This window comes from Eleutherodactylus coqui, chromosome 5, assembly GCF_035609145.1.
Source record: "Eleutherodactylus coqui strain aEleCoq1 chromosome 5, aEleCoq1.hap1, whole genome shotgun sequence".
NCBI lineage: Eukaryota > Metazoa > Chordata > Amphibia > Anura > Eleutherodactylidae > Eleutherodactylus > Eleutherodactylus coqui.
Window position 1 is genome coordinate 67,490,913 of NC_089841.1, and position 103,943 is coordinate 67,594,855.

The following is a 103,943-nucleotide window of genomic DNA, read 5'->3' on the forward strand; positions in this document are numbered from 1 at the left end:
TGTTTGAGCTGTCCCTCGGCAAGTCGATGGGTAATTTCATGGGATTGCATAGTAAGGGAGGAGTAAACCAACCTCGGCGGCCTGTCTGATAGGTTCGGGGAGGTTGGAGGAACAGTTGGCACAGCCTTTCCCGTAATGCTGTGATCTCCAACCTGTGGCACTACAGCTCTCAGCTTGCTCTGTGGAGGCTAGGTCCTGATTGGAGTTGTAGTTTTGCTACTTGTTGGGGACTGTCATATGGAAATTTTTGGCAGCAGGTTTCATTGATCAGTCATCGAATTACCAGTCCCTGCAGCTCGGCAGCTGCTAGACCCAGGCGCAGAGTGGTGCCACCTGTCCGCAGGAACCAACTTTAAGCACTTTGTTCTTCCCGCTTCTGTTCCTTCCCAGAACTATATCTAGTATTTCAAATCATCTTTTGATAGTACAAAGTGTATTATGTTGTACATTGTTTAAGATAAAAACAAGTCTTGATGAATATATAAGTAATTTGCTAAATATTTTCTTTTTCCCTACAGAGGTACTAATAAAACTCTACAAGAACAAGAATTGTAGTGTTTATTTTCCTTGTATATTAAAGTGGTTTTCTCATCTGAGACCCTTGTGGATATGTACACTCCAGCTGTTTTCCGACAGGTCTCTGTGTATTGCTGAGCATAGGGCGAAACCTGGCAATAAGTTGGAGGGCAGCAGGAACCTTCATATCAGACTTCACATGTAAGAACTGCTGCACTGACCCATATAAGTGTGATGATCCGCTATTTATGACCTACCCTGAGGATAGTTGATCCATAGTAAGAGTTGCAGACAGCCGGTTTTTGGTTTTTTTCGTTAAAGGGGTTGTCCCGCGGCAGCAAGTGGGTCTATACACTTCTGTATGGCCATAATAATGCACTTTGTAATATACATTGTGCATTAATTATGAGCCATACAGAAGTTATAAAAAGTTTTTTACTTACCTGCTCCGTTGCTAGCGTCCTCGTTCCCATGGAGCCGACTAATTTTCGCCCTCCGATGGCCAAATTAGCCGCGCTTGCGCAGTCCGGGTCTTCTGCTCTCTTTAATGGAGCCGCTCGTGCACAATGCCGGCTCCGTGTAGCTCCGCCCCGTCACGTGCCGATTCCAGCCAATCAGGAGGCTGGAATCGGCAATGGACCGCACAGAAGAGCTGCGGTCCACGGAGGAAGAGGATCCCGGCGGCCATCTTCACCGGTAAGTATAGAAGTCACCGGAGCGCGGGGATTAAGGTAAGCGCTCCGGTAAGCTTTCTTTAGGTCCCTGCATCGGGTTTGTCTCGCGCCGAACGGGGGAAGGGGGGTTGAAAAAAAAAAAAAAAACGTTTCGGCGCGGGACAACCCCTTTAAGCTCTGCGTTGTACAGTTCTGCCTGGAACTGATTCTTGACATGGTCATCAAGCGCACTCATACATTGTCAACACAGATTAGATAATGTCAGACTGTGTAGAGACACAACCTATTAGGATGGGTAATACTAAGCTATTCCTACATTTCCAAGAAGAGGAGCAGGGTAACTGCAAAAGTCTAAGAAAAACCGCTCATAGGCTCTACAAGTATTTACTAGAACACACATCCGTTTTCCTGATCACTTCTTGAGCAGCGCGGAGCCTGGAACAATCAGCAGAACAAAACAACGATGGTCCGGTTTGTCCCAGTCATTCACAGCCTCCATCGTCTCTCCCATTATCTGAATTTACATATATATTTTCACAATGCTTATGTTTGTTTTACGTGGTAACCCTGGGACTGAGTTGCACAACCGTTGCAAAGTGTACAGGACTGCTTGAAGAAAGAAAAAAAACCTGCACCCTTTGCCCCGGCTGCTTCAACCAGCTGGTGGGTGTCAGAGGTTGGACTGCCACCATTCTGGTATTGATGATTTCTAAGGGTGGTTACACACATGCTTTTTGAAAAAAAACACTGTAAAAACAGCTGCCTCATTACAAGCAAGTTTGAGTGGCACAGAAAATTTGTCAAACTTTGTTACATATGGAAAAGCATGTTGCCTCCCACACGGTTCATGAAAATGTAAAGCGTATAAGAGGCGCCCAGCTGTGATGTGGCAGAAAATGGAACTTACTGGTATGTTACAATAAAATCTTTGAACCTTCCTTATTTCACTGTTGTGTGGATTGTGTAACTATCTTTTGTAAGTAAATCCTGACTTCTGCTCCTTTCTTCTTTTTAAATAACCCTTATATAGATTGAATGAAATTTAAAATAAAAAAAACAATGTATATTTTTTAGTCCCCCTAGGGAACCTGAACTTGCAGAAGTTTTGATCACTTCTAAAATATACTTGACACACTTCAGTTTTGTAGTTAATGTATTTTGAATGTCCTTCTGTAATACAGGCTGCATATGAATCCATCAGCACCCCTCACGTCCAGCTGGCAGCTTAGATGTACTGTCCATCTTGGCAGCATTATCTAAACAAGTGACAGCAGTAATGGAAGCAAGCTCCAATTGCTGTGGAAAAAGAAATTCCTCATTTTTCCAATGGGACACACGTGGCGAACATAGGACACATACAAACCAGCACTAAAGACTGCATTCTTTACACTTCCTACTTGGGCTGTATTTATACAGGTGAGAAACGGGTGCAAGTTCCATCTGCTGCGATATGGACTGACCTCGCAAAACTAAATGGGTTTATATACATGAGCAACTTTTTGTCGGTCTGAGAAAGGACGTGCTGGGACGTTTCTATTTTTAGAAGATTCTTGTTCAAGAATCGCCCATTTCATGTGTGCATGAAAAAAAAAATTGCATTGAACGTACTTGCTGTGCAAATTGCATGCAAGTAGTGACCTATGTACAATGATGTATTTAAGGCAAAAATGCATTGCAACCACAGTAAAACTGCTGGCTTACAAGTGCGATGTCTGCCTGATTTTCTCAGACTGATTTCATCCCTGGCTGTATTTACGCCAGCGAGAAACGTGTTCACAGCGATGTTTGGAACTTAGCTGGTTCTTTACTCAGGCATCTTCTATGGGTTTATATACATGGGTGATTTTCCACTCGGACCAGAAGTCAGACAGAAAAATTGCAGTATGTGCTATTTTTGGCTGATTCTTCAAATTGCAGGTTTATGAGCACAATATCCACCATCTTGAATAGAATATGGTGAAGGATATCAAGCATCTCCTTTACAGTATTAAGAACCCTTTATTCTTTAATTTACTTTTATTGTCCCTTTTCCTCCAGTCATTGTCCTGGTTGTCGTAAAAAAAAAACCCATGCCGTTTAAGAGTTTGCTTTATTGCAGGATTAACCAGACTGCACATGGATGCAGCTCATTATTACAATTCCTCTGCCGTTCTAGGATATCCTATAATATAGGAGCGGCTGGTGATAAAGGTTCCTGCATTACCGTTATGTTGTCGAGCAGCAGAGACAATCGTCCGGCTTCTGTGGATTTCTTTCCTGGAGGGAGGACGACAGAGCCGACAATTCTGCAGGTTTGCGATCTAGGAACCGTTCCAGCTGAGCTCTCAGGCTCTCTATGTGTTTACACTTGAGGGCCAGGAGCTCATCAAGCTTTTTCACGTATTCTTGAAAATCCTGTAGACAAGATAGAGACGGAGGGTATTCATCAGAAGAATTTACTTTTCTGGCAATAGGTTTCTCCAGTTTAACCCTTTCCAACCCACTGTCTGACATCTTCCAACATTCTAATTGAAGCCTGTACAGCTTTCATGTAGTAAGACGTCCAGCAGGGTATTCTTACTGTATATTACTGGCTGCTCTTGTCGGGGAAGGGGCCTCTCTGGCATGTCACATACTGCTGTACTGGCTCTAGCCAGCAGATGGTGCCATTGTAAAGTGGCAGAAAGAGAAAGCAACCTAGGAAACCCTGAATCCAAAATTGGATTGCAAAGCTTTAAAAAAGGGAACAAAGTTATCAAATGTCACACATCTTGAAAAATTTGTTGCATTTTACATATCTGGAGATATGGGTCAGGACTGGTATCGTTTATGCTTAAAGAGAGCAGTGAGGAAACTTATAAGACCATGCATTCTCCTCTAGGGGGGGGGGGGAAATGGGAAGATGGAAGGCAGCAGCATTCCTACAAGTCAATGGTAGACTTTTACAAGCACAGTGGTGCCTTGACATATGCGTTTAATCCATACCGAGACAGAGATCATAAGTGTCAAAGCACTTTTCCCCGTTGAAATGCATTGAAACGCATTTCAATGGGAAAACTAACCAAATAGAACAAAAACCCACAACACTCCCCTATTGCCAGCAGTGCCTGATCTGCGCCGCTCCCTCCTCCACACCAACACAGAGCATTGCTTTCTGGATGCGAGGCTTGAATGCCCTGTCTCCAACAAGTTAAGCTCCGATTGGTTTTTTGACTTGCAAGTAGGCTCTCTCCTGAATTTTTGCTCTGAAAGCAATGCTCTGTGTGGAGGAGTGTGCAACAGCGCCGCAGACAATCGCGAGGACGAAATGCCGGCGACCAGTAAGTAGAGATTCCTCTTTCTCTCCCCCCAATCCCTGAGCCTCAGCTTGCGAGTTTTTTGACTTGCCAGCAGGCTCGTATCCTAAGTTTTTGCTTGTAAATCAGAGCAAAAATTCAGGAGAGAGCCTGCTTGCAAGTCAAAAAACTCGCAAGCTGAGGCACTCGCATCCCGAGGTACCACTGTCCTGGGGATTTAAGCCAAAGCCAGAATCCATGGACAGACAGCTGTTTTTTCCCTAGGATATTACTAATCACAATTGCAATAGTCCCTTTATTATTTTACCAGACTCAGGCTTTATTCCCACAAGCGTATATCGGCGGCAGTTTTCACGGCCGGCTGATCTACGCTACGATCTGAGGATTAAAAACTTGTGAACGGGCGCACAAATCTAACGTGTGCCCATTGAGACGCATATATGCCGAAGCGACCATCTCGTTGCCCGTTCCCTCTCCGGATCACTTCCTCTCTCCTCCCCTCTGGCTGTATGCAGTGGCAGGAGACAGGGCTGGAGCGAAGCCCCATCCTGCCTCCCATTGCTGGCTGACAGAGTGGAGCTAAGCTTCCGCCCCTTGTCCGCAACCAGCAATGGGAGGCAAAAAAAAGGGCGCCATGCGAAAGAGGCCTCAGTGGTGCCATTTTCTGTAACATAGTATGTAAGGCCGAATGAAGACATTGTCCATCTAGTCCAGCCTGTCTATCCTACTGTGTTGATCCAGAGGAAGGCAAAAAAAAAACCCCCCAAGGCCAGAAGCCAATTAGCCCTTTTGGGGGAAAAATTCCTTCCCGACTCCCTAATGGCAATCAGACTGTTCCCTGGATCAACCCCTAATAGTTCCTACCTGCCTATATACCAGGATTGACACTTAACCTAATATATATATATCCTGTAATATCCTTCTCCAGAAAGACATCAAGTCCCCTTTTAAACTCCTCTATGGATTTTGCCATCACCACTTCCTCCGGAAGAGAGTTCCACAGTCTAACTGCTCTTACAGTAAAGAACCCCTTTCTGTGTTGGTGATGAAACCTACTTTCCTCTAATCGTAGCGGATGTCCTCTTGTTACCGTCGTGGTCCTGGGTGTAAACAGATCGTGGGAGAGATCCATGTGTTGTCCCCTCATGTACTTATACATGGTTATTTGGTCGCCTCTTAACCTTTTTTCTAGAGTAAATAGTCCCAATTTGGATAGCCTCTCTGGATATTCCAGTCCCGTCATTCCATGTATTAGTTTAGTTGCCCTTCTTTGAACCCCCTCAAGCACGGAGACATCTTTCCTGAGCACCGGTGTCCAGAATTGTACGCAGTATTCCATGTGAGGCCTGACAAGTGCCTTATATAATGGAAGGATAATGTTCTCGTCCTTCGCCCCTATACCTCTTTTAATGCACCCCAAGACTTTATTTGCCTTTGCAGCAGCTGACTGGCATTGGTTACTCCAGTTTAGTCTATTATCCACTAATACCCCTAGATCCTTTTCCATATCACTTTTCCCCAGCGGTACCCCATTAAGTGAATATTGGTGACATCCGTTTCTCCTGCCCATGTGCATAGTCTTACATTTTTCAACATTGAACTTCATTTGCCATTTTTCTGCCCAAGCCCCCAGCTTATCTAGGTCCGTTTGTAGCCGCACATTGTCCTCCGTTGCATTAATTACGGTATATTGTATAATTTTGTGTCATCTGCAAATATTGATATTTTGCTGTGCAGCCCCTCTATCAGGTCATTGATAAATATGTTGAACAGAGTGGGGCCTAATACTGAACCCTGTGGCACCCCGCTAGCGACTGTGGTCCAATCAGAGTACGAACCGTTTATTACAACCCTCTGCTTTCTATCTCTGAGCCAGTTCCTTACCCAGATACACACGTTTTCGCCCAGTCCGAGCTGCCTCATTTTGTATATTAGCCTATTATGTGGCACGGTGTCAAAGGCTTTAGAGAAGTCCAGATATACAAGATCAATAGACTCTCCCTGGTCCAGCTTAGAGCTTACTTCATCATAGAAACTGATCAGATTTGTCTGACATGAGCGACCCTTCATGAATCCATGCTGGTGAGGAGTTATTCCCTTAATTTCCTTGAGGTGCTCATCGATGGCGTCTCTCAGAATCCCCTCGAAAATAGTATAACTAATATTCAGGTGGCTGTTTCACCTGCCCTACAGCTGCGGCTCGCCATGCCCCCTGTAGCCATTCCCTTCAGACGAGCCATGACAAGCCCTTTAACCCCTTCCCACTCCAGGGCATAAGTTTATGTCCTGGCAGCGGGGTACTTCCCGCAACAGTGCGTAAACTTACATCCTGGGGATCGCGCGAGATCATAAGTGAGCTCGCGGGAGTCGGCTGTCATTCATAGCCAGCCAGCCTCCCGCTGCATGCGCCCCTCACCGTTAATTCCTTCCCTGCCACGAACTATTGAGATCTCTGTATGGGAAAGGTTCACAGAGGGAGCATGGTCCCTCTGTGAAGTTGCTGGGCTCTCGCAATATAATCGCAGACAGCCCGGCTGGTTGTCATGCCAACAGGACACCAGATACCGGTGTCCTGTATTGCCATTGCCTATGATCGCAGTAATAAGCGATAAGGCATTGCAAGACAGTAGCCCTGCAATGCCTTATCACAGCGATCATCAGTGCTGTGCTATAAGTCCCCCAGAGGGGCACATAGTGTAAAAGCAAAGATAAGAAAAATATACAAAAAAGAAAAAATGTAAAAAAAAAAACAAACTTTGTGCTCTCATATTAGCATAAAAAAGTAAAATTAAAATCCCACATATTTGGTATTGTCGTGTCTGTAACGGCGCGTACAATAAGTTGCACATGCTTTTGATTCTGCACGAAAAAAAGTGTTTAAAAAAGCTAAAAAACAGAGGCAAAATGCTAATTTTTAGCGGTTTGCCTCCCTAAAAAATGCAATAAGTGATCAAAAAAGCGTATGTACACCAAAATGGTACCAATAAAAACTACAGCTCGCCTCGCAAAAAATAAGCCCTCACATAGCTCCGTCCATTGAAAAATAAAAAAAAGTTACATGACTTTGAATGCAGCGATTTAGAAAAAGAAAATTACAAAAAAAGGGTTTTTATTGCAGAAAAGTGGAAAAACCTAAAAAAAAGTTAGACTTTTGGTATCGTAACCGTGCCGACGCGCAGAAAAAATGGATTGTGTCATTTATGCTGCATGATTAACGCTGTTAAAAAAAAACAAAAAAAAAAACCTATGGCAGAATTGATGCGTTCTCTCCCTGCGATCATCAAAAAAAAAAAAAAAAAATATAATAATAATAAAAGTTTTACAATACAGTCTATGTACCCAAAAATTGCACCATTAAAAACTACAACTCACCACACAAAAAACAAGCCGTTATACGGCCGCGTCAACGGAAAAGTAAAGAAGTTATGACTTTTGCAAAATGGAGATAAAAATCCGCCAAAAATCGTTGCGTCCTTAAGCTCAAAATAGGCCATGTCCTTAAGCAGTAAATAAAAGCTTTGCTGTAATACCAGACACGACTTATGAACAAGAGTAGCGCCGTTTCTGGAAAAATCCAAAGACGCACCTGTGTTCTAAGCAGGGTTTAGCCGCTAGGAACGCCAGGATCTTAAATTATACCTTTTAATTAAATTCCAAGCACTTAAAAAAATAAATAAATAAATTAACTCGTTCAGGACCTGAAATTTTGTTTCGGTTTTTGCTTTTCACATTGTGATCATCAACTATAAATGGCATCTACGTCAGATAAAAATAAGGTATTTTATCGCAAAGGGGATTTTCTTTGAAACAAAAAAAAATCTAAGTGGTTATCATCGTTCTAGATTAATGCAGCAGTGGAAGTGCGATTGTCATTGCAAGCCTGTGGACGTCCTCCTCTAAAATTGTAACCCCTTTCCACTACAGCTTTTTCATTGTCATTTTCAGAAAAATATTTTTTTCTTCACATCATATAATATATTAGAAAATTTCCAAGTAGTCTGAAATAGTAAAAAAAAAAAAAAAAGTGCAATTGCATTTTTTTTTCTTGCAGGCCCTTCACAGGAATAGGCCCTTTAAAATAATTTATTTAAAATGTTTAAAAAGAGGGCTATAGATTAGACTAACCGTACGAAGGTAACCCTATAGGCGTATAGAAGAAATAAACAGAGGAGCAACTCAAAGATCAAAAACCCAATGGGTCTGAATCGGAGTTTGTTAATGCCCCTTACCTCTCATCCACCAAGGGAAATCCCACGTATAAAACAGACACCGATAACAGCTGTTGGGTTTGGTGGGATGCCTCTATAATATTTTAGAGTACAAAAAAAAAAAAAAAAAAGCTAATGTTTTAGTGAGGCCCAGTCGAAGCGTGAAAACCCCAGAGACAAGTAGAATAATGGGTGTAGGCTGGCTCAGAATGGGCAGCTACACCACAATAGACTGATTTAGGATATGCACTGGTCCAGTATCTAAGATTTAGAGAAGAGGATTGCTCCAACAGATATTTTGGTACTTATTGGAAGGGATGCACAGTCCACTATTCCGCATCAGTTGGGACTATGATAGTCGCTGTCTGATTAGAATAGTAGTCAATCTCACAATATTGTAGAGGGAAATTCTTATGAAAACTGAATAGGATTTTAGTTATGATTAAAGTTGATTTGGATTCTAGTTCAGACTCTGTTTTCTTCTACTGGTTCTTCTAATACTGCTTCAGATCCAAATTCTGCTTAAGATCTAATACTGGTTCTATTCAAATTCCAATTCGGTTCTATTAAATGGTTCGACACGTTTCCTTGGAAATAAACCAATTCATCAGGAACCCAATACTGAAATGACTGTCAGGTTACATTCCAAATTAAATTTCCCCCCAAAACAGGAGAAATTGCAGTAAGACCCAAATAGTCTATAGCTAGTAAAGACCCCTTAGCTGCGTATTACTAGTCAAGACTTGGGAAAAACAATGTCCACATAAAATCACAGATCCTAAGTGACTTGGGTACAAACTAAATGGAACTAAAGTCCAAAGATAGTGGTAGAAAAGTCCAAAATCGGACCAGACAATCCCCTAACCACACAACAAAATAATAAACAGGAACTCCATCAGCCTTGATGGTGGACTGACGGATGAAATGGTATGTGTTTAGGTCTGCCTTACCCATATCTAGCTCAGCTGAAGGGAACCGCTCAATAGAGCCTTGATCACATCATCCAATCTGGTGCAGCCACACATATGTTAACCATCAAGAGGAGTGGCAACCATATGGGAAGATCATACCTCTGATGATGAAAAAAACCCGGGTGATCATAGCAACCCAGATGCTTGTGCCCACATCACAGGTATAGGGTAGAATCTATTGGACACGTCCAGCTTGAGTCTCTACTCTCTAGAGGTACGTCCGATGACCTAAAAAGCAACATAGGGAGAGGAGATCTGACACATTACAGTGATGACGTCAGATGCATCCACGTTCCGCGTCTTGCACTTGGAAAAAAAACAAGGGGCATCACCAGGGGTGGAGATCTCAAGCGCTTCAGCGCAATGACATCAGACACAGCTACATGATATATTCTGTGCTCAGAAACCCTAGGATATGTTAAGGGGAGAGGGATGGGCTTTTTGTTAAAATACAATTGAACCCCTCTGCTGCAGTATATTATGGCAGGCTTTCTATCCACTAATATGGACATGAGCCTATGGCTTAATGAAGCCAATAGTGTTCTCTGAAAAGGATTTTCATCCCCAGTCTCTGTTCGTCTCTGTGTAATATTAAAAAAAAAGGCTTTAAACAACTCGCCGCAATATATCGTGCATACATAAGCTCATGGTGGGAGGTACAAGGCCTACAAAAATACCTGGAACACCAGATTGTTCCTCGAGTCTTTTTGTGCGTGCCTACGCTTCTATTGGCAACAGTGCATTCCCTGTGGTGTGTTCACATGTCCATACTTTGCAGGTGCGTATCTGAAAACAATGCTCTGTCGGCACCCCTGCATTCTTTTTCAGGCAAGGGCTTTACATATAAGCCCTTCTCTGAAAAAAAACATTTTAGTGTAAAAAAAAAAAAAAAAAAATACTTACCTCTCCGCCTCTGCCGTGACCCCCGCGGGCATGAAGAACACATCTGCCGCATGCGGAGTTGCAGCAGAGGAATTCTTCAATTCTCAACCGCAGCTGTCACACATGACAGCTGCGGTAGAGAATCCTGCTGCTGGCATCCTCGTCATTGGATTTCAGGGAAGGGCTTTAAACATAAGCCCTTTCCTGAAAATCCAAGAAAAGTACTGTAGGAAAAGAAGGAAAAAAAAAAAAAACATACTTCCCTTCAGCTGCCGGGGCTCAGCCGCGACTTCTGGCGCTGTCTCCGGCTCAGTAGTTCTCAGCTATAAGCAGCCAGGAATTTTAAATCCCCACATGCTGATAGCTGAGATCTACAGACCCGGGGACAGCGGCAAAAGTCACCGCTGAGCCCCGGCAGCCATCAATGGCTTTTTAGGGAAGGGCTTCATAAGCCCTTCCCTGAAAAGCCTGTTAAAATAGTGTCCAAAAAATAAATAAATAAATAAAAAATGCTCACCTGCCAGGGCTCAGCCGCAGCTTCTGCAGCTGTCCTCGGCTCTGGAGTTCTGAGCTATCAGCAGCCGGGGGTTTAAAATCCCCGCCTGCTGATAGCTCTAACTGTGATTGGCTGAAGCACTTTTTTTTTTTGGACACTATTTTCTTCATGCCCGAGAGGGTCACGGCAGCGGCGGAGAGGTAACCGTTTTTTTTTCACTAAAATGTTTCTTTTTCAGGGAAAGGCTTATATGTAAAGCCCTTCCCTGAAAAAGAATGCAGGGGGGCCGGCAGCAGCCGCGGTTCGATTGACAACAAGCACGCAGCTGTGTTCACGCGTGTTTTTGCTCGTACCTAGGTGCGCACGTATGTACGCACCTAAGTACGCACAAAAACACGCTCGTGTGAACCCACCCTTAGATGGTTATTACTAGTCAAGACCTGGGAAAAACAATGTCCAGATGAAAGGACTTCTAAACGCAAAGTAGGTCGCAGAGCCTAAGCAACTTGGGTACAAACTAAATGGAACTAAAGTCCAAAATCAGGCCAGAGCCAATCCTCTAACCACACAACAAAATAATAAAACAGGAACTCCATCAGCCTTGATGGTGGACTGACAGATGAAATGCTATCCGTTTTAGTCTGTCTTGTCTATATATAGCCCAGATAAAGGGAACCTCCCAATAGAGCTTTGATCACATCATTCAAACTGGTGCAGCAATGGAATTAGAAAAATCAGGTAAAGGAAAGTCTTTCATTTTGACCATCAAGTATAACAGAATGAATCCTATATATCCAGGCAGCTTCTTCCCAGAGCAACTTCTTATCAACGTTGCCTCGTCTCTCATAAGTACGGATAACTTCAATATGTTGTATCACCACCATGGTACTGCCGCATATGTATGGCAAACTGTGTGTCCAACTCGGATATTGGAATCCTCATAAATTGCTGGGAGGTCTTGTCCAGGTAATTTAGGGAGTAAGAACAGCACGCCATATAAATGTTTGAGGGGCGGCAATTGATCATTCCCTGTTCTGCCATGTTTGTTTTTATAGATGGAATCTCAAAAAGGTGGGACTTGGAAAGATACCAACCAATTTGGAATTGAACAACCCCATACGATTAGGAGAATGTAATGTCAGTTGGCGTTTAATTATTCTACCTCCGATATTCCTGCCATGGCAAAATGTAATAGCCAAACATTTAGGTACCAACTCTATCGGGATCTTTCTGAAGTATAGCCCAGTCCTTTTTTAAAGATTGTACGGACCCGAGCTGCTCCACTGTCAAACGTACCAATTATCCCAAATGTCTCCTTCGGCTCCAGTGTGCGCGGTACTAGGAGATCAGTCATTTATTCTGATGCAAAATTATATGCTTGATCCACTGCCTCAGAGGGGTAGTCTCTTCTCAAAAATCTGTTTCGCTTTTTAGAGCACTCTAAGGAAGTCGGATTCACTCGAGCAGTTTCTTCTAACAGGAAGAAACTGCCCCTTAGGCATGTCCTTTCTAAGGGAGTATGGATTGTTATTTTCCCAAGGCAGCAAGTTGTGGTAGATGTGGGTTTACGGTACAACGTAGATGACAAATTACGCTCATTGCCTTTTTGGATATTCTTGATTAAATAAAAAAACAAAAACAAAAAAACCCCAAAAACTATGAATGTCTCCTCTATTTCAGGTGTTACTCTCAAAAGCAGTGAGGCCCATTTAGACAACGATTATCGCTCAAAAGCCATCTTTTGAGTGATAATTGTTGTAACTGTGCACTCATTGTGCACTTTTCGGTTATTGCTGACTTTAAAGAAGCTTAAAGTCAGCGATTAGCCTTATAAGTGCCGCATGCTGAGTTCTTCGTGGGATACCGCTCTGAGTTATCAGAGGAATACCACTGACAGCTCAGAGAACAAAGCAGCTGTTTGCAGATAGATAACAGTGCTCCTGCTGTTATCTGCATAGGGCAGGAGCCTTCATTTACATGCTAATAAACTCTTTGCATAAAGCAAAGGTTTGCTAATTAACTACCAAAGTGATTGCTTAAAACTGTCACTCAAACTACCATTTGAGCAAATTTCCAGTGATCATCTTTCAGTGTAAATGGGCCTTCAGTGTTTAAATGCTTAACAAATTCGTGAAAGGAAAATGCAGTGTCTGCCCATAGTATCAATACATCGTCTATTTAGTGCAGCCATAAAATAATTTTATCAGTCCACAAGAACGAGTTCTCAGAGAAAACAAATTTTTCCTCCTACCAGCCCAGGTACAGATTTGCGTATGAGGGAGCACAAGAGCTCCCCATAGCTGTACCCCTGAACTGGTGGAAGAAATGCCCATTATATAAAAAATAGTCATGGGTGAGGAAAAAATTCTAGACGTTCTTGTACAATATAAAACTAAAGTAAATTATCTGTTACCCTTGGAAAAAAGGGATACATCTTAAAAGAAATGCTAGCCCTTATATGACAAGATATGGGGGAAATGGTCGAGTACACCTGGAGTGGCAAACCGAAGACTAACGGGTGACTACTAGATTATAGCGTTGCCCCAGCCTTCAGCCTGCGCTGAAGCGATGGGTTGTAGATAAATGTGCTTGCTAAATTTTTACAGGCTGACTCACCATGTTCTCTGGAAGAAGGGGGTCACACCACAAGATATCAAGGGAAAAAAGACTCTTTACTTCTAAGGACATGTGTTAATCTAACGAATGGTCGCCTACCATGATATATGTGAGGTTTCATGCTGACATAACTATTAGGAATACAGGAGGGATAGAAAGGTAAATTTGTGTTTAGAAAGAAAAAAAAAAAGTCTACAAATTGATTAGGTTGATGAAACTCAACCTCTCTGTCAAAAAAAACCCCCAAAAACAAAAAAACAAGAACTGCCCACAGTCCCCCTTGGTGTTGGATTGAGCTGTATAAGGCCTCAATATCCAGACTGGCTAAGATGACGTGTGACTCTATACAGATTCCCTCCAGATGTCGGAGGACAATTGTTGTATCCCTAGTATACGACATAAGAGATGTCACAAATGGACATAAGATTTTGTCAATATAGACCCTTGCATTTTGAGAGACCAATTCCAGATACTATTGCGCTACCCTTGAGTGGATTAGTCCCCTTATGGATTTTTGGGAGGCTATAGAAGGTAGCAATCTGAGGATGTGTAGAAAACATAAATTGGTATTCATTTGTGCTAATACATCCCATATCTTTTGTTCTTGATAGAATCTCTTTAACAGTCCTAAGAAAAAAAAGTTGTATCTGAATCAAGTCTTCTAAAGGTGGACTGATCATCAAGAATGTTCATACAGATTTTTACATATGCCTCATGGTCCATTAGCACTATATTACCTTCTTTGTCAGATGGTTTGAAAACACTTCAGTCAGACCGTGAAATTCTAATCAAAGAGGCAAGTTCCAGAGGAGTAAGATTACACTGTCTGTTCTTAAGGGCAGGGAGTACCATCTTTTTGAAAAGGTCTATATGGGGACACTGGATAGGTTGAGGGTTCTTCACACTCCTTAATTTTAAGTCCGTGAATGGTCCTACCCGATAGGTCTTTGCCCCTCATTATATAGATCCTCCCATAATTTAAGCTCTGGTAAATCGCTGACCTGAAGACCAAAACCAGCTGCTTTTATTCCTGTCGCAAATTGAAAAAAATAAAACTTTCTTGCGCACGGAGGAGGAGATGTCCTCGGTCCACACAAGCCTATCAAAATTAGTAATTAGGACGAAGGACAGTCCCCTCCTCAGAATGCCAATTTTCCCCTCAGACAAGACTCTTAGACAAATTTAGAATGTGCATGTCATCTATATTGTCATTCCTGGTGGTATCTTGGGTAGAGGTGACAGGACAAGGAGTAAACATAGATCTATTTATGTTTTTGACCCCAAAGCCTTCCCCCGTCTGTTCCCTGTGATCTCGGAGGAGGTAATGTGCGATAGGTTGGCCTAAAAAAAATCCACCATCTGAAGTAGATTGTCTTCTCCCTCGATTGTGACCGAAGGAAAAACCCCGGTGTCTATGGGTAGAAGGCAAAGGTCTATCCCTCCTAGAGGCATCAGCATTAGACTGGTCACACTCGGTTTCAGATCTTTATCTAACATCCTTATATGCTTTGTTACATCTGAAATACTGTACATTTTTGGAGAATTGGATGTGCTTCCTCTCGTTAATATATAGCGTATATCTCTCTATCTTTGAGGAAAAAAAAGAAAAATTTTTTACAAGTAAATTCAGAATGTGAGAAGTTTTTTTGTTTTCCCAATAGCCTCAGAGAAAACACGAGAATTACTATCAAAAGGTGGATTTTCCTCCTTCCATAATAACTTCATGAATCGCAAAGAGCCCTCAGTTGCTTCTTTTTCCCACCTCGCCATAAAGTCTGATGCACGGCTCCTGACAGGTGACAAAAAGGGTATGCATAAGACTCGAGGAACAATCTGGTGTTCCAGGTATTTTTGTAGGCCTTGTACCTCCCACCATGAGCTTATGTATGCACGATATATTGCGGCGAGTTGTTTAAAGCCTTTTTTTTTTTTAATACTACACAGAGGCGAACAGAGACTGGGGATGAAAATCCTTTTCAGAGAACACTATTGGCTTCATTAAAGGGGTTGTCCCGGAAAGCAAGTGGGGGTATACACTTCTGTATGGCCATATTAATGCACTTTGTAATGTACATTGTGCATTAAATATGAGCCAAACAGAAGTTATTCACTTACCTGTTCCGTTGCTAGCGTCCTCGTCTCCATGGTGCCGTCTAATTTCAGCGTCTAATCGCCCGATTAGACGCGCTTGCGCAGTCCGGTCTTCTGCTTTTCTCAATGGGGCCGCTCGTGCCGGAGAGCGGCTCCTCGTAGCTCTGCCCCGTCACGTGCCGATTCCAGCCAATCAGGAGGCTGGAATCAGCAATGGACCGCACAGAAGAGCTGCGGTCCACCGAGGGAGAAGATCCCGGCGGCCATCTTCACAAGGTAAGTAAGAAGTCACCGGAGCGCGGGGATTCAGGTAAGCACTGTCTGGTTTTTATTTTTAACCCCTGCATCGGGTTTGTCTCGCGCCGAACGGGGGGGCTATTGAAAAAAAAAAAAAACCGGGACAACCCCTTTAAGCCATAGGCCCATGTCCATATTAGTGGATAGAAAGCCTGGGGTCCAACTGTATTTTAACAAAAAGCCCATCCCTCATAACTCAGCTATGAATTTATCAATGTGTACTCCATAGAAATGGTTCTCATTATTCACATTATGGACCCAAAAAGATGCATAGCTCTTAAGATACAATGAGTCAAAAATGGCAAAAAACTGTTTTATGCAAATTTTTCCCTTTTTCAAAGGCGAAAATCGGAATGTACTCCATTTTTATTTTTCTTTCATTTTTGTTCTATTTGGAAGAGAATTTTTTGCTCTACAAGATCCGATGTTTTTCATTTTGTTCCCAGACCTTCTAGATGGGAAAATATCAATGTCAGTGAAAGTCCTATGCACTCGCGGAGGTCAAATAATAAAATAAGTCTAAGTTTTGCATGGATGTATAATTAGTTTAGAAATCATGAGAAGGTAAATTATTTTTGGAATGAGACAACTTTTTGTGCTCAAGAAACTTATGTGATCAAAAATTGGAAGGCGAGTTCAGGTGAGCCACAAGCTTTGGCCTAAGATGGTCAGAATATCATTGAGTGTTGCATAATGATTGTGGTATATTACAGTGATCACTGGGCTTATTTAGCATCTATCCATATTGGATACTAAGATTATCTAAGGCTAGCATTTGTGTAATAAATAACTCTAGTTTACAAGTGACTGATTGTGCACCAGCAAAGATGAAGTGAAAAACGAGCAGAAAGGAAGCGCAACAAGTCAGCTCCCCCACTACTGCACGAGAGGTGGATGAGTACGGGCGGACACGCCCACGCCGCCGCACACCAGCCATTCCACGTCGCCATAGCTGAGTTGGATTGCATTGATTATGAGTTATTACTGCTTAAAATATGAGTTTTATTTTGCGCGATAGAATTTTTCAGCTACTTTGACATGCAATGGTGGCAGAATGATAAGAGTGGCAGTCTGAGTAGCTTAGCTGGATTCAGCACCAAAAGTTCTCCTACTGTGTGAAGTTTCATTGCTCTAGAGTCATTGGAACTGGCTTGGCAATGGATTGAAATCGACAGTTTTTTCAGGTTGCGCGTTGTAATCACAAGACAACCCCCTAGATAAAGACCTGCAGCTCGTGAACCAAAGCACTTTGAAGCCTAATATGCTGGCTATCTTAGTTTAGGGTCAGGGTCTATCTTTGTGCAAAGTTTCATTGAAATCTGAGATGGTCGACCGGGAGCGTTGGTTGAACTGACACGGAATGACCCTATTGGAGCAATCCTCTGATTCGGAATATGCACCGGTCCAGTATCTAATATTTAGATAAATCTGTTATGGTGTAGATGCCCATTTTGAACCAGCTTACCCCCATTATTCTATCTGTCTCTGGGGGTTTTCCCGCTCCAACTCGGCCTTTCACTAAAACACGAGGGGCTTTGTTTTGTACTCCTCTGATATAATCTAGAGGCATCCCAGCAAACCCAACAGCTGTTATCGGTGTCTGTTTTATACTTGGGATTTCCCTTGGTGGATGAGAGGTAAGGGGCATTAACATATTCCGTCAGACCCATTGGGTTTTTAATCTTTGAGTTGCTCCTCTGGTTTATTTCCTCTATACGCCTATAGGGTTACCTTCATATGGTTTGTCTGTTCTATAGCCCTCTATTTAAAATTTTCAAATAAAATTATTATTTTAAAGGGTTGTCTATTTCTGTGAAGGGCTCATTGGGGACTTGAACTACCAATCGTCTAATCCCATATATAATATAGTACAGTACTTCAGTATTGCAATATATTATATGTTTGCAGCCATTCTACTAAGCCCTGCCACAGGTATGACTAAATGGACAAAAATACATGGCAGCCCTGGGGACCATGACAGCTGAATGGTCACCCACGAACTTATTGCAGGCGAGCCGTTCAGGTGACACAGAGCCCCCTCCTCTATTGGGCCTTTTAAATACTGCTGTCAAAACTTTAGATGCCACTATCCGTTCTAACTACCACGATTAGAGTTATCTCTGATCCCTGGCAGTTCAATCAGAGACAGCCGCCATAAACTGTGTATATCGCAGGCTGGGGTGCCACGTCTGCTCTATACAATGATATCAGCAGTACCTGTATGGCGGATGACAAGGTGTTAAATACAAGGTATCAAAGAGCACACTCACTGAACTGGACGTGTGATTAAGCAGCATTTCCTCCTGCGAGCTCAGAGCCAACATATCATTTATCTGTTTGCAATGTGCTTGAATGATGACCTGTCTGAAAAGAGAAATCCATGAAGGTTAATACAAGGGCTGGAGATGACCAGCGAAGGGCTTTTAACATATTAGGGTACCTAGAAATCCAAATCTTCTGATCTCACCAAGAGTTGGTTAGCTTGGTTTGCACGCTTCTATAGAAGAATGGTGTATCTAATGACTTATTCTATATCCATTCATGGCATCAGTGTTGAATGACTAATAAATTACATCCCTGGCCTCCCGAATTTATCATCATAAGCACCAACTTTACTTACTGAGACTTGTCAAGAGCCTTCACTTGTTGATTTGTGACATTGGATGATTGTAATGAGTTACTTGAGGTTGGCGTTGTTCTTTGACTTCGATCATCTTGGATGGGGGAACATTTTGGTATTTGGTTCTCCTTAGCACCACAGTGGGCAAATATACAGTTCATAAGTTTATTTTTAAGATGCTCCAGTTCTCTGTCTCTTAAGGGCAGCTTGAAGGAGTCTTCAGAGTCCATCAAACTAGAATGAAGAGGACCAATACTGGACGGTGAGGAGTTAGAGACCTTATTGCAGTCACATTCTTTGGTAACCTCAAGTGTATCTTCTGTTTTTTTCTGACCAAACAGCAGCGATTGAGTTGGTATAACATGACTTCTTACATTTGCACCACTGTCCTCGGTATCTGCATCATAATGATGGCTGGTCTGATCCCCACAACTAGGATGAGAAAAATCTAAAAACGAATCGTTAATTCTGGAGGAGGCCTTTTTCCCAGAGGCTGGTGAATGTGCTCTATGGCCAGGTCTAGGAGAGCTGTTTTCTGACAAACCTGATTGCATCCAGAACTGTGGAGAACCAGCTGAACTAGACTTTGATTCATAGCTACTGTCTGGGAACCACTCCTTACCTCTGTGTTGGGAGTTCTCGATGCGTAAGCTCTCATTATACCGAAGCATTTTCTTGACAAGATTTGATAGGTTCTTCTCAACAGACTGATCCTCCATGTGTGCTTCAACACCCAATGCTTTATCTGAAGTTGAACTAATTGATTTATCATCAACTTTAGAGAGTTCATGTACCTCAAAGTTATGTGTAGATTCTAGTGACCAGTTATCCTTTAACAGTGACACAGTGAGCGGAGCCATCATTGCTGACTCACATGAGGTATTTGTGTCTGGACTTCTTCCTTCGAACAACTTGGGTCCTGTTGTTGGAGAGCCATGTAAAGGAACAGTTTGACTACACCTCTCCTGTAATGGATTAAAGTCAGTACTTGACTTGTGAGACACAGGCAATTGTTTTGTCTTTTTCTGGTTTTCTACGTCTTCCTGAGATGCATATGGCTTTTCTGGAGTATTGCTGATATTGGAGGAGTCTCGAGTACTGGTGGGTTCTTCTTTAGAACTCCACAAAGGATGGTGGAGTCCTTGTCCTGATCTCTTTCTGATGTCTAAGCTTGGTGTACTCTGGTGAAGAAAAAAAGAAATTCTTTCTCGAACCAGATCTCCTTTCCTTCCTTTTTTACGGTTGGAAGTAAAGGAAAAGGAGTCTTCGCTAAAGTCACTGTCATCAGGATCTTCTACTGTAGTTCCTTCACATTGTGTTGCAGAGCTCCTAAGATGACCCACTGTGATCTCTTGTGGTTTATACTGGTCCAAAACTTTTTCAAGTGGTTGATAGTGAAGTTTCTGAAGGATGGGAGGGTGCTGAATCTGCTGGTGATAGTATCTCAAGTGTTCTTCTCTTGCTTTCTGCTCTGGAAGATCCCTATAAACACCAGTAGTCTTTCTGCAATTGGGATCATCAGTAGTATCCCACAACCTTGCCTTCATATCTGTAAGCATCCCACTTCTGGAGACTATTTGTTTTTGGACAGGCTGCACAGCTTGTACTCTTTGCAAAGACTGCCGCTTGCAATCATCTTTAGGTTCATTGCCCATGTCTGGCTTAATACTGTGAAGATTCCTGGGGGTTGGGATCTTATCCTTGTTTTCCTGGTTCTTTCTACCAGTCTTTATTGTACCCTTGACAGGAGTAGTAAGAGTCAGCCAGTTTTGGGCTTTGCAGTCTCTACCCCCTATATTTTGCTTTGCGCAGATTTTTGGTGTGGATGACAAGGGGACATTAGATGGGTGAAAAACCGATGGACACAACTTGTGCTTTACGATATTAGGGGAGGCGTTTGAAAGCCCCAGTTTTACTTTCTTCGGAGAGACTTTTTCACCCAAGACAGATGAAGAATTTTGACCTCGTTTCGGAGACACACATGGAGCAGCTCTGCTTCGACCGATGCAGGATGTAGTGCATTTCATTCCTTTTTTCAGTTCCTTTACTCTAGAAAACAAGACATACATTTTTGGTGGTAGTACCTATGCTTTAAGTGTTTTTTTTTTTTGCACAAATTTACAGAAAGTGCAAGTACATAAAAAGTTAGTAATATCTCATTTGTGCAAAGTGACATCATTCGGAACTTCCAGCAGCCACTAATCTCCCTTTTAGCGTTAAGGTCGCAGGTTTCCCATAAATGCACAAGAGACTTTCAGGCAGCCCATCATGGCCCCATATTATTGTGAAACCAACTGCAACCATCACTAGTCTCCAGCAGACCTTTAATTAGTTTTAAAAGACAAAGAAACTAAGAAAACGGAGTTCTTACAGCGAATGCTACATATTGTAATTGACAAAGCTCTCAGCAGGAATCTGGCCCAAACGTCCGGTAGGACAGCCCGATGACATGCTGTGTAAAGCCGTGAGCATTCACTAGATTTATATAGCACTATATCGGTGTATGTACATATGTATATTGCCTAGTAGAGGAGAGTGGCACTCATCTGAAATTGCGACAGTCACACAGGTCTTGTGCAGCTTTAGAGCCAACTTGCTGTTTCACTTGCAAATTCTAGACCTGCTGGAGGCTGGTGAAAACCAACTGGTTTCATGGCAGGTGCTACTAGATGCAGTTCAGATGTCTCTTGTGCATTGAGAGCAAACCTAAGACCAGTGCATGGCATACTAATAGTAGCGTCTCAAGCTGATACCATTTCTTATAAAGAGTCTGAAGCTAACCTATCTCTTTCCAACAGAATATGACTACTCACCTATCTGCATAGCGCAAAGTGTTCAGTGTGTGCTCAGTAGCAATATGACTTGGGGATATATTGGCAATCATGCAGGTCTTTGAGTTTCCAATAAAAGAATCTTTCAGCACCTGTAGGTGAGATAATGAGACCATTGAGGAGTGCTTGTGTTTATCATAAATGCCTCCTAGTGGCTGAACACTCAGGTACGCACTCATTACAGGGCAAACCATCCTATGCAGTCATTTATCTGTAGATGCACCATATGCAGATTACCTATTATAACTGTGATTTTTAAAGGGTTGTTGGAGTCCTACCACGAAGAGGTGATGATCATAAAATGCAAAAGTAAATTCTGCTCCACTGCCACACAACCCCCATGTTCTCTCTATAAGGTGATATGTGGCGTCACATCATGTGACCGGGATGATTTCATCACATGGCAGTAAGTGATAGCCAAAGAGGTATGAGACATGGCATTTTGGATGCAAAAAAAAAAAGTTAACACTTCTAGAAGGGTACATAGACATATGCCGCCACTGCTATGCAAAACCAAATGCTAAGGTCGCTAAGATGTATGCAAACATGTAATGTTTCTATTTTAAATTTGATTACTGCCATTTTTTTAACTACACCTTTAAATTTGAGGCTTTTAGTGTATGTTTTCATCACCCTGTGTGAACCCACCTGCCATAACAATGCATGATACCTATGAACAAGCTAATTAAGGGGGTTGTCCAGTTACTGGACAACATGCCCCCTATGCTAAAATAAAAAGTGGAGCAGTACTTACCTGTTCCCTGCTGCTGCTGTCACCAGAAGGGAGATGACCACTGCAGCATCATGTTCCCAAACTACTGGCATCACGATGCTCAGGATGTGAGCACTGATGGCAGGAGAGCAAGCAGGGACGTTACAGCTGTCACAATAAGTGCGGGAACCACAGGAGGACTGCAGCACTGGATCGCAGTGCCAGGGGACAGGTAAGTACGGCTTCTCATTTTAGCACAGGGGGGCATGTTGTCCAGTAACCGGACAATCTCTTTTAAAAACAGTGTTTTCTATTTTTTTTCTTTTTAACTCCAAAGTGTCAAAGTAGTTAAATACTAGTTTTCCTTATCCTCTTAAGGGGTGACTAGTTCCCCAATCTGCAGGGTTGCCTATCATTCTGTCATCCTATTGTAGTAGTTAGTCCATAGTGACCAAGAAGCCTCATAATTGGGTATTTTGTTGTTCCTAATAGCTAGTATTTTTTCATACTTTCCGTGTTCTTAAAAATAGCCTTTAACGAACAGGAGTAGTCATCTCTCACCTGAAGAAGACAGGTCTCTTACTGTGTAGTGTATGGATGCATCCGTGCAATCTCGCCTTGTGGCAGATGGGCTCACATAATTTGATCACAAGGGGTGCTAAAATAATCTAATCTATATGTATAATCAATAGAGCAATTAAAATGAATAGAATTACTACATTACATCAATTCGATGTCAAAGGTTATGACTTCAGCCTGCAAACAGTGATGGCAGCCAAGATGTGAAAAATGAAGAATTTTAGGTAGGGTAAGGATATGCTCTTCTGGTGAATTTCAGCAAGAATACAGAAACATGAACCATCAGAGAACCTCCAGGAAAGCCTCATTGCAGCTTTTTAATCACACATTTGCTGGAGCCAGGGGACTGTTCCTACCTGGGTCAATTTGCTCTGCCTGAAAGGTGTATGGGCTTGCTCCTGATCCAACGCTCGTATACACTCCTTCAACTGCGAAAGAACAGTAGACGATTATATAGAAGTAATACTGTGAGATATCCCGCAGCAGGCCAATAACCAGCAATACCTCATAGGTTATACAGTGACACCTCTTTAAGGCAAACAACCAAAATTGCATTGAAAAGTGGTTTTCTAGGGGCTCTTCTCAAAGAAGGTGGCCAGTATGCATCATATATGGTGGAACTGATAATCTGTCCCAGGAAATCTCGCCCGGATAACTGTGCGGTCCTCTCACACCCCATCCCGCCTCCACCCATTGCAAATAGTGGCCAGGGGCGGAGAGGAGGCGGGAGCTCAGTGCACTGCTTACTGCTCCCTGCTCTTTCAGCCTCCTCCAGCCTCCTACCCCTGCAGAGAGGGACGCCGTATATCGGCCGGGCGTGAAAACCCAGCCGATATACGGTCGTCTGAATAAGCCCTTAAATAGAGAATATCTCTGTAAAAGGTTTTAGACATCCAAGTAATATTGATCTTGGGGGGTTTTTTTTGCCACATAGGATTGCATGATATAATTTATTAAAAGCATCAAATTGGAGGAAATTTATAAAAATTGTAGTTTTTGAACCGCAGAATGTCAAATGTTTACATACATATTATACTAATCAGGTATCTATTTCATTTATTTATTCTATCTTGAAAGCACGTTTGGAAAATTCTGCATATTTTTGAGCAATTTTGGAGGCTTACTATTTAAACATTAATTTTTAAAATTCTGACAAACATAAATGAAAGTTCAAAACTAAATATTTTTTTCATTTATATACACGGTATTGATTATTAAATTAAATGTATGCAATTACTAATTAATGTCATAAATGTCTTAATATAAGGGTATGTTTTACACATAGCAGAATTGGTGCAGATTTTTCAGCACTCACATGCCAGGAAAGATTTTTCAGCACTGCAACGCAATTAAAGCACTGAAATGCTAGGAAAGTTTGTTACAAAGTAAAAACTTTCCTGGGCAGTGCTGTGATTGGCCGTCACTGATGACATCATCGGGTGTTTTACCTGCTGTGTGGGGCCGCGATTGCCCGCTCACAGAACATAAATTTACATTGCTGCTGCACAGAGCTCAGGCAGCAGTGACATAAATTTGCAGTGTGCGGTCACGAACGGGTTAATAGAGTAAGCATCACCATTCTAGATATCATCTATTAGTCACAGAGAAGTATATGTATATTTAGGGTATAGTCACACAGCAGCAAGCACATGGATTTCTGCAGAAAATCTGCTGTGTGTAATGTAACTAATATATATATATATATACATATATATATATACATATACACACATATATATATATATATATATATATATATATATATATATATATACACACACACACATATACACATATACACATACACACACACACATATATACACATATATACACACACACACACACACGTATGTGTGTATAATTAATATATATATCTATTAGAGATGAGCGAGCGTACTCGGAAAAGCACTACTCGCTCGAGTAATTTGCTTTATCTGAGTATCTCCCCGCTCGTCCCTGAAGATTCGGGTGCCGGCACGGAGCGGGGAGCTGCAGGGGAGAGCGGGGAGGAACGGAGGGGAGATCTTTCTCTCCCTCTCTCCCGCCCGCTCTCCCCTGCGACTCACCTGTCAGCCGCAGCGGCACCTGAATCTTCAGGGACGAGTACAGCGATACTCGGATAAAGCAAATTACTCGAGCGAGTAGTGCTTTTCCGAGTACGCTCGCTTATCTCTAATATCTATATATCTCCTAAGGTGTCTCTATGGAGGACACATGATGTTCAAAATGTTCAGTTTCAGGTAAAAGTATTCCTTGAATGTGGTTTTAGATAGAACAAGTGAAAGGTAACCCCATCTGTAACCATAGCTGAACTCTACATGGTGATGCACACTTACTGCTAGGAGGCTCTGGTTTATTTCCGCTCCTTCCATCTTGGTTTGTTTATCCGATTCCCGAGCATCGGATGCCCTTTCGCTTCCAGCTAAATCAATGAAGGACATTCTGGAGTGGAAACATAAAGAAAAAATACATCAAAGCAGTAAGCATCAGCTAGAAACTAACATTTAATCCATCTACTATACTCCTAGTTCTTGTGGTGGTGTAGTTATTTATTTGGACATGAATGGCACCATTTAAATTTTTTTATCTATATCTATCTATCTATCTATCTATCTATCTTTACAGGGATCAGTCATTTTTCTGAAGCAGAATTCCAAAACCCCTGCTTCCCTCCACAAAGTTATAGAGTTATATGATAACATTCTGGCTACCACCATTAGAGAGAAGCGCCTTTTATTTTTCTTTACTTTTTTTTAACAACCCCTTCCTGTCCTGAAGTCTTCACTGACACAGCCGCAGAGATGTATAATTACGTCCTATGGCTAGCACTGGCTCAGCAGCTGAGCCTGTGGCATCTGCAGGGAGAGCCAGCTGTGACTGACAGCCAGCCTCCCAATCCAACAGCAAGGCTTGGTGTCACTATTAACCCATTACATGCCGTGATCAACATTAATCGTGGCATGGATGAAGTTAACAGAGAGGGCACTTCCTCTTTGTTGACATCAGTTTTCCGCCATTAAATCGTGGAGGACTGATGGGTTGCCAAGGCAACTGGATACCTAAAAGTGGCCTCCAAGTCTGCTATTGCAAGTGCTGGCAAGGCAAACCCATACTTCCGTACTGCAGTGTATCATCTGAGCAATCACAAGAATGCAGGTTCAAGTCTCCTAAAAGAATGTAAAAGATGGTGAAAAAATAAGCAGATGTAAAAAGACCACCTTTTTTGTGCTCTCTTCCCTTTTTAAAAAAATAAATAAAGTAAATTGAAAAAGCCATACATCTGGTATCATCACCGCATCTGTAGCGACCCATGCAATAAATTGAAATTTTTTTATTCTGCATGGCAAACACAATTAAAAAATACTAAATTGTAAATCATACCAACCTGCAATAAACAAAAGTAATTTGTACCATATGGTGAATGTCATAATTTTTTTAAAATAAATTTACAGTGACAGATTTCATGTGTTTTTTCTCCCTGCCCTCCAAAAATTTTTTTTTAAAACTTATACAATACACTATATGTGCACCAAAACGTTACAAATAAAAACTAGAGCTCACCATGCAACAAACAGACCTCATCTGGAATACTGGGTCCAGTTCTGGGCACCCCAGTTTAAAAAAAAAAGACAGACAAACTGGAGCAAGTTCAGAGAAGAGTTACCAAGATGGTGAGCGGTCTGCAAATCATATCCTATGAGGAACGGTTAAAGGATCTGGGAATGCTTAGCTTGCAAAAAAGAAGGCTGAGAGGAGACTTAATAGCTGTCTACAAATATCCGCAGGGCTGTCACACTGCAGGGGATCAGCCCTATTCTCATTTGTACAAGGAAAGGCTAGAAGCAATGGGATGAAACTGAAAGGGAGGAGACACAAATTAGATATTAGAAAAAAACTTTGACAGTGAGGGGGATCAATGAGTGGAACAGGTTACCACAGGAGGTGGTGAGTTCTCCTTCAATGGGAGTCTTCAAACAAAGGCTGGACAAATATCTGTCTGGGATGATTTGGTGAATCCTGCACTGAGCAGGGGGTTGGACCCGATGACCCTGGAGGTCCCTTCCAACTCTACCATTCTGTGAAACAAGCACTTACAGCTATGTTGACAGAAAAGTAAAAAGTTACAGCTTTTTGAAACGTGGAGATGAAAATCCCAAAAGATTGTCACGTCCTTAGTTCTAAAATAGGGCGTTTCATTAAGAGGTTAAACGCAAAACAGGAGATTGCACAACCTGTGATCATCTCACCTGCCGAGTTTACGTTTCCCAGCATCTTTGATCTGGATCTGAATGACAGCATGCGAGCGAGAAGAGTCAGAATTCACCCCTGTAGCCCCAGTGCTGCGCTCTCTGCTGCCCCTCACGATCATCTGAGGTACAAAACGGAATGGAGGAGTTACTGGTCACAGCTCAAGATAGTATACTAAGTTATTATGAACCTGGCTGCTCTAGAAATCACTCAAACATTATAATAGACAGTACTTTATGTCAACAATAAAGCAGAGGTATCGATGTTTCGGAGAGGTGCTGGTTAAGAGTGCCTCCGACCAACAGGTAGATTTCTTTCACCAATTTCCTTAATACAATGTAAAGTACACAAAGAAGTAAACATTATATATATGTAATACAACATTGCATATTTTACAAATGTATACATGGAACGTTCTAGACTCCGTGTTAGGGCGGCTTCACACAAGCGCAATTCGCTGTGTGCTGCCTGTATCAGGCGGTCGCATACCTATTACTATTGCATACTTGCTGCATGCCGTCAATCTTGGACATGCTGTGATCGTTACAGCATGTAGTATGTGTGAGCAGTGACATGGGAGCCTATGGTAGGTTGGTACATCGTATTATGCATGCGAAACCCACGCACATAATATGCTGTCACCACACATTTGTGTGAAGGAGCCCCAATATAAAATCTTGGGTCCTGCTGGAAACATCATATTCGAGCCACTCAAGAAATCAGCAGCCAGTCTTTTCCCTTTTTCTAAGATCAACGAGCAGATACACCAGATCCACTACTTACCTCTAGCAGGAAATCCACACTACTAACTTGTACTTCTCGCAGCCCCACGACCTGTACAACGTGTTTACCATCTTCTCTAGCGTAGAGTCTGAGGGAAGACAAGGCAAAGGGTCATGAAAATGATTACAGAGACAGAGATATAGTAAATCCACTGGGGGCCTGCACTAATAGTACGCCGATACTCGGATTGCACAAATCTTGGGTGATCAATCCCAGTTACAAAAATCTACCTTATGCCAAACAACGGTGCGCAATTTATCTCCTCACCGTGAAAGCTGCCTGGTAATCAGTTGCTACAGTTGGTCAGTTGCAAAGGCTTACCTAGTTTGATATTAAATAGCATCCATTGTGGTGCCAAGTCCCCGACGAGCAGAGGTAGTTTTGCTAGCATTTCCCTATTCTGGTTAAAGGTGCTTTAACCCCTTAGTGATGGCCCCATAGTGTTATAGTGCAGATGCAGGACATGTACAAGGGAGATCGTGGGGCGACTGCCCTTCATACATCCCAGGTGCCACCTGTTTTTTTACAGGTACATTACCGCATTACAGAAGACAGCAGCCTCTCTCGGGGACGAACTAACCTCTTCCTTCCATTCAGCAAGTCATACAGCTGTCCACAGTAGATCTCATAAAAACTGATCCAAACAGAATGGTCTTTTTTCTGCTGATTACTCTCCAGTTGCTGGAAGATGTCTTTCGCAGCTAAGGCATACAGTCCAGGATTTTTCGGGATGCCGATCATGGTGTATGTTTTACCCGCTCCTGTCTGACCGTAAGCAAAACACGTGGCGTTTCCCCTGAAAAAAGGATTAATCAATGTTAATATGGTCAAACGACGCAACAGGGGCGACAAGGAGCATTTGGGAAAAATGTCTATAGAACCTTGTGAAGGGTTAGAGGTACAAATCCCAAGTACATTGGTTGGTTAGGCTACCCAGGCGCAGTCTGGTTACCGACTAAGTTATCCTGCCTTGCAAAATGCTGGAATTGAATGGAAGTTGGCTAAAATGGAGAACGAAGCTTTGCAGCTTTAGTCTGTTTTACGAACTGCAGTCTATGGAGCCGTTCAACCATTGAGACAAAGCCATATACAGGGTTCTGAATGTAGTATGAACGTGGCCTTAGACTTAGGCCTCATGCACACAGCAGGTCTGGATTCCGCCTGCAGGATTCAGCCCTGATCACGGCGGGTGACCCTGCGTACCTGTGTGCAGGCGGCGTCCGCGCGGACTTCTCTTCTTCCGGCTTCTCTGTACTTCGGATGGTCCGCACGGCTCGTCGTTGGACATGCGCAGTACTGATTTTGTTTTATTTATTTATTTCTTTTTTAACTCCTGCTTTTCCCATGGAATCTGTAGCCTGTTCACAATGTCAACTGCAGATGCGCAGCGGGTCGTACAGCTTCCATTGACTTCAATGGAAGCAGTCCCTTGTTTCTGCTTGTGTGCATGAAGAATCTTTTTTGCATTGCATGCTGTAGGTGGTATTTGCTGCAGAATCCGGAAGTAAACACCCACTCTGGATTCCGCAGCAAGAATCCGCCCGTGGGCATTAGGCCTTAAAGGGGTTATTAAGGAAGGGGAAAAATTTGCACAGTCCAACGGTGCGAGAACATCCACTTACAGTCCACTTCCAATACCAGGTCACATAGTATGGCCCTTCCTTTGTCGGTGATTGGCTGTTCAGTCGGCCCCCTTCTCTATAATGGTGGATGCAGAGAGAAAGAGACTGGCTTAGTTATTGAAATGAACCAAACAGCCAGCCCCATGTGATGATGTAACTAGAAAAAGAAGGGCCATTCCACATCACTTGGGGTTTCATAACCAGCCATAAGTTCCAACACCGTTGGAATATTATTTCCTCTCCCTGGACAACCTAATTAAAGTGCACCTACTGTTTACTTTTCTAAGGGGTATGGGGTGCACCCACAGGATATACCATAAATGTCAGATAAATGTGGGTCCCACCTTTAGGACACACACACGTATGTGGAGAATGGGGGTCCAGGTGGGTCAGACATTCATTGTATAACCCGTGAATATACTATAAAGTTCAGAATTCTCCTTTAATCTAAGCAAGGACATTATTCTGCTTTGCATAATGTATCTTTATAAGGGTTAGAGCTCTGCTTTTTTTTGCTGCAGAGCACTGAATTCCGATTCCTTTTACACAGCCATAGAGTTACCATTGTATCCAGTCTTGACAACCCTATGACCGCATGGACTCTCACACGCGTATTTGTGCTCCGTATTGCGTGCATAATTTTTTTATACGATCATAAAGCTTATTAATTTGCATTCGAGTATTCAGAACTGCGTTTTTCACAAAATAAAACAGTAAAATCTAAATACATAAATAAAGACGCAGAATGTCTTATTTTGATCCATATTATGGACCGAAATTTCGCAATGTAGTCAATGGGATCATGTAAATATGCAATGTACAGGATACATGGGGATTCACCGCATATTTTTATGTAAGAAGCCAAGAGAAATCTATGAGGTATTCTTATACGTTTTTGTGCATGTAAAAACTGCAGTTAATAGCCCTGAAAATAAGACATACCCTGAAAATAAGATATCATGATTTTCCAGAATTTTTGAGGATGCAAAATGATTTTTCAGGCTTTTTGAGGATGCTTGAAATATAAGCCCTACTCCAAAATTAAGCCCTGCTAACAGTTAATTAAAAAAGTCAATTTAAATAGTGTCCAGGCAGCTATACATGTAAAAAAGTTAAGCCTTTTTGAACAAAAATTAATATAAGACACTGTCTTATTTTCGGGGGGATGTGTGCAAAAGAGAACATAAGAAGGACCAAATACATTTCATGTGTAAAAACCCTGCATATTTCTCAGACAGAAACTGCATATGCCCATGTGAATGACCCCCTACAGCCTGGACTCCTGATTGACTGATCATCTGCTACAATGCGTTCTGGTCCTTTTGCACAGGCTGGGGTTCTCAGCTTGATGTAAAGAGCAGTGTTCGACAAGCATGTTGGTTGGCACTCATTTCTTTTACGCGGCCTGAGAATTGTCTCAAAGGGACTAATGATCGCTACTACAACCATTTGTCCCCATAGGCTGGCTGTACATCAATCCGTTCCCAGAGGACGTACCACTGATCAGCAAGCATTATTATGGTCGCTGAAAGGGAACAATACGTTGAGGAATCACTGGTTTGTTGGCCAATTGTTAGACCCTTTACGCGGCCTAATTGTAGGGCGAATTAGGGTTTAAAGGAACAGTGCAGCCTGATAACTTAGTGCAGGTAAAATCTATCAGGACAGAAGAGGGTTTGTTCTAGAATATACAGTATTTACCTTACAGAGGACTGACACATTGTAGCAATCTTTTATCTGTGAGAAGTTATAGCAAATAAGTATCTGATTAGAGGTGGTCCGACAGCTGAGATCCCAACCAATCACAAGAGCAGGGGTCCCGAGTGTCTTTGAATGCGTGACTGGTCACACCAGTGCACTACTACTCCACATTCACTTCTATGGGGCCGCTGGAGGCAGCCGAGTACAAGTGCTCAATGTATGGAGGGGTAAGGTGTGACCATCACTCTAGTCATTTGAGGACACCCAAAACCCACGTTCTCATGATAGATAATGGTTCCAGACGTCCACCAAATCAGACACATAATCCCCCAAACTGGTAAGTACCTTTTGTGGGACAACGCCTTTAAGGATTTTCAGACAGCACCTCAAAACGAATAAGCATTAGTAAATCTAGATTAAAAATGGATGAAATGGAAGAATGCCTCCTACCCGTTAAACACATGCTGGATAAGCGGGTGAGCCGTCTTCATGAATACATCCTGATTGGTTAACGTCTCACTAAATACTTCATCAAAATAAAATACGTGCTGAAAAAAAATAAACATGAAGTCGATGAAAATTTTATATATAAAGCAAATCATGAACGAGTCAGAAAGGCGAAAATGCGCCATCCGGCTGTGCTCACTACAGGGCGCAGTAGGCACAAGCCGCAGCTTACTGGGAAATCCCTACAGCACAATAGTACATGGATACCAAAGCTGTTGCAGCTGCAGGGAGTAATAGTCAGTGGAGAGCCATCAGTGGTGCACGGCCCTGCGGGGAGCTAGTATGCGGCTAGTACTGTAAGGATGGTGCTATTATACTGCGGGCTCTAGTATGAGGATGGACCTGAGGAGATTACAGTGAAGGGTATGGCTCGTGACATGATATGCCAAGTGCAACATGTGAACCAACAAGTCTCTCCTTTTCATCTTAAATTTAGAGAGTGGAAGGGTGAAAGTCTTTAACCTTTCTGATTTGAATATTCCTTTACGACCAACTGTAAGATACTGGATATATAAGACTCCATGTTGATTCTAGTGGATCAGTATGAGAGCATTTTGTACAACAAGAGCTTAAAGGGCCATTCCACAACACATTTTTGATCCCTGCACTCCTCACCCGATTGTCACACACTTCACATCCTCTATGTACACTGCAATCACTTCCATGCAGTGCAGTCTCTTGTTTGATACTTATAAGACACCACATTGGTTTTGACATTTCTCCCTACTTGCTCTTCTTCTGGCTATCAATCCCATGATGCATCAGTACAGCATCACATGACTAGCTAGAGTCAATCACCCTGTCCTCCCAACAGAAATGGTACTATCATTACCCACTAAATCAGTGTTTCCCAAACTCCAGCCCCCACAACCCCAAAAAGGTTATGTTTTCAGGATCTCCTATAGTAAGAACACCTGTGGCAATGTCTGAGGCACTGACAATAAGTACATCGCCTGTGCAATACTGAGGAAATCCTGAAAACATGACCTGTTGGGGGTCCCTGAGGACTGGAGTTTGGGAAACACTGCTCTAAATTCTCCTAGATAAGCTAGAACCCATAAGTACCCAAGTCAGGAGAATAAACTGTCATCTCCTTCATTATAACTGTAGGACAGGAGCTTCAAATCATCAGTACTAACTGCTCCCCCCGTGAAGAGCTAATGTGGCACAGTCCAAGCAATTTCATTATACAGGAAGTTCTGGTGATTGAGATAGTGACTAGTGAAGAGAATAGAGAGGCAAGTAATCCCCATGAGATCATAGAACCCAAAAGAAGAGGAGGAGTCCAGATATATTCAGATAGAAAGGAATAACTAACCAATACCAACTGAGGATTATTTATATAGCAAATGACTTTTTCAGCAGAGTGGCCTGTTAATGTCTGCAGGGACTAGAAAATACATAGTGGAGAAATCCTGACTCTGATCCACAGCCTGATACTACGGCACACGGATTTCATCCTCCAACACTGATGATATCACTGAAAATGGAGAGGCCCACTACTGGGCAGGATGATTAATGCAGTTGGGAGGTGACAGCTGACTGCCCCCAGCCTGTCCCATTAACTCCTATCAGATGTAGTTACCATTAGACGGCTCTAATAATGAGGTCCACAGCAGAACATTTTTATTCATTCTTATCTGGAGAAATTTGGAGTCTAAGGAGATTAATAACTGAATTTCAATGAAGTGTCCATCCACTCAGTGTGTAGCTACCTGGCAGAAATATAGCAGAACTGCTTACAAGGTTATCACCAGAATCAGTCCTGCTGGATGCTAGTAGGAGGGATTGGATTGCACCATTATTCTGATATGACAGGTCTGGGGTATTCCCAACTGAGACTTTCATGGCATAGCCGCAGGTTATGCCAGGATAGTCGGCTAGGTGTAGGTCCCAACTATCGGACCCGCACCCCTCTCTGCTTCTGGCCTTCACTGCCCCCGATCCGGCTGAATGCCGTGGCCAGGGGTTATGGAAACAGCACAACGGACTGTCTAATGCGTTTCCGAAACTCTGATAGATATGAATGGGAGTTCCCGCAACAGTGTAGCACAGCAAGCTACGTTGTTTCTGTAATTTGGAATCTGCGGAAAGAACATTGCTTACTATGCTACACCGTTTCCATTACTCCCATTCACTTCTGTGGAACCGCATAACAATACCCGCTCAGCTGTTTACATAATCTTTGACCAGTGCATTCAGCTAGGCCAGCGGCTGTGGGGTCCACAACAAGAGATAGGTTTGACCCGCATCTATCAGACTTTCGCAGCATATCCTGTGCATATGCCATTAAAGTTTCAGATGGGTATACCCCTTAGAGTTATCACATCTGCTGCCTGACCCGATGTTCACAGAACTGATATTACAGCGACACTCCACTGTGGAATGACTGCTCACACAACGGTAATTGCAGTCATCAGGCTGGCGCTATATCACTACCTGCAGGATATACTCCTTCAGATTAACGGCTTCTTTCCTCTCATAGACCGCTATGGTCTCCTTGTCTTCCACGGTCACCACACTCACTTCCCCACGTCTCTCTTCCCTCAAGCTCAGAGGACGTTTGCGGACACACACGCGGATTTTATCGCTGTCGGTCCAGGGTCCGTCCTTGTCTGTGCAGCTGGGCCTGTTCAATATAAAAGAAAAAGGGGTAATTAAAGAAGTTTTTGTAGAATAAGCATTGATGGCAAACTGATCGAGCCCCCTGAGCGGGGAAGGCGCAGCACGTTTAGCATTTTCCTTGTAGCGATGCCACTCTATACTCTGCAGTATGCTGGAGGGGTGCTGCGTCCAGAAGATAAAAGTGGTGGCCCCATCATTGGGGGATTTCAGTGGTTGAACCCAGTGGTAAATTTATTATGTGTTTTGGCTCAGTCACTTCAGCGGTGTTTTACGTACTGCTGTTCCATCAGAGGAGCAGCAAAACGAAAAAAAAAAAAAAACAAAAAAAAAACAGTTCAGTCTTCCTTCCCATTGATGTCAATGGGATCTTCCAAGCCTCAGTTATGCTCAGTACGGTTGCGCTCCGTCTGCTTTCGGTTTTGAAAAGGAAAACCAGCGCAGACTGTGGGGCTTCCTAACATAAAAAGCGGAACGTGAGCTGAAGGCACGCACTTTTGTTTTTTTTACATTAAAGTCAATGGGTGATGAAACGGAACAGAAAGGTTTCGGTTTGGTTCCATTTTTGTTTTTTTTGTATAACGGATCAGTTTATAAATGAGCGGAAGACAGGCCATAGACGACAAAGCGGATGTAAACACAATGAAAAAGAAACAAGTAGATAAAAAAAAAAACGTTCTTTTTTGACAGATCTAAATACTGGATCCGTTAAAAAAACTGGAAACTATGGTTTTAATTTAGTTCTGTTTTCATTCCATTTTACCATCCTTATAAACAACCGGATCCATTAAAAAATAAAAAAAAAAGGTGAGCAAATCACTCATGAATGGGCCCTTATAGACGCGCTTTACCATTACCTCAGCAGTTTTCCATAGCGGCAGATATTTACTAATCTTATCTAAAGGTATGATCAGGCGATAGAATTCACCGTGTGAATTCCGCTTCTAGAATCCGCATGAAAATCTGTAACTTTTTGCCCCGCTTTTTACCGTGGATGCATGCGCAGATTTAGTCCTGTCAATGAAGACTCACAAAAAAAAGCATTATCTCAGACATTAGCATAGCAGAGGTGTAAACTGCGCCAAATGTATTAAAGATGCGCCATAAAACATTGCATACATCGCTGCGAGCCAAGAGGTGGCATGAGAAGAAGTCCAACATGCCTAGCGGGTTGTGCCAGAGACATTGTATAGTTGGAATTGCTACATCATAACCTATATGGAATCCAGGTATAGAAATGTATGAACTGTAGAGGAGGTCAGATGCGAAAGTTTCAGCGCCCCTTTTTTCAGTTTAGTTTGTAAAAATAAATTAACAGAACCTCTGAAAGAAAAACAACTAATTTTAACCCTTTCTGTTAATAGGGGGGTGCTGCTAAACGTTAGCCAGCAGGATGCGCAACTTTTGCACGTGACGACATTTATAAGCTTTTTTCCCTACAAGGATAAATTCAAAACATATAGAGTCATTTTACATTTTATAAAGGGTGCACAAACTTTTGCATAAAGCTCATAGGACAAGCGCTCTTCATTACCGTACGCATGTCTGTGGCACTCCGTAGTTGTACCCGGATACGTGCACCACTCTGTGTACGATGGGGCCCTCGCTGTCTCTGGAGCCCGCTGGTGTTCCCAACAGCACTTTCAGGCAGGACCCTTCAGCAGATGAGTTGGAGGTATCTTCTTTCTTCATGGTGAGGATTTTCTGGTCAGCAGGAGGCGCTGTTTCACATAATTCAGTAAGATGTTTCAAGGGCTGAGAAGAGGGAAGCACATTTCTGTCTGTGTCAAAGGAGATGTCAAATTGCAACTGTCTTCGGGTGGCCGATCTGTTATTTGGGGGCTGGAGGTAGACGCAGCCGGGCTGCAGGGGAGGGGTCCTGCTGTCATTGGAGTCCTCAGCTGCCACGCTCTGAATGATTTCGATCAGCTGGAAGAGGCGTTTGCGGTCTTCCATGCTGTGAACGCCCAGCTTGGAATAATCCCTCATGGTCACCTTTGCCAGCTCCTCAACCTTCTGGAGTCCAAGGGCTACAAAGTGAGGGTAGTACTGCTCCAGGTCAGCCTCGCAGAGGCACTCGAGGAGGCAGGAGGCCATGGTCAGGAGCCAGGCCACTGCTCTGCATGGAAGAAAAGAAACAAAGGGACTTTTACTGTTTATAAATAGAACATATAGGTTGGGTGACGTTCAGATGTATGTCCCACATCCAGGGGCCAATCACAGAACACCGAGCCACCCGGAGGTGACCTGCTGCTCACAAAACCAAATTGCCATGTACAGAGCTGGTAACAAAGAACTGGGTGAACCAGACAATATATGCATATTATGGAAAGTAGTCTAGTTACGTAACTCTGCAACTACATTACATAATTTGTACTGATCCCGACAGCCCGCATTACACTCCAGAGCTGCATTCACAATGCTGCAGGTTATTTTTTGAAACAATAAGCATCTTGATAAAAAAAAACACTCCTTAGCTGAGCTTCTATAAAGCAGGGGCCAATATTTATTCTCTACATCAGATTACTGTACAGTGTAAAGAGCACAAATGTATGTACACAGTGACTCCACTAGCAGAATAGTGAGTGCAGCTCTGGAGTATAATACAGGATGTAACTCAGGATCAGTACAGGATAAGTAATGTATGTACACAGTGACTCCACCAGCAGAATAGTGAGTGCAGCTCTGGAGTATAATACAGGATGTAACTCAGGATCAGTACAGGATAAGTAATGTATGTACACAGTGACTCCACCAGCAAAATAATGAGTGTACCTCTGGAGTATAATACAGGATGTAACTGAGGGACAGTACAGGATAAGTAATGTATCTATATAGTGATGGTACTGGTGCATCTTGTCTCCACTGGAACTATAGGTGGAAACAAGGGTTTGTACTGGTGGACTTAGGGAATGCCCCAAGTTCCTGACTGGCTGCCGCTCTCCCATCAGGTCCCCTCCAAGCTAATGTCCGTGTGCACGCAGCTCCCTTCTTCCCTGGCAGCTCCGCCACGGTCAGTGTCCCCGGCGGGGGGGGGGGGGGGGGAAGCATTTTCGCTCATGTACAGTGTGCGAGTGTCACGGGTGCTCGCTCCTGTGCGAGATTGTTGGTGCTGGCTCCACCGCCAATGAGGCTCAGATGTTGTGGTCCCTTCCCCAACGCTACTGGCGCTGCAACAAACAGTGCTGTCACCCTCCAATACTACCAGTCCAAGATGCATCCGCAGCACCCGGCTACAGGTGGTGCTACTGCAGCTTTTGGGTCACTGTGTCCCGCTGTGGCCGCTGCTCGGCCGGCTAGTGAAGTCGCCTTCGTAAGTTGTGCCACAGGTACTCCTTTAACCCTACCCCTAACACTAACCCTAAGCCAGCGCAAACCACAGCCACAGCTACTCCTTTAACCACAACAGTAACCCAAACCCTCCTGGCATGGCAGACCTTAGCCCCCCTCCCACCCCGCTACTGCTGTCAACATAACCCTACCCCAAAGCCTAACCATAAAGCCAGGCAATCAGGAGCTTAGCAGCGTAAACAGGGCGGATACAGTCCATCACTAGGTCTTCACCCATACTTCTGGGTGACCAATACAAGATGAGCAATGTAATGTATTTACACAGTGATTCTACAGTTGAAGCCATGTGGACTACAAACCTATTACATTAGGCCGGTCTCACATGAACCGATTCCACAATCCCCATCCACATTACAATGCGTATGAACGTGGACTCGTATGCATGTTGCCAGGAGAACAGATACAAATGGCATGAAGAAAGCAGAAATTTTTGGGCAGAGAATGCCGGACAGAGTCTGGGGAGCATCACACCCATCCAGACTGCTGTCTGCAACTTCTACTTTTTCTTCTGGGCTCCTCCTTCACAAGAATAAGTGTTTTGTGTTTTTTAAGTGGTTTATACTACTTACAAAAAAGTAGTACAAAGCAGCCAAGCCCAGAGAGCAGTATCCTGTTCTGAGGGCTCTTAGAATATCTCACCACGAGGGCATGTTGCCTGAGTGATAGAAGGGTGTTTCTATGGGGTTGGGCTACTTTCTGAGGTCATTCCCTGCTCGCGGTCATTCTTCCACACGGACGATACGCTGTTCTTAGCCGTACATCCGTGTGAAAAACCATACGCAGTTCACTTCAGCGATTATACGCAGGTCTTCTGCTGCGGATATCTGTTCACAGAATCCGACCTGTTAGTTTGAGTCCGCCTGTGGGTTCCAAGCCTTACAAGTAAGAGATGGAAGCCCAAGCTACTAATGTACAGCCCGGGTGTATTCTTACACTCCAGCAGAGCTCTGTGCCCGGCAGCTGTCAGGCATCCACGCCCTGGCATCATCAATATTAATACCGCAATTCATCTCTGGGGAAGGAGAGAACTGAGGAAATAGGCAACTTTGTCTTGGGTTACTGTGCAAGAGCAGCTTCAAGATGAGAGTGTGAGGACATACAGTGACATAGAGCACAGTCTCACAGCAGCACAGAGCGTTTCAGCTGTGGGGAGAGTAGATGAGGAGAGTCCCAGATAGCATGCATCTTACACACGTCAAACCCTAGTCAAACCCTCGTTCCCTGACTTGTCCATGAAGTGAAACAGATCGGTGCCAGGAGATGAAGGGAACACCCACTGGCACACAAGTGTTAACAAGGGCGCTGATGAAAGTGTCCTAGCGCTGCCCAATCCTACAAGCAGCCTGGGACACGCAGCTGGCACGGACGTGGGCATCCTGGCAGTTATGTGAGCTCCTTCTACCAGCGCACACAACTATTTCAGCGCTCCTATAATAACCTGCTAAGCTGCGCAGATCACAGCTGACACAGGGACAGCTGCCTGCCGACAGCAACTGGACCAGCCCTGCCCACACCGCCAGGGGGAGGACGGCCGGCACGAGTGGGCTCAAGTATGTCAACTATCAAGTATCAGAACCCACAGTGTGCAGTCAGGCAGTAGCGGGGGGACTCAACTATTCCAGCCTGCCATCTACAATTTGCACTATATACTGTGCCAGTCCACCCACATAATGGCATGTAATTAGGGAAAGCACAAGATAAGCCGGGTGCTGGGCGCGGAAGACTGCAGCAAAGCCTAGAAGCAATGGAGTTTTTAATTGCAAGGTGTAAATAAGGGTTTTCTTCATTTGACCAAGTAATAGTACAACTCATTTTTTCCATACACTGGCACATTGGGTTCTCCCAATAGATGGATGTGGTATAGGTAAAACCTGCACCCATCAGGTATTTACGGCATAACCTATAGATATGGGAAGGCGACCCTCCGGGCCTGGAGGAACAGCTTCTCCGACTACCTGATGGACTCTGTGTATGGTGTGTATCAATAGTCTACGACTCTGCATGCTGATCTGACCGGCCAGCACTGGTTAATGAAACAGGTGTAGTGTTTTAGGCCGGCTTTACATGGGTATCCGCGCAATTGCAAGGCTGAACGAGACTTTTCTGCGCACGTAGACATATTTTACTATTATATTTTACTGTATTTTTTGTGCCAGCAAACATGTTCATTTGCGCGTGGTAAACAAAGGCGCACCGATTGAAGTGACCATTTAGTCTTGACGAGTTGCAAATGTGTTTTGTTTTTTTTTTTAAGCGTAATAATGCAGTATTTCACACACGGACTTGTGTATTGCACGTTCATTTGCGCACCCCCAATTGACTTTTATGGGACCTTTGGTATGTAAATACGCAGGAAAATAAAACTTTTTTTTTTTTGCGTGCGACTGAAATGCACGTGCGGAAATGTGAATTAACCCATTGACATTAAAGGGGTTGTCCCGCGCCGAAACGGGTTTTTTTTTAATTCAATAGGCCCCCCGTTCGGCGCGAGACAAACCCAATGCATGTGTTAAAAAAAAACAAACACGTTTTGTACTTACCCGAATCCCCGCGCTGCGGCGACTTCTTCCTTACCTTAGTAAGATGGCCGCCGTGATCTTCACCCACGATGCACCGTGGGTCTTCTCCCATGGTGCACGGTGGGCTCTGTGCGGTCCATTGCCGATTCCAGCCTCCCGATTGGCTGGAATCGGCACACGTGACGGGGCGGAGCCACGAGGACCAGCTCTTCGGCACGAGCGGCCCCATTCACCAGGGAGAAGACCGGACTGCGCAAGCGCGTCTAATCGGGCGATTAGACGCTGAAATTAGACGGCACCATGGAGACGGGGACGCTAGCAACGGAACAGGTAAGTGAGTAACTTCTGTATGGCTCATATTTAATGCACAATGTACATTACAAAGTGTATTAATATGGCCATACAGAAGTGCTGAACCCCACTTGCTTTCGTGGGACAACCCCTTTAAGTTCGTCGTTCATAGACAGACAACGGCTTATTAAAATGGGCCAATTGTGGTTTGATTTTTATGCCTGTAGAAACTGAGCGATGAACGAAAAATCGTTCATTCACTGCCGGCATTTACACTGAACGATTACCATTCAGCTTCTCATGATCCAGCGAGAATCAGAATGATGGTCAGCCCTTAGATTAATGTGCATCAGGCAGTCAGAGAAGTGGTGCGGCCATCTTTGTCTGTCTAGGCCCGGCAGGTGGCTTTAAGAGCTGCGGCTCGTTCCCGTCGGTGCTCCCCTCCACCTGCTATACAGGGACTGTCAATAACAGAGCCTCATTCACTTATATGGACCCAGTTTGTTGTTTCGTGCACAGCGGTGGACAGTGTCGCCATCGTGCACGGAAACGAAAGGACCTTCTGATCAGTGGAGCAATTCAGAATAAATGACAGAATTTCACTTTGAAGGGGCTGTCCAGCAAAAAGGGTCTGCATCATGACGGGAGACTTGTAGAGGGGCAAAGTGAACACGGAGAAGCTAGAGAGACCACTGGGAGTTTGGGTCTGTGCTGATGCCCTACATTGCAGAGCCTACTAACCCTGCTGGCACCACTCACCCTTCTAAATAGGTGCCCGTCACCTCCATATGTGGAACACTCCCAGATGTTCAGTGCCAGGCAGTAGGTGATGAGGTTATGTAACGCTGAAGGATAATGACAGGGAGGACGCTGTCTGCAAGGTGAGTAAGAAGCCAGCGATTCACCTACTGTACAGGTCCTGCTTATTACCACGCCGGCTTCATGCCAGTATTAGTAATATCCAGAGTCGCCTACACCGTCCAGCGCAGTGCCACCTCACGCCCAAGTAGAGTGACCCCAGTGCCACCTCACGCCCAAGTGCACTGCCCCCATTGCCACCTTCAGTCCAAGATCCGCCTTAATCCCCAGTACAGACTTAAAATCTAGAGTCAATTAAACCTTCAAGCACAGTGCCACCTCAACCCCCAAGCGCAGTGTTCCCAGTGTCTCCTAATGCCCCAAGTGCAGTGCCATCTCAGTACAAAGAACTGCCCTAATCCCCAGTGTAGCCTTAAAACCCAGTCACCTTAACCCTCCAGTGCAGTGCCACCTCACGTCCCAATTGCAATGTCCTCCAGTGCCACCCCAAGCGCACTGTTCCTAGTGCCTCCTCATGCCCCAATGCCATCTCAGTACAAAAGAACTGCCTTAATCCCCAGTGTAGCCTTAAAACCCAGTCACCTTAACCCTCCAATGCAGTGCCCTCTAGTGCCACCCCAAGTGCAGTGCCCCCAGTGCCATCTCATGCCCCAAGTGCAGTGCCCCCAGTGCCATCTCAGCACAGAGAACAGCCTTAAATCCTTGCGCAGCCTTAAAACCCAGTTACCCTAACCCTCCAATGCAGCTCCACATCACACCCCAAGTGCAGTGCCCTCCAAGAAACGCCTTAATTCCCAGTGCAGTCTTATAACCCAGAGACACCTGAACCCTCCATTGCCACGTCAACCCCCAAGTGCAGTGCCACCTTAATCCCCAAGTGCAGTGGACCCAGTGCCACCTCAACCCCCACGATCCGCCTTAATCCCCACTGCAGATTTAAAATTCAGAGTCAATTAAGCCTTCAAACGCAGTGCCACCTCATGCCTCCAGTACCACCTCAACCTCCAAGCGCAGTGCCCAAAGTGCCTCCTCATGCTCCAAATGCAATGCCCCCAGTGCCACCTCAGCAAAGAACTGCCTTAATCCCCAGTGCAGCCTTAAAACCCAGAGTCACCTTCACCTTGCAGTGCCACCTCACGCCCCAAGTGCAGTGCCCTCCAGTGCCACCCCAACCTTCAAGTGCAGTGCTCCTAAAGCCACCTCAACCCCAAGAACCACCTTAATCCCCAGTGCAGTCTTAAAACCCAGAGTCACCTGAACCTTCTAGTGCCTCCTCATACACCAGGTGCAGTGCCCCAGTGCCACCTCAAACTCCAAGAACCACCTTAATTCCCAGTGCAGTCTTGAAGCCCAGGGTCAATTTAACCCTCCAGTGCCATCTCAACCCCAAGCGAAGTGCCTCATCAAGCCACAAGCGTTACCTCAACCCCCAAGTGCAGCGCCCCCAGTGCCATCTCAACACTAAGAACTGCCTAAGTCCCCAGTCACCTTAACCCTCCAGTGCGATGCCACCTCACAATGACCCCAGTGTCACCCCAACCTTCAAGTGCAGCACTCCTAAAGCAACCTCAATCCCAAGAACCGCCTTAATCCCCAGTGCAACCTTAAAACCCAGATACATCTCACCACCCAAGCGCAGCACCCCCCCCAGTACCACGGCACCCCCCAAGCGCAGCACCCCCCCAGTACCACCTCACCCCCCAAGCGCAGCACCCCCCCCAGTACCACGGCACCCCCCAAGCGCAGCACCCCCCCAGTACCACGGCACCCCCCAAGCGCAGCACCCCCCCAGTACCACCTCACCCCCCAAGCGCAGCACCCCCCCCAGTACCACCTCACCCCCCAAGCGCAGCACCCCCCCCAGTACCACCTCACCCCCCAAGCGCAGCACCCCCCCCAGTACCACCTCACCCCCCAAGCGCAGCACCCCCCCCCAGTACCACCTCACCCCCCCAAGCGCAGCACCCCCCCCAGTACCACCTCACCCCCCAAGCGCAGCACCCCCCCAGTACCACCTCACCCCCAAGCGCAGCACCCCCCCAGTACCACCTCACCCGCCAAGCGCAGCACCCCCCCAGTACCACCTCACCCCCCAAGCGCAGCACCCCCCCAGTACCACCTCACCCCCCAAGCGCAGCACCCCCCCAGTACCACCTCACCCCCCCCAGTACCACCCCAGTACCACCTCACCCCCCCCAGTACCACCTCACCCCCCCAAGCGCAGCACCCCCCCAGTACCACCTCACCCCCCCCAAGCGCAGCACCCCCCCAGTACCACCTCACCCCCCCCAAGCGCAGCACCCCCCCAGTACCACCTCACCCCCCCCAAGCGCAGCACCCCCCCAGTACCACCTCACCCCCCCCAAGCGCAGCACCCCCCCAGTACCACCTCACCCCCCCCAAGCGCAGCACCCCCCCCAGTACCACCTCACCCCCCCCAAGCGCAGCACCCCCCCAGTACCACCTCACCCCCCCCAAGCGCAGCACCCCCCCAGTACCACCTCACCCCCCCCAAGCGCAGCACCCCCCCAGTACCACCTCACCCCCCCCAAGCGCAGCACCCCCCCAGTACCACCTCACCCCCCCCAAGCGCAGCACCCCCCCAGTACCACCTCACCCCCCCCAAGCGCAGCACCCCCCCAGTACCACCTCACCCCCCCCAAGCGCAGCACCCCCCCAGTACCACCTCACCCCCCCCAAGCGCAGCACCCCCCCAGTACCACCTCACCCCCCCCAAGCGCAGCACCCCCCCAGTACCACCTCACCCCCCCCAAGCGCAGCACCCCCCCAGTACCACCTCACCCCCCCCAAGCGCAGCACCCCCCCAGTACCACCTCACCCCCCCCAAGCGCAGCACCCCCCCAGTACCACCTCACCCCCCCCAAGCGCAGCACCCCCCCAGTACCACCTCACCCCCCCCAAGCGCAGCACCCCCCCAGTACCACCTCACCCCCCCCAAGCGCAGCACCCCCCCAGTACCACCTCACCCCCCCCAAGCGCAGCACCCCCCCAGTACCACCTCACCCCCCCCAAGCGCAGCACCCCCCCAGTACCACCTCACCCCCCCCCCAAGCGCAGCACCCCCCCAGTACCACCTCACCCCCCCCCAAGCGCAGCACCCCCCCAGTACCACCTCACCCCCCAAGCGCAGCACCCCCCCAGTACCACCTCACCCCCCAAGCGCAGCACCCCCCCAGTACCACCTCACCCCCCAAGCGCAGCACCCCCCCAGTACCACCTCACCCCCCAAGCGCAGCACCCCCCCAGTACCACCTCACCCCCCAAGCGCAGCACCCCCCCAGTACCACCTCACCCCCCAAGCGCAGCACCCCCCCAGTACCACCTCACCCCCCAAGCGCAGCACCCCCCCAGTACCACCTCACCCCCCAAGCGCAGCACCCCCCCAGTACCACCTCACCCCCCCAGTACCACCTTACCCCCCCCAAGCGCAGCACCCCCCCAGTACCACCTCACCCCCCAAGCGCAGCACCCCCCCAGTACCACCTCACCCCCCAAGCGCAGCACCCCCCAGTACCACCTCACCCCCCCCAAGCGCAGCACCCCCCAGTACCACCTCACCCCCCCAAGCGCAGCACCCCCCAGTACCACCTCACCCCCCCAAGCGCAGCACCCCCCAGTACCACCTCACCCCCCCAAGCGCAGCACCCCCCAGTACCACCTCACCCCCCCAAGCGCAGCACCCCCCAGTACCACCTCACCCCCCCAAGCGCAGCACCCCCCAGTACCACCTCACCCCCCAAGCGTAGCACCCCCCAGTACCACCTCACCCCCCAAGCGCAGCACCCCCCAGTACCACCTCACCCCCCAAGCGCAGCACCCCCCAGTACCACCTTAATCCCCAGTGCAACCTTAAAACCCCGAGACGACTTAACCCTCCAGTGCCTCCTCAACCACCAAGTGCAGTTCTTAACCCCAAGAACCGCCCTAACCCCCGTGTGAAGCCTTAAAACCCAGCGCCACCTGAACCCCGACCGCCATCCATGCCGGAAACATGTGTTGTCCTTCTAGCTCCAAGCAGAGCCCCCATATTACATGATACAGCCCGAAGCCCACGGAGGGCCGCACTCAGTCAGCGGTAAGTACCTACCGTCAGCCCGGAGCCCACGGTGACACTTCGCTCTCTTTTCCCCGCTCTACCTCCAACGGTCAGGAGGAGCACCACTACAGCTGTTCCCGTCTCCATGACAACACCGCTCCAGGCTAGCCAATCCTAGCATCCTCGGGGCGGGACCTACTACTATACACACGTGACCTTGGCGAACTTCCGTGTACATTACTACCTGCGCGGACCGGACGCCGGTTATAAGCTCCCTGCTCACCACATCCCGGCCAAAAACCGTTAAAGCACACAACACGAACTGATTTCCGCGCGCCCACAAGCAAGATCGCCGTTGCATTACCAAGTCACATGATGCGGCTCTCCTACGCTTCCGTGTTCCGGCCGCGCATGCGCAGTACTGCCGGTTCTGGGTATGTATGGAAGTTGGGGCAATATATGATTTGCTTAGATGAATTTATATACCATCTAGTGTGACTTTCTCCACGAAAACGAATCCAGCTGCTGCAGAGCTCTTGTATCCACAGCTTGGAGAGAAACATCCTCTCTGAGCCCACGAGGACGATAATCTAACTCTCAGGATCTATTAGAATAGAGAAGTTTAACATCCCATGGTTGTAGTGCTCTTACTGTAAAGAATCCTTTTTCCTATATCCGTGTTGTAGCCCTTTCCCCAGACATTCCCTTAGGAATTGGATGTTACTATTTAGGCTACATGGCGATTTTGGCCGAGCGACCAAACCTGCCAGTGTAGCCCGCAATCTGGCAATCTCGCCGTTTTTAATACGGTTGCGCTATGACTCAGGTCCATGCCACAAATGGCAAAAGTAAGAAGCAGGTTGAGATCGTGGTCGCTGGCAGTCCAACCACTTGGACGACTATCAATCACAAGAACAAGAGGCTTGAGCCTCCCATAGGAATGCAATGGCAGTCATCTCTATAGAACTGCCGGACGTGGCAGGTAATCTGATCTCCCCCCATGCGGATACCTCTAGGGTACAGTCACATGTCGTGGATTTGCTGCAGATTTTGGTGAAATCTGCAGGTGATTTCACCCTTTCAATTTAATTCAGATTAAAAGGGTGAAATTTGCTGGTGAAAATCTGCAACAAATCCGCGACATGTGAACGCACCCTTAGGGCTATTTCACACGACCGTATATCGGCTCGGTTTTCACGCCAAGCCGATATACGATGTCCTTGTCTGCAGGGGGAGGAGGATGGAAGAGCCAGGAGAAGGAACTGAGCTCCTGCCCCCTCTCCGCTCCTCCACTATTTGCAAAAGATGGGGGCGGGGCTAAGTACCACCGCTTAGCTCCGCCCCTCCCATTGCAAATAGGGGCGGGGAAGGGACGGGAGCGCAGTTTCTGCTCCTGGCTCTTCCATCCTCCCCCCCTCCCCCAGCAGACAAGGACACCGTATATCGGCTCGGCGTGAAAACCGAGCCGATATACGGTCGTCTAAATAAGCCCTAATGCTGTGTTTCCACGGGACGCTTTCCCAGCTAAAATCTTGCGGTTTCGCCGCAGCGAAAAACTGTGATATTTCCGCGAAATAAGCGCAGCTTCAAAATCTGCGGCACTTAGCTGCTTGTTTTGGAGCGGCTTAGCCACATGCTTTTCCATTGCAGCTGGCTCTCTCATAGAGAGGAGCGGGGCCGCAACGGAAAAAAAAAGAAATGACATGCTGCATCCTGGGAATCCGCGTTGGCTTTGCCACAACTGATTGTCCGCCCCGTGTGGATGAGATTTTTGACAAATCTCGTCCAAATGGCTGGCTTTGTACGGCATTAGCGGCCGCAGGCAGATTAGTTGCAGCGAAATTCCGCAGGGAAATTCTGCAGCAGATCTGCCCTGTGTGAATCCAGCCTTAAGGATTTTGTCGCAGATTTGCAGTAGATTTCACCCCTTCAATTTATATTCAATTGGAAGGACGAAATCTGTTGCAAATCTACAACCTGTAAATAGACCCTAAAGGGGTTTTCCGAATTATTGATTTTATATACTTCCAGGCTCCCCGTGCCCAAAATTATATAAAATCAATATACTCCCGATGGCCATGGTATCCGACAGATGATGTCACCCACCAGAAGGCCTGGTGACATCCTGTAAACCCGTCACATGGGCTTCTAATGTATAGGCCCCGAGGCAGGTTTACAGGACATCGCTGAATACATCCCCGCCGGCCTCCTATTGGCTGAAGCAATAGTACATATTCCATGGGACCCCTGCAGCTCAAAGTAAACAGAGACCGGAGCAGCAGTTCGTTGCGACGGAGAGCAGCGTGCAGCGCGAGCTGAGTCTTTTGGTTTATTTTGTCTACATATAATGTGTCCCCCCCCCCCACTGCCACACCTCAGGGGTTCTAATAAAAAAACCTTTAGGCTGGGTTCACAGAGGGCGGATTTGCCACGGAAAGTCTGTTTGGAATTTCGCCGCGGCAAATCCGCCTGCGGCCGCTAATCCTGCGATTAGTCAGCCATGTGGATGAGATTTCTCAGAAATCTCGTCCAAACGGGACGGCTAATCCGTCGTGGCAAAGCTGGCGTTGCGGCGCGGATTCCCTGACCGCAGCATGTTCATTTTATTTATTTTTTCCGTTGCGGCCACGCTCTCCTCTATGGGATCACCGGCCAAACCGCAAGATTTCCACCAGGATTCCGGTGTGTGAGAACCCAGCCTAAAGCTTTAGATAAAGACTAGATAATCCCTTTAAAGGGATTGTCTACTTTTGATATATTGTTCACTGCATTTGAGATTATATTAAAGGGGCTGTCCAGAACTTTTACTATTGACGACCTATCCTCAAGATACATCATCACTAGTTGATCGGCGGGTGTCCACCGCTTTGGATCCCCACCGATCAGCTGGTTGTCAGCAGTGCAGACAGCACTGTCCGTATTGCAGCCTGGGATTGGTACTGCAGGCACAGCTTCCATTGAATTCAATGCAGTACCAAACCGCAACATTGAAAGTGTTGTCTGCTTCTAGCGCTGATCAGCAGGGATCCCGAGCTGCGGACCTCCACCAATCAGTGATAGATCATCAACAGTAAAAGTCACGGACAATCCCTTTAACTCTATAATGTGGAGGCTTTAGATCGATGACTTTATGTAACATTGATATTCCATGGAATTCCTGTGTTTGCAGAGACCATGGCAGTGAGAGCCTGCGGCCTGATCATCTTCAGAAAGATCCTAGTGGCCTCTGTTAGTGATATTGAGTTCCTTCTCCTTCAGACGTCTTATGGAATTCATCATTGGACCCCTCCAAAAGGTATGAGCGTTAACTTTAGAAAACTTGTGGCCAGAGCACAGATCGGTCTTCCTAAACTTTAGTGAGAGGAGGCCTCTTGTCTCTATCCCTTGTATGCCCAATTTAAAGGGGTTGCCCAGATTTTAACTATTAATAGGCCATCAATAGTAGATCAGTAGGGGTCCATCGTCTAGGACTCTCCCTCCTTTACCAGCTGTTTGCTGGGCTCGTGTGCTAGTCCATGGAGCTGGTCTGTGTTGTCAGCAGATAGCTCTGTTGTCTCTGTAGTGGTGCGGCTAAATATTGCAGGCCAAGTTCCCAATAAAGTGCATATGAGTTTTACCTGTAATACCAAGCCTGACCACTGCAGTGGGACTGGAGCTGTATGCTTCCGGCACAGGTCAGCTTTGTGGACAAGCCCACTATCCTGAGGATAGGTCATCAGTAATTAAAAGCTGGACAACTCTTTTTAAGGGCTCTGTCTAGTGACATTCCCCTATTGTCTGCCATCAGATAAAATAAGGGTCAGACATGTTGTGTTTTTACTTTCAAAATACTTTGTTGGCACCAAAATAAAGAGCACTGCAGTTTGGAGGGGAATAAGCATCAAAGTGATGACTATGGGCTGACTGTCATGCCCCTTGTTAATTGGTATTTTTTCTAAAAATCACCATTTAGGGATGTTTAATTAAGTTGAGAAGGAATACCCAGAGATATAATTTTTTTGAGCATTTTCTTAATTTTAAGGGTTTGTCTACTTTAGAAAATCTATTTTTGTAGACCAGATTAGTGAATTGTGAGCTAACATAGGGGGTCGGCACATGACGCGGCGGCGGTGGGCGGGGAAACGTCATGCGGGACCCAGAACGGCGGATCCGCTGGTAAGTATGGGGTCTCTGGGGGGCGCCGTGACGGGCTTCGCCGTGGAATATTCCGCGGCGTAGCCCGTCACGGCCGTGTTCAGCCGGCCTTATGGTTTTTGAAAAAGTGGAGATGAAAATCCCTCAAAAATCGTTGCATCCTTTGGGCAAAAATAGGCCATGTCCTTAGGCCTCATGTCCACGGGGAAAATCAGATCCGCTGCAGATTCTACATGTAGAATCTGCAGCGGGTCACTCCTGCCCCGCGGACATGAGCGCCGAAAATAAGAATTTAAAAGTATTTACCATCCGGCGCGGGCGGAGAAGATCAGCTGTTCCTCACGGCCGGATCTTCATTTTCGGCCGGCGGATGAATTCCTGACGCCGGCGGCACGTCGCCGGCACGTCGCCGACGTGCCGCGCGCATGCGCCGGGCACATCCGCCGAGCCGAAGCAAGGAAGATGTGGCCGTGAGGAACAGCTGACCTTCCCCGCCCGCGCCGGATGGTAAATACTTTAAATTCCTATTTTAGGTCTCCCGCGGATCCGGACGGCTTCCATAGGCTTCAATAGAAGCCCGCGGGAGCCGTCCCCGCGGGAGACCCGCACGAAAATGGAGCATGGTCCGGATTTTTCCATGCTCCATTTTTTTTAAAATCCCTTTTATTGACGATCCGCGGGTATTTATCTACCCGCGGGTGGTCAATGCATCCCTATGGGATGCGGATCCGCATGCGGGAGATCCGCTGCGGATCTTAAATCATATTTTGCCCGTGGACATGAGCCCTTAGGGGGTTAGAGACTTACTGCACTTTTTACAAGTGGCATCACAAATTGTGATTAATAAGGGTCCTGCTGCTGTTATGCTCAGTGATCACTAAAACGAGGGGGCTGTCGCGCACACCTGAGCACTGCGCCCCTTCGGTGTGTTCTTGGCAGCTGAAGATGAACAGAGGTTTATAGACATCTTTTATAGATCTCAATGTATCCGTCTACAGCTGCCGAGAGGAGCCATCAGGCAATGAAGACAGCCGAAGGGGCGCAGCACTCAGGTGATCGTTGCAGTCTCCTCCTTTCAGCAGCAGGACCCCTACTGATCAAAACTTTTGACATGTCAAAAGTTTGCAAAAACTGCAGTTACTCTTTGAATTGTGTACACTTATTGATGTGAGCGTCCTGTTTATGTAATGTTGTGGTCTTCATGATCTGTTCTCTGTGACATGTATTAAGCTCACGTCAATAAACTTTATTTATACAATGTCAAAGAAAACGATAAACAGGGTTGTCACAGGTCACCCCCTCCCCATCTCTCATCTAACAAACAGTTCAGAGTACATGACGGACCAGGAAGGGTGCAAAGATGCATAAAAAGAAGAACACAAACCAAGATTTTGCCTATTTTTACCTTAGGCCACGTTGACCCCGGAGAAGATGACATGACAACAGCGTTACGTGAGACCGAGGAGGAGGCCGGATTGCAGCCCAGCCAGTTCCATATTGTGGATGGATTCAGAAAGGAATTAAATTACAAGGTCAATGACAAGCCAAAGACGGTCATCTACTGGCTGGGGGAGCTGATAGATCGAAACGCGCAAGTGAAGCTCTCACATGAGCACCAGGATTACCGCTGGCTGCGGCTGAAGGAGGCATGTGCCTACTCCGGATACCAGGATATGCAGGATACACTGAACGAAGCCTATCAATTCCTACAGGGCCAAACAAAGCCTTGATGTTGTATTCATACTGTTATCATAAATGATTAGTCCAATGTGTGTCTCATATTTTTTAAAAGAATATAGTAATAAAAAGACGGAGAAGACGATGCCATATGGCGCTGTATTATTAGGGATCTTGTATGTAATTGCTCTACTGGTTATCGTAAAAGCTGCTTTATGTCTTCAAGAATGTCGTGCATTTGGGGGCTTTGAAATACTTTTTTTTTTTTAAGGGATATTCCCGTAATGGTAAGTGACGATCAATCGCTTCTCTGATCCTGGCCATAACAGCTGTCAGTCACAGTTAGGTACATGAATGGCGTGATGCCTTAACATAAAGCATTGCATGACGTAAAGATGTATGTACAGAATTTTGCACCAAGGGGTTTTATTAATTTTATCTATTTTACAAATTTGTACAGCACATACATATTCCGCAGTGTTGTACAGAGATTACATAGTAACATAGTATGTAAGGCCGATTGAAGACAATGTCCATCTAGTCCAGCCTGTCTATCCTACTGTGTTGATCCAGAGGAAGGCAAAAAACCCCAAGGCCAGAAGTCAATTAGCCCTTTTGGGGGAAAAATTCCTTCCCGACTCCCTAGTGGCAATCAGACTGTTCCCTGGATCAACCCCTAATAGTTCCTACCTGCCTGTAAACCAGGATTGACACTTAACCTAATATTTATATCCTGTAATATCCTTCTTCTCCAGAAAGACATCAAGTCCCCTTTTAAACTCCTCTATGAATTTTGCCATCACCACTTCCTCCGGTAGAGAGTTCCACAGTCTAACTGCTCTTACAGTAAAGAATCCCCTTCTATGTTGGTGATGAAACCTACTTTCCTCTAATCGTAGCGCATGTCCTCTTGTTACCGTCGTGGTCCTGGGTGTAAACAGATCTTGGGAGAGATCCTTGTATTGTCCCCTAGTATATTTATACGTAGTTATTTGGTCGCCCCTTAACCTTCTTTTTTCTAGAGTAAATAATCCCAATTTGGATAGCCTCTCTGGATATTCCAGTCCCGTCATTCCATGTATTAGTTTAGTTGCCCTTCTTTGAATCCCCTCAAGCACTGTGACATCTTTCCTGAGCACTGGTGTCCAGAACTGTACACAGTATTCCATGTGAGGCCTGACAAGTGCGTTATATAATGGAAGGATAATGTTCTCGTCCTTCGCCCCTATACCTCTTTTCATGCACCCCAAGACTTTATTTGCCTTTGCAGCAGCTGACTGGCATTGGTTACTCCAGTTTAGTCTATTATCCACTAATACCCCCAGATCCTTTTCCATATCACTTTTCCCTAGTGGTATTCCATTAAGTGTATATTGGTGACATCCATTTCTCCTGCCCATGTGCGTAGTCTTACATTTTTCAACATTGAACTTCATTTGCCATTTTTCTGCCCAAGCCCCCATCTTATCCAGGTCCGTTTGTAGCCGCACATTGTCCTCCGTTGCATTAATTATATTGTATAATTTTGTGTCATCTGCAAATATTGATATTTTGCTGTGCAGCCCCTCTATCAGGTCATTGATAAATATGTTGAACAGAGTGGGGCCTAATACTGAACCCTGTGGCACCCCGCTAGCGACTGTGGTCCAATCAGAGTATGAGCCATTTATTACCACCCTCTGCTTTCTATCATTGAGCCAATTTTTTACCCACTTACACACGTTTTCGCCCAGTCCGAGCTGCCTCATTTTGTATATTAGCCTATTATGTGGCACGGTGTCAAAGGCTTTAGAGAAGTCCAGATATACGAGATCAATAGATTCTCCCTGGTCCAGCTTAGAGCTTACTTCATCGTAGAAACTGATCAGATTTGTCTGACATGAGCGACCCTTCATGAATCCATGCTGGTGAGGAGTTATTCCCTTAATCTCCTTGAGGTACTCATCGATGGCGTCTCTCAGAATCCCCTCGAATATTTTCCTGTTACTGAAGTGAGACTTACTGGCCTGTAGTTACCAGGCTCACTTTTGCTCCCTTTTTTGTAAATTGGAACCATGTTGGCAATGCGCCAATCCAATGGTACTACACCGGTCTTGATAGTGTCTAGAAATATTAGGTATAGCGGCCTAGCTATCTCATCACTTAGTTCCCTTAGTATCCTTGGGTGTAATCCATCTGGGCCCGGCGATTTATCAATTTTAGTTTTCTTTAGACGCTTCCGAACCTCCTCCTGCGTTAGGTATGAGATATTTTGTGAGAGGTTTGTTTTATTCTCCTGCATCTCGTGTGGCATTTCCTTTTCTTTGGTGAATACACTTGAGAAGAAACTGTTTAGTAGATTTGCTTTCCCTTTGTCATCATCAATGATTTCTCCTGCATTGTTTTTTAAAGGGCCAGCGCTCTCCCTGCATATCCTTTTGCTGTTAATGTAGTTGAAAAATAGCTTCGGGTTGTTTTTGCTCTCTTTGGCGATCCGTCTTTCTGCTTCCTCCTTAGCAGTTTTGATCTTATCTTTGCATATTTTGTTTTTTTCCCTGTATGATTGTAGCGCTTCTTCGCTGCCTTGTTGCTTTAGTAGTTTGAACGCTTTCTTTTTTTCGTTTATTGCCCCTCTTACCGTCTTGTCGAGCCACATTGGTTTCCTTTTAGCTGAGTTTCTTTTATTTTTAAAGGGAATGAACTGCTCACATGAGGCGATTAGGATCCTTTTGAACTTTTCCCATTTGTCCTCCGTACTGATATTTTTGAGAATGTTGTCCCAATTAATGTTACCGATAGTAGTTCTAAGCTCATCAAATTTTGCTTTACTAAAGTTTAGTTTCTTTGTCATTCCCTGATAAGGCTTCCTATTGATTGACAGCTGGAAGTTGATTATATTGTGGTCACTGTTCCCCAAGTGCCCCTCAACCTGCACCCCCGTTATTCGGTCCGGTTTGTTGGTTAGTACTAGGTCCAGAATGGCCCTCCCTCTTGTTGGTCCCTGCACAAGTTGGTTCAGGTAATTGTCTTTAATTACTCTCAAGAATTTGTCACCCCTGTGAGATTTGCAGGTTTCCTTCTCCCATGTTATATCTGGGTAATTAAAGTCCCCCATGATAATTACTTCGTTTCGCTTTGACACCTCTTCTATCTGCCTTAGTAGTAAGTTTTCAGTTTCTTCTGTTGCTTTTGGTGGTCGATAGAAGACCCCTATCAGGATTTTGTTATTTTTTCCTCCCTGTATTTCTACCCACAGAGATTCCACCTGTTCGTCTCCTACCCCTATATCCTCCCGTAGCCTCGGCTTCAAGTTCGATTTGACGTACAGACATACCCCTCCCCCTTTCTGGTTCCTTCGGTCTCTTCTGAAGAGATTGTACCCCTGCAAATTCACCGCCCAATCGCACTTATCATCAAGCCATGTTTTCGTAATTCCGACTATATCATAGTTTTCATCAGTCATTCTCGCTTCAAGCTCACCCACTTTACCGATCAGACTTCTTGCATTTGTGGTCATACAATTTATATCATTTTTTTTGTTTTTTAAATTTGTTTTGTTGCTATTCGTACTTATGGCTGATCTATCAGTTCTAACTGTACTAACCCCACCCCCTGCTCGACCCCCATTCTCTTTGCTTGGACCCGGATCGGTAGTTACACTGGCTACCCCACTATTTCTCATTTTACCCTCCCCCCCAGTCCCTAGTTTAAACACTCCTCCAGCCTTCCAGCCATCTTTTCCCCCAGCACAGCTGCATCCTCCCCATTAAGATGCAGCCCGTCCCTACGGTAGAGCCTGTAGCCGACAGCAAAGTCAGCCTAGTTCTCCAGGAACCCAAATCCCTCCTTCTTACACCAATTCCGGAGCCACTTGTTTACCTCCCTAAGATCCTGCTGCCTTTCTAGTGTGGCTTTAGGTACAGGTAGTATTTCTGAGAAAACTACCCTGGAGGTCCTCGCCCTAAGCTTGGACCCTAAGTCCCTGAAATCATTTTTGAGGGTCCTCCATTGACCTCTAACTTGTTCATTGGTGCCAATGTGCACCATGACCACTGGATCCTCACCAGCCCCTCCCAGTAATCTGTCAATCCGATCCGCGATGTGTCGAACTCGAGCGCCAGGAAGACAACACATTGACATCACTTACAGTACGTCACTACTTGTTTCCACTGAGGCTCATAATCTAATTTCCAAATTCACCTATTAGTATGTTTTTGGAGTGTCGGAGGAAATTGGATTACCTGGAAGAAACCTGTGCAAACATAGGGAGAACATACAAACTCCATGCAGGATTTGTCCTTGGCCAGATTTGAACCCAGAACTGCAGTGCTGCAAGGCACTAATCAATGAGCTACCATGAGCTTTTCTCACTTATGCAGTGCCTCTACTGGTAAAAGTGAAGTAATGGTCCTTGGAAAAGGATCTGAAACATTAAAACTGGAGTGTTGTTATAAAATAGCAATTAGAATTCTAACTTCTTGATGTTGTGTAATAGAAGAGTTTTTTAGGACCTAATGGGTTCATACAGGATAGACGAACATGGCCGCTTTTTCCAAATCCCGCATGGCTACTTACAAGTTGTAAAGCAACCTGCCGTGACTTCAATGAGATAACTGGTCTATACAGTGATCTTTGGTCACATGACCCATATCTCAGTCACCATGTAACACTAGCCTATATTGTAATTAAGGGCCTCTTTATATGGGCCAACAATTGGACGCAGATGCCCGTTATGCCAGTGCTAATCCTTCCTGTGATTTCACACAGGAACGAGCATCACTGAGTGAATAGAGGTGGAGCAAGTCGGAATTGTTCTGGCCCACTGGCCTCCATTCACAGTAAACAGGCAGTCTTCATAAATGAATGACTGCCTATTTACATGGGCCGATCAGTTTTATGTATGCAAAAACTGAACAATGATGAGAAGTGAACAAATTCTTGTTTGTCGTTCAGTTGAGGCATTCGTTTACACTGAGTGGTAATCATTGAGATTCCTGCTGGATGCGAGAATCTGAACACTTTAATAGCTCCTGTGGAATTGCCCTAAGTTATTATTTTATAGTTACAATCAATATTATCTCCTCATTGCAAATTGGATTTATTTGCCAAATTTACAAACTTTTAGCAGTTAAAAAAAGACCAAAACAGTCAAACAAGAACAATTTAGATAGCCCAACACAACTAATATAACACGTGGTTTCTCCAAATTCACCACCAACTGTGACTTTTAAGGTTATTCATGTTGAATTTGGAGAAACAGCTTATTACATTAGTTGTGTTGACCTATTTAACAACCGTCCTCTTCTGCCTATCGCCACCACCCCCTTGGCGAATACATCAGCGCATGTGCATGGCATCGGCGAAGTTGAGGCGTCTGCACCTCAATTTACTGTGCATGGGCTGGAAAACGAGACGGGAGGCGTACGTCAAATGCAAGAGATTTCGGCGCTGCGAGCGCTGACATATTCGCAATTGGGGTGGCAGCTTGAGGCAGAGAAGGCCGGCTGTCCCATGGGACGTTTTGACTCAGAGTGATGGTGGTGCCACCTCTTTGACTAGAGGCGACGCATCAGTATATCAGGTGTGTTGGATATGAAGTTTGACTAGCTGTTACTTGCCTTTTTAAAGGCACAAAGAAGTTTGTAAGGTTATTCAGATGCGGTCTACCAGCGCGGTGGCAGCTGACATACCAGTTTCCTGCTGACGGATTCCCTTAAAATCTTCCAGTAAAAATAAATGTGAGCAGACAGATATTTCTTTCTTTCCTGTCTTATCCAGTCTGGACACATCGCTACGCACCGGTCTCAAATATCACTTTTAAATGGCAACGCACCATCTGTTATCAGCGGATTGTTCTAGTTCTCCCAGTGAGTGTAACCGCGAGGAGGGTGAGATGTCCTACTCGTTACCACCAGAGAAACCCGATCCGAATAGAGTTTGAAAAATATCCACAAAGTTAAGATCATAATTCAGATAGCCAGACAGTAAAATGGGAGAACTACAGTCAAGGCTGGCACATAGCCAGATCTAAAATAGGGAAGGGACTGTAAATGTACATACGCCCAAAGCTGCGCCACTACAGTACTTCTTTGAAATTGTATGATAAAGACCTTAAAGGGGTTTTCTGGAACATAGATATTGATGACCTGTCTCGGATATGTCATCAATATCAGATCACTGCTTAGGACCCCCACTAATCAGCTGTTTGAACTGGTTGTGGCGCTTAGGTGAGCGTCACAGCCACTACAGTGCATACCAGGCAGTAGCAGCTCCGTATGTTTCATAGCAGCTATGCCTGCATGGTAGATCAATCTCATTAACGTAAATGGTACTGAGCTGCTCTTAGGTCATGTGAACGATGAACATGATGTAACAGACCTGAAAGAGGCTGCAGCATTTGCACAAGCTGTACAACCTCTTCACACAGCTGATCGATGTGGGTCCCGACTGGCAGACCCCCCACAGATCTTATGTTGATGACCTATCGTGAAGATAAGTCATTAATATCTTAGACCCAAAAAACCCTTTAAGATACACCATCGGTTTGTGATGAATGGGCGACCCCCGTGAAGAAGGGACAACGTCAATCCTGTAAGTGCTGTGGGCGCTTCAGTGAGGGTCTCTCAGATTCAAGTCAAGAAAATGTTATGGCTCTTTCGTTTTCCTGGAAAGCGTGTGTCCCAAATGTCGGACCCAATCACAATTTGGCCCTGTCCTAAGCCTATAAAACTTTTAAGTCTTACATTGTTTGCTGAAGTTTTACCTCATTGAAGTCATATTATTACTAGTAATTATTTGGAAATTATAGTACCAGTGTTTCTGGTGGCACAATGTGCCACACAGCTCTGCTACGTTCACATCACACACACAGCTCTGCTACGTGCACATCACTCACAGCTTTGTTACATGCACGTCCGACACACAGCTCTGCTACATGTACCTCACATATAGCGCTGCTACATGCACGTCACATACAGCTCTGCTTCATGCACATCACACACACACAAAGCTCTGCTGCAAGCACATCACACACACAGCTCTACTACACGTGCGTCACACAGAGCTCTGCCACCTACACGTGTCACACACAGCTCTGCTACATGTAAGTCACACACATAGCTCTACTACATGCGTGAGTCACACACACACAGCTCTGCTACATTTGGTTGTCACACACAGGTCTACTACATGCATGTCATACACACAGCTCTGCTACTTACGCATGTCACACACAGCTCCGCTACATACATTCTTCATCCCATACACAGCAGTCCTGCACACATTGATTACCCCCTGGGCTCCTCCCACACAGGCGACTGATAACATGCTCCTCCATCTCACACGCACGGCTCTGCTCCTCCGTCTCACACACGCACGGCTCTGCTCCCCCGTCTCACACACGCACGGCTCTGCTCCTCCGTCTCACACACGCACGGCTCTGCTCCTCCGTCTCACACACGCACGGCTCTGCTCCCCCGTCTCACACACGCACGGCTCTGCTCCTCCGTCTCACACACGCACGGCTCTGCTCCCCCGTCTCACACAAGCACGGCTCTGCTCCCCTGTCTCACACACGCACGGCTCTGCTTCCCCATCTCACACACGCACGGCTCTGCTCCCCCGTCTCACACACGCACGGCTCTGCTCCTCCGTCTCACACACGCACGGCTCTGCTCCCCCGTCTCACACACGCACGGCTCTGCTCCCCCGTCTCACACACGCACGGCTCTGCTTCCCCATCTCACACACGCACGGCTCTGCTCCCCCGTCTCACACATGCACGGCTCTGCTCCTATGTCTCATACACACACTGCTGTGCCCCCCGGTCAGCTCTGGTCCTCCGTCTCACACATATTTGGCTCTGCCCCATACACTCTTTGAATAGATCCTGATGGGAAACAAACTACAGGTCCTGCATACATGGAGTGGAGAAACGGGGTCATGTGAACCCGACTCCTCCCTCACAGGTGACTGATCATATGATGGTGATATCATCCTAGGTCCTGTAAGCACAGGACTTCTGTCTGGCTCTGCAGGTTTTTAAAAAAGTTGAAGACCTGTGATGATGTCGCTGCCATGTGATCACGGGAGGAGATCAGAACCCAGATGACTGATCACATGATGGTGACATTCTCACAGGTCCCATGAGAACACAGCTGCTGTCAGGCTCTGCATGTTTTATGCTTGAGGACCTTTGATGACGTCACCATCATGCGATCAGGGGCAGAGCATGTAACACACTCACACACGGACTCATGGACAAGTGGTCCTTAGTACTTTGATAAGGACATTTGAACAAAGTGACCGTTAAAAACTGCACACGCTACGGGTATGTTCACACTGCATAATTCACAGCTGGAAAATATGACTTGGATCCGCCACTGAATTTGCATCAGAAATCTGCAACTGAGCCGCAATTTCTGCCACATGCAGAATTGTCCCATTCAATGGAGCTAATCCATATGAGAAATCCCGACACAGCTTTCACATCCAATAGTGACGTCACTTCTTTTTTTTCCCACAACTTAGATTTGAAATCTGTACATGGAAAAATCTGCACCAAGAAAACTGTGGCTCAGATTTCTGTTCACATCAATGGGACGCAGATTGCGTGTCACAATCTACCATGCCTAAATCTGTACATTTTTCAGTAGAATTGTATGAGTAGAACTTTATAAATTTAATTCCCTACAATGTAATGTCTGCCCACTGCAGTACAGAAAATGCTGCACACAATATACAATGCATGTCAATGTAGATTTATGTCTTTCATGATTTATGGAAAGCTGGATAACAGCCTGCGTGGGCTCTGCTTTACTTATGCATAACTTGCCATTATACTAGCAGTCATTTCATTATTAGCAGCTAACAGATTGTCAATGCATTACCTATAATTTCCTTAGAAAATCTAAAAAGACGCAAGAAAACAACATAATTTATGAGTTTATAGAAAGGAGACTAATATTAAGATAAGATGCAGTGCAGACATGACAAAAAGAGACATTCGTAGATATGGATGATCCTTTACAGGCCTCACTGTCTATGTTATGGTCCACGGTGAGATAATAAGGTAAGGTCCACAGCGGGTTCATGGGAACTAACTTAGGTATATTTACACTGGTGATTTTTACGCAACTTTCAAGCGGCAAGAAAAAGAGAAAATTGGTGAGACAGAGAAGTGTCGAGAGAGAGAGAGACAGAGAAGCAGCAAAAGAGAGAAGCGGTGAGAGAGAAAGAAGCGTCGAGAGAGAGAAGTGGTGAAAGAGAAGCGGTGAAGGAGAGAGAAAGAAGCGGCGAGAGAGAGAAGTGGTGAAAGAGAGAAGCGGTGAGAGAGAGAAGTGTTGAAAGAGAGAGAGATATCTGCTCCAAATATAAAGTGACACCGAATAATCGCCTAACCAAACAGATTTAAAAGTTCACAACAACCATTTCTCAAAACATTTTATGTTTGCATAGTGAACATCCGGGTCAATCTAGTAAAATACATTGTGTAACTTGTATTGTCTTTTGCTTTATAACAATTGACTCAAATTTTCATATAGACTTAGAGGAAGTAATTTTGCTGGTGACCTATCCCACCTCTGTATATCCCTCTCAAGTATGAATATGCCTGAGGCCCCAGTTATGATAACCGGAAAGGGATCCGCATATTGTGTTATTCTCCGTTGCCTAAATTGCATCCAATCCAAACATAAATGAAAGTAAGAAACTAAGTTTAAAAAAAACAAACGGGTGGGGTAGGTAATTGAGCTGGGGGAACCTAAGAACAGGGAAGATGAAAAATGGGGAAGCAGAGAAGAAAGACAGAAAAAGGAGCAGCTGTGAAGATGTGGAGCGTGAGTCATGAACAGAGATAGTTTATTGGGTTCTTAAATAGATGTATAGATAGAGTATCCCGTCTAATCCTGCTTGCTAGCCAGCTAGGGAAAGATGGTGAGTCTCGAAAGGCAAGCTATACTGTCCAGGTGGAGTAGAAATCTGTACATTCCTCTTCAAGATCAGAGAATCTTAGTTTCTCCATATGTTTTAAGGCATCATTGGTTTCTATCCATGCTATTCTCGGGATCGCATTATTTTGCTTCCAATATCTGGGGATGATTTGTCGCATTGCCGTGATAAAGCGCCATTGCAAGACTATTCTAAAGCTGGGCTCTTGTAGCCTACTTGATACAGTCATCTTATAAGACAGTATGACCAGAGCTCTCCAAAGAAAGATCTACCCAATGCCCTCTCCCATTTCCCCACTAAGCCAAGTTCAAAGCTCTCCATTTGTTCATATAGTAGTAGCCCATAGACTAGACAAATCATGTGTGTAGGCACTTCAGGGGTGATACATAGCTTTCAGTAGGGGTAAGATCTACTGTTGAATTTATGGGGACCAATATCCAGTTGGTAGATCTGAGTCAGCCTTTAATTCAAAAAGAGTTCTCACACCCCTGGGGCCCATTACATCTCGTACCCGGGAAGCTGTCACTTCTGAGAGGAATGAAAATTAATTTTATGGTAGAGTAGTTGGTAACTAGGGATTACCCACTTGACAACTTGATCAATGTCATGGCCACATAAATGAAAAATGAAAAATGAGCTTATTCCTTTGCCACTTGATTGGCAGACAATTGACATGGGCCAGTTGTCAGAAACAAGTATCTCTAAGAATGTTCATCCACCCAATAGTTGGCACGTATAAAAGGGTATGTACTCCTCTTCCCATTTAGGACACGTACACTGTAGGTCACACCAAGCATGAATGAGTATAGGGAAGCATGATACTCTGCCTAATGAGCATTCAGTAGACAACTAATGAAGGTGTCTAAGCCCCTTAAAGGGGTTGTGCCACTTCTAGCAGTTTTCAGACATTGTGCAGGCCGAGTCCCATTCACTTCAAAAGGGTTCAGCCTGCAGTACTAACCTGGACCACTGCATAATATACAGAACTGTCTGAAAACAGCTAAAAGTTGGACAACCCCATTAATGGTACTTTACCTCTTGGAACGCCAAAGGTTGTTGTGACTCCAACTACTAAACATAAGCAGATGGTCGTTTATTGGTTGGAAAGACAGACATGTAATGGCCGTAACTCTTGAAAGGTCTAGAAAAGACATCAGTTGTTGCTCCACAATTACACAAGAGGTCTGGGTGGTCATGTATTGGATGAGGAGTCTGGAACAAGCATGGACTGGTCATAGTACATACATTCATATAAAACTAGGTCTTCTATTGGCCTTTTACTGATGATCATACAGAGGAGTGATTGTACCATCCTTCCACTCAATCAAGATCTCTCCATGTCTCAGGGTAGGTGTGTTGGAATCCAGACTCGGATACTCTGACTGATCGACCTTGCCAGTTAAAGGGGATTGCTCATAGGGAGAACCAAATTTATGGTGAGGTTTAACATGCTTTGGCAGTGCAGATAAGAGTTTCCTTTTCCTGTAAAGTAAAATAGTATTTAGAGCACTGCAATATGCAGACCTTACATGCATTTATTTACAAATTTTGTCAAATATTCTGCATTATCCTTCTAGCAATTCATTAAACTTGACTTACTTGTTGATACGGACATTCAGTACTAGTATGATCACTCCCAGTATAAATGTGAAGGGGCTTAGAATCAACATGGCTGTTCTCCATCCACTGCCTGTGGAAAGAGGAGGAATACTAAATAAATGGTGAATCATGGTTGAAAATTCAGTGTAAATTATTGTCCTATATCTTTATAGGGATCAGAGCTCCATTTTCTGATACATACGTAGCTCCAAATTTTCATTTTTGCCTACAGGTTCTCAGTTGAGTGTTCATATATATTCACTTAATGTTTCCTATTAGTATGTTTTGGAGTGTGGAAGAAAACCGGAGTACCCAGAGGAAACCCACACAGCTTTCATGCAGATGTTGTCCTTAGTGTGACTGGTTGTCCTTGATGTTGCCCAAGATAAATGTTAGAATAGCACCACTTGCTGTTTCTATCCCAGATATGCTAGAAGTAATATACTAATACCACTCGCTGTATATATCCCAGATATTTCAGAACTAATGTTAGAACAGCGCCATCTGCTGTTTCTATTCTGTATTCACCTCGATAATTGCTCCAAGGTGGTCACAAATGCTTAGTCTTGTACATGGTCACACATGATCAGTTTTGCTTCTCTCTCTGCTCTTCTGGGTATACAGAGGGATTCCTGCTTCTGAAGTTGCTTTGTCTTTTCTGATGTCAGAAGAAATGTTGGGCAAGTGATAAGGCAGGAGACAGCGATAATTCAGTAAAACAAGACTGAGTAGGTGTTACCACCATGGAGCATTTACTGATGGGGACCAGACACAGAATGCCCTCCAATAAAAAAAAACGCAGGTGGCACTATTCCAACAGTAGTCCTGAAATATCTTGGAATATAAACAGTAGATGGTGCTATTCTAAAACTAGCTCTGGAATATGTGGGTATATAAGCAGGTGGAGCTATTCTAACATTAGTTCTGGAATATCCAGGGACATAAATAGCGGGTGGTGCTATTCTAACATTAGTCCTGGAATATCCAGGGAAACATATAAGAGGTATTGCTATTCTAACATTAGTCCTGGAATATCTGGGGATGTAAACAGCATGTGGCACTATTTTAAAATTAGTTCTTAAATGTCTGGGGAAATAAACTACAGGTGGCGCTATTCTAACATTAAGCCTGGTATGAGAGTCACAGAAAAGTGTACTGTCTCCTTTAAAGTTTCAATATTATAAGTAATCAAATAATATTTAACAACCTAACTGCATTTTTATATTCCCCTCCCTCCTTGATAAAACTAATTGACTTGTACTTTGGTTTTCAATATCAACCCCACTATATTTCTTATCTGGGCATCAGTTTGACCACCTCTTTATCTACTCTATACAAATGGAACTATCCCCCCTTGAATTAGAAACTCTCATCGGAGCTAGCCAAGTGGCACAATCCATTATTATCCTGGGTAGGAAGGATACATGCTATTAAGATTAATCTACTCCCCTATATACTATACCTCTTTCAGACACTACCTATACCAATTTCCCATATAGTTTTAGCAAATGTCCAGAGACTTATTTTCAATTTTATTTGGGTTTCTAAATGCCATAGAATTAAAAAGAATATAATTAGAGATGAGCGAACGTACTCGTCCGAGCTTGATATTCGTGCGAATATTAGGGTGTTCGGGATGCTCGTTACTCGTAACCAGTACCACGCGGTGTTCCGGTTACTTTCAGTTTCCTCTCTGAGACGTTAGCGCGCTTTTCTGGCCAATTGAAAGACAGGGAAGGCATTACAACTTCCCCCTGTGACGTTCAAGCCCTATACCACCCCCCTGCTGTGAGTGGCTGGGGCGATCAGATGTCACCCGAGTATAAAAGTCGGCCCCTCCCGCGGCTCGCCACACATGCCTTGTGACTTAGCTGAGGGAAAGTGCTGCTGTTGGTGCTGCTGTAGGGAGAGCGTTAGGAGTCAGTGTAGGCTTCAAGAACCCCAACAGCCCTTCTCAGGGCCACATCTACTAGTGTGCAGTACTGTGTTAGCACAGTATTTTTTTTTTTTTTTGTCCAAAATTGGATCTGCAGAGCATTGCGCCCAGCAATAGGGACAGAAGTGGGGGTTAGGCAGGGAGAGTGTTAGGAGTTAGTGTAGGCTTCAAGAACCCCAACGGTCCTTTCTAGGGCCACTTCTATCCGTGTGCAGTACTGTCCAGGCTGCTGTTAGCAGTGTTGCATTTTTATTTTTTTTTCTCAAAACCGGCTGTGCAGAGCATTGCACCCGGCATTAATACTACAGGGATAGAATTGTGTAGGCAGGGCCAGAAGACATTTATTATTCATTGAATACACGCAGTGGGGTCTTCCCTTTGCTAAAAAGGAAAAAAATTATATTTGGCCTGCCTGTGTCAGTCCTAAGGTCTGCGTGTACGTGTGTGCTGCGTGTACAACGTACAAAAATCTGACGCAACCAGCTACGCTTTACTGCAGCCTAGCGCCATTGTGTATCCTGACTGGCAAATACCTGCTCTGCTAGAGTTAATAACTCTGCTACACTATACTTGTGTGACACTTTTTGAGGGCCACACCACAGATATTAAACTTCTTGTTCATTGAATATACGCAGTGGGGTCTTCCCTAAGCTAAAAAGGAAAAAAATTATATTTGGCCTGCCTGTGTCAGTCCTAAGGTCTCCGTGTACGTGTGTGCTGCGTGTACAACGTACAAAAATCTGACGCAACCAGCTACGCTTTACTGCAGCCTAGCGCCATTGTGTATCCTGACTGGCAAATACCTGCTCTGCTAGAGTTAATAACTCTGCTACACTATACTTGTGTGACACTTTTTGAGGGCCACACCACAGATATTAAACTTCTTGTTCATTGAATACACGCAGTAGGGTCTTCCCTAAGCTAAAAAGGAAAAAAATTATATTTGGCCTGCCTGTGTCAGTCCTAAGGTCTGCGTGTACGTGTGTGCTGCGTGTACAACGTACAAAAATCTGACGCAACCAGCTACGCTTTACTGCAGCCTAGCGCCATTGTGTATCCTGACTGGCAAATACCTGCTCTGCTAGAGTTAATAACTCTGCTACACTATACTTGTGTGACACTTTTTGAGGGCCACACCACAGATATTAAACTTCTTGTTCATTGAATATACGCAGTAGGGTCTTCCCTAAGCTAAAAAGGAAAAAAATTATATTTGGCCTGCCTGTGTCAGTCCTAAGGTCTGCGTGTACGTGTGTGCTGCGTGTACAACGTACAAAAATCTGACGCAACCAGCTACGCTTTACTGCAGCCTAGCGCCATTGTGTATCCTGACTGGCAAATACCTGCTCTGCTAGAGTTAATAACTCTGCTACACTATACTTGTGTGACACTTTTTGAGGGCCACACCACAGATATTAAACTTCTTGTTCATTGAATACACGCAGTAGGGTCTTCCCTAAGCTAAAAAGGAAAAAAATTATATTTGGCCTGCCTGTGTCAGTCCTAAGGTCTGCGTGTACGTGTGTGCTGCGTGTACAACGTACAAAAATCTGACGCAACCAGCTACGCTTTACTGCAGCCTAGCGCCATTGTGTATCCTGACTGGCAAATACCTGCTCTGCTAGAGTTAATAACTCTGCTACACTATACTTGTGTGACACTTTTTGAGGGCCACACCACAGATATTAAACTTCTTGTTCATTGAATACACGCAGTGGGGTCTTCCGTTTGCAAAAAAGCGAAAACATTATATTTGGCCTGCAGGCTTGCACCAATTTATTTCCTGCCTGGGAAATCAAATCACTGGTAATACAGCATGCTGAGGGGTAGGGGTAAGCCTAGAGGACGTGGACGTGGCCGAGGACGCGGAGGGCCAAGTGAGGGTGTGGGCACAGGCCGAGCTCCTGATCCAGGTGTGTCGCAGCCGACTGCTGCGCGATTAGGAGAGAGGCACGTTTCTGGCGTCCCCACATTCATCGCCCAATTAATGGGTCCACGCGGGAGACCTTTATTAGAAAATGAGCAGTGTGAGCAGGTCCTGTCCTGGATGGCAGAAAGTGCTTCGAGCAAGCTATCATCCACCCACAGTTCTGCGCCGTCCAGTGCTGCAAATCCGAATCCTCTGTCTGCTGCTCCTCCTTCCTCCCAGCCTCCTCACTCCATTACAATGACACCTGCTCAGGAGCGGGAACACTCCCAGGAACTGTTCTCGGGCCCCTGCTTAGATTGGGCAGCAGCGGTTCCTCTCCCACCAGAGGAGTTTATCGTCACTGATGCCCAACCATTCGAAAGTTCCCGGGGTCCGGGGGAAGAGGCTGGGGACTTACGCCAACTGTCTCAAGAAGTTTCTGTGGGTGAGGAGGACGATGACGATGAGACACAGTTGTCTTGCAGTGAGGTTATAGTAAGGGCAGTAAGTCCAAGGGAGCAGCGCACAGAGGATTCGGAGGAAGAGCAGCAGGACGATGAGGTGACTGACCCCACCTGGTGTGCAACGCCTACTCAGGACAGGTCTTCAGAGGGGGAGGCAAGGGCATCAGCAGGGCAGGTTGCAAGAGGCAGTGCGGTGGCCAGGGGTAGAGGCAGGGCCAGACCGAATAATCCACCAAGTGTTTCCCAAAGCACACCCTCGCGCCATGCCACCCTGCAGAGGCCGAGGTGCTCTAAGGTCTGGCAGTTTTTCACAGAGACGCCTGACGACCGACGAACAGTGGTGTGCAACCTTTGTCGCGCCAAGATCAGCCGGGGAGCCACCACCACTAGCATGCGCAGACATATGATGGCCAAGCACCCCACAAGGTGGGACGAAGGCCGTTCACCGCCTCCGGTTTGCACCGCTGCCTCTCCCCCTGTGCCCCAACCTGCCACTGAGATACAACCTCCCTCTCAGGACACAGGCACAACCGTCTCATGGCCTGCACCCACACCCTCACCTCCGCTGTCCTCGGCCCCATCCACCAATGTCTCGCACCGCACAGTCCAGCCGTCGCTAGCGCAAGTGTTGGAGCGCAAGCGCAAGTACGCCGCCACGCACCTGCACGCTCAATCGTTAACCGTCCACATAGCCAAATTGATCAGCCTTGAGATGCTGCCGTATAGGGTTGTGGAAACGGAGTCCTTCAAAGCTATGATGGCGGCGGCGGCCCCGCGCTACTCAGTTCCCAGTCGCCACTACTTTTCCCGATGTGCCGTCCCAGCCCTGCACGACCACGTCTCCCGCAACATTGTACGCGCCCTCACCAATGCGGTTAGTGGCAAGGTCCACTTAACTACGGACACGTGGACAAGCACAGGCGGGCAGGGCCACTACATCTCCCTGACGGCACATTGGGTGAATTTAGTGGAGGCTGGGACAGAGTCAGAGCCCGGGACCGCTCACGTCCTACCCACCCCCAGAATTGCGGGCCCCAGCTCGGTGGTGGTATCTGCGGCGGTGTATGCCTCGTCCACTAAACCACCCTCCTCCTCCTCCTCCTCAACCTCTGTCTCGCAATCTAGATGTGTCAGCAGCAGGACGTCGCCAGCAGTCGGTGTCGCGCGGCGTGGCAGCACAGCGGTGGGCAAGCGTCAGCAGGCCGTGCTGAAACTACTCAGCTTAGGAGATAGGAGGCACACGGCCCACGAACTGCTGCAGGGTCTGACAGAGCAGACCGACCGTTGGCTTGCGCCGCTGAGCCTCCAACCGGGCATGGTCGTGTGTGACAACGGCCGTAACCTGGTGGCGGCTCTGCAGCTCGGCAGCCTCACGCACGTGCCATGCCTGGCCCACGTCTTTAATTTGGTGGTTCAGCGCTTTCTGAAAAGCTACCCACGCAGCGCACATTTCCGCAAGTCCAACACGGACGCTGCCACCCTGCGCACCCTGCAACATCGCTTTAATCTGCCAGTGCACCGACTGCTGTGCGACGTGCCCACACGGTGGAACTCTACGCTCCACATGTTGGCTAGGCTCTATGAGCAGCGTAGAGCTATAGTGGAATACCAACTCCAACATGGGCGGCGCAGTGGGAGTCAGCCTCCTCAATTCTTTTCAGAAGAGTGGGCCTGGTTGGCAGACATCTGCCAGGTCCTTCGAAACTTTGATCAGTCTACCCAGGTGGTGAGCGGCGATGCTGCAATCATTAGCGTCACCATTCCTCTGCTATGCATCTTGAGAAGTTCCCTGCAAACCATAAAGGCAGCCGCTTTGCGCTCGGAAACAGAGCCGGGGGAAGACAGTATGTCGCTGGATAGTCAGAGCACCCTCCTGTCTATATCTCAGCGCGTTCAGGAGGAGGAGGAGGAGGATGAGGAGGAGGGGGAAGAGACAGCTTGGCCCACTGCTGACGGTACCCATGCTGGTTGCCTGTCATCATTTCAGCGTGTATGGCCTGAGGAGGAGGAGGAGGATCCTGAAAGTGATCTTCCTAGTGCGGACAGCCATGTGTTGCGTACAGGTACCCTGGCACACATGGCTGACTTCATGTTAGGATGCCTTTCTCGTGACCCTCGCATTCAACGCATTCTGGCCACTACGGATTACTGGGTGTACACACTGTTTGACCCACGCTATAAGGAGAAACTTCCCAGTCTCATTCCTGAAGAGGAAAGGGGTTCGAGAGTGTTGCTATACCACAGGACCCTGGCGGACAAGCTGATGGTAAAATTCCCATCTGACAGCGCTAGTGGCAGAAGGCGCAGTTCCGAGGGCCATGTAGCAGGGGAGGTGCGTAGATCGAGCAGCATGTACAGCCCAGACAGTGCAACAGTCTTTAAGGGCCTGGCCAGCTTTATGGCTCCCCAGCAAGACTGTGTCACCGCTCTCCAGTCAAGGCTGAGTCGGCGGGAGCACTGTAAAAGGATGGTGAGGGAGTACGTAGCTGATCGCACGACCATCCTCGGTGACGCCTCTGCCCCCTACAACTACTGGGTGTCGAAGCTGGACACGTGGCCTGAACTAGCGCTGTATGCCCTGGAGGTGCTTGCTTGTCCTGCGGCTAGCGTCTTGTCGGAGAGGGTGTTTAGTGCGGCTGGGGGAATCATCACAGATAAGCGTACCCGCGTGTCAACCGACAGTGCCGACAGGCTTACACTCATCAAGATGAACAAAGCCTGGATTTCCCCAGACTTCTCTTCTCCACCAGCGGACAGCAGTGATACGTAAGCAATACGTAGGCTGCACCCGCAGATGGAAGCTACGTTCTCTCTCACCATCCAAAACGGGGACATTTCTGCTTCATCAATCTGTGTCTAATATTCCTCCTCCTCCTCCTCCTGCTCCTCCTCCTGAAACCTCACGTAATCACGCTGAACGGGCAATTTTTCTTAGGGCCACAAGGCTCACTCATAATTTTTCTAAACAATTTTTAGATGTTTCAATGCTCTGAAAAGCGTTGGAACTTTAACTTGAACCAATTTTTCGTTAAACTGGGCTGCCTCCAGGCCTAGTTACCACTTAAGCCACATTACATTAACCAAAGCGATTAATGGGTTTCACCTGCCCTCTTGGTTGGCCATGGCCAATTTTTTTCAGGTACATTAGTACTGTTGATACAGCAATTTTTGTGGGCCCTCGCCTACAGTGTAATCAAATAAATTTTTAGCCCACCTGCATTAAGCACGACATTACTACCTCAGCTGTGTTGGGCAATGCAATGGGATATTTCTATGTACCGCCGGTGGCTTCCTGGCACCCACCCATGCTGTGGGTCCACAGGGAATTATAAATGCATCTGTTTCCACTTGTAAAGAACCCCAGTCAGACTGGGGCATGCAGTGTGGGCCGAAGCCCACCTGCATTAAGCACGACATTACTACCTCAGCTGTGTTGGGCAATGCAATGGGATATTTCTATGTACCGCCGGTGGGTTCCAGGGAGCCACCCAAGCTGTAGGTGCACAGGGAGTTTTTACTACATGTGTCCACTTGTAAAGAACCCCAGTCTGACTGGGGCATGCAGTGTGGGCCGAAGCCCACCTGCATTAAGCACGACATTACTACCTCAGCTGTGTTGGGCAATGCAATGGGATATTTCCATGTACCGCCGGTGGCTTCCTGGCACCCACCCATGCTGTGGGTCCACAGGGAATTATAAATGCATCTGTTTCCACTTGTAAAGAACCCCAGTCAGACTGGGGCATGCAGTGTGGGCCGAAGCCCACCTGCATTAAGCACGACATTACTACCTCAGCTGTGTTGGGCAATGCAATGGGATATTTCTATGTACCGCCGGTGGGTTCCAGGGAGCCACCCATGCTGTAGGTGCACACGGAGTTTTTACTACATGTGTCCACTTGTAAAGAACCCCAGTCTGACTGGGGCATGCAGTGTGGGCCGAAGCCCACCTGCATTAAGCACGACTTTACTACCTCAGCTGTGTTGGGCAATGCAATGGGATATTTCTATGTACCGCCGGTGGCTTCCTGGCACCCACCCATGCTGTGCGTCCACAGGGAATTATGAATGCATCTGTTTCCACTTGTAAAGAACCCCAGTCAGACTGGGGCATGCAGTGTGGGCCGAAGCCCACCTGCATTAAGCACGACATTACTACCTCAGCTGTGTTGGGCAATGCAATGGGATATTTTTATGTACCGCCGGTGGGTTCCAGGGAGCCACCCATGCTGGGGGTCGACAGGGACTTCACAATAGGGAGTTGTACCTGCCTGTGTCTATGAATTAAAAACCGCAGTCTGACTGGGGCATGCAGACACCTTGACAGAATGAATAGTGTGTGGCACATAGGTTCCCCATTGCTATGCCCACGTGTGCAGCTCCTGATGGCGGTGGCACAGGATTCTATTTCTCATTGCTTCTGTACAGCATTGTGGGCTATCGCCCCGCCCCTTTTAAAGAGGGTCACTGCCTAGCCGTGCCAACCCTCTGCAGTGTGTGCCTGCGGTTCCTCGTCATGGCAGACGCACTTCTAAATAGACATGAGGGTGGTGTGGCATGAGGGCAGCTGAAGGCTGCGCAGGGACACCTTGGTGTGCGCTGTGGGGGGGAGGGGGGGGGGGGTGGGGCAGCGTGTAACCCAGGAGAAGTGGCAGTGGAGTGTCATGCAGGCAGTGATTGTGCTTTGTTGGAGGTAGTGTGGTGCTTAGCTAAGGTATGCCATGCTAATGAGGGCTTTTCAGAAGTAAAAGTTTTTGGGAGGGGGGGGGCCCACTCTTGCCGCTATTGTGGCTTAATAGTGGGACCTGTGAACTTGAGATGCAGCCCAACATGTAGCCCCTCGCCTGCCCTATCCGTTGCTGTGTCGTTCCCATCACTTTCTTGAATTGCCCAGATTTTCACACAAGGAAACCTTGCGAGCATCGGCGAAATACAAAAATGCTCGGGTCGCCCATTGACTTCAATGGGGTTCGTTACTCGAAACGAACCCTCGAGCATCGCGAAAAGTTCGTCCCGAATAACGAGCACCCGAGCATTTTGGTGCTCGCTCATCTCTAAATATAATGCATTACCACAGAAAAAAAGGAGGACTCTCAGTCCCTAACTTAATGAAATATTATACAGCGAGCAGAATAGCCCAATGGATAGAGACTTTGGGGGGATCTGAAGCTCCGTTGTCGGTTGACATAGAGGCAGCCAGACTAACTCCCAACTCATTCTCAAATCTGATGTGGTCAGATAGCCCTTAGATATCCAATCTGGGAAATACTATCCCACTCTTATATTACTCTATGTAAATATGGAGAAACATCGGCTACAAATATAATCTTACCACAAAGCCCTCAGTACTACTTCCCTTAATCCCAAATGTGAGATTCCCACCTAGTCTTGATCTAGTTCATTTTCAATGGTGGAAAAATAATGAAGTGAAAAAACTTTGTAACTTCACAACTGGATCCACACTATTAACATTGGCACAATTTCAAACCAAATATAATCCCCCAAAAGCTGAAAATTTTAGAGTTAATCAAGTTTTCCATTTCATAAGAACATTGAACCTACCACCTGTTCTCCCAATTATGACGATGTTCGAAAGTCTTTGCCTTCATGATCCTCTAAGGAAGGGAAATCTCTTTGTGCTCTATAGTATATTAAATAATCCAACAGTAGAGGGCAAACTCCCTTTCATGAGAAGTTGGGAGTCGGTTTTACAAATTAGTTTGTCTGAGGACAGATGGCACCATTGTTTTGAAACCATCTCTAAGGGAAGCAACAACATGACTCTTATGGAAACCTCTATAAAAAGCTTACACTGTACACATATGGTGCCTGCTAGAATTAACCAGTTCTATCCATCCTCTTTGCCCTTCTGCTTCAGGGGTTGTTCAGAGATTGGATCTCAGTTACATATCTGGAGGACTTGCCCAGAGGTGTCCCTGCTCTGGTCTCAGGTTCATAGACTACTCCATCAGTTGTTCATTGAAAAATGTTATTCATTCCAAAAATCCCCTTCTGTATTTTTCTTGAGAGATCCACCTTCAAAAGTTCAATGAATTCAATGAATGGCCAAGCGCTGCCTGTGATTGGCTGAGTGTTGTGACCAATCACAGGCAGCGTTCAGCTGTCATTCAATGAACTGCCGAGCGCTGCCTGTGATTGGCTGAGTGCTGTGACCAATCACAGGCAGCGCTCAGCTGTCATTTAATGAATGGCAGAGCGCTGCCTGTGATTGGCTGATCGCTCAGCCAACCAGACACAGCCCTTTCAGCATGCAGGGATTTTAAATCTCCGTCTGCTGAAACAGCTTCAGAGCAGTGCAAGGAGACAAGCGGCTAGACGCGCCTGAGCCCCACAGCAGTGGAGAGGTGAGTATATATTTTTTAATTTTTTTTACATATGCCAGGCATGATTTTCAGGGAAGAGCTTATATTTAAAGCCCTTCCCCAAAAATCACTACAGGGGTTGCCGGCAGCCCATTGCTTTCAATGGGAACACCGGCAGCAGCGGCAGCTACATTGAAAGCTATGGGAGAACATCGCTATCCTCTGTCACAGCAGTGACAGCTGTGGCAGGGGATTCTTTACTCCCCACGGGGAGTGCTATCAACACTGAACACTGTGATAGTGCTGTCACAGTGTTCAGCGACAAGGGGACTCCCCACGGAGAATATTTACACGCACCACCGACCTATGCAGTGCACGCATCTGCTATGTTTTACAGGTGCGTGCGTTTGCATGCCTGTAAAACACGGACACGTGAACACATCATAGAAAAACACAGGGTTCAAATAGACGCCTGGTTTTGTTTGCACCTATGTACGCACATAAACACACTCGTCTGAATGAGCCCTAAAATGGTAGGTATGATGTTACCATGAAACCACTGTGTATTTTACAGAATTATATAAGCATATTCTCACAGCTTCAAATCCCCTGTTGTAGCCTGATAATAATCAGTAAAATTAAGTTTAATAAAGTTAGCAAAAAAATCATCCTCCTAAAAAATAATAAATAAACCTCTTTCTTCTTAAAAACATTAGTTTTAGAGATAAGCGAGCACCAAAATGCTCGGGTGCTCGTTACTCGAGTCGAACTTTCCGCGATGCTCGAGGGTTCGTTTCGAGTAACGAACCCCATTGCAGTCAATGGGCGACTCGAGCATTTTTGTATATCGCCGATGCTTGCTAAGGTTTTCATTTGTGAAAATCTGGGAAATTCAAGAAAGTGATGGGAACGACACAGAAACGGATAGGGCAGGCGAGGGGCTACATGTTGGGCTGCATCTCAAGTTCCCAGGTCCCACTATTAAGCCACAATAGCGGCAAGAGTGGGCCCCCCCTCCTCCCAACAATTTTTACTTCTGAAAAACCCTCATTAGCAAGGCATACCTTAGCTAAGCACCACACTACCTCCAACCAAGCACAATCACTGCCTGCATGACACTCCGCTGCCACTTCTCCTGGGTTACATGCTGCCCAACCCCCCCGCACGACCCAGTGTCCACAGCGCACACCAAAGTGTCCCTGCGCTGCCTTCAGCTGCCCTCATGCCACACGCTGGCCTCACAGCCACACCACCCTCATGTCTGTTTATAAGTGCGTCTGCCATGAGGAGGAACCGGAGGCACACACTGCAGAGGGTTGGCAGGGCCAGGCAGCGACCCTCTTTAAAAGGGACGGGGCGATAGCCCACAATGCTGTACAGAAGCAATGAGAACTCCAATCCTGTGCCACCTCCGTCAGGAGCTGCAAACATGGGCATAGCAATGGGGAATCCATGTGCCACACAGTATTCATTCTGTCAAGGTGTCGCATAGCTCAATCCACACTGCAAGGGGAAAGCCGTCAGCGCTTTGCCCCCTACCCAAGTCAGTCAGTGCCTTTGTGCCAGACAGGTCAAACACCTCAATGGGAACTAAGTTTGCACCAACAGCATAGGTGGGTCCTAGGAAACCCAAGACATGAACAAAAAATTGATCTGAGCGGCCAAACATGGCAGACTTGCACCGTGCCCACGGCATAGGCCTCGGCCCACAGATTCAGCAATCCTAGGCTGGAAGCGGACTTCCACTGCACCCAGGACATAGGCCTCTGCACAAACCCTCAGCAATCGCGTGCCTACAGCGGACTCCAATGCTAGCGTAGCTGTGCACGTCTCATTAGCGCTGTATTGATCCTGTAGTTTGTCCCAATGCAGTGCCCCAGATAGTAGAGCTAACGTCAGATTAAATACAGCTGGGCTTTGTTCCACACTGCATGCCCCAGTCCGACCGGGGTTCTTTATAAGTAGACACAGGCAGGTACAACTCCGTGTGGACCGACAGCATGGGTGGGTCCCAGGAAGCCACCGGCGTTACATAAATAAATCCCATTGCATTGCCCAGCACAGCTGAGGTAACGTCAGATTAAATGCAGGTGGGCTTCGGCCCACACTGCATGCCCCAGTCTGACCAGGGTTTTTAATACATAGACACAGGCAGGTACAAATCCCTAATGTGAAGTCCGTGTGGACCCAAAGCATGGGTGGCTCCCTGGAACCCACCGGCGGTACATAAATGTATCCCATTGCAGTGCCCTGCTCAGCAGAGCTAACGTCAGATACAATACAGGTGGGCTTCGGCCCACAGTGCATGCCCCAGTCAGACTGGTAATATGTACCTTAACAGTAACCTTGTTGGTGGGAATGTGGTGGCGACTGCGGACCTAGTAGCGCGGTTTTATTTAGTTGGTTTTTGGAATGTGGCCAGGATTAAGTGGGCCGTGCAGGGGGATGGTGGTGGTGCTCTCTTGTGTCGTTAAAGGTGAAATTCTTGGACTGCCACCAGAGGGACCAATGCAAAGGTATTTGCCAAGAATGCTTTCATTGTTGGAGGAGGAGGGGGATGTTTTTGAGGCACTACGTATCCTCTCCACGTGTCCGTGGTTATATGCACCTTAACAGTAACCGCGTTGGTGGGAAATGGCCTCGCCGCCATCATGTCTTTGGGAAGCCTCCATTTCCACACCCCAGTGACATAGCATTAGCAGCGGTATAGGCAGAGCCCAGAATTAGTAACATTTCAGCGGTGGCATTAGGGACAGGCCCCAGTAACATATCACTAGCAGCATTACAGGGGGAGCACAGTATTAGTTCCATTTCAGTAGTAGTAGCAGTCCAGACAGGCTCCAGTAACAATTCCGAAGCAGCAGTATAGGGGGAGCGCAGTCTTAGTTCCATTTCAGTAATAGTAGCACTCATGACAGGCCCCAGTAACAATTCCGAAGCAGCAGTATAGGGGGAGCACAGTATTAGTTCCATTTCAGTAGTAGTAGCAGTCAAGACAGGCCACAGTAACATTCCTGTTGCAGCAGTTTAGGGAGATAACAATCTCTTTCACATTTCAGTAGTTGCAGTATAGACAAGGCCCCAGTTACATTTATGTAGCAAAAGTGTAGGCCAACCCCACACACCTTGCTGTACCATGAGTGCAGGTGAAGCCCATAAAAATTACTAGGATTACACTGTAGGCGAGGGCCCCCAAAAATTGGTGTACCAACAGTACAAATGTACATCAGAAAAATTGCCCATGCCCAACCAAGAGGGCAGGTGAAACCCATTAATCGCTTTGGTTACTGTGGCTTAATTTGTAACTAGGCCTGGAGGCAGCCCAGTTAAAATAAAAATTGGTTCAGGTGCAAGTTTCAACGCTTTAATGAGAATTGAAACGTATAAACATTGTTTACAAAAGTCATATGACTGAGCCTTGTGGGCCTAAGAAAAATTGCCCGTTCGGTGTGATTACGTGAGGTTTCAGGAGGAGGAGGATGAATATAATACACAGATTGATGAAGCTAAAAGGTCCCTGTTTTTTATGGTGATAGAGAACGATGCTTCCATCCGCGGGTGCAGCCTATGTATTGTTTAGGTACCGCTGCTGTCCGCTGGTGGAGAAGAGAAGTCTGGGGGAATCCAGTTGACAGGCAGCTACGCTTATCCGTGATGATTCCCCCAGCCGCACTAAACACCCTCTCTGACAAGACGCTAGCCGCAGGACAAGCAAGCACCTCCAGGGCATACAGCGCGAGTTCAGGCCACGTGTCTAGCTTCGACACCAAGTAGTTGTAGGGGGCAGAGGCGTCACGGAGGACGGTCGTGCGATCAGCTACGTACTCCCTCACCATCCTTTTACAGTGCTCCCGCCGACTCAGCCTTGACTGGGGAGCAGTGACACAGTCTTGCTGGGAGCCATAAAGCTGTCAAAGGCCTTGGACAGTGTTCCCCTGCCTGTGCTGTACATGCTGCCTGATCTCCGCGCCTCCCCTGCTACCTGGCCCTCGGAACTGCGCCTTCTGCCACTAGCGCTGTTGGATGGCAATTTTACCATCAGTTTGTCCGCCAGGGTCCTGTGGTATAGCATCACTCTCAAACCCCTTTCCTCTTCGGGTATGAGAGAGGAAAGGTTCTCCTTATACCGTGGGTCGAGCAGTGTGTACACCCAGTAATCCGTAGTGGCCAGAATGCGTGTAACGCGAGGGTCACGAGAAAGGCATCCTAACATGAAGTCCGCCATGTGTGCCAGGGTACCTGTACGCAACACATGGCTGTCCTCACTAGGAAGATCACTTTCAGGATCCTCCCCCTCAGGCCATACACGCTGAAAGGATGACAGGTAAGCAGCATGGGTACCCTCAGCATTGGGCCAAGCTGTCTCTTCCCCCTCCTCCTCATGCTCCTCCCCCTCCTCCTCCTCAACGCGCTGAGATATAGACATGAGGGTGCTCTGACTATCCAACGACATACTGTCTTCCCCCGCCTCCGTTTCCGAGCGCAAAGCATCTGCCTTTATGCTTTGCAGGGAACTTCTCAAGAGGCATAGCAGAGGAATGGTGATGCTAATGATTGCAGCATCGCCGCTCACCATCTGGGTAGACTCCTCAAAGTTTCCAAGGATCTGGCAGATGTCTGCCAACCAGGCCCCCTCTTCTGTAAAGAATTGAGGAGGCTGACTCCCACTACGCCGCCCATGTTGGAGTTGGTATTCCACTATAGCTCTACGCTGCTCATAGAGCCTGGCCAACATGTGGAGCATAGAGTTCCACCGTGTGGGCACGTCGCACAGCAGTCGGTGCACTGGCAGATTAAATCGATGTTGCAGGGTCCGCAGGGTGGCAGCGTCCGTGTTGGACTTGCGGAAATGTGCGCTGAGCCGGCGCACCTTTCCGAGCAGGTCTGACAAGCGTGGGTAGCTTTTCAGAAACCGCTGGACCACCAAATTAAAGACGTGGGCCAGGCATGGCACGTGCGTAAGGCTGCCGAGCTGCAGAGCCGCCACCAGGTTACGGCCGTTGTCACACACGACCATGCCCGGTTGGAGGCTCAGCGGCGAAAGCCAGCGGTCGGTCTGCTCTGTCAGACCCTGCAGCAGTTTGTGGGCCATGTGCCTCTTCTCTCCTAAGCTGAGTAGTTTCAGCACGGCCTGCTGTCGCTTGCCCACCGCTGTGCTGCCACGCCGCGCGACACCGACTGCTGGCGACGTGCTGCTGCTGACACATCTTGATTGCGAGACAGAGGTTGCATAGGAGGAGGAGGAGGAGGGTGGTTTAGTGGAGGGAACATACACCGCCGCAGATACCAGCACCGAGCTGGGGCCTGCAATTCTGGGGGTGGGTAGGACGTAAGCGGTCCCAGGCTCTGACTCGGTCCCAGCCTCCACTAAATTCACCCAATGTGCTGTCAGGGAGATATAGTGGCCCTGCCCGCCTGTGCTTGTCCACGTGTCTGTTGTTAAGTGGACCTTGGCAGTAACCGCGTTGGTGGGGGCGCGTACAATGTTGCGGGAGACGTGGTCGTGCAGGGCTGGGACGGCACATCGGGAAAAGTAGTGGCGACTGGGAACCGAGTAGCGTGGGGCCGCCGCCACCATCATGTTTTTGAAAGCCTCCATTTCCACAAGCCTATACGGCAGCATCTCCAGGCTGATCAATTTGGCTATGTGCACGTTTAACGCTTGAGCGTGCGGGTGCGTGACGGCATACTTGCGCTCAAACAGTTGCGCTAGCGATGGCTGGACGCTGCGCTGAGAGACATTGCTGGATGGGGCCGAGGACAGCGGAGGTGAGGGTGTGGGTGCAGGCCGGGAGACGGTCGTGCCTGTGTCCTGAGAGGGGGTTGTATCTCAGTGGCAGGTTGGGGCACAGGGGGAGAGGCAGTGGTGCAAACCGGAGGCGGTGAATGGCCTTCGTCCCACCTTGTGGGGTGCTTGGCCATCATATGCCTGCGCATGCTGATGGTGGTGAGGCTGTTGGTGGTGGCTCCCCGGCTGATCTTGACGCAACAAACCTTGCACACCACAGTTCGTCGGTCGTCTGCACTCTCAGTGAAAAGCTGCCAGACCTTTGAGCACCTCGGCCTCTGTAGGGTGGCATGGCGTGAGGGGGCGCTTTGGGAAACAGTTGGTGGATTATTCGGTCTGGCCCTGCCTCTACTCCTGGCCACCGCACTGCCTCTTCCAACCTGCCCTGCTGCTGTACATGCCTCCCTCTCTGAAGAACTGTCCTCAGTAGGCTTAGCAAACCAGGTGGGGTCAGTCACCTCATCGTCCAGCTGCTCTTCCTCCGAATCCTCTGTGCGCTCCTCCCTCGGACTTACTGCCCTTACTACTACCTCACTGATAGACAACTGTGTCTCATCGTCCTCCTCACCCACTGAAAGGTCTTGAGACAGTTGCCGGAAGTCCCCAGCCTCATCCCCCGGACCCCGGGAACTTTCCAAAGGTTGGGCATCGGTCACGACAAACTCCTCCGGTGGGAGAGGAACCATTGCTGCCTATTATGGGCAGGGGCCCGAGAACAGTTCCTGGGAGTCTGCCTGCTCCTCAGAATGTGTCATTGTAATGGAGTGAGGAGGCTGGGAGGAAGGAGGAGCAGCAGCCAGAGGATTCAGAGTTGCAGCAGTGGACGGCGCAGAACTCTGGGTGGTCGATTGATTGCTGGATGCACTTTCTGCCATCCACGACAGGACCTGCTCACACTGCTCAGTTTCTAATAAAGGTCTACCGCGTGGACCCATTAATTGTGAGATGAATCTGGGGACCCCAGAAACATGCCTCTCTCCTAATCCCGCAGCAGTCGGCTGCGATACACCTGGATCAGGAGCTCGGCCTGTGCCCACACCCTGACTTGGGCCTCCGCGTCCTAGCCCCCATCCACGTCCTCTAGGCCTACCCCTACCCCTCAGCATGGTGTATTACGAGTAGAGCAGAAACAGAACACTGTAATTAAATGTGCCGCTTATTGGCCTGTGGTTGGAGGATGACTTCGCATACGGAATGCACAGCAGAGCCAGGAAACAATTATGCGAAAGGCTGGGTATTAATCAGCGACTAGTACCCCCAGCAGGGACGCAGTAAACTGAAGACAGTGACAAGCAGGCCAAATATAGTATATTTTTACACTTTTTGGGGAAAAGCCCACTGCCTTTGATATACACTGTATTTCGATTTCCCTGTTGGAGGCTGACTTCGTGTACGGAACGCACAGCAGAGCCAGGAAACAATTATGCGCAAGGATGGGTATTAATCACCGACTACTCTCCCCAGCAGAGACGCAGTAAACTGAAGACAGTGACAGGCAGGCCAAATATAGTAAATTTTTAAACTTTTTGGGAAAAAGCCTACTGCCTCTGATATACACTGTATTTCGATTTCCCTGTTGGAGGCTGACTTCGCGTACAGATTGCACAACAGAGCCAGGAAACAATTATGCGCAAGGCTGGGTATTAATCAGCGACTACTACCCCCAGCAGAGACGCAGTAAACTGAAGACAGTGACAGGCAGGCCAAATATAGTATATTTTTACACTTTTTGAGAAAAAGCCCACTGCCTCTGATATACACTGTATTTCGATTTCCCTGTTGGAGGCTGACTTCGCGTACGGAACGCACAGCAGAGCCAGGAAACAATTATGCGCAAGGCTGGGTATTAATCAGCGACTACTACCCGCAGCAGTGACAGGCAGGCCAAATATAGTATATTTTTACACTTTTTGGGAAAAAGCCCACTGCTTATATAGCCAGCATACCTCTTTCCCTGCCTCACCAGTACTGCCCCTATATTCTGTAAAATGACTGCAGACTGAGGATGCTATGGTCTGCACGCCCGATATACAGAAAAAAAATGTGCAACACTGCTAAAAGCAGCCTCAACAGTACTGCACACGGTCAGATGTGGCCCTAAGAAGGACCGCTGGGGTTCTTGAAGACGAATATAATACCTAACACTCTCCCTATAGCAGCTACAGCAAGACAGCACTTTCCCTGATCTCTGTCAGCATGCATCTGTGGCGAGCCGCGGGCGGGGCAGATTTAAATACTCGGGTGTCATCTGATCTCCCCAGCCACTCACTGCAGGGGGGTGGGATAAGGCTGGAATGTCACAGGAGGAAGTTGTAATGCCTTCCCTGTGTTTCTATTGGCCAGAAAAGCATGCAAATTTCTCAGGGAAGGAAATGTAATGGAGTCGAGCACCGCGTGGTGCTCGTCTCGAGTAACGAGCATCTCGAACACCCTAATACTCGAACGAGCATCAAGCTCGGATGAGTACGCTCGCTCATCTCTATTTAGTTTTTATTAAAAAAATACATATAATAAAGTTAACATTCTGTGTGGAGTAAAGAGAATAGTAAAAAATGATGTAGTATTGCATTTTTTTTAGCATTCCCCTCTCAAAAAAATGTAAAAATTAATAAATTCTATGCACTCCAAAATGGTGTCAATAAAACCGTCAACAGAAAAATAAAGAGCTTATGGCTCTTGGAATGCAGCAGACATTTTCGTATTTTCATAGGGAATAAGGGTTCGTCAGTATACAATTACTCCAGAACATTACTCACCATCCTCCTCCAGGACATAGATCCTTTCAGTCAACCTATCCCAAGAGCTGACAAATTGCTCATCACCTGTAGAAGTATTAATGGGTAGAACCGCATATGATTCCAACATGTGATTAATTTATGTGGACATTAAGCATGACATTTCTGCTACTCTCCAAGCCCTTCAGTCTACCTCAAATACTGTAGATTGTAGCCTGATTAGCTCAAGTACAATTTTGAGACCTGTTTTTGGATGCATAGGCTCAGGCTCAGATCCATTCTTTCAGGGCATACTATAAGTGGCAGTTCCAGTTTCAGGGCCACCTCCTATGTGATTAGGGTCGGGACAAGCGCACAAGTTGCCTTAAGCTGGGTTTTAAAAATGGGCCCCATCTCTATCCTTTGACCATGAGGTTTAGCATGATAGTTGTCAGATGGACAATCATTTATTTCATTACACCCTGTTCCCCTCCTCGCCAGCATTCCAATTTATAATAATCACTAGTAATATGTTGTACAAAGAATCAATATTAAATTGGTAATACAAAGAAATTTAAAGAGACTCTGTCACCTAATTTTAGCACTGTAAGCTAAGCTTATGGGCTAAAAGTAGGTGACCCACTGAGGGTAGGGATATGACTGTTATACTTACGATGGGATACCTATTTTTGGCCTATAAGCTTAGCTTGTAGTGCTAAAAGTAGGTAATAGAATCTCTTTTTCAAACCCTTAAATTATGCTTCCAACAATAGCATCCGAGCAGGCTTCCTTACACTGCCTACCCATTGTCCTGACGTATTGTGTAATCTAGAGCCTAGTGTTAGAGTAGGAGTTGTTTCACTTCTAGCTGTCTTGCTACAGGAAGCAGACAGCTCCATACAGTGTATAATGGCTGGTTGGTGCTACAGGCTGAGTCCTATTGCAGTGAATGGGAGTCACCCTGTAGTACCAACCTTGGCCATTGCACACTGTACGGAGCTGTCTGCTTCCTGTAGCAAGACAGCTAGAAGTGGAACAATCTCTTTATTCCATGATAAAGGCAATCAACAGTTTCCATGTATAGAAAATAAATGTCAAAATAAAAGTTATAAATCCAATGGACTCACCAGTGTCTGTGGTGTAAGCATGTCCAGGAATCTCTGTCGTTATGGTCCTCTCGCTCATGTATGGCAGAGGAGGAGAAGATTTTATTCCATCTGTGATGTTGCTGGATTTTGCTTTTAAAATATAAAAACATAAAAGCAGTTTTAATTCTGCTAACCTGAAGAGTTTAAAAAGTGTCTCCGGTCACAATGCAATGGGTACAAACCATCTCATTAAATGTATATATTTATAGCTGTACATTATAAAAGCCTTGTGCTCCCTATAGTCTCTGTTACAGTATGGTTTCCACACTGTAGCAAACACTGCCATGGCTTGCCAGCCATGTTGGCGGAGTAGGACCAGGGTAACGTCACAGCATCAGCCCCAGTCCATGTGATCCTAACGCTGATGCATGATCATTGTCCTTTCTCTGCTGGTGTATGAATAGATTGGTCGGCTGGGAGGGGAAAGATCTTTGAACAAATTATTAAACAGCATGTATGCAAGTACTTGGATGAGAATGGAGTAATTAACCAGAGCCAGCATGGGTTTGTTACAAACAAATCATGCCAGACAAATCTAATTTCCTTCTATGACAGAATCAGCGACTGGGTTGATCAGGGAAATGCAGTAGATATAGTATATTTTGACTGTAGTAAAGCATTTGACAAAGTATCTCATACTATACTTATTGAAAAAATGACCAAATATGGGATTGATGAGGCGACTGTTAGGTCGATTCACAACTGGCTGAGTAATCGTACTCAAAGAGTGGTCATAAATGGCTGCACATCCAAGTTGAAGAATGTCTCAAGGCTCTGTCCTAGGCCCAGTGTTGTTCAACATTTTTATAAATGATCTGTATGAGGGAATTGGCAGGAAATTGATCAAATTTGCAAACGACACTAAGAAGGATAGCTAACACTAGAGTAGAGAGGATTCAAAAAGAGCTAAACAAGCTTGCAGAGTGGGCAGCGACTAACAAAATGGTATTTAACAAGGAGAAATGTACGGTTCTACAGCTGGGCAAGAAAAATTTTAAAAAAGCACATACAGAATAGGAGGAATTGGGCTAAGCAGCAGCACATGTGAAAAAGACGGGTATACTAATAGATCACAGATGGAACTTGAGTCAACCGTGTGATGCAGCAGCAAAAATGGCAAACACAATTCTGGGATGTATTAAGAGAAGCATAGAGCCTTGATCATTGGGTAATTATTCCCCTCTACTCTTCCTTAGTCAGACCTCATCTGGAAAACTGTTTCCAGTTCTGGGCACCCCAATTTAAAAAAGACATAGACAAACTGGAGCAAGGTCAGAGAAGAGTTACCAAGATGGTAAGCGGTCTGCAAATCATGTCCTATGAGGAACAGTTAAAGGATCTGGGAATGTTTAGCCTGCAAAAAAGAAGGCTGATAGAATCCTTAATAGCTGTCTACAAATATCTAAAGGGCTGTCACAGTGCTGAGAGATCAGCCCTATTCTCATTTGCACAAGGAAGGACTAAAAGCAATGGGATGAAACTGAAACGAAGGAGACAGAAATTTAATAATAGCAAAAAACTTTGCCAATGAGGGTGATCAATGAGTGGAACGTGTTGCCATGGGAGGTGGGGAGTTCTCCTTCAATGGAAGTCTTCAAACAAAGGCTGGACAGACATCTGTCTGGGATGATTTAGTAAATCCTGCTCTGAGCAGGGGGTTGGACCCGATGACCCTGGAGGTCCCTTCCAACTCTATGATTCTATGATCTATGTTAGTTCATATACATTTATTCTGGCTCCACCTCACAGAGGACACCAGTTATACTCTCGGTCTGAAGAGGTATCTGACCCAGTTGGAGTCTCTTAGTCCAGTCTAGTGTCTCAGTTCAGAGAACTCTGATAGGTGTAATACTTTTAAAGTTACGTCCAGCTCAGACACAACAAACACATTTTCTGCTGCTTCAGGAAATATATCAGCTGTATCTTAATGACAATTTCCTAAAAGAAAAGAGTCAACTGGGCCCAAGATATACGACAACTAAACTCCTCTCAGTGTAGGAAAGATTTGAAAAAATTGGAAATGATGCATTATGTGATATGGTAAAAAAAATTAAAAATAAGATTTACATATCCCTATTTTGCAACTTCAAAGACTTATTATCACTTATCTTCTGTAGAGGACTAACATTGCAAAATTTTGCATTAACTGGACCTCTATTTTTAATTTTCTACCCCTCCTTTATTATCCTCCTTCATATCGGCACGGGACAGAATAGCACTATATGGGACTGTCTTCAGCTGCCAGAAAGAGCCAAAAATGTCCGATAGAACAGGAGCACTCCAAAGTGAAAGTGCAGGTACTCTTTAAAGGGCCACTATGCTGAATTTTTTTTCACTAATTATGTAGCCATACCCCAGTATATATAAGTTGCTAGTATTACTGTGTCTAGTTATTCCTCTCTATCTGCAACTCCTCACCTCCTAATCTGCTGACACATCATGGGATTGATAGCCCAGAATGATGAATGTGAAAGTAGAAATCTCAGCATCAAAATGGAGCCTGATAAGTTTCAGACAGGAAGCTGCACTGCATGGGAATAACGGAAGTATATAGAGGAGACCTCCAGAGTGTGACAGGCAATCAGTTGAGGGAGCAGGAAAGGAAAAATGTGCTTTCACCAAAGTAGCCCTTTAAAGGGGTTGTCTCGCGAAATCAAGTGGGGTTATACACTTCTGTATGGCCATATTAATGCACTTTGTAATATACATTGTGCATTAAATATGAGCCATACAGAAGTTATTCACTTACCTGCTCCGTTGCTAGCGTCCCCGTCGCCATGGTTCCGTCTAATTTCGGTGTCTTCTTGCCTTTTTAGACGCGCTTGCGCAGATCCGTCTTCTCCCTTCTTCTCCCTTCGGCTCCGCTCGGCAGCATCGGCGTTCTGGCTCCGCCCCCTTTGTACGCGTCATCGCGTAGCTCCGCCCCATGACGTGTGCCGGTTCCAGCCTCCTGATTGGCTGGAATAGGCACGTGATGGGGGTGGAGCTACGCGATGATGCGTACAAGGGGGCGGAGCCAAAACGCCGATGCTGCCGAGCGGAGCCGAAGGGAGAAGAAGGGAGAAGACGGATCTGCGCAAGCGCGTCTAAAAAGGCAAGAAGACACCGAAATTAGACGGAACCATGGCGACGGGGACGCTAGCAACGGAGCAGGTAAGTGAATAACTTCTGTATGGCTCATATTTAATGCACGATGTATATTACAAAGTGCATTAATATGGCCATACAGAAGTGTATAACCCCACTTGATTTCGCAAGACAACCCCTTTAAGTGTGGTTTGAATACACCCTTAGTGAACAACCCCGTTAAAGACACAAATTGGTAGTCAAAGGGTTTAATATTGCAACATTGAATATATTTTTGTTTTGTAGGTATATTATAACTACTAGTTATGTAGTTTAGATCAAGAAATGGCTTCTATAATGCATTTCTCTTACTTTCATAAGGTACAGTTGTCACTTCCTCTGGATCTCCTTTAGTACTTTGCTGGAGATGAGAAGTTGGTGTGACGTTCTTTGGGGCATGTCTCTCTCCACAAACTGGTGAATCTAGCAGTGTTTTCCATTTGCTGAACTTCTCCATTCCACTTGACATGAACACTTTTTTGGTCCCTTGCTTGGCAGTCAAATGTAAGTTGTGACCATAGAGTGTCAGGTAACCCCTCCGGTCACACATCCAGGCCTGGTTCCTTCTCCCCTCACATGGTTCTATCTTTAAGGTATGATGGTTGTGGGATGTTATCACTGTTAGGCACTTCTTACTATGAACATTGATGATGGAGTTGGCACCCAGGTCCCAGGCCCAGTATTGATGATTTGAGCTAACTTTACACTTGACCAGTGATACACGGCCGGTGTCCTCAGCAGCATGGATGCACTTTTCCAGTTGGGTGTTTCTTATCATGAAGTTCTGACCCTGGGTGACTGGTGATAAAAAAAAGTCTAAAGTTGTTTCGTATCACATCTTATCCAATAATCATCAACAGTAAAGGAGACATCAACACTATTTCCTTCATAGAAGAAAAAAAACTATGTTCGGTATTGTTTTATAATGCTTTTCGGCTAAGGATCTCCAAACTTTCTTACTTTTAGTCCATGTTTCACCTACATATTCCACATGAGATACGATCATGTTCACTCCACTACAATTTACGATAAGCAAAGCCTGTTCTACAGGACAAGGACATGACCATTTTGGATGATCTGAGTTCATGCTACTTCAAATGGCTGTAGCTTCTGTTCTATCAGTGCCAGCAACATACTTTTTACATACATTTTAAAGCCAATTATGGACTGTTGTTCATGTTACCACCCTGTTTATCAATCAGAGAGCATATTTGCTCCCTAATTGTCACATATGAGGGTCTTTTTTCCAGAGGAATGAGAACATGAGTTCTTGCTCAACTAATCACTCCTCTACTCTGTTTAACCCCACAGGTCTGCAGTCATTGCTGACTGCGGCATCTAAACATTTTTTCAGAAAGAAAACAATGTTAAAGTTTTTTTTCCCCTTGTACATTGCTTTAAATAGAGAAAGAAAGGAATATAAAACAACTACACATCATTGGTATCACCACATTCACAACAACCCATACGATTAAATATTCCATGACTTATCCATCATGGTAAATTCCGTAAAACAAAACAAAAAAAATGCTTCCCCAAAACAGGAATGAAAAGAAAATCTATAAGTTGTTCATACCTGAAAATGGTACCATTAAAAAACTATAAGTCATCCTGCAAAAAGCAATACCGTCGATGGACAAATAAAATTGCCCTGGTCCTGAAATGTGATTACATACAAAGTCTTTTTGCAAAAAAAAAATAATATTTTTTTTATTGTATAAAACTAGTAACTTAATAAAACCTGTATAAATTTTGTGTTGTAATTATACTACATGGTGAACGCTGTAGAAATAAATCCCCAAAACAATTTTGGTGAAATTGTTTTTCTTCACCCCCAAGCAAAAGAAATAAGAAAATGCAATAATATTAACAGCAACATTTGCTGCATTTTTTTAGTTGGCAACGAGGTGATAAAGACTGTCGAGTTTGAACCCAGATTAAGGTGCTTGTCCAAGATCCAAAACAAACTTTAATTCTACTTTTTTCATTCGCATGTACTGTGCCTGTGCTGATGTTCATCAGTCTACATCGGCACTTGTGTAGTACATGTGAATGAAAGGAAGGCCCCCTGAGATAAACGTAGTTGTTGACATACACGGACTCAGCTTCAGAGTGGGATAGAGATAGTGCTGATCAGCCAAATAGGTCATTTTTGCTACAGTAAATACAATGAAAATTTGTTTGGGGTCACATATATAGTAGAAAAAAAGCTGGTTTTGCATTTTGAACAACCCCTTAGATCAGGGGCGTAACTATAGAGGGTGCAGGGGATGCAGTTGCACCCGGGCCCAGGAGCCTTAGGGGGCCCTTAAAGCCTCTCTTCTCCATATAGGGAGCCCAGTACTATGAATAAAGCATTATAGTTTGGGGCCCTGTTACAGGTTTTGCCATGGGGCCCAGAAGCTTCAAGTTATGTCTCTGTGCAGCATGGTTTAGGTATGGGTACGGGTACATATACAGATAGAGGGGGGGCCCCAGCTCACGTTCTGCATCAGGGCCACTGAGCCTTTAGTTACGCCCCTGTCTTAGATGTTTCCTCTTCTTTAATCTACTATTACCATCTAAAAAGTTCCTTACTTTACACCCATGGACTCTCTCAAAAGCAACTGAAAACCCTTCTTCAGAAAAGCCTGCAACCTAGAATAACCCTGCAATACACTCTGATATGAGCAGCTTCTACCACAACCTATTGTCTCCTTTGCCCTTCCCTTGTTCCCTTACCTTATTGTACGTGTTTTTTGTTTCATTTTATGTAGTTAACACTTTTCATCTGTACACTGCTTGGGAATTATTGGTGATTTAAAAAAAGCAACAATAGCAATTTTTTTTAGTATTTCAGAATGTCAGGTCATGTAGTTTGATATTTCAGCACTAGATGGCAGTTGCAAACAAAATTATGCAACCCTCATTGCCAATTAAGTTTATTTGTCAAATTTACAAGCTTTAAGCTGTTCGCAAAAAAAAAGCAAAAAAACACAATCACACGAAAAGAATTTAAATAGCTTAAGGGCTCATGCCCACGGCCATGACGGACTCCACCAGAGGAATATTGCAGCGGAGTCTGCCACGGCGCCCTTCAAAACCCCCATACTTACCACTCCGGATCTGCCGTAACGTCCCCCACGGAGGGCCGGCGCGCATGCGCAGTACATTGCATGACACGCCGGCAGTGTCAGATGACGTGGCCGGCCACCTTTTTTACGCGATACTTCCGCTGTACTACAGTGAAAGTATAGCGCGACGGACAGCTTCCATCGACTACAATAGAAGCTGGCTGCGCGTATTCACGCAGCATTTAGAACATGCCACAGTTTATTTCATGCTGCGGAATTCTACTGTGGAATTCCGCAACGTGAACATTGAGCTATTAGGTTCAATAGAACCTAATAGCTGCGGGGCAAAGCCATGGGCATTAGCCCTAACACAACTAACATAATAAATGGTTTCTCCAAATTCACCACAAAATGACACTTTTAATGACTACTGCAGTCTCAGATTTACTCAACCCCCTGAATAGAATCCCTTAGGGCACTTTCACACGACAGTTTTTATGTTCATTTTTTTGTGAGCCAAAACCAGGAGTGGAGAGAAAGTATAATGGAAGGATTTCCATGTCTTTGGTATTTTAGACCCACTCCTGGTTTTGGCTCACAAAAAAACTGAACATAATAACTGTTGTGTGAAAGCCCCCAGCACACATTTACAAATCACGTGTTGTCTCAAGCATGCCTGATGCAACTGAAGCCCCATTTACATGCTGTTACACATTAGCGAGTATTACTGGATCGCTCAGGGTGCGGCCAGCATGGAGGCGGGGCGGCTGGAGAGCGCTCTCCCCCGGCCCGCCTCCATACACTGTGGACAGACAGTCATTCAGAACTGAGCGACTGCTGTTAACACTGAATGGCTAGTTGTTCAGTTTTCTGCTTGCAGACACTGTACGACTGAACAACTGTCTCTGCATGCATTTACATGAGACGACTATTGTTCAAAACCTCGCTGGAGCACGGGGATTTGAACAACTCTAAACGATAGCACTGGTCAACAAATCAAACAGTGGAAACAGATTGATCCAACTAATTTTGGGGGGCTGAATTCAGTGGAAGAATCAGATTCTATCACGTCACATTTCTGAGATACGTAGCACTATTACATAGACAATAATACAGTATTGTCAAATATTGTCTGGTTTTAAATACGATTTGCTGAGGTAAGAATGAAGAGAAGTCCTTCAAGCAGATTACAACAAACACTAAACAGCAGTACAGATAGGCTCATGTTGGGAACCTTCCTGCTCAACTACATTGTTCTGCCATCTAGTGACCATTTTTAGATCTTTATCCACTGTGTATTACATTCAAATAAAGAGTTTAGCTTAGTCACTGATTTAATGTTATATAAATAATTTACCAGAAAATGAGCACAAACACAAAAACCTTTAAAAAAATTTTAAAAAATCCAAATTACATAAAAATCTTACGTGATACATCATTTCTAAAGGTAAATTCGGATTCTACACCCCAAAATCCATAAGAATAGATATTGTAATCGTCCTGTGTAAATAAGCCTTAATCAAGGGTTTAATCAGTAGTATCAGGTGTGCTTATAAAACACGTCACATACCTGGACTGGCTAGGGCTTTGTTGACTGTGATGTTTGACTGCGTGTCAGAAATATGGCTAAGTCAACAGAATGGTCCAAAAAGTTAAGAGAAGAGATCATTGCTTTGCAAAAACAAGGAAAAAGAAAAAAGATAGCAAAGGCACTGAATGTTCCTAGAGATACAGCTAGAAGCATAGCTCCCAACTTCAAAGTTAAAGAAACACGGACTAAATATAACGTGAACATGGCAGAAAGCATAAGCTTTTATCAGCTGCCAACAGAATCCTAATGAATTAAGGGGCCAAAAGCCTATGACTGACTTCAAAAGACCTACAGCAAGATTTGATGGCAGTAGACACTGAGGTTTCCTTTTGCACAGTAAGGTGCAGAAGAAGCACTGAAGGTCTTCATGCTGGAACTCCAAGATGTACACTCCGCTGACCTAAAAGCACAAGAAAAAGTTGCCTGCAATATGCTTAAAGCCACATAAATAAGATACAGACATTTGGGGATTCTGTTCTGTGGAGCGATGAAATAAAACTGTAACTTTTCAGAACTATGAGTCAGCGGTGTGTCAGGAGGAGGAAGGAGGAAGCAAACGATAATAGAAACCCCCAGCCTACATAGAAACATGGCGGTGGCTTCATGATGCTCCATGGCTGCTTTGCTTCCTCTGGCACTGGAAATCTCCATTGTGTGGCGGACAAGATAGATTCAATAAAAGTATCAGGAAATCACAATTCATTGTGAACTTGCAGCCACAAATGGTCCTGATAATATAAGTAGAGATGAGCGAGCGTACTCGCTAAGGCAAACTACTCAAGCGAGTAGTGCCTTTTGTGAGTACCTGCCCGCTCGTCTCTAAAGATTCGGGTGTCGGCGGGGGGCGGGGAGCAGCAGGGGAGAGCGGAGAGAAAGAGGGGAGACCTCTCTCTCCGTCTCTCCCCCCTGCTCCTCCCTGCTCACTGCCAAAACGTACCGCTCTCCCCTGCCGTCACCCGAGTCTTTAGAGACGAGCAGGCAGGTACTCGCATAAGGCACTACTCGCTCGAGTAGTTTGCCTTAGCGAGTACGCTCGCTCATCTCTAGTTATAAGGTTGAATTTAGGAATAGTCAGGTATAATGGAATTACTGCTTTTGTATGACAATGTCCAACCACACATTACTTGTGACACTGTGAATCCTCTGGAAAGTGGAGATTGGAAAAATTTGAAAATTTCTTGCCACTGCCCCAATTTGGTGCCATCTTTTTTCTGACTGTGAAGGACCATCTTCAAGGATTTCAATCTGATGTTTCATATGAAAAAGGGCCAAAAGTGCCCACATGAGTAGAAATGTTTTAGCAGCTGGAATTAGATGCCGAGGTTTACTGCTCAAACACAGACCTCAATAGAGACAATGATTCTGCGAAACAGGTTCATAAAACAAGGATTAGAAAAGAACCGTGTATAACCCTAATATACAGGAACTACAAAAAAGATTAAAAGATGAATTCCTAAACTCTCCAGTAAGTCAGCTGCACATAGAAGAGGTGGAAATCAAGAGAAGTCAGACAGTGATTAGTTCTGAGCTGCTGAGTGCAGACAGAGAGGCTTTTATACAGATCCCAAGACAAGAACTGTGAAGACGTTTGGATACAAACGGCTCCTCCACGTTATTCATGGGGTACAATTCCTTCTGCTATTACTGGTTTACACATATCATGGCAAGAGATTCTAGATGGCAGACATGTAGTACCTTCATTAACACATAGCATGCAAATATATTCCTAATAATTGGCCCACTGTTCCGCATGCTGACATGCTGGTTTAGGAGGAGGAGGAGGAGGAGGAAGATCAGAGAAGGATAGACCAAGCTACTTCTCCCCTTTTTTGGGGTGATAGAGGGTGCATGCCTCTCCTGTTCCAGCTTAAAGAATCTTTATGTTATGCTGCTTTCCACCAGTGGAGAAGAGAAGTCAGGGGAAATCTAGGCTTTGTTCATCTTAATGAGTGTAAGCCTGTCGGCACTGACAGTTGACAGGCGGGTACACTTATCCGTGATAATCCACCCAGCAGCACTAAACACCCTCTCTGATAACACGGTAGCGGCAGGGCAGGCCAGCACCTCCAAAGCGTACAGCGCAAGGTCGTGCCACATGTCCAGCTTTGACACCCAATAGTTGTATGGAGCAGAGGGATCACGGAGGACGTTGGTACAGTCAGCTATGTACTCCCTCACCATCTGTTTACAGTGTTCCCTCCAACTCAGCCTAGACTGGGGAGTGAAGACTGAGGGGTACAGCAGCACTCACCAACCGTATAGGGGGACCCTTCCAAAGGAAATTGCTGCTCGCCTGAGAAAGGGATTGAATCCACAGGAATCCCAATGTATTGAATCCAAAAAGAAGCAGGGTCAGGCAGCAGATTAGGTGCTTCAAGATTTTAATGCATAAGCATCAGTTATAAACACCTCATAGCCATAAAAATAGCTATTTTTATGGCTATAAGGTGTTTATAACTGATGCTTATGCATTAAAATCTTGAAGCACCCAATCTGCTGCCTGACCCTGCTTCTTTTTAGACTGGGGAGTGGTGATACAGTTTGGCTGGGGTGCCATAAAACTGACAAAGGCCTTCGAGAGTATTCCCCTGCCTGCGCTGGACATGCTGCCTCTTCCCCGCATCTGCCCTGCTAGTTGGCCCACTGAACTACGTCCTCTACTGCTAGCATTGTCAGATGGGAACTTTAGTATCAGCTTTTCCACCAGGGCCTTGTGCTCGTACTCCTTTCCTCTTCGTGGGTCGAGAATGGAGAGCACCCAGTAATCCGTGTTGGCTAGAATGCGTCTAATGTGATGGTCACGGGAAAGGCAGCTTAACATGAAGTCAGGCATGTGTGCCAGAGTCCCAGTACACAACACATCGCTTTCCTCACTAAGAGGATAACTCTCAGTCTCCTCCTCCTCCTCTTCAGCCCATATACGCTGAACAGATGTGAAGGAAGTAGCATGGGTACCCTCTGCAGTGTGGGCAGCAGTCTATTCCCCCTCCTCCTCCAATACGCACTGAGAAACAGACATGAGGGTGGTCTGGCTATCAAGCGATGTATTGTCATCCCCCATCTCCTGTTCTATCCGCAAAGCGTCTGCCTTAATGAGTAGCAGCAACCTTCTCAGTGGGCAAAGCAGCGGGATAGTTATTCTGATAATGGCCGCATAACTGCTCACCACTTGTGTGGACTCCTCAAAGTTTCCTAAGACCTGACAGATGTCAGACATCCATGCCCACTCCTCTGTGAAGAACTGCGGAGGCTGACTACCACTCCGACGGGCATGTTGCAGCTGGTATTCAACAATAGCTCTACGCTGCTTGTAAACCCTGGCCAATATGTGCAATGTTGAATTCCAGTGCGTGGGCACGTCGCACAACAGTCCCTGCACTGGCAGCTGGAAGCGATGTTGCAGTGTCCTGAGGGTGGCAGCATCTGTGGTGGACTTTCTGAAATGTTCGCACATACGACACACCTTGCTGAGCAGCTCCGACAAATTGGGGTAGTTTTTAAGAAAGCGCTGAACCACCAGATTGAACACGTTGGCCAGGCATGGCACATGTGTTAGTCTGCCAAGCTGCAGAGCCGCCACCAGGTTACGCCCATTGTCACACACGACCATGCCTGGTTGGAGGTTCAGTGGTGAAAGCCACAGATCTGTCTGCTCTGTCAAACCCTGTAACAGTTCTTGGGTAGTGTGCCTCTTGTCACCTAAGCTCAGGAGTTTTAGCATGGCCTGCTGACGCTTCCCCACGGCAGTGCTGCAGCACCTTGAGCTACCGACTGAAGGCGACGTGCTCACAGATGGTAATTGAGAGGTGGAGGAGGAGGGTGGGGGTTTAGAGGAGGTGGCATAATAAGCCAGAGAAACCATGACCGAGGTAGGACCCGCAATCCTCGGTGTGGGTAGCACGTGAGCAGACCCATTGTCAGACTTGGTCCCAACCTCCACCAGGTTAACCCAATGTGCCGTCAGGGAGATGTAGTGTCCCTGCCCACCAGCACTTGTTCACATGTCGGTGGTTAAGTGGACCTTCCCAATAACCGCGTTGGTGAGGGCACGGTTTATATTCCGTGACACGTGCTGGTGTAGGGCGGGGACGGCACAGCGGGAAAAATAGTGGCGACTGGGGACCGAGTAGCGAGGGACAGCCGCCACCATGAGGTTACGGAAAGCCTCCGTTTCTACCAGCTTATATGGCAGTATCTACAGGCTCAGCAGTTTGGAGATATGCACGTTTAGCGATTGTGCATGCGGTGGGTGGCTGCATATTTCCGCTTGCGCTCCAATGCTTGGGTTATGGAAAGCTGAACGCTGCGCTGGGACACATTGGTGTAGGCAGTGGAGGACCGTGGAGGTGAAGGGGTGGATGCAGGCCGGGAGACGCTCGTACCTGCTTCCTGGGAGGGAGAATGCATCTCAGTGCCAGGATGTGACAGAGGGGAAGAGGCAGTGGTGTGACGCGCAGGCGGTGAATGGCCTTCGTTCCACCTCATCGGGTGCTTTGCTATCATATGCCAAACTAATTTTTTCAGAGGACTGCCCCCTTGTTAGAAAATTAAGCAAGTACGAGCTCTATGTTAAAAAAAAAATTCAGGGTTTCACCTGCACTGTGGGTAAACACATTTTTCAGGGGTACACCTATGCTCTTGGTACACAAATTTTTCCGGGGTTCGCCTATATTCTTACTAAACAAATTTTTTACGGGGTTCGTCTATACTCTTGGTAAAGCAATTGTTTCTGGAGTTCGCCTATAGTGTTTGTACACAAATGTTTCAGGGGTTCGCCTATACTCTTGGTACACAAATGTTTCAGGGGTTCACCTATACTCTTGGTACACAAATGTTTCAGGGGTTCACCTATACTTTTGGTAAAGAAATTGTTTCTGGGGTTCGCCTATAGTCTTTGTACACAAGTGTTTCAGGGGTTCGCCTATACTCTTGTTACACAAATGTTTCAGGAGTTCGCCTATACTTTTGGTACACAAATGTTTCAGGTGTTCACCTATATTCTTGGTACACAAATGTTTTAGGGGTTCGCCTATACACTTGGTAAAGCAACTGTTTCTGGGGTTCGCCTATAGTCTTGGTACACAAATGTTTCAGGAGTTTGCCTATACTCTTAATAAACAAATATTTCAAGAGTTCGCCTATACTCTTGGTAAACAAATCTTTCAGGGATTTGCCTATATAGTCTTGGTACACAAATGTTTCAGGGGTTCACCTATACTCTTGGTACACAAATCTTTCAAGGGTTCGCCTATTCTCTTGGTAAACAAATGTTTTAGGGGTTCACCTGCACTCTGGGTAAAAAAAATCTTTTGTTTTAGAATGGCTGGTTGAATTGTGGAGATGTGTAGAAGTATTTGCATCTGAGTCCCCTTTATGCCCACGTTTGTGGCTCAATAAATTTTGTGACGGAGGTGGCATGGGATTGGAATTATTGGAACCCAACAGTCCTTTTTAGGACTACAACTCCTCTCATTGTGTGCATCAGCAGTTTGGCTGCCTGGGAACAGTAGTGCGCACAAAGCATTCACAAGCATCCCGGCTGTATACTGAACTTTGTTACCGGTTCTATACAGTATACTGCTTCTAGTGTACACAGACCATATACTCTCATTTTTCATTTTTTGGGGGGTTTTGGCTGAAAGCATCTGCATAATAGGCCCAAGTGTTATATAGTGCAGATCGAGAGGACACATATAACTGTACACATTTTACACTGTGTATTTTGGGCTAATAGCCTATGCAAAATACCTCGCAGTTTTAGTAGCATTTTGACGCAGTGCATTATACAACATGATGAAGACTAGGGATAAGGGGCGAGGATGAGGACATGAGGGTGGGCGCTCGAATGAGGGTGTGGGCAGAGGCCGAGGTCATGGGCGAGGTACAACTGTGCCTGGTTTGGCCACTCAAGTTTATTCATAGTACATGCTGTCTTTCCCTGGGGCACTGGTTAATAAGCCCCTTGGGGAGAGGCAGGGACTGGGACAGGCGGTAGCTTGTCTGTCGGTGGCCCCCCACCTGGATCCCATAAAGCCAGTACAAGCTTTATGTTGAAAAAATTTTTCAGGGGTTCACTTGCACTCCCGATCCGTTGCGCAGCACGGGGTCCTACTTTGGCCACTCAAATTTCTTCATGTGTCTCACTGTCCTCGTAGTGATCAAAGGAAGCGTTACTGATTTAATGAGACTTTCACAGGTTCACTGTATACCTGTGGTGGCTACTTTTGCGACACCGCCTGCTTCAAACCAATCTTTGGTTTTAGAATGTGTTGCGAAATTGTGGAGATGGGTAGAAGTACTGGCATCTGAGTCCCCTTTATGGCCACATTTGTGGCTCCAGACAATATTGTCATGGAGGTGGCACGGGATTGGACTTCTGATCATACGTTAATTTATCAGCAATTCTCATCAGCATTGTGGGCTATTGCCCACAATTTCAAAGAGGGTCACTACCAGGCCCTGCCAACCCTCTGCAGTGTGTGTCTCCTGTTCCTCCTCATCCAATACGGACTTATAAATAGACATGAGGGTGGTGTGGCTATCAAGTGAGCGTGTGGCATGAAGACAGCTGAACCCTGCGCTAGGAAAAATTTGAGAAGAAGAGGCAGATGTGTCACCCGCAGGCCGTGATTGGCCTTCGTTGCACCTAGTGTGGTGCTTAGCTAAGATGTGCCAGTGCGTGTGCCTTGCTGATTATGGTCTGGCCCAAATAAATTGTTAGGGGGGTGACCACCAGCCTCTTGCCCACAATTTGGCTTAATAGTGCAACCTGGGAGCCTCAGATGCATCCATGCATATTGCCCCTGCCATTCCCTATCTATTTCTCTGGTGTTTCCATCACTTTCTGATGTTTTTAGGTGATTCACACACACTATGCGGAGCATGGGTCAGCTTGAAAAATGCCCGAGTCTTCCATTGACTTCAATGGGGTTCGTTACTCGAAACGAGCTCTCGAGCATTACGAAAAGCTTGACTCAAGCAACGAGCACCCAAGCATTTTTGTGCTCGCTCATCTCTAGTTATCGCACAAACCCTCTTTAGACCTCTTTTACATGAGTGTCATTGTGATGCAAAGAATAATAATAATAACAATCTTTATTTATATAGCGCCAACATATTCCGCAGGGCTTACAATACAGGGAAAAAAACAAGACTATGGTTACATGAAGTAATTAATTGATGGAAACAGTAGGGTGAGGGTCCTGCTCCAATGAGCTTACATACTATAAATAGTGGAGTGATACAGAAGGTAAAGGGGCTGGAGATGTGCATAGTATGGCGAGGTGGAGAGTGAGTGATGCTATACACACAAACAATGGTCAGGCCATATAGTGGCGGAGTCGGTATGACTGCAGATGCTGGTTGATTACGGCTAGCAGGAGCTGCAGTCGGTAGGACAGGGAGCATGTTATCAGGCAGAGTTCAGAGGGTTTTTGTTTAGGGGATATAGTATGCCTCCCTGAAGAGATGTGATTTTAGAGCACACCTGAAGTTTAGTGTGTCAGTGATTGCCCGGATATTTTTTGGTAGTGCGTTCCAGAGGACAGGTGCTGCTCTAGAGAAGTCTTGGAGGGGGAAATGAGAGGTTTGAATTAGAGGGGCACTTAGTCTGATTTCTTTAGCTGAGCGGAGGGCACGGGCTGGGTGGTGAATTGAGATGAGGGCAGTGCGGTGCTATGGAGCGCATTGTGGATGAGGGTGGTTAGTTTAAATTATATTCTGTATTTAACGGGCAGCCAGTGCAGTGACTGGCACAGGGCCGAGGCGTCTGAGTAGCAGCTGAACAGAAAGATGAGCCTGGCTGCCACATTCAGGATGGATTGGAGGGGGTTGAGTCTGAAGCAGGGGAGGCCGATCAGCAATGAGTTGCAATAATCGAGCTGAGAGTGGATGAGGGCAACAGTGAGCGTTTTTAAAGTGTCCATGGTGAGAAAAGGGTGTATTCTAGCGATGTTCTTGAGGTGCAGCTGACATGTTCGAGTGAGAGATTGGATGTAGGGGTTGAAGGAGAGATCGGAGTCAAATATAACCCCAAGGCAGTGGGTGTGCTGTCAGGGAGTTATGGTGGTGCCACATACTGAGATGGAGATGTCAGAATGAGGTTGGTTAGTAGAGGGTGGAAACAGGAGGTTAGTTTTTGAGAGGTTCAGTTTAAAGTAGACAGAGGACATAGTGTTAGACAGACAGTTGGTGGCATTCTGGAGGAATGTTGCTGTGACGTCACGGGAGGAGATGTATAACTGTGTATTGTCAGCATAGAGATGGTACTGAAAAACAAATCTCCTGATGGTCTGTCCAATGGGGGCTATGTAGATGGAGAAGAAGAGGGGGCCGAGGAGTGAGCACTGGGGGAACCCAACAGCAAGAGGAAGAGGAGCCGAGGTAGAGCCAGCAAAGAAGACACTGAAGAAGCGGTCGGATAGGTAGGAGGTAGACACGTCAAAAAATCGTGTCTATTAGAACCAATAGTTTCCTATTGATTCCTTCAGACGAACGTTTTTTTGACATGCCTAAAAAATCTTACTGCAAAACATACTGTGTTTCCCCGAAAATAAGAGCCTGTCTTATATTAATTTTTGCCCCAAAAGAGGCATTAGGTCTTATTGTACCAGCAGCAGAGTGCCGCGACTTAACTTTTGCTTTTGTAGGCAGCATTCCTGCCTCTGATAGTGGCTTTAGCACAACCCATCATTGATAAGGTGCGCTAAATGCAAAAAAAGAATGGAGAACGCTCGAAAATTGTGTTCAAGTGCATTTATGCGATGCTCCCATTGAATTACATGTGAGCGTTATAAACGATTACCATGGCGTTCAAAACGCCGCAGTAATTGCGGTAAAAAAGTCTGTGTCTGTGATTGGTGCATCAAGCGCTGCATTGATTGGTTCTCAAGCGCCACGGCCGACCCAATCAGAGCCATCGCTTCCTGGAGGCGGAATTTACGAACTCCATTACCAGGAAGTGATCTTCTGTCGGCTGCTGAGGACTGAAGCAAGCTGCCGGAACTCCGCAGAGCGGCATGAGGGACCCAGACCGTGCTAGATAAGTATCATTCTTTTTCTTTTTTATGTAGTGTAGCTAGGGCTTTTTTTAGGGGGGTGAGGGGAGGGGGGGGGGCTTATATTTCAAGTCCCCCTTTCCCCCCGAAAATCAGCATAGGGCTTATTTTGGGGGAAACATGGTAGAACTTGGGCGCGTCATTTCAACGCCCGGCTTTCTTTCGTCTCTAAAGATAGGTCTTGTCCTATCTTTTGATGGTACAACGCAGGAGACTCCATAGACTTCTATGGGAGTCTATGATGGCAGGCCAAAAAGGGAGGGGGAGGGAGTTTAGCAGCGGCTAGGACTGTTAAACAATTACAAGTGCTTCTAGTGAGGCATTTAAAGTGACTAGTAATTATTAGGAAATTATATTACTAGTGTTTCTGGTGGCGCAATATGGTACATCCATTATGATCCCCACACATCAAACTCACAACTCTACTACATGCATCCTGATTCACACACATCACACACACACAGCTGTGGTACATCCATGCTGATTTTCAGACATCAGCAGCTCAGAAGACTCCTGGATATAGTGAGCAGCCCCTGGTCATGTGATCCCTGACTCTACCCACACAGATGATCACATGACGGTGATGTAATCACAGGTCCTGGTGGCTGCTGTCGGCTTATCCAGTATACAGTGCTTTCTACCAAACTGCACTATGTCTCCTCCCACAGCAGTGACATCACTGTAGGTCCTTCAGCCCACCGGATCTTTGAGGTAACGGTAGGTCGGTGTCTTCTGTCAGGACCGCTGAGTTGTGTCTGAGATAATAACGGCTTAGTTGTATTCTTATTTTGTTATTTTTGTCCTCCCCTTCCAAGAGCTGTAACTTTGCTGTTCTTCTGTCGGTTAGGCTCTGTGTTTTATATATGCGATGACGTCACCAGGGGCAGAGCGATGACATCACCAGGGGCGGAGCATGAGAAGCTCCCACACATAAACATACATATTCACGGTCAAGTGGTCATTAGTAGTTTGATTTAGGTAGTTCTGCCGACCGAGGGTTTTCAGGGCTGCAGCCTTAGTTTTGTTTTCTTCCTCTCCAATTTTAAAATATCACTTCTTTATTTATCCATTGACGTCGCTGTATGAGGACTTGTTTTTTGTGGGACGAGTTGCATTTTTTAATATTGCTATTTAATGTACCATATAATGTACTGAAAAATGTTTAAAAATTTCTAAGTGGAGAAAAATGGGAAAAAAAAGAAATTTCGCCATCTTTCGGTGCATCTTGTTTCTACGGCGCACAAATTACAACAAGTACGATTACTACGATACCAAATTTATACAGTTATTTTTTTGCTGTACTATTTGTGTTTTCTTTTAAAGATATTCAGTTTTTTAAAATTATTTTCTGCCACCATCTTTTGCACGCAATAACTTTTCTTTTTTCTGTCAACATAGTTATGAGAGGGCTTATTGTTTGCAGGACATCCTGTAGTTTACATTGGTTCCATTTTGAAATACATATGACTTTTTGATCACTTTTTATTGCACTTTTTCTTGGAGACGGGGTGACCAAAAAAAGTGCATTTCTCACGTTCTTTTTTTTTTCTGACGACGTTTATCGTGCGGCGTAAATGATGTGTTACTTTGATAGATTGGACTTTTACAGATGCAGCGCTCTCTGAAGCTCACTTATTGGCCAATTTGTAAATACCACCTCCACAACGCAATGGCTGTCATTCGTTCTTCGACCGCTACTCAGCCAATTAATGCAGTGCTCGGTGAACCAATCACAGCTATTGCATTAGTTCATCGAGCTCTGCATTGATTAGTTGAGCAGCATTCGAGAACAAATCAGAGCCATCGCTTCCTGAAGGTGGGACTTATGAATCCCATAACGAGGAAGTGATGATCTATGGGTGAACGAGTACTGCAGGACACAGGGCGGAGCTCCGGACAGCAGCAGGAGCACCTGGACCAAGCCTGCTAGGTAAGTATTCTCTTTTTTTTTGTAATGCATCTAGGCCTTATTTTCAGAGTAGGGCTTATATTTTAAGCCTCCTCGAAAAATCAGGGTAGGGCTGATAATCGGGGAAACAGGGTAGTAGCATGTCTGCTAAACTTCCACCCCTTCCCTTCTCCTCTCTGCCTATTGCTGGCTGTCTACAATGGGAGGAGGTGGAGCAGGAGCTAGAGTGCTAAGCTCCCGCCCCCTCCCGGTCCAAAATACGTCGGCCACTGCATGGGCTCCTGTGGGCGCCCATGACAGTGGCCGGAGAAAGGAGGTGGGAGGGAGTTTAGCAGCGTGACTACTAAACTCCCTCCCTCTTTTCTTGTTCCTTCTGGCTGATTGCAATGGTAGGGGGAAGGGCGGGGGTGGATCTAAGCACCACCCCATCCCGCCTCCTCCAATTACTGGCTGAGGATAGTGGGCTGGGAGGGGTAGGAGCTTAGCTCTGCCCCACCCCTCTCATTGCAAATAGCCAGAGGGGAGGAGAGAGGGGGAGAGAAGGGGAAGGGGCAACGGCATGGCGGCCTCAGCGTATATGCGCCGAGGCCGATGCCGTCTGAACAGGTGCACAAACGTTAGATTTGTACGCCCGTTCACGAGTTTTTACTCCTCAGATCGTAGCATATATCGGACAACCGTGTACGCTCGTGGGAATAAAGCCTGAAACAGCTAAAGTTCCTATAGAAGTCAAAATACTCTAGGAGATGTGTGAAACACTGCAGAATTGCTCAAGAAAAAGAACACATCTCAAACTCATTAGCCTAATTAGCTATTTCAATTGGCATGTATTTTATTGCCAAGCGCAAATGCACATGCAAGACAAATCACAGTAAAATATGCCAATGTGCACCCAAAAAAGCATTGTTCATTCTGCAGAAAAACGCTATGCTCATGCGTGTGCAAAAACAACCGAATGAGACAATGTTTAGTAGAATGAGTATATTCACTTTTTTGTTGTACGAATTTCTGCAGCTTCGAATCCGCTGCATATACTGTATCTGGGGGGTATTGTTTCTGCAGCATGTACCTGGATTTCTACAAGCCCCATGCAGATGAATAGGACCATAACAGAAATGTCTGCATGTACAGTATTTGTGAATATGCTCTTTGTAAAACTAATAGTAGGAAAAATATTGCAAATACTACTACTAATAGTAAGAATGAAAACAACACTGCATAATAATTGTATAATATCATAAATTAACAATATAACACAAGTAATAATAATATAATGTACTGCTAATTGTAACAACAATAATAGTAGAATAATAAATATGTATTAATATAACTAAAACTATTATTACTATTATGCTACTTGTTTTGTTGTTATAATGTTATAACACTTCTTACGTACCCTGTGGGAGGATGCAGAGAGACACCAGCAGCCACAGACTGGGAATCCCCATTATCTCCTGTAGCAAAGTCTATCTCTATCTTTTTAAGCTGGGTTGTGTGAATGCAAAATCCTCCAGGCTGCAGAAGACAGGCTTTTTCACTTTCAGGGTGGAGTGACCATTCCTGTAAGGGAAGGGGGTCTGCACAATGACGGGAAATCAGGCCTCAGTGTACAGAAAAGAGAAACTTAGGAGGAGTTTTCTTTTGTCAGGCGGCATCAGATAGAGGTTGAGGGGAGAATGTTAATCAAGGAGAATCCATTATCCCCTCCTATACTGGTCTTGCCCTCTTCATCATCAATCAGACCACACGTAACATAATATGTATCCTAATAGATGTTCCATTGCTATAATGTAACAAGAGTCATGTATCTTAAAAGTTCACTCCAGTGATTGTTTTTTAAAATTCATTCATTATGTAGCTATCTCTACAGCATATATAAGTGGGCTAGTGTTATGGCTTACTCACATGAGCACATTTGAGCGCACCATGTACAAAGAATAGAGCCCATTGTTTTCAATGGATGCTTCCTCAGTTTTGCTTTTGGGCGCACAAAAGAAAACACCCGACATGCTCTATTTTGGTAAGTGTGAATGAAGACTCAATTTCCCATAGCATGCTATGGGAGCTATTTGCTGTGGATCCGCGGTGCTGATGCATCATAGGATAGATGTGAAAGTGAAACTAAAAATCTCACAAGTTGGTGCTTGATAAGCATCAATTGGGGCTGCTATGGAGGGAAGTGTCTGGAATACACGGAGGAGAGGTGAGGGGGCAGGAATGGAAAAATATCAAGTAAACAAAGCAGACGTCATCACCGTAAAAATGTATTAATCTCACCCAACCAGTCCTCCCATCACAC

General features: G+C 46.0%; 3 protein-coding genes across 3 annotated transcripts; 1 reads left to right on the forward strand and 2 right to left on the reverse strand.

Annotated features, from left to right (window-relative positions):
* Positions 1-3,262: 3,262 nt before the first annotated feature.
* KIF24 (kinesin family member 24) lies at positions 3,263-45,571 on the reverse strand. Its single transcript, XM_066602663.1, has 13 exons — positions 45,342-45,571; positions 35,788-36,372; positions 34,071-34,260; positions 31,575-31,672; positions 28,382-28,597; positions 27,802-27,889; positions 27,018-27,139; positions 25,107-25,212; positions 23,125-23,196; positions 21,460-21,569; positions 18,647-20,695; positions 18,297-18,390; positions 3,263-3,584 (listed from the first exon to the last, which is right to left on the reverse strand). The coding sequence occupies exons 2-13, from the start codon at positions 36,348-36,350 to the stop codon at positions 3,396-3,398; spliced, it is 3,897 nt and encodes a 1,298-aa protein (XP_066458760.1). The 5' UTR covers positions 36,351-36,372; positions 45,342-45,571; the 3' UTR covers positions 3,263-3,395.
* NUDT2 (nudix hydrolase 2) lies at positions 45,571-51,192 on the forward strand. The gene is made up of 3 exons (XM_066602664.1): positions 45,571-45,724; positions 48,460-48,585; positions 50,835-51,192. Exons 2-3 carry the CDS (start codon positions 48,465-48,467, stop codon positions 51,152-51,154), a joined length of 441 nt encoding a protein of 146 aa, XP_066458761.1. The 5' UTR covers positions 45,571-45,724; positions 48,460-48,464; the 3' UTR covers positions 51,155-51,192.
* Positions 51,193-62,106: 10,914 nt separating this feature from the next.
* On the reverse strand, positions 62,107-103,234 carry LOC136627503 (uncharacterized). The gene is made up of 6 exons (XM_066602665.1): positions 103,041-103,234; positions 86,348-86,833; positions 82,889-82,999; positions 81,804-81,869; positions 62,628-62,718; positions 62,107-62,510 (listed from the first exon to the last, which is right to left on the reverse strand). Exons 1-6 carry the CDS (start codon positions 103,090-103,092, stop codon positions 62,306-62,308), a joined length of 1,011 nt encoding a protein of 336 aa, XP_066458762.1. The 5' UTR covers positions 103,093-103,234; the 3' UTR covers positions 62,107-62,305.
* Between the last annotated feature and the right edge of the window lie 709 nt (positions 103,235-103,943).

Coding starts and splice junctions, on each gene's coding strand:
- KIF24 (XM_066602663.1), bottom strand. CDS start 36,350: ATGGCCTCCTGCCTCCTCGAGTGCCTCTGCGAGGCTGACCTGGAGCAG. Junction 34,261..35,787: donor GTGCCACAGACATGCGTACG/GTAATGAAGAGC, acceptor TATATTGAACAG/GCCCAGCTGCACAGACAAGG. Junction 3,585..18,296: donor TTAATCACACGTCCAGTTCA/GTGAGTGTGCTC, acceptor TCTTGTCTACAG/GATTTTCAAGAATACGTGAA.
- LOC136627503 (XM_066602665.1), bottom strand. CDS start 103,092: ATGGGGATTCCCAGTCTGTGGCTGCTGGTGTCTCTCTGCATCCTCCCA. Junction 83,000..86,347: donor GACAACTGTACCTTATGAAA/GTAAGAGAAATG, acceptor ATATTTTAAAAG/CAAAATCCAGCAACATCACA. Junction 62,511..62,627: donor CTGAATGTCCGTATCAACAA/GTAAGTCAAGTT, acceptor TTTACTTTACAG/GAAAAGGAAACTCTTATCTG.
- NUDT2 (XM_066602664.1), top strand. CDS start 48,465: ATGGCAGTGAGAGCCTGCGGCCTGATCATCTTCAGAAAGATCCTAGTG. Junction 48,586..50,834: donor TCATTGGACCCCTCCAAAAG/GTATGAGCGTTA, acceptor TTTTTACCTTAG/GCCACGTTGACCCCGGAGAA.